This window comes from Medicago sativa, chromosome 2, assembly GCF_051527215.1.
Source record: "Medicago sativa cultivar Bolivia chromosome 2, Bolivia_mono, whole genome shotgun sequence".
NCBI classification, from domain to species: Eukaryota; Viridiplantae; Streptophyta; class Magnoliopsida; order Fabales; family Fabaceae; genus Medicago; species Medicago sativa.
Genome location: NC_140750.1, coordinates 69,680,875 through 69,800,957, shown reverse-complemented (window position 1 = coordinate 69,800,957; position 120,083 = coordinate 69,680,875). Strand labels below are relative to the sequence as shown.

At 34.1% G+C, this 120,083-nt stretch overlaps 7 protein-coding genes, 2 long non-coding RNA genes and 3 pseudogenes across 16 annotated transcripts; 8 read left to right on the top strand and 4 right to left on the bottom strand.

Moving 5' to 3' along the window:
- The first annotated feature begins 3,602 nt into the window (after nt 1–3,602).
- LOC146950181 (histidine-containing phosphotransfer protein 1-like) lies at nt 3,603–7,102 on the top strand. The gene is made up of 6 exons (XM_085741549.1): nt 3,603–3,740; nt 3,895–4,028; nt 4,101–4,169; nt 6,259–6,330; nt 6,657–6,729; nt 6,912–7,102. The coding sequence occupies exons 1-6, from the start codon at nt 3,681–3,683 to the stop codon at nt 6,957–6,959; spliced, it is 456 nt and encodes a 151-aa protein (XP_085597675.1). The 5' UTR covers nt 3,603–3,680; the 3' UTR covers nt 6,960–7,102.
- Nucleotides 7,103–13,660: 6,558 nt separating this feature from the next.
- On the top strand, nt 13,661–16,995 carry LOC146950180 (histidine-containing phosphotransfer protein 1-like; annotated as a pseudogene). The gene is made up of 6 exons (XR_015027455.1): nt 13,661–13,903; nt 14,058–14,191; nt 14,264–14,332; nt 16,120–16,203; nt 16,532–16,604; nt 16,793–16,995. The product of XR_015027455.1 is annotated as a histidine-containing phosphotransfer protein 1-like (transcript).
- A 29,608-nt stretch (nt 16,996–46,603) lies between these two features.
- On the top strand, nt 46,604–49,491 carry LOC146950179 (histidine-containing phosphotransfer protein 1-like). The gene is made up of 6 exons (XM_085746125.1): nt 46,604–46,801; nt 46,956–47,089; nt 47,162–47,230; nt 48,600–48,671; nt 48,998–49,070; nt 49,265–49,491. The coding sequence occupies exons 1-6, from the start codon at nt 46,742–46,744 to the stop codon at nt 49,310–49,312; spliced, it is 456 nt and encodes a 151-aa protein (XP_085602251.1). The 5' UTR covers nt 46,604–46,741; the 3' UTR covers nt 49,313–49,491.
- A 3,179-nt stretch (nt 49,492–52,670) lies between these two features.
- Nucleotides 52,671–55,623, top strand: LOC146950178 (uncharacterized). The gene is made up of 7 exons (XR_015027454.1): nt 52,671–52,864; nt 53,370–53,588; nt 54,327–54,409; nt 54,615–54,656; nt 54,743–54,847; nt 55,160–55,237; nt 55,525–55,623. It is a non-coding gene; the product is annotated as an uncharacterized LOC146950178 (long non-coding RNA).
- Nucleotides 55,624–56,013: 390 nt separating this feature from the next.
- On the top strand, nt 56,014–60,360 carry LOC146950177 (myb-related protein 315-like). Of its 4 annotated transcripts, XM_085746115.1 has the most exons (14): nt 56,014–56,348; nt 56,654–56,774; nt 56,867–56,947; nt 57,193–57,301; nt 57,401–57,453; nt 57,667–57,747; nt 57,851–57,918; nt 58,022–58,151; nt 58,309–58,688; nt 59,172–59,260; nt 59,380–59,473; nt 59,559–59,609; nt 59,734–59,894; nt 60,080–60,360. In XM_085746115.1, exons 8-10 carry the CDS (start codon nt 58,024–58,026, stop codon nt 59,210–59,212), a joined length of 549 nt encoding a protein of 182 aa, XP_085602241.1. In that variant the 5' UTR covers nt 56,014–56,348; nt 56,654–56,774; nt 56,867–56,947; nt 57,193–57,301; nt 57,401–57,453; nt 57,667–57,747; nt 57,851–57,918; nt 58,022–58,023; the 3' UTR covers nt 59,213–59,260; nt 59,380–59,473; nt 59,559–59,609; nt 59,734–59,894; nt 60,080–60,360. The 4 variants fall into 4 exon arrangements, with proteins under 4 accessions (XP_085602241.1, XP_085602238.1, XP_085602240.1 ...); XM_085746112.1 differs by having other exon boundaries at nt 56,016–56,348; nt 58,309–59,260; XM_085746114.1 differs by having other exon boundaries at nt 56,016–56,348; nt 58,309–59,260; nt 59,734–59,898.
- On the bottom strand, nt 60,015–60,914 carry LOC146950176 (glucan endo-1,3-beta-glucosidase 8 pseudogene; annotated as a pseudogene).
- A 1,946-nt stretch (nt 60,915–62,860) lies between these two features.
- Nucleotides 62,861–65,367, top strand: LOC146950175 (uncharacterized). Of its 2 annotated transcripts, XR_015027453.1 has the most exons (3): nt 62,861–64,382; nt 64,488–64,577; nt 64,768–65,367. It is a non-coding gene; the product is annotated as an uncharacterized LOC146950175 (long non-coding RNA). The 2 variants fall into 2 exon arrangements; XR_015027452.1 differs by having other exon boundaries at nt 62,861–64,577.
- Nucleotides 65,368–72,804: 7,437 nt separating this feature from the next.
- On the top strand, nt 72,805–77,287 carry LOC146950174 (NAD(P)-linked oxidoreductase superfamily protein). 2 transcript variants are annotated; one of them, XM_085746123.1, is made up of 9 exons: nt 72,805–73,190; nt 75,267–75,351; nt 75,517–75,633; nt 75,850–75,914; nt 75,993–76,081; nt 76,170–76,249; nt 76,360–76,471; nt 76,634–76,753; nt 76,879–77,287. In XM_085746123.1, the coding sequence occupies exons 1-9, from the start codon at nt 72,857–72,859 to the stop codon at nt 77,062–77,064; spliced, it is 1,188 nt and encodes a 395-aa protein (XP_085602249.1). In that variant the 5' UTR covers nt 72,805–72,856; the 3' UTR covers nt 77,065–77,287. The 2 variants fall into 2 exon arrangements, with proteins under 2 accessions (XP_085602249.1, XP_085602250.1); XM_085746124.1 differs by lacking the exon at nt 72,805–73,190 and adding an exon at nt 74,517–74,859.
- Nucleotides 77,288–77,885: 598 nt separating this feature from the next.
- LOC146950173 (uncharacterized) lies at nt 77,886–84,049 on the bottom strand (annotated as a pseudogene). Its single transcript, XR_015028082.1, has 9 exons — nt 83,972–84,049; nt 81,405–81,593; nt 80,552–80,665; nt 80,326–80,488; nt 80,142–80,236; nt 79,883–80,031; nt 79,383–79,554; nt 79,097–79,214; nt 77,886–79,009 (listed from the first exon to the last, which is right to left on the bottom strand). The product of XR_015028082.1 is annotated as an uncharacterized LOC146950173 (transcript).
- Nucleotides 84,050–90,164: 6,115 nt separating this feature from the next.
- LOC146950172 (large ribosomal subunit protein P2B-like) lies at nt 90,165–91,934 on the top strand. The gene is made up of 4 exons (XM_085746122.1): nt 90,165–90,225; nt 90,323–90,412; nt 91,464–91,690; nt 91,778–91,934. Exons 2-4 carry the CDS (start codon nt 90,325–90,327, stop codon nt 91,802–91,804), a joined length of 342 nt encoding a protein of 113 aa, XP_085602248.1. The 5' UTR covers nt 90,165–90,225; nt 90,323–90,324; the 3' UTR covers nt 91,805–91,934.
- Nucleotides 91,935–94,967: 3,033 nt separating this feature from the next.
- CYP71 (cyclophilin71) lies at nt 94,968–103,185 on the bottom strand. Its single transcript, XM_085746121.1, has 13 exons — nt 102,913–103,185; nt 102,014–102,099; nt 101,579–101,667; nt 100,900–101,139; nt 100,651–100,772; nt 99,492–99,567; nt 99,247–99,354; nt 98,988–99,164; nt 98,486–98,703; nt 98,127–98,259; nt 97,625–97,848; nt 97,343–97,496; nt 94,968–95,489 (listed from the first exon to the last, which is right to left on the bottom strand). Exons 1-13 carry the CDS (start codon nt 103,047–103,049, stop codon nt 95,406–95,408), a joined length of 1,848 nt encoding a protein of 615 aa, XP_085602247.1. The 5' UTR covers nt 103,050–103,185; the 3' UTR covers nt 94,968–95,405.
- A 10,281-nt stretch (nt 103,186–113,466) lies between these two features.
- Nucleotides 113,467–119,874, bottom strand: LOC146950170 (Protein kinase superfamily protein). The gene is made up of 2 exons (XM_085746120.1): nt 119,074–119,874; nt 113,467–114,769 (listed from the first exon to the last, which is right to left on the bottom strand). Exons 1-2 carry the CDS (start codon nt 119,661–119,663, stop codon nt 113,965–113,967), a joined length of 1,395 nt encoding a protein of 464 aa, XP_085602246.1. The 5' UTR covers nt 119,664–119,874; the 3' UTR covers nt 113,467–113,964.
- Between the last annotated feature and the right edge of the window lie 209 nt (nt 119,875–120,083).

The window sequence follows — 120,083 nt, the reverse complement described above, 5'->3', positions numbered from 1 at the left end:
GTAGTTTTTGTAGTTTAAATTTTTCGCATATTAGGCGTGAAGCCAACCAATCTGCTCATTATTTAGCAAAATATGCTCTTAAGAATTTAGATTGCGTATGAATTGAAGAAACTCCGCCTTGTATTTCTGCAGTCTTGACATTTGATTAATTGTCAGACTTTTGTTTATGATATTGTCTTAAACGTCAAAAAAAAAATTGAAGAAAGGTTTGCTCTTGATTTGGCATTCGGTTCTTTGGTTGATTTAGAAGGTCAGAAATGATTCTATCTTTCGGGACAAGAAGTTGTCGTCGATGAGAGAGGTGGTGACGCAATACGGAAGCAAGGGTTATCAAGCGCTAAACCTAAAAGAAAACAGACAGGTTGCAAGCGACAAACCTATCAAATAAGGGTTTCCGGAATCCACCAGAATTGAGAGAAAATCTCGAATAATTTTTATTGAATGAATAAGTGCCTCTTAGGCTGTATAATGTTCTGTTTAAATAGCAAAAGAAATAACAAACTCGTGGGCCGAAATAAAACAGAACGAAATAATAATAGAAACAGTGGCGGAGCCAAAAAATTTAAGTAGTGGGGGCAATATTTACATATAAATTTCTAAAATAAAAATAGAATAAAATAAGTGTTACAAAAATATATTGACTATAATTTTTTTTTTTAGATAATATTGGGGACGGCTAATTTACACCCACCTAAATATATTAAGGTGTAAATTAGCAAGGTACACCCACTTATATTTTACTAAAACACCATTTTGTTTCTGTTCTAATTAAATTTAAATAGAAGGGCAGTTTTGTAACTATCGTAAGGAAGGTCCTTAAAAAAAGAAACAAAAAAGACAATGACATGCTTAAGGTACAAAATATGTAATAGAGACAAACTTTTAAGGAAACAATATTTGAAATGATGAAAGTGATCGGTGTAAATTAGTGAGGTGGGTGTAAACAATTTGATAAAATTTATAAAAATGAGTGTATATAATCAAGTGGGTGTAGGTTGCTAACTTACACCTTAGTGCTTTTAGGTGGTGAAGCTTGCTAATTTACACCTTAGTGTTTTTAGGTGGGTGTAAATTAGCGGCCCCTATAATTATAGAAGTAATGTTTTCGAAAAATGAAACTAAATAAAAGAAACAAAGAGTAGGAAAACACATAGAGGAGAGGTGCATGTATTATTTATAATATGTAATCTAGTTATCATAACTCTATCATCATATTTATAATATTGTGTGTATATATGTATGCGCTGGTGCTGGAAATCTATGATGTAGTATTATATAGGATGGATATGAAAAAATCTCAAAATTAGTGGGGGCACTTGCTTGCACAAGAGCCAACATGGCTCCGCCCCTGAATAGAAAGTTCTAGAAAATTATTAAGATTTGGCTAAAATAAAATACTATAAAATTACTAAGAAAACCATCCTACATCAGCTACCCTTACTTATTAAAGTGGTTGCAAGTATATGATGAACAAATTAAATAATAAATGGAGTACAAGGATATTTTAGTCTTATCATATTATTTTGTATTGAAAATTGGTACAACTAATCATTTTCTTAAGAAGTGTACACATCCTGAATGAGAGACATAATATGAGACCGTGGAACTGTGGTTTTGGTTTACTAGGGATGTTTGATGCATATGCACCGTTGGCAAACTTTGGAAGAAATTTTTATTTCATCATTGAAATTCAAAGCAAGGGAAGATCTTCCGTTATCTTGCCTATTAGGACAGTTTACAAAGCTTATGTCGCAACCTCCTAAATAAAACTTTTTTCTGTTTGTTTAGTGTTTATTGGTTTATTAAGGTAGTGTTTGACAGTCCCGTTCTGTTTGTTTAGTGTTTATTGGTTTATTAAGGTAGTGTTTGACAGTCCCGTGAACATAGTTCAGTTGGAAGGAACATGCATTGTTATATGCAGAGATCGGGGTTCGAATCCCGGACACCCCACTTATTCATCTTGAAAAATGTGAATTCTAACCACTAGACTACTGGACCATAACCACTAGACTACTGGACCAAAAAAAAAAAGGTAGTGTTTGACATCCTAACTTAATAAGACATGGAACATAACTTGCACTCGTCTAAACCCACCTAATGTGAATTCTAACCACTAGACTACTGGACCATAACAACTAGACTACTGGACCAAAAAAAAAAAGGTAGTGTTTGACATCATAACTTAATAAGACATGGAACATAACTTGCACTCGTCTAAACCCACCTAATGTGAATTCTAACCACTAGACTACTGGACCAAAAAAAAAAGGTAGTGTTTGACACCCTAACTTAATAAGACATGGAACATAACTTGCACTCGTCTAAACCCACCTAAACCCGCCCCAATTTTTATGGGAAAATCCCGCTTTGACTGAGTGTGGGTGTGGGTTTTCTCCAATATTCGAAGTCTAGGGTGGGGGTGGATGTGTTGATATCCAACCCACACTTGCCCCGTTAGTAAGTAATATATTTTTGAATTTTTAATATTTAATTTTATATTATAAATTTTAATCTCCTCTCACTAGAAAATATAACGTTAATATAATAGTATTTTATTATTGTTTAAGAATTATCATAAGTTATAATTTTTTAACTTTTTTATTATATATATATATATATAGGATTTGCTAGAACACACCCACTAGTTTTTATGTGTGAGTGTTTTAGCAAGCTACACCTTAAGGTGTATTTAACTACTTTTTAGTTATAACTTGCTAAAACACACCTTCTAAAAAATAAGTGGGTGTATCCTAGCAAATGCCTATAGGAGTTGCTAACTTACACCCACTTATTTTTTTAGAAGGTGTGTTTTAGCAACATTCACCTTAAGGTGTATTTAACAACTTTTTAGTTATATCTTTGCTAAAACACACCTTAATAAAAACTAGTGGGTGTATCCTAGCAAACCCCTATATATATATATATATATATATATATATATATATATATACACACTTGTGTGTGACATTGTGTGTGTTTGTGGCGATAGCGGAGAAACACGATCCCCGTCTAGGGTGAGGACGAGGACGCAAATTCCAAGCCTGGCGGGTAATGGGTGCAGGTTTTTAGGTGGGAATTGGGACCGGGTAGACTAGGGAAAATGCGCTCCCGCCTCGCCTTGTACCATACCTGAATTATATGGAGCAACTTGTTTAGTCAATATTTAATGTTTGTCCGAAAAAAAAATTCGAAACATTTTTAGTTTACAACAAATTCAAATAATGGGAGAAAAAAAAATGGTAGAAAGAAGTAGAGTTAAGGTTAATGGTTGAGTTAATTACTGGATAATTTCTATTCACATATCATTGAAAAGTAACTGCCATAGAAATGTACTTTCCCAAGAATATATTGATAATCCTAAAACAAACGTATCCTAATTCCTAAAGACTAAGAAAAGGAAACTGCCCCTTGAAATTTGTCTTTTGCTATGGCGTGAATGTTAATTTGCACATTTCAATGCTAAATTTCATAAGCTTTTGTGCTGAATCCAAGATAACTGACAGATTTTTTCCATCTCTACTCACTCAGTTCAGCTGGCTGACAGCTTTTGCTTGTCTTTACCTTTTTATTTAAAACCTAAGTGACACTCCTCGTGAAGAATAATCTCTTCCAACTAAAGCATCAATCTTCCTTATAGTTTTTCTTCTCAAGGGAAGATATATTTCTGTTTCTTAGGGATCATGACTATGGAAATTCTGAAAGGACTGATGCAAGGATACTTGAGTGCATTGCTTGATGAGGTAAAAAAAATCAATCTGAAGTGATTTAATTTTCATCTGTACATGTTTAAATTTGAAATGTATGTGAATATAATCTTGTTGTGGTTTCAGCGATTTGTCTTATTTGAAAGTATGTTCAAATATATATTTGGTGTTTTTTTTTCATTTTTTGCAGGGCGTTGTCAATGATCGGTTTAATGCGATGGTAGGTTTGAATAACACCGTGGAACGACGAGACCGTGTTGTGCAGCAGATAGAAACATATTTTGCTGATGTTGGCTTGATCCTTGCTGAGATGTCACTTGATGTGTAATGTTTCTGCTCATTTTAGGGTTTTCCATTTTCAAGCTGATTATCTAACTATTTTGTCTATATATACAGTGCTAATTCAGCATTTGACTTCTCTAAGTTGGCTCCTCTAGCTCGTCAAGTTCAGGATAAAAGTGAAAGGTACCTTTAACATCCTTTTATCACAATTTTTCTAAGTCTAACAGGAATGACCATTCATACACTGCACCCATATATATCCTTATATTCTTACAATTTTGAGAAGAGATTTTCTGATGTGTTATTACTATTTAGTTTGATATGCCCATCATTGATTGTACCATGAATATGCATAGAGTTTAGTCCTGTTGTCATGCATTAGAGCTTACAAACAATATATTTTTATGCATAATCATTTTCAAGCTCATGATAAACTATTGCATGTTCTCATATAAATGAGAAGGTGGCATAAATCTAGTTGATTATATTTACCAGAAATGTCAAACAAAAACTTAAATGCAGTAGAATTAAAACAAAAATTTATATCTTATATTTTACTTATTAAAAAACCATGTTATTGTGCCATATTTTTATCGATACTGGTTTGACATCCCATTATATAACTTTGTAATGTTACCTCTTAAAATTTAGGTTAAGCCTAAACTGAACCCTGCAAAACTAACTTGTAAGAAGAGAGATGTCTCCTACGTATAAACACATTTTTAGATCATATAGGATTCTCAATACACTCCATCATGGTTAGGACTTGTCATCTAGAGCATATGACCTCATAACGAGTAGCCAAACAAGTCTTGACTAAACTCTGATACTATCTTTGGATTGAGTCGAACTCAGCCCTACAAAACCGCCCTGTAACGTGAGTGACGTCTCCTAATTATATAAACACATTTGCAAGTCATACCTCGTCAAATGTCAAACTCTCAACATTACCTAATCGATGTGGATAGTAATGAGACATAGATATCACTTTTTTTTTGTTTGACATGCATGTAAATGAGTGTGTCTGTAGTCCGACCTCTTTATAAATAGCATTACTCTTATAAATAAATAAGTACTTTAACAAGTATTTCAGTTGGACAGATGATATCTTGTATATATAGGGGGTGGCAAGATGGATGCATTGGATTGATATGGATTTGAATTGTAATGGATGGATCAAAAAATTCATTAACAATCCACTAAAATCTTTTAAAAAATCCAATCCAAATCATGCATTGAAAATATGATAATGGATTTATTATTCTTGTATGGATTATGAATTTAAATATAGATATGCGTAATCTTTTAAAACTTGATAACTTGCATATACTGCTTTGTCTTACAGTGCAGTTCTGCATAGAAGTTCAAGTAATAGGTTCTCGTTTGCTTCTCATTTGACACTAGTTGATCTAAAATGCTATGCTTTTTATCATCAGGCCACAAGTTTTATTGCATTTAGCTATCCATAATATCCCCTCTGGTATTGCATTTAGCTGTAAATTTCAATGCATATGCATGCATGCTTAAACATACACTAGTTCTCACATAAATATCCCCTCTAGGCTCTTTTATCTATTCTAATTTCCAATACACCTCCCTGCGCAAAGAGCCTTGGTCTTAAAGGCATGGAAACTGCAATTTTACAATTTTCTGAAATTCAATTTCCAGTTAGGTGAATAAAGGCAGTAAGGATCAAACTTTTGACCTTCTGATCAAAGAGACTTTGATGGATAATAAATAATATCTAACAGTGAGAATAAGCTTGAAAGTAGAATTTTTTTTCTCTTTATACCCTTATACCGATAGAAACTGGTATATTAATGCTGGAAAATGGGAAGAATTCGCTTTAATTATAGTACAATGGCAGCACTCCGAAGGTCTGCCTACCTCCCAATGCCAAAAGACCCAGCTCACACTAAAACCCCTCCTCCCCATTTATAGGTGACATGCCTTATTTATTTCATCTAACAGTAACAACCCTATCATGTACACATTTCCCTATACTCTTCAGTACTGCAGAACAATATAGTTGTCTTGTTTTTGGGTATATGAGGATGTTTGTAGTAGCAGCAAGTCTTGAGCTCGAATATTTGTCTTTGTATTTCTGTGTAATTTTTTTATTGTTTGTTTCTTTATATAAGATGATGTTTGCATTAATTTGGAAAGCTCTACTGATAACATCACAATTCACAAGTGCCTATCTTATAAGAATTATAAGCATATTACATCTTTTAGCATTTGTTATAGCTTAAATTTCGAGTTGATATTGCAGCATTGGTGCTGAGTATATGAGGATTGCATGTCCTGAATTCGTTAAAGCTTGCGATGAGATGAACAAAATAATGTAAGTGCCTGGCCTGAATTGTCCATGATTTGATCTTTTGTCTCTCTATGGTTTATTTCTGCTATCTATTAAAACTTCTTTTGTAGAAGAATACTGAACAAGACCTTCTAGGAAACAAATAAATAATTATCTACACTCATGGATATGGTCAGGAGTTCTTGCTCTTTCTTGTAAGAAAAAATAAAATAAGAAAGTGGGTTGACACGTATTAGAATATATAAATTTATTTTATATTTATTAGTATGTATCTTCTATATTTGGTAACGTCTTGATAGTTTTATTATATGCCTTCCATCTAACTTTTGTCTGTTTATTTTGCTGCTCAGGCTTGATCTAACATTGATCTGGGTAAAACATCAGTTTGCTACTACCAAGAGAAAGTTGAAGACCTTTGTTCAGGTATGTTGCTGCTCAGGCTTGATCTAACGACATGTGCATGATAGGGCATAGCTGCATGAACTCTTTTAGCCCTTTAAAATGCATCTTAGATATATACTAACTGCATGAAAGGGAAACAATTCTTGAGTTTCCAAAGCATGTATGATATATTAATATGTTTGATTACTTTGATCAATTTGCAGATGGAGCAAAGGATTATCAGACTTGAGAGATCAAACTCTTCAAACTAGAATTCATCTGTGCTGTTGAATTTTCTATCAGTTGGATAAGAATTATGTTTTCGGATAATGTGTTGTTTCGAACTGTTGTTTGTCTAATGTTTTCGAATAATTTGTTGTTTCGGGATATTGTTTGTTAATGATGCTGGACCATGTCTCTTGTTTGCATACAAAAATCATGTTTTCTTTAGGAGCAAATCTTTCTCCAAGTTATGGTTCCATACTTCTTGACAGTGCTTTTGCAAATTACTTTTTCAAACATAAGATAACTTTTTGCTCGTTAAAAAAGTTATCTTATGTTTATTATTAATTTTCTTTTATGAAGTATCATGATTCTATAAAATTCACATTGCTTTCAATATTGTTTTTAACCCAAAAGTATCAATATATAAAATTGAAATTTTTTATGTCAAGTGTTCTACAATTTTTTACCTCCTCTCTGCATGCTCCCTTGTCACTCTCAATTTTTTCAATAATTTAGCAAATTTTTTTTTATATCTTATCAAATCTTCGTCAACATCATATTATTTTCAATGATCTTATACATTAAAGTTTAGATCATAAACTACTTTGAGGTCAGTGTTAAAAAGAAAAAGTTGGGTAACGGGAAATAATTATTATTAAATTGGAACTAATGTTCATTTAACAACTAATCTTGAGGGAATTTGAACTATGTAGTTACTTTGATGTTAGTTTTTCTTTTAAAGAATGTTAGTTTATTTTTTTAAAAAAAAACACATTTTTTTAGAGATATCTATATATTTCCCCTAGGACTAAATATCTGAAAAGTGTATAAATGTGGGTGATCCAACAACCGATCTTGGATAAACTTCAATACATCTTAGAATTTGGACAAGTCCTAAATTGACTCCAAACACTAGCTCATGTCAAGTCACAAGGACCATTTTAGGCTCATGTCAAGTCACAAGGACCATTTTAGCCATATGTCTAGTCGGCGTGGATGTACACACTCGCATCCAGCACAATAAAAGGGATGGAGGGTGCAATGAGCACACTCACGTCTAGGACAACAAGTGTGTTGGTGGTTTGAATGAAGGTAATGCAAGGTGGCTAGTACTATGAAAGCGGCTAGGGTTTACAACAATAACGCTTAGGGACTAAACATTTGGAATATGGAAAAATGTGTGTGACCCAATAACTACTTGCATAGACTTTGATACCATCTTAAAATTTAGTTTAGATCTTATCTCAAGCCCAAAAGCTAGCTCAATGTGGTGTGGCCAATGTTCATGATCAATTTTTTTAAAGTAGGATAATTGTCAGCAAAATTTTGCTCTCCACCCAGCACATTTTGCTCGCGCCCTGCATTGCTTCCAAATATACCCTTGCGTTAGCTAAGTCACGCAGCGTGACTTAAGTCACGCACCACTGGCCTATGCGCGAGTTAACTCACGCACGTTGGCCGGTGGTCTGTCCTCAAAAACACACGTTTTTTGGACGGTGGTCAGGTTTTCAACCTTCAATCCACACGTTTTTAACAAACTTTACACATTTTTTTTTACCACATTTATGGTAGTTACAACCTAGGCTCTCATTTCTACCTATAAATACCCCTCCATACTTCCCTAATTCCTCACACCATATTACTTTCTCCCACTCCTCACTCTCTCCCTCTATTTCTCTTCTTTCTTTTTTTTTTCTTTTCAATATTCTCTTTGGGGTAAAAAGTGATCAATTTTCGTCGGGGTAAAATAGTGAGTAGCCGACTTGGGGAAGTGATCGACCTGTGGGATAATTTTAAACCTGCTTTTTTAACCGCATAAACTTTTTACCGTGGGTAAAAAGAACTTCTTGTGGTAAAAAAAAACCAGATTTAAATTTAACCCAAGGGTTGATGATGTATTTTCCCCAAGAAGGCTGCTCACTATTTTACCCCACGAAGATTGATTACTTTTTACCCCAAGGAGAAAATAAGTAGATATAGTGAATAAGTTCAAACTTATTGTATGAATTATTAATAAAATGAGATATTATTTATGCCTCAATTTTGTTCCTTTATTTTATATTTGTTTTAGTTTCTAATGTTGTATTTACCTTTATTTATATTTGTCTTTATTTAAAGAATAATATCGAATCAATAATTTAGAATAAAGTTAAGAAAATAATTTAGATTAATGTAAACAAAATAATTTCAAAATAAAGTTAATAAAATAATTTAGAATAAAGTTAATAGAGTTAAGAAAATAATTTAGACTAAAGTTAAGAAAATAATTTAGATTAATATAAACAAAATAATTTTGAATAAAGTTAATAACATAATTTGAAAATAGTAAATAAATTTAAAAAAAAGTAGCCTTGCGCCACGTGACTTAACATGCGCATTAATTTACACTTGCGCAAGTTAACTATCGTAGGCGTATTTTGGGCATGGTTGTAGGGTGTGAGCAAAATGTGCTGGGTGGAGAGCAAAATTCTTGTCAGCATCTATGCCATTGCAAGTATGTAGCTGAATTCAAAGCCCCATCACACTTCCCTACAAGTTTCATGAAAAAGAAAAAACAATTTTTTTATCAGATAAGCAATGGACCTTGACAGGAAAATATAATTCAGAGGTCATTAATTACAAGGGCGTACCAAAATAAAAAGGATATTTGGGTGAAAACTTTTAATCATTGAACTCCTAGAGGGTGTGTTAAACCTCTAGTTACTATAGCATTATCATTTATTTTAAAGGTAGGGAATTTTTCAAGTCTCTGAATACGATTTTTTCATTAATTTCAGTTACCTCAAACATAGGTTGGATACAATTTCTGTTACCCACTCCGTCTGATTTTTTTTTTTTGAACAAGCCAAAATTCTTCGTCTGATATTATTATCTGCAAATGCTTGTAGGATACCTTCCAACTAGAGGTAATCTTTCGAAGAGGGGTATTTTTGGGGGGGGGGGGGGGGGGGGGGCAGTAATCATTCCCATTGTGCATCGTGTCCGGGAGTAGAGGAATCGAAAAACCACTTATTTGCAAAATGTAATTTTACAGGAGCAATTTGGAGAGATGTTCTTAAGTGGCTTGGGTTGGTTTCGGTGGTTCCCAGAGACCTTTTCATTTTGGTTGAAAAGTTTTTCTTCTCTTACTTTCACACAGAAGTTGAAGAAGCAACGATCCATTGTGTGTTTTTTGTGTGGAACATAATGAGAGAGTTTCATACCTTTTATGGAGTGTCATTGGTTAAAGCAGATATGGTTTGCTTCCCCTTTAGGTGTGGTATTTAATTCACATGATTCCAGGCACGATCCTTTTCATAAGTGGTTGGAGGAAAATATTATTGATGTCGATGAGGATATTATAGTCCATGTTTTGACCTTGTGTTATGAGATATGGCGTGCTAGAAACAAGAAATGTTTTGAGGGAGCTGATGTTGATGTGGCTGCCACTGTTCAAAAAGCACAAAGATCTATTGTGAATTTTAAGAGTGCTAGTACGGTGTTGGTGAAGACACTTAATGGAGGTCCATTTTGCCAATATCTGATGTTCATTGGACACCTCTTTTTAGTGGTTTCTATAAGCTTAATGTTGATGCAACAGGTCCGATAGAGGGTGATAAGTGGGGTATTAGTGTTGTGGTGAGAGATAATGAAGGTGTTGTCGTTGGTGCTAGTTCCTGACAAGTTTTTCATTACCGAATTCAGAGGCTGCTGAAGCTTTAGCTATGTGGAAGGGTTTGGAATTTGCAAAAGACATGTCTTTTCTGAATCTTATAACGGAATCGGATGCTTCTAATGTGGTTTTAGCGTTGAATGCTCACCAACAATCTCCCAACTATGTTGGCTCTATTATTCGAGATTGTATTAGTTTTAAGGGTAGTTTTCGTAGTTTAAATTTTTCGCATATTAGGCGTGAAGCCAACCAATCTGCTCATTATTTAGCAAAATATGCTCTTAAGAATTTAGATTGCGTATGAATTGAAGAAACTCCGCCTTGTATTTCTGCATTCTTGACATTTGATTAATTGTCAGACTTTTGTTTATGATATTGTCTTAAACGTCAAAAAAAAATTGAAGAAAGGTTTGCTCTTGATTTGGCATTCGGTTCTTTGGTTGATTTAGAAGGTCAGAAATGATTCTATCTTTCGGGACAAGAAGTTGTCGTCGATGAGAGAGGTGGTGACGCAATACGGAAGCAAGGGTTATCAAGCGCTAAACCTAAAAGAAAACAGACAGGTTGCAAGCGACAAACCTATCAAATAAGGGTTTCCGGAATCCACCAGAATTGAGAGAAAATCTCGAATAATTTTTATTGAATGAATAAGTGCCTCTTAGGCTGTATAATGTTCTGTTTAAATAGAAAAAGAAATAACAAACTCGTGGGCCGAAATAAAACAAAACGAAATAATAATAGAAACAGTGGCGGAGCCAGAAATTTTAAGTAGTGGGGGCAATATTTACATATAAATTTCTAAAATAAAAATAGAATAAAATAAGTGTTACAAAAATATATTGACTATAAACTTTTTTTTAGATAATATTGGGGACGGCTAATTTACACCCACCTAAATACATTAAGGTGTAAATTAGCAAGCTACACCCACTTATATTTTACTAAAACACCATTTTGTTTCTGTTCTAATTAAATTTAAATAGAAGGGCAGTTTTGTAACTATCGTAAGGAAGGTCCTTAAAAAAAGAAACCAAAAAGACAATGACATGCTTAAGGTACAAAATATGTAATAGAGACAAACTTTTAAGGAAACAATATTTGAAATGATGAAAGTGATCGGTGTAAATTAGTGAGGTGGGTGTAAACAATTTGATAAAATTTATAAAAATGAGTGTATATAATCAAGTGGGTGTAGGTTGCTAACTTACACCTTAGTGCTTTTAGGTGGTGTAGCTTGCTAATTTACACCTTAGTGTTTTTAGGTGGGTGTAAATTAGCAGCCCCTATAATTATAGAAGTAATGTTTTCGAAAAATGAAACTAAATAAAAGAAACAAAGAGTAGGAAAACACATAGAGGAGAGGTGCATGTATTATTTATAATATGTAATCTAGTTATCATAACTCTATCATCATATTTATAATACCGTGTGTATATATGTATGCGTTGGTGCTGGAAATCTATGATGTAGTATTATATGGGATGGATATGAAAAAATCTCAAAATTAGTGGGGGCACTTGCTTGCACAAGAGCCAACATGGCTCCGCCCCTGAATAGAAAGTTCTAGAAAATTACTAAGATTTGGCTAAAATAAAATACTATAAAATTACTAAGAAAACCATCCTACATCAGCTACCCTTACTTATTAAAGTGGTTGCAAGTATATGATGAACAAATTAAATAATAAATGGAGTACAAGGATATTTTAGTCTTATCATATTATTTTGTATTGAAAATTGGTACAACTAATCATTTTCTTAAGAAGTGTACACATCCTAAATGAGAGACATAATATGAGACCGTGGAACTGTGGTTTTGGTTTACTAGGGATGTTTGATGCATATGCACCGTTGGCAAACTTTGGAAGAAATTTTTATTTCATCATTGAAATTCAAAGCAAGGGAAGATCTTCCGTTATCTTGCCTATTAGGACAGTTTACAAAGCTTATGTCGCAACCTCCTAAATAAAACTTTTTTCTGTTTGTTTAGTGTTTATTGGTTTATTAAGGTAGTGTTTGACAGTCCCGTGAACATAGTTCAGTTGGAAGGAACATGCATTGTTATATGCAGAGATCGGGGTTCGAACCCCGGACACCCCACTTATTCACCTTGAAAAATGTGAATTCTAACCACTAGACTACTGGACCATAACCACTAGACTACTGGACCAAAAAAAAAATGTAGTGTTTGACACCCTAACTTAATAAGACATGGAACATAACTTGCACTCGTCTAAACCCACCTAAACCCGCCCCGATTTTTATGGGAAAATCCCGCTTTGACTGAGTGTGGGTGTGGGTTTTCTCCAATATTCGAAGTCTAGGGTGGGGGTGGATGTGTTGATATCCAACCCACACTTGCCCCGTTAGTAAGTAATATATTTTTGAATTTTTAATATTTAATTTTATATTATAAATTTTAATCTCCTCTCACTAGAAAATATAACGTTAATATAATAGTATTTTATTATTGTTTAAGAATTATAATAAGTTTTAATTTTTTAACTTTTTTATTATATATATATATATATATATATATATATATATATATATATTTGTGTGTGACATTGTGTGTGTTTGTGGCGATAGCGGAGAAACACGATCCCCGTCTAGGGTGAGGACGAGGACGCAAATTCCAAGCCTGGCGGGTAATGGGTGCAGGTTTTTAGGTGGGAGTTGGGACCGGGTAGACTAGGGAAAATGCGCTCCCGCCTCGCCTTGTACCATACCTGAATTATATGGAGCAACTTGTTTAGTCAATATTTAATGTTTGTCCGAAAAAAAAATTCGAAACATTTTTAGTTTACAACAAATTCAAATAATGGGAGAAAAAAAAATGGTAGAAAGAAGTAGAGTTAAGGTTAATGGTTGAGTTAATTACTGGATAATTTCTATTCACATATCATTGAAAAGTAACTGCCATAGAAATGTACTTTCCCAAGAATATCTTGATAATCCTAAAACAAACGTATCCTAATTCCTAAAGACTAAGAAAAGGAAACTGCCCCTTGAAATTTGTCTTTTGCTATGGCGTGAATGTTAATTTGCACATTTCAATGCTAAATTTCATAAGCTTTTGTGCTGAATCCAAGATAACTGACAGATTTTTTCCATCTCTACTCATTCAGTTCAGCTGGCTGACAGCTTTTGCTTGTCTTTACCTTTTTATTTAAAACCTAAGTGACACTCCTCGTGAAGAATAATCTCTTCCAACTAAAGCATCAATCTTCCTTATAGTTTTTCTTCTCAAGGGAAGATATATTTCTGTTTCTTAGGGATCATGACTATGGAAATTCTGAAAGGACTGATGCAAGGATACTTGAGTGCATTGCTTGATGAGGTAAAAAAAATCAATCTGAAGTGATTTAATTTTCATCTGTACATGTTTAAATTTGAAATGTATGTGAATATAATCTTGTTGTGGTTTCAGCGATTTGTCTTATTTGAAAGAATGTTCAAATATATATTTGGTGTTTTTTTTTCATTTTTTGCAGGGCGTTGTCAATGATCGGTTTAATGCGATGGTAGGTTTGAATAACACCGTGGAACGACGAGACCGTGTTGTGCGGCAGATAGAAACATATTTTGCTGATGTTGGCTTGATCCTTGCTGAGATGTCACTTGATGTGTAATGTTTCTGCTCATTTTAGGGTTTTCCATTTTCAAGCTGATTATCTAACTATTTTGTCTATATATACAGTGCTAATTCAGCATTTGACTTCTCTAAGTTGGCTCCTCTAGCTCGTCAAGTTCAGGATAAAAGTGAAAGGTACCTTTAACATCCTTTTATCACAATTTTTCTAAGTCTAACAGGAATGACCATTCATACACTGCACCCATATATATCCTTATATTCTTACAATTTTGAGAAGAGATTTTCTGATGTGTTATTACTATTTAGTTTGATATGCCCATCATTGATTGTACCATGAATATGCATAGAGTTTAGTCCTGTTGTCATGCATTAGAGCTTACAAACAATATATTTTTATGCATAATCATTTTCAAGCTCATGATAAACTATTGCATGTTCTCATAAATGAGAAGGTGGCATAAATCTAGCTGATTATATTTACCAGAAATGTCAAACAAAAACTTAAATGCAGTAGAATTAAAACAAAAATTTATATCTTATATTTTACTTATTAAAAAACCATGTTATTGTGCCATATTTTTATCGATACTGGTTTGACATCCCATTATATAACTTTGTAATGTTACCTCTTAAAATTTAGGTTAAGCCTAAACTGAACCCTGCAAAACTAACTTGTAAGAAGAGAGATGTCTCCTACGTATAAGCACATTTTTAGATCATATAGGATTCTCAATACACTCCACCATGGTTAGGACTTGACATCTAGAGCATGACCTGATAACGAGTAGCCAAACAGGTCTTGACTAAACTCTGATACTATCTTAAAATTTGGATTGAGTCGAACTCAGCCCTACAAAACCGCCCTGTAACGTGAGTGACGTCTCCTAATTATATAAACACATTTGCAAGTCATACCTCATCAAATGTGAAACTCTCAACATTACCTAATCGATGTTGATAGTAATGAGACATAGATATCACTTTTTTTTTTTTGACATGCATGTAAATGAGTGTGTCTGTAGTCCGACCTCTTTATAAATAGCATTACTCTTATAAATAAATAAGTACTTAAACAAGTATTTCAGTTGGACAGATGATATCTTGTATATATAGGGGGTGGCAAGATGGATGCATTGGATTGATATGGATTTGAATTGTAATGGATGGATCAAAAAAATTCATTAACAATCCACTAAAATCTTTTAAAAAATCCAATCCAAATCATGCATTGAAAATATGATAATGGATTTATTATTCTTGTATGGATTATGAATTTAAATATAGATATGCGTAATCTTTTAAAACTTGATAACTTGCATATACTGCTTTGTCTTACAGTGCAGTTCTGCATAGAAGTTCAAGTAATAGGTTCTCGTTTGCTTCTAATTTGACACTGGTTGATCTAAAATGCTATGCTTTTTATCATCAGGCCACAAGTTTTAGCGCTTAGAATTCATTACACTCCAAGTTTTATTGCATTTAGCTATCCATAATATCCCCTCTAGTATTATATTAACATGTATAATTTTGGGTAAGAACACTGATTTGATCCGGTCAATTTCCCTCTGGTATTACATTTAGCTGTAAATAATTTCAATGCATATGCATGCATGCTTAAACATGCACTAGTTCTCACATAAATTTAACTGTAAATTTAAATGCATGCATGCTTAAACAACCCTATCATGTACACTTTTCCATATACTCTTCAGTACTGCAGAACAATATAGTTGTCTCATTTTTGGGTATATGAGGATGTTTGTAGTAGCAGCAAGTCTTGAGCTCGAATATTTGTGTTTGTATTTCTGTGTAATTTTTTTATTGTTTGTTTCTTTATATAAGATGATGTTTGCATTAATTTGGAAAGCTCTACTGATAACATCACAATTCACAAGTGCCTATCATATAAGAATTATAAGCATATTACATCTTTTAGCATTTGTTATAGCTTAAATTTCGAGTTGATATTGCCGCATTGGTGCTGAGTATATGAGGATTGCATGTCCTGAATTCGTTAAAGCTTGCGACGAGATGAACAAAAGAATGTAAGTGCCTGGCCTGAATTGTCCATGATTTGATCGTTTGTCTCTCCGTGGACTGTGGTTTATTTCTGCTATCTATTAAAACTTCTTTTGTAGAAGAATACTGAACAAGACCTTCTAGGAAACAGATAAATAATTATCTACACTCATGTATGGTTAGGAGTTCTTGCTCTTTCTTGTAAGAAAAAATAAAATAAGAAAGTGGGTTGACGCATATTAGAATAAATAAATTTATTTTATCTTTATTAGTATGTATCTTCTATATTTGGTAACGTCTTGATAGTTTTATATACCTTCCATCTAACTTTTGTCTGTTTATTTTGCTGCTCAGGTTTGATCTAACATTGGTCTGGGTAAAACATCAGTTTGCTACTACCAAGAGAAAGTTGGAGACCTTTGTTCAGGTATGTTACATTTTTCTCCCTCTCACATAAGCGATAACGACCTGTCCATGAAAGGGCATAGCTGCATGAACTCTTTTAGCTCTTTAAAATGCATCTTATATACTAACTGCATGAAAGGGAAACAATTCTTGAGTTTCCAAAGTTTGTATGATATATTAATATGTTTGATTACTTTGATCAATTTGCAGATGGAGCGAAGGATTATCAGACTTGAGAGATCAAACTCTTCAAACTAGAATTCATCTGTGCTGTCGAATTTTCCATCCGTTGGATAAGAATTATGTTTTCGGATAATGTGTTGTTTCAAACTGTTGTTTGTATTATGTTTTCGAATAATTTGTTGTTTCGATGTTAATGATGCTGGACCATGTCTCTTGTTCGCGTACAAAAATCATGTTTTCTTTAGGAGCAAATCTTTCTCCAATTTATGGTTTTTCTTCCATACTTCTTGACGGTGCTTTTGCAAACTTTTTCAAACATAAGATAACTTCTTGCTCGTTAGAGAAGTTATCTTATGTCTATTATTAATTTTCTTTTATGAAGTATCATGATTCTATAAAATAACCCAAAATATCAATATATAAAATTGAAATTTTTTTATGTCAAGTGTTCTACAATTTTTTTCCGAAAGTAGGATAATTTTTAGCATCTATGTCTTTGCAAGTATGTAGCTGAGTTCAAAGCCCCGACACACTTCAACAAGTATCATAAAAAAGATAAAACATTTTTTTATCAGATAAGCAATGGACCTTGACGGGAAAATATAATTCAGAGGTCATAGCGGGTGTGTTAAACCTCTAGTTACTGTAGAATTGCCATTTAATTTGAAGGTAGTGAATTTTTCAAGTCTCTGAATACGATTTTTTCATTAATTTCAGTTACCTCATGTTGAGGATGACTCAAAATTTGGTGTTTTGGAGTTTTGGAGGAACAGAGAAATCGTGACACGATTTCGTGAGCGTGGCACGATTTTGGTATGTCGTGAACATGTTTTCTGGATGTTCAATCGTGACACGATTTTGGGAAAACGTGACACGATTTTCGGCTTGCTGGGCAAGTTTTCAGGATAAGGTTGGTCGTACGTTGGGTCGTACGTATCAACCGTGTCACGATTTGGACAAACGTGACACGATTTTGACAGATCTGAAACACGTTTTAAGCACTCCATGACCCATTTTGTTGGGTAAGCTTGGTGAATCTCATGGAAACCAAAGGAGGGAACTTTTAGGGTTTTAGATACTAAATGTTGAGGGTCTTTAGGTGAGGTTCAAAGCTTCAAGATGTGAATCTTAGAGAACCAAAAGAGGGGGCTCTTGGGAAAAGGGTTGGTGCCTTTTGGGGAAGATTCATGGGGTTGGGAAACACATGAGTGAAGAGTCTATTGTAAACACCTTGGGAGAGTGTGTTGGAACAAAATGTGTTTAACAATGAACCTTAAAGAGTTTTGATGATAACAAGGTATTAAAAATTGTAAATTGGACTAGCTAATATTTGTTCAAGTGTACAGGACCATAATTATAAAGTTACATCATCATTGGTTCTGAATGAGCAAATAAAGAGCAAAAGAAAGTGAAGCTTAGATGATCCTGAAGAAATAGTGCTCCTGAAGTCAAGCTGCTCCTGAAGAAATAGCGCTCCTGAAGTAAGCCACTCCTGAAGAATAGTGCTTCTGAAGACAAGAGGTCCAGAAGCCACATCATCAGAAGCTGCGTCATCAGAAGCTGCAGAAGTCACATCATCAGAAGCTGCATCATCAGAAGCTGCCTCATCAGAAGCTATTTCACCAGAAGCTGAATCTCAACTGGATTTGCAAAAGATTCAAGAATTGAAGAATTATCAATGCAAAAGCTGTCCATTGGATTCGAAAACACAAACAAAGGATTAGTGGAATTTTGCAACGGTCATTTCAAAGGTGTTTGAAGGCTTGTGCTTGCATTTTGGACGAAAGCGTTGACATTGTACTTTGTACGAATTGTACAACCACGTTCTCCACTACTCTGTTTTGTGTCCACGCTTCAAGACAAGAAAATAGCTCCAGAATACGGTCTCGCCTGCATATATGTTCCTTTGGATAAGGAATGGATTTCAAATTGGTTCTTCATAGGACAACAACCAAATCAGGCAAAAGATCATTGGTGAAAGATCAAGCTTCAACAACGACTCTTTGGTGTGCTGGCAATTTCACAACGTCTCTTTCACACCTCTATATAAAGGAGTGAAGAATTAGAGTTTTGGTAATGCAAGAACGCTAAACGAAAGACTCACAAGATTTTCACAAGTACCAAACCTCTGCTGAAATTGTTCTGCATTCACTTAGAATTTCTGTGTCTCAAAGTCATATCTTAGAAATTCTTAAGTTCATTGAGTCTGTATCTGATTTGTATTGTGAGCACCTCTGATTGTATATCAAGTGTTCAACCTTAAACAATTTTCTGTGTAATTTTGTTTAGTTAGGAAGTCTCTTGCAGTTGTGCTTGAGCAGGAAGTCTCTTGATTGTGTTCTTGAGCAAAGGAAGTCTCTAGCTTGTGTGCTTGAGCAAAGGAAGTCTCTTGCTTGTGTGCTTGAGCATTTGTAATCAGATATTACTCATAGTGAAATCTCCTTGGAAGTGCAAGGGGGACTGGACTACTTCCGGATTGTGGAAGGAACCAGTATAATTGCTTTGTGTCGTTCTTCTTCTCTCTCTCTCTATTTTATTCCGCTGCATTTAGATTCTGATTATCACTTCAGAAGCTGTCTCACCTAGCTTCTGATCAGTGTGTTCAGTTTTTAGGAGAAACGAAGAATTTTTCAAAACACAATTCAACCCCCCTTCTTGTGTTTTTCTCACCTTCAATTGGTATCTAGAGCCTTGGTCTGTTGTGTATCACTTAACCGTGCAACAGTCAAAGATCTGAGAAAAACATGTCTACTCCTCCTCCTACTGGTCCTAGTGATACTAGCTATAAACATGTCTCACATGATTATAGTGATAGTAAGAAAACCAGTGTTGGAAAAGTTCCAAAGTTCAATGGAGATGCTGAAGAGTTCTCTTGGTGGAAGACCAACTTTTACAGTTACATCATGAGCCTGGATGAAGAATTATGGGATATTCTGGAAGATGGTGTTGGTGATTTAGTCCTTGATGAAGAAGGAGCTGCTGTGGATAGAAAGAAACATACTCCAGAACTGAGGAAACTTTACAAGAAGCATCATATTATCAGAGGAGCCCTTGTCACTGCCATACCCAAAGCAGAGTATATGAAGATGAGTGACAAATCCACTGCTAAAGCTATGTTTGCTTCTCTCTGTTCAAATTATGAAGGGAGCAAGAAGGTCAAAGAAGCAAAGGCTCTCCTGCTTGTACATCAGTATGAGTTATTCAAGATGAAGGATGATGAAACTATTGAGGAGATGTACTCAAGGTTTCAAACCTTAGTTTCTGGGCTACAGATTCTAAAGAAGAGCTATGTTGCTTCTGATCATGTAAGCAAGATACTCAGAAGCTTACCTGCCAGATGGAGACCAAAAGTGACTGCCATTGAGGAAGCTAAAGATTTAAACACTTTAAGTGTCGAAGATCTTGTTAGTTCTCTCAAAGTTCATGAGTTAATTCTTAATGAACATGAGTCTACTAAGAAGAGTAAATCAATAGCTCTTCCATCCAAAGGCAAGTCATCAAAAGCTCTCAAAGTAGTTGAATCTGAAGAGGAAGAACAGTCAAGTTCAGATTCTGAACCAGATGCTGCTGAAATGGCCATGCTCTCAAACAGACTTCAATATCTGGCCAAGAAGAACAGAAAGTTTCTCTCCAGAAGGGGTAACTCCAGAAGCTCAAAGAAAGAAGATCAGAAGGGATGCTTCAACTGTAAGAAGCCTGGACACTTCATTGCTGAATGCCCTGATCTTCAAAGAGAAAAGTCAAAGGACAAGTCAAAGAGGTCTACATTTAAACCAAGCAAACTCAAGAAGCAGATTAAGCAGAGTTTAATGGCAACCTGGGATGATTTGGGTAGTGAATCTGGATCTGATAAAGAGGAAGCTGATGAAGATGCAAAGGTAGCTGTTGGGTTGGTAGCAACAGCAACTTCAGAAGCTGGATCAGATTCAGACTCAGAAGATGAAAACGAGAAGCAGAGTAGCTTCTATGATTTATAGCATTTACAAGAACAATGGCAGAGGAATTGGTTTTCCAGAAGTGAAACTTGAGAAAACCAATCTAAAATCTTGTTGTGAATGCATCAAGGAAGGTCTGAAAACATTCTTTGTACCAGAAGGGGCTGAGTTGGAAACTGTTGTTCAATCAGAACCTGAAGCTTCAAGCCCTAAGGCTAAGATTACTTCAACGCCAAAGAACTCTAAGTCAAAGGCTATGATCAAATCTGATTCCAAGACTTCAAAGGTCAGGATCCTGAAAAGATCAGAACCTATTCCTCAGAGTCTGGTGAAACCAAAATCTGGGGTTCTGAAGTCTAAGTTTCAGAAGAAGATAGTTACTGCTTCTGAAGTACCAAAACCTAAGGTGATGGTTAATCAGAAGCAACCCAACTCACAGCACAAGGTACAAGAAGTGAAGAGTAAAGCCTTAAGTACTAACCTTCCAGGACCCATAGAACAATGGGTACCTAAATCTAAAAATGTCAATGATGCAGGTATGTCTAAGAGCAGTGCCAAAGCAAAGATCATGGTACCTAGACAGCGGTTGCTCAAGACACATGACAGGAGACAAGTCCATGTTCCTCATCCTAACAATGAAAGAGGGAGGAAGTGTGAAATTTGGGGGCAACCAGTCAGGCAAGATCATAGGTACATGAACTATTGGTAATTCCTCTACCTCAATTAATAATGTATGGTTGGTAGATGGTCTTGAACATAACCTTTTGAGCATTAGTCAATTTTGTGATAATGGTTATGATGTGCTTTTTGAAAAACCCAACTGTACAGTAATCAACAAGAAAGACAAATCCATTGTGTTCAAGGGAAAGAGAGTTGACAATGTCTATAAAATCAATTTTTCTAAACTGGCTGATCAGAAGGTGGTTTGCCTACTATCAGTGAATGATAAGAAATGGATGTGGCACAGAAGGTTGGGACATGCTAACTGGAGGTTAATCTCTAAGCTTAGTAAGTTACAACTTGTGAAAGGGCTACCAGACATTGACTATCATTCAGATGCACTCTGTGGTGCATGTCAGAGAGGGAAAATTGTGAAATCATCTTTTAAAACCAAAGACATTGTTTCAACCTCAAGACCTTTAGAATTACTCCATATTGATTTATTTGGACCAGTGAGTACTGCATCCCTATATGGAAGTAGATATGGATTAGTCATTGTTGATGATTACAGCAGATGGACTTGGGTGAAATTCATAAAGAGTAAAGATGTTGCGTGTGATGTATTCAGTAGCTTCTGCACTCAAATTCAATCTGAAAAAGAATCAAAAATTTTGAAAGTCAGAAGTGATCATGGTGGAGAATTTGAAAATGAGCCATTTGAAGCTTTTTGTGAAAAACATGGAATTTTCCATGAGTTCTCTTCTCCTAGAACACCACAACAAAATGGGGTTGTAGAGAGAAAGAATAGAACTTTACAAGAAATGGCCAGAACCATGATTCATGAAAACAATTTACCAAAACATTTTTGGGCAGAAGCAGTGAATACAGCATGCTATGTTCAGAACAGGATCTATATTAGACCTATTTTGGAGAAAACAGCATATGAACTCTTTAAAGGAAGAAAACCCAATATCTCTTACTTTCATCAATTTGGATGTACATGTTACATTCTGAACAACAAGCTCTACCTAAAGAAATTTGATGTCAAGGCCCAAAGGGGAATCTTTTTAGGTTACTCTGAAAGGTCAAAGGCATACAGAGTGTATAATTCAGAAACACTTTGTGTTGAAGAATCTATGCACGTTAAATTTGATGACAAGGAGCTTGAAGATAAAACTTCAAAGCAAGGTGAAAGTTCTGCAGAGATACAGGTTCCTGAAGCTACTCCAGAACCTGATCAGATAGCTGAGTCTGAAGATAGTCCAGAAGCTGAACCCACATCAGAAGCACAAGATGAAGCTGCTTCTGATGAAGCACAAGATGGCTCACATCAAGCAGATCCTCCCAGAAACACATTCAAACACAAGTCTTCACATCCTGAGGAGCTAATCATTGGAAACAAGGATAGTCCAAGAAGAACAAGATCACATTTCAGACAAGAGGAGTCAATGATTGGACTAATCTCAATGATTGAACCTACAACAGTTGATGAAGCACTTTCAGATGATGGATGGATCCTAGCTATGCAAGAAGAGTTGAATCAATTTCAAAGAAATGATGTGTGGGATCTGGTACCCAAACCTCAGCACAAGAACATTATTGGAACAAAATGGGTATTCAGAAACAAGCTGAATGAGCAAGGTGAAGTAACAAGAAACAAAGCCAGGCTTGTTGCACAAGGGTATAGTCAACAAGAAGGCATTGATTACACTGAAACGTTTGCTCCAGTTGCAAGATTGGAAGCAATCAGGTTACTTCTTTCCTATGCAGTTAATCATGGCATAATATTATATCAAATGGATGTCAAGAGTGCTTTTCTAAATGGTGTCATAGAAGAAGAAGTGTATGTCAAGCAACCTCCTGGATTTGAGGATATTAAATATCCTGACCATGTTTTTAAACTGAAGAAATCACTATATGGCTTGAAACAAGCTCCCAGAGCTTGGTATGATAGACTAAGTAATTTCTTAATCAAAAATGATTTTAAAAGAGGACAGGTTGATACTACACTCTTCAGAAGGACCCTTGGGAAAGATATTCTTGTTGTGCAAATATATGTTGATGATATAATATTTGGTTCTACTAATGCATCTCTTTGCAAGGAATTTTCTGAGTTGATGCAGGATGAATTTGAAATGAGCATGATGGGAGAGCTGAAGTTCTTCCTTGGCATTCAAATCAATCAATGCAAAGATGGAGTCTATGTTCATCAATCAAAGTACACAAAGGAGCTTCTGAAGAAGTTCAAACTTGAAGATTGTAAAGTGATGAACACTCCAATGCACCCCACGTGCAACTTAAGCAAAGAAGATGAAGGAGCTAAAGTAGATCAGAAGCTGTATAGAGGTATGATTGGTTCTTTGTTATACCTCACTGCATCTAGGCCAGATATTTTATTCAGTGTATGCTTGTGTGCAAGATTCCAATCAGATCCTAGAGAATCTCATATGACTTCTGTCAAGAGAATCTTCAGGTATTTGAAAGGAACAACTAATCTTGGACTCCTTTATAGGAAATCCTTAGATTATAAGCTAATTGGATTCTGTGATGCTGATTATGCTGGTGATAGGATTGAAAGAAAGTCAACCAGTGGCAACTGTCAATTTCTGGGTGATAATCTTATATCCTGGGCTAGCAAAAGACAAACAACTATTGCTATGTCTACAGCAGAAGCAGAATACATTTCAGCTGCAAGTTGTTGTACACAACTACTCTGGATGAAACATCAGTTGGAAGATTATCAGATGACTGCTAACAGTATTCCCATTTATTGTGATAATACTGCTGCTATTTGTTTGTCTAAAAATCCAATTTTGCATTCAAGAGCGAAGCACATTGAAATCAAACACCATTTTATCAGAGATTATGTTCAAAAAGGAATTTTAGATATACAATTCATTGATACTGAAAATCAATGGGCTGATATATTTACTAAGCCTTTAACTGTTGAAAGATTTGATTTTATAAAGAAAAATTTAAACATGCACTTTGTATCTGATTAAATGCTTGCTTGCTCCTGAATAGGATTTTAGGTTCTGAAGTTAGTTCAGAAGCGGTAGTCCATCAGAAGCTCTTTATTGAGGTTCTGAGGAAAACTCGCTTCTGATGATGACGTCAGCATCTGAAGTCCAGAAGCTGGATTTGTTGCTTCTGAATAGTTGAATTAGTGGAAACGTTGGAAGTTACCTTTTAAAAAGTAACTTCTGGCCCACTAACTTGGTAGTCACTCTGTGAACTTCTTACGTGGCCTGTATGTGTTGGTGTATAACTAAAAGGGCAATGATGATTTAATAGCTTTGAAAGTACTTTTCACGCGCCCCCAATTTTGTCATTAATGTTATGTTTGTTTGTCTCTTTTTAATTGCAATCGTTTTACTTTTAACACTTTGACAATTCACACACTACTCACTCACAACAAACACATTTGCTCTCAAACCTCTTGCGAAGTAAGCGCATTCTCTCAACCTTGGAACCCTAAAATCTTCATCTTCTTCAAATCTTCGTCAATCATCAAATGGCATCATCAAGCTCAAAAGTTTCAGAATCTACATCAAACAAGCAAAGCGTATCAGAATCTGGGTCAATCTACAAAGAGAAGACTATGGATATTCCATGGGAATCCTTAGTAGTTCAAGTAGAGTCACCGGTGGATTTTGCTTCACTCAAGAAGTATGAAGTAAACATGGAAGGATTGATAGAGACTCAAATGCTGTCTGAGTATTTCAAGATGCTAAATGGGCCAACATATGTGAACTTGGTCAAGGACTTTTGGTTAAAAGCTGAAGTGTACAATGAAAAGCCTGCAAAAGTCGTAAGCAAACAAGCTGGGTCAAAGAAAGGGAAAATGATCATGGATATGAATCCTACATCATTTGATAGCTTAGAAATAAGGTCTGAAGTGATGGGCATTCCTATAACCATCACTGAGGACGTTATAGCTAAAGCTTGTAGGATGGATGCAGAGGGAAGATTCCAAGAAATAGTCAGGAAGGAAGATGTCCTGCTACAAGGTTACTACAACACTCTTTTGGGTGGGAAGAAAGATGCAAAGCCTTCTGAAATGGAGATTCACAACAGGATGTTGGTGAAATTCAGTAATGATTGCTTCTTTCAAAGAGCAGGAGGATCTGACCAACCCAACAATCAACAGAAGCTAGCAATTTACTTCATGGCTATTCTGAAAAAGATAAACTTCCCAAGATATGTAATGGATCATCTCTGCTGGGCCATAAATGAAAGCACTATCAGAGGAAGAAAACAAGTACCCTATGGAAGATTGCTGTCTGAAATCTTTTATCAAGGAAGGGTGCTGGAGTTCTTAAAAAGGACAAGGAGTGCTTCTGATAGATGTTTCGAAGTCTCTACTGCTGAAAGGACTATCAGTAGCAGGAGCTTATGCTCTATGAAGTTCATCAAAGAAGCCCCTAAAGATGAAAAGTGGTTAGAGATGACAACTGCTGAAACTGAGATAATCAGGGACTTTCCTCCCATCTTTAAGGAAAGTGACTCTGATTTCCTAGTTCAATCAGTAGCTGAGTACGTCTTGGAGGAAGATGCGAGGTCTCAGGAGGAAGCTGCTCTTGCTAAAGGGAAAGGCAAGAAGGCCAAAGCAGTTGCTGTGTCAGAAGCTGCTGTTTCTGATGCACCTAAAGGGAAAAGGGCCAGAACTAGTTCTGAATCTGATGCTGCTCCTACTAAAGGAAAGAAGGCCAGAACTAGTACTGAGTCAGAAGCTGCTAAACCTGTTTCTATCAAGGAAAAAGGAAAGATGCAGAAGGTTGGTGCTGCCTCTATTCCTCAGAAAAGAAGAAAAGGTAAGGCAGATTTGGTAATCACCTAAGAGCAGCTGGAGGAAGCTCTTGAAGAAATGGAGAAAGAAGAGGCTGATCCCAAGCTGAAGAAGAAGAAGGCTCCCCTTCAACTTGTGAGTCCTATGGTTGAGATGACTCCAATAAGGAAAAGGATGGCAGATGAACGTGCTTCTGATCTTATATCAGACAGAAAGGAACAAAAAGCACAATACATTCATTAAAGAAATGAAAAGCTCAAGGCCTTGGGATTGGAAGATTGTGATAGGTTCTACAAAGATAAATTGGCTGAAGTAAGAGCCATTGCTGGTAAGCCCACTGAAGACAATGAGGAAGACGATATGATGCTCATTTTTGAAAATGCTCCAGAAGAGGGAACTTCAGAAGTAGTTCCTCAAGCTGCTGATCCACAAAAGATCACTTCTGAAGCTGGCCCTGCAGATCAGGTAATTCAGATTCCAGTCACCTCTCTCCTCATTTCACCCTCTTCACCATCAGCACCCGAACCAATAGAAGACACTTCTGTCTTAGACAATCTTGCTCTCCACTACTCAGGTGAGTTACCTTTAGACAAATCTACTTCAGAAAAGGCCTCTGAAGCAACTCCAGAAGCAGCTGCTTCTGAAAACGTTGTTTTAGAAAACCCCCATCAACAAACACCTGAACCACATAAACCCACAACACCCCCACAATCACCAACAGCTACCATTGACCCCCAACTCAACACTCAAACATCAACTTCACCACAACAACCACCAACTGAAATTGAACACTCCCCACAACCAACTCCCATGGATGTTGACATCTCTCTAGTCAATGTTCAAGTCTCAACCTCTACCACTCACATTGCCTCTGACCAGCCTTCATCTTCAAACACACAAACACACTTTACCATTCCACTTCCTAACCCTGTTCAAGATCTGGAAATCAGTGATTCTGATCTTGAAATCCTTGAACAACCACCCACAAACATCCTGGAATCTGGATATATTAATTCTGAGCTTCTGACAATCCTTAGTAGATTGCATAATCTTGTGGATCAACGAAGGACAATTGATCTCACAAGTGCATATGAAGACTCCTGGACATCTCTTCAGAACCGGGCAGCTGAGCTTATTGAAGATATCAAGGCTAAATGCATCAGAGTCAAGCAAGCTTCAGTCAGAAGACTAATAGAGCATTTGAATCAGAGTCTCAGAGTAAGAAGTTCTACACTGCTCCTGGCAAACCAGCCTTTCTTCTTAGAAACGGATTACTTGACCAGAGAAGCAAGGTTGTGCAAGCTTCTGAAGAAACAGATGGCACAGCAGCAGCAAGAAGCTAAGGAAAGGGAACAGGCTCTTCTCCAGAGGCAACAACAGCTTGAAGAACTGTTGCAGAAGAAGATTGAAGAAATGGAGGAGATGAAGAAACAACATCAAACCAACACTTAGTTGCACACCCTTGTGTTTTTCTTTTTGTTTGTTGTTTGTTTTGAATTCCTAGTCCTTGCTTCTGAAACCATTCTGTTTTAATTCTCTTTGCTTCTGAATGCTTACTGATTCTGACTGTTTAGCTGCTTCTGATTTTTTTGATATTCATGTTCATATATTTTTTTTGATCTGATTAAATTCTTGTATACTCTCTTTTGTTTGAGTTTTTCTCAAATCTTTTTGTCTTTTATGCTTATTTTTTACCTTTTTTTTGATAATGACAAAAGGGGGAGTATATGTGACAAGTATTTAAAGGCTCTGAGCCCCATTAATGGCATTTGAAAGTTTTTGAAAAACTTCTATCATTTTTTTTACCTTATTGGTATAAGCTATGAACGAACGAAGGAGTATCAAAATTCAAGTAAAATTAATTGAACCATTCTTCTTATCTATAAGTTAATTCTTTCAATGATTCAATTTTGTTTTTAAGCTCTGATATTTTTTATTGTGCGTAAAATGAATTTAATTAACCTGGATAGAACTTAGGGGGAGCTTACAAACCTCACCTTAAATACTATCAGACTCAGGGGGAGTTTGAGCTTACAAACCTCAGATTCTGAGCTTACAAACCTCAGAACCCCAAAGTCAACTTGTTAATTAGATTAACAACAATTGATCAATTTTAAATACTTTTGTTTGTCATCATCAAAAAGGGGGAGATTGTTGGAACAAAATGTGTTTAACAATGAACCTTAAAGAGTTTTGATGATAACAAGGTATTAAAAATTGTAAATTGGACTAGCTAATATTTGTTCAAGTGTACAGGACCATAATTATAAAGTTACATCATCATTGGTTCTGAATGAGCAAATAAAGAGCAAAAGAAAGTGAAGCTTAGATGATCCTGAAGAAATAGTGCTCCTGAAGTCAAGCTGCTCCTGAAGAAATAGCGCTCCTGAAGTAAGCCACTCCTGAAGAATAGTGCTTCTGAAGACAAGAGGTCCAGAAGCCACATCATCAGAAGCTGCGTCATCAGAAGCTGCAGAAGTCACATCATCAGAAGCTGCGTCATCAGAAGCTGCCTCATCAGAAGCTATTTCACCAGAAGCTGAATCTCAACTGGATTTGCAAAAGATTCAAGAATTGAAGAATTATCAATGCAAAAGCTGTCCATTGGATTCGAAAACACAAACAAAGGATTAGTGGAATTTTGCAACGGTCATTTCAAAGGTGTTTGAAGGCTTGTGCTTGCATTTTGGACGAAAGCGTTGACATTGTACTTTGTACGAATTGTACAACCACGTTCTCCACTACTCTGTTTTGTGTCCACGCTTCAAGACAAGAAAACAGCTCCAGAATACGGTCTCGCCTGCATATATGTTCCTTTGGATAAGGAATGGATTTCAAATTGGTTCTTCATAGGACAACAACCAAATCAGGCAAAAGATCATTGGTGAAAGATCAAGCTTCAACAACGACTCTTTGGTGTGCTGGCAATTTCACAACGTCTCTTTCACACCTCTATATAAAGGAGTGAAGAATTAGAGTTTTGGTAATGCAAGAACGCTAAACGAAAGACTCACAAGATTTTCACAAGTACCAAACCTCTGCTGAAATTGTTCTGCATTCACTTAGAATTTCTGTGTCTCAAAGTCATATCTTAGAAATTCTTAAGTTCATTGAGTCTGTATCTGATTTGTATTGTGAGCACCTCTGATTGTATATCAAGTGTTCAACCTTAAACAATTTTCTGTGTAATTTTGTTTAGTTAGGAAGTCTCTTGCAGTTGTGCTTGAGCAGGAAGTCTCTTGATTGTGTTCTTGAGCAAAGGAAGTCTCTAGCTTGTGTGCTTGAGCAAAGGAAGTCTCTTGCTTGTGTGCTTGAGCATTTGTAATCAGATATTACTCATAGTGAAATCTCCTTGGAAGTGCAAGGGGGACTGGACTACTTCCGGATTGTGGAAGGAACCAGTATAATTGCTTTGTGTCGTTCTTCTTCTCTCTCTCTCTATTTTATTCCGCTGCATTTAGATTCTGATTATCACTTCAGAAGCTGTCTCACCTAGCTTCTGATCAGTGTGTTCAGTTTTTAGGAGAAACGAAGAATTTTTCAAAACACAATTCAACCCCCCTTCTTGTGTTTTTCTCACCTTCAATTGGTATCTAGAGCCTTGGTCTGTTGTGTATCACTTAACCGTGCAACAGTCAAAGATCTGAGAAAAACATGTCTACTCCTCCTCCTACTGGTCCTAGTGATACTAGCTATAAACATGTCTCACATGATTATAGTGATAGTAAGAAAACCAGTGTTGGAAAAGTTCCAAAGTTCAATGGAGATGCTGAAGAGTTCTCTTGGTGGAAGACCAACTTTTACAGTTACATCATGAGCCTGGATGAAGAATTATGGGATATTCTGGAAGATGGTGTTGGTGATTTAGTCCTTGATGAAGAAGGAGCTGTTGTGGATAGAAAGAAACATACTCCAGAACTGAGGAAACTTTACAAGAAGCATCATATTATCAGAGGAGCCCTTGTCACTGCCATACCCAAAGCAGAGTATATGAAGATGAGTGACAAATCCACTGCTAAAGCTATGTTTGCTTCTCTCTGTTCAAATTATGAAGGGAGCAAGAAGGTCAAAGAAGCAAAGGCTCTCCTGCTTGTACATCAGTATGAGTTATTCAAGATGAAGGATGATGAAACTATTGAGGAGATGTACTCAAGGTTTCAAACCTTAGTTTCTGGGCTACAGATTCTAAAGAAGAGCTATGTTGCTTCTGATCATGTAAGCAAGATACTCAGAAGCTTACCTGCCAGATGGAGACCAAAAGTGACTGCCATTGAGGAAGCTAAAGATTTAAACACTTTAAGTGTCGAAGATCTTGTTAGTTCTCTCAAAGTTCATGAGTTAATTCTTAATGAACATGAGTCTACTAAGAAGAGTAAATCAATAGCTCTTCCATCCAAAGGCAAGTCATCAAAAGCTCTCAAAGTAGTTGAATCTGAAGAGGAAGAACAGTCAAGTTCAGATTCTGAACCAGATGCTGCTGAAATGGCCATGCTCTCAAACAGACTTCAATATCTGGCCAAGAAGAACAGAAAGTTTCTCTCCAGAAGGGGTAACTCCAGAAGCTCAAAGAAAGAAGATCAGAAGGGATGCTTCAACTGTAAGAAGCCTGGACACTTCATTGCTGAATGCCCTAATCTTCAAAGAGAAAAGTCAAAGGACAAGTCAAAGAGGTCTACATTTAAACCAAGCAAACTCAAGAAGCAGATTAAGCAGAGTTTAATGGCAACCTGGGATGATTTGGGTAGTGAATCTGGATCTGATAAAGAGGAAGCTGATGAAGATGCAAAGGTAGCTGTTGGGTTGGTAGCAACAGCAACTTCAGAAGCTGGATCAGATTCAGACTCAGAAGATGAAAACGAGAAGCAGAGTAGCTTCTATGATTTATAGCATTTACAAGAACAATGGCAGAGGAATTGGTTTTCCAGAAGTGAAACTTGAGAAAACCAATCTAAAATCTTGTTGTGAATGCATCAAGGAAGGTCTGAAAACATTCTTTGTACCAGAAGGGGCTGAGTTGGAAACTGTTGTTCAATCAGAACCTGAAGCTTCTAGTCCTAAGGCTAAGATTACTTCAACGCCAAAGAACTCTAAGTCAAAGGCTATGATCAAATCTGATTCCAAGACTTCAAAGGTCAGGATCCTGAAAAGATCAGAACCTATTCCTCAGAGTCTGGTGAAACCAAAATCTGGGGTTCTGAAGTCTAAGTTTCAGAAGAAGATAGTTACTGCTTCTGAAGTACCAAAACCTAAGGTGATGGTTAATCAGAAGCAACCCAACTCACAGCACAAGGTACAAGAAGTGAAGAGTAAAGCCTTAAGTACTAACCTTCCAGGACCCATAGAACAATGGGTACCTAAATCTAAAAATGTCAATGATGCAGGTATGTCTAAGAGCAGTGCCAAAGCAAAGATCATGGTACCTAGACAGCGGTTGCTCAAGACACATGACAGGAGACAAGTCCATGTTCCTCATCCTAACAATGAAAGAGGGAGGAAGTGTGAAATTTGGGGGCAACCAGTCAGGCAAGATCATAGGTACAGGAACTATTGGTAATTCCTCTACCTCAATTAATAATGTATGGTTGGTAGATGGTCTTGAACATAACCTTTTGAGCATTAGTCAATTTTGTGATAATGGTTATGATGTGCTTTTTGAAAAACCCAACTGTACAGTAATCAACAAGAAAGACAAATCCATTGTGTTCAAGGGAAAGAGAGTTGACAATGTCTATAAAATCAATTTTTCTGAACTGGCTGATCAGAAGGTGGTTTGCCTACTATCAGTGAATGATAAGAAATGGATGTGGCACAGAAGGTTGGGACATGCTAACTGGAGGTTAATCTCTAAGCTTAGTAAGTTACAACTTGTGAAAGGGCTACCAGACATTGACTATCATTCAGATGCACTCTGTGGTGCATGTCAGAGAGGGAAAATTGTGAAATCATCTTTTAAAACCAAAGACATTGTTTCAACCTCAAGACCTTTAGAATTACTCCATATTGATTTATTTGGACCAGTGAGTACTGCATCCCTTTATGGAAGTAGATATGGATTAGTCATTGTTGATGATTACAGCAGATGGACTTGGGTGAAATTCATAAAGAGTAAAGATGTTGCGTGTGATGTATTCAGTAGCTTCTGCACTCAAATTCAATCTGAAAAAGAATCAAAAATTTTGAAAGTCAGAAGTGATCATGGTGGAGAATTTGAAAATGAGCCATTTGAAGCTTTTTGTGAAAAACATGGAATTTTCCATGAGTTCTCTTCTCCTAGAACACCACAACAAAATGGGGTTGTAGAGAGAAAGAATAGAACTTTACAAGAAATGGCCAGAACCATGATTCATGAAAACAATTTACCAAAACATTTTTGGGCAGAAGCAGTGAATACAGCATGCTATGTTCAGAACAGGATCTATATTAGACCTATTTTGGAGAAAACAGCATATGAACTCTTTAAAGGAAGAAAACCCAATATCTCTTACTTTCATCAATTTGGATGTACATGTTACATTCTGAACAACAAGCTCTACCTAAAGAAATTTGATGCCAAGGCCCAAAGGGGAATCTTTTTAGGTTACTCTGAAAGGTCAAAGGCATACAGAGTGTATAATTCAGAAACACTTTGTGTTGAAGAATCTATGCACGTTAAATTTGATGACAAGGAGCTTGAAGATAAAACTTCAAAGCAAGGTGAAAGTTCTGCAGAGATACAGGTTCCTGAAGCTACTCCAGAACCTGATCAGATAGCTGAGTCTGAAGATAGTCCAGAAGCTGAACCCACATCAGAAGCACAAGATGAAGCTGCTTCTGATGAAGCACAAGATGGCTCACATCAAGCAGATCCTCCCAGAAACACATTCAAACACAATTCTTCACATCCTGAGGAGCTAATCATTGGAAACAAGGATAGTCCAAGAAGAACAAGATCACATTTCAGACAAGAGGAGTCAATGATTGGACTAATCTCAATGATTGAACCTACAACAGTTGATGAAGCACTTTCAGATGATGGATGGATCCTAGCTATGCAAGAAGAGTTGAATCAATTTCAAAGAAATGATGTGTGGGATCTGGTACCCAAACCTCAGCACAAGAACATTATTGGAACAAAATGGGTATTCAGAAACAAGCTGAATGAGCAAGGTGAAGTAACAAGAAACAAAGCCAGGCTTGTTGCACAAGGGTATAGTCAACAAGAAGGCATTGATTACACTGAAACGTTTGCTCCAGTTGCAAGATTGGAAGCAATCAGGTTACTTCTTTCCTATGCAGTTAATCATGGCATAATATTATATCAAATGGATGTCAAGAGTGCTTTTCTAAATGGTGTCATAGAAGAAGAAGTGTATGTCAAGCAACCTCCTGGATTTGAGGATATTAAATATCCTGACCATGTTTTTAAACTGAAGAAATCACTATATGGCTTGAAACAAGCTCCCAGAGCTTGGTATGATAGACTAAGTAATTTCTTAATCAAAAATGATTTTAAAAGAGGACAGGTTGATACTACACTCTTCAGAAGGACCCTTGGGAAAGATATTCTTGTTGTGCAAATATATGTTGATGATATAATATTTGGTTCTACTAATGCATCTCTTTGCAAGGAATTTTCTGAGTTGATGCAGGATGAATTTGAAATGAGCATGATGGGAGAGCTGAAGTTCTTCCTTGGCATTCAAATCAATCAATGCAAAGATGGAGTCTATGTTCATCAATCAAAGTACACAAAGGAGCTTCTGAAGAAGTTCAAACTTGAAGATTGTAAAGTGATGAACACTCCAATGCACCCCACGTGCAACTTAAGCAAAGAAGATGAAGGAGCTAAAGTAGATCAGAAGCTGTATAGAGGTATGATTGGTTCTTTGTTATACCTCACTGCATCTAGGCCAGATATTTTATTCAGTGTATGCTTGTGTGCAAGATTCCAATCAGATCCTAGAGAATCTCATATGACTTCTGTCAAGAGAATCTTCAGGTATTTGAAAGGAACAACTAATCTTGGACTCCTTTATAGGAAATCCTTAGATTATAAGCTAATTGGATTCTGTGATGCTGATTATGCTGGTGATAGGATTGAAAGAAAGTCAACCAGTGGCAACTGTCAATTTCTGGGTGATAATCTTATATCCTGGGCTAGCAAAAGACAAACAACTATTGCTATGTCTACAGCAGAAGCAGAATACATTTCAGCTGCAAGTTGTTGTACACAACTACTCTGGATGAAACATCAGTTGGAAGATTATCAGATGACTGCTAACAGTATTCCCATTTATTGTGATAATACTGCTGCTATTTGTTTGTCTAAAAATCCAATTTTGCATTCAAGAGCGAAGCACATTGAAATCAAACACCATTTTATCAGAGATTATGTTCAAAAAGGAATTTTAGATATACAATTCATTGATACTGAAAATCAATGGGCTGATATATTTACTAAGCCTTTAACTGTTGAAAGATTTGATTTTATAAAGAAAAATTTGAACATGCACTTTGTATCTGATTAAATGCTTGCTTGCTCCTGAATAGGATTTTAGGTTCTGAAGTTAGTTCAGAAGCGGTAGTCCATCAGAAGCTCTTTATTGAGGTTCTGAGGAAAACTCGCTTCTGATGATGACGTCAGCATCTGAAGTCCAGAAGCTGGATTTGTTGCTTCTGAATAGTTGAATTAGTGGAAACGTTGGAAGTTACCTTTTAAAAAGTAACTTCTGGCCCACTAACTTGGTAGTCACTCTGTGAACTTCTTACGTGGCCTGTATGTGTTGGTGTATAACTAAAAGGGCAATGATGATTTAATAGCTTTGAAAGTACTTTTCACGCGCCCCCAATTTTGTCATTAATGTTATGTTTGTTTGTCTCTTTTGAATTGCAATCGTTTTACTTTTAACACTTTGACAATTCACACACTACTCACTCACAACAAACACATTTGCTCTCAAACCTCTTGCGAAGTAAGCGCATTCTCTCAACCTTAGAACCCTAAAATCTTCATCTTCTTCAAATCTTCGTCAATCATCAAATGGCATCATCAAGCTCAAAAGTTTCAGAATCTACATCAAACAAGCAAAGCGTATCAGAATCTGGGTCAATCTACAAAGAGAAGACTATGGATATTCCATGGGAATCCTTAGTAGTTCAAGTAGAGTCACCGGTGGATTTTGCTTCACTCAAGAAGTATGAAGTAAACATGGAAGGATTGATAGAGACTCAAATGCTGTCTGAGTATTTCAAGATGCTAAATGGGCCAACATATGTGAACTTGGTCAAGGACTTTTGGTTAAAAGCTGAAGTGTACAATGAAAAGCCTGCAAAAGTCGTAAGCAAACAAGCTGGGTCAAAGAAAGGGAAAATGATCATGGATATGAATCCTACATCATTTGATAGCTTAGAAATAAGGTCTGAAGTGATGGGCATTCCTATAACCATCACTGAGGACGTTATAGCTAAAGCTTGTAGGATGGATGCAGAGGGAAGATTCCAAGAAATAGTCAGGAAGGAAGATGTCCTGCTACAAGGTTACTACAACACTCTTTTGGGTGGGAAGAAAGATGCAAAGCCTTCTGAAATGGAGATTCACAACAGGATGTTGGTGAAATTCAGTAATGATTGCTTCTTTCAAAGAGCAGGAGGATCTGACCAACCCAACAATCAACAGAAGCTAGCAATTTACTTCATGGCTATTCTAAAAAAGATAAACTTCCCAAGATATGTAATGGATCATCTCTGCTGGGCCATAAATGAAAGCACTATCAGAGGAAGAAAACAAGTACCCTATGGAAGATTGCTGTCTGAAATCTTTTATCAAGGAAGGGTGCTGGAGTTCTTAAAAAGGACAAGGAGTGCTTCTGATAGATGTTTCGAAGTCTCTACTGCTGAAAGGACTATCAGTAGCAGGAGCTTATGCTCTATGAAGTTCATCAAAGAAGCCCCTAAAGATGAAAAGTGGTTAGAGATGACAACTGCTGAAACTGAGATAATCAGGGACTTTCCTCCCATCTTTAAGGAAAGTGACTCTGATTTCCTAGTTCAATCAGTAGCTGAGTACGTCTTGGAGGAAGATGCGAGGTCTCAGGAGGAAGCTGCTCTTGCTAAAGGGAAAGGCAAGAAGGCCAAAGCAGTTGCTGTGTCAGAAGCTGCTGTTTCTGATGCACCTAAAGGGAAAAGGGCCAGAACTAGTTCTGAATCTGATGCTGCTCCTACTAAAGGAAAGAAGGCCAGAACTAGTACTGAGTCAGAAGCTGCTAAACCTGTTTCTATCAAGGAAAAAGGAAAGATGCAGAAGGTTGGTGCTGCCTCTATTCCTCAGAAAAGAAGAAAAGGTAAGGCAGATTTGGTAATCACCCAAGAGCAGCTGGAGGAAGCTCTTGAAGAAATGGAGAAAGAAGAGGCTGATCCCAAGCTGAAGAAGAAGAAGGCTCCCCTTCAACTTGTGAGTCCTATGGTTGAGATGACTCCAATAAGGAAAAGGATGGCAGATGAACGTGCTTCTGATCTTATATCAGACAGAAAGGAACAAAAAGCACAATACATTCATCAAAGAAATGAAAAGCTCAAGGCCTTGGGATTGGAAGATTGTGATAGGTTCTACAAAGATAAATTGGCTGAAGTAAGAGCCATTGCTGGTAAGCCCACTGAAGACAATGAGGAAGACGATATGATGCTCATTTTTGAAAATGCTCCAGAAGAGGGAACTTCAGAAGTAGTTCCTCAAGCTGCTGATCCACAAAAGATCACTTCTGAAGCTGGCCCTGCAGATCAGGTAATTCAGATTCCAGTCACCTCTCTCCTCATTTCACCCTCTTCACCATCAGCACCCGAACCAATAGAAGACACTTCTGTCTTAGACAATCTTGCTCTCCACTACTCAGGTGAGTTACCTTTAGACAAATCTACTTCAGAAAAGGCCTCTGAAGCAACTCCAGAATCAGCTGCTTCTGAAAACGTTGTTTCAGAAAACCCCCATCAACAAACACCTGAACCACATAAACCCACAACACCCCCACAATCACCAACAGCTACCATTGACCCCCAACTCAACACTCAAACATCAACTTCACCACAACAACCACCAACTGAAATTGAACACTCCCCACAACCAACTCCCATGGATGTTGACATCTCTCTAGTCAATGTTCAAGTCTCAACCTCTACCACTCACATTGCCTCTGACCAGCCTTCATCTTCAAACACACAAACACACTTTACCATTCCACTTCCTAACCCTGTTCAAGATCTGGAAATCAGTGATTCTGATCTTGAAATCCTTGAACAACCACCCACAAACATCCTGGAATCTGGATATATTAATTCTGAGCTTCTGACAATCCTTAGTAGATTGCATAATCTTGTGGATCAACGAAGGACAATTGATCTCACAAGTGCATATGAAGACTCCTGGACATCTCTTCAGAACCGGGCAGCTGAGCTTATTGAAGATATCAAGGCTAAATGCATCAGAGTCAAGCAAGCTTCAGTCAGAAGACTAATAGAGCATTTGAATCAGAGTCTCAGAGTAAGAAGTTCTACACTGCTCCTGGCAAACCAGCCTTTCTTCTTAGAAACGGATTACTTGACCAGAGAAGCAAGGTTGTGCAAGCTTCTGAAGAAACAGATGGCACAGCAGCAGCAAGAAGCTAAGGAAAGGGAACAGGCTCTTCTCCAGAGGCAACAACAGCTTGAAGAACTGTTGCAGAAGAAGATTGAAGAAATGGAGGAGATGAAGAAACAACATCAAACCAACACTTAGTTGCACACCCTTGTGTTTTTCTTTTTGTTTGTTGTTTGTTTTGAATTCCTAGTCCTTGCTTCTGAAACCATTCTGTTTTAATTCTCTTTGCTTCTGAATGCTTACTGATTCTGACTGTTTAGCTGCTTCTGATTTTTTTGATATTCATGTTCATATTTTTTTTTGATCTGATTAAATTCTTGTATACTCTCTTTTGTTTGAGTTTTTCTCAAATCTTTTTGTCTTTTATGCTTATTTTTTACCTTTTTTTTGATAATGACAAAAGGGGGAGTATATGTGACAAGTATTTAAAGGCTCTGAGCCCCATTAATGGCATTTGAAAGTTTTTGAAAAACTTCTATCATTTTTTTTACCTTATTGGTATAAGCTATGAACGAACGAAGGAGTATCAAAATTCAAGTAAAATTAATTGAACCATTCTTCTTATCTATAAGTTAATTCTTTCAATGATTCAATTTTGTTTTTAAGCTCTGATATTTTTTATTGTGCGTAAAATGAATTTAATTAACCTGGATAGAACTTAGGGGGAGCTTACAAACCTCACCTTAAATACTATCAGACTCAGGGGGAGTTTGAGCTTACAAACCTCAGATTCTGAGCTTACAAACCTCAGAACCCCAAAGTCAACTTGTTAATTAGATTAACAACAATTGATCAATTTTAAATACTTTTGTTTGTCATCATCAAAAAGGGGGAGATTGTTGGAACAAAATGTGTTTAACAATGAACCTTAAAGAGTTTTGATGATAACAAGGTATTAAAAATTGTAAATTGGACTAGCTAATATTTGTTCAAGTGTACAGGACCATAATTATAAAGTTACATCATCATTGGTTCTGAATGAGCAAATAAAGAGCAAAAGAAAGTGAAGCTTAGATGATCCTGAAGAAATAGTGCTCCTGAAGTCAAGCTGCTCCTGAAGAAATAGCGCTCCTGAAGTAAGCCACTCCTGAAGAATAGTGCTTCTGAAGACAAGAGGTCCAGAAGCCACATCATCAGAAGCTGCGTCATCAGAAGCTGCAGAAGTCACATCATCAGAAGCTGCATCATCAGAAGCTGCCTCATCAGAAGCTATTTCACCAGTAGCTGAATCTCAACTGGATTTGCAAAAGATTCAAGAATTGAAGAATTATCAATGCAAAAGCTGTCCATTGGATTCGAAAACACAAACAAAGGATTAGTGGAATTTTGCAACGGTCATTTCAAAGGTGTTTGAAGGCTTGTGCTTGCATTTTGGACGAAAGCGTTGACATTGTACTTTGTACGAATTGTACAACCACGTTCTCCACTACTCTGTTTTGTGTCCACGCTTCAAGACAAGAAAACAGCTCCAGAATACGGTCTCGCCTGCATATATGTTCCTTTGGATAAGGAATGGATTTCAAATTGGTTCTTCATAGGACAACAACCAAATCAGGCAAAAGATCATTGGTGAAAGATCAAGCTTCAACAACGACTCTTTGGTGTGCTGGCAATTTCACAACGTCTCTTTCACACCTCTATATAAAGGAGTGAAGAATTAGAGTTTTGGTAATGCAAGAACGCTAAACGAAAGACTCACAAGATTTTCACAAGTACCAAACCTCTGCTGAAATTGTTCTGCATTCACTTAGAATTTCTGTGTCTCAAAGTCATATCTTAGAAATTCTTAAGTTCATTGAGTCTGTATCTGATTTGTATTGTGAGCACCTCTGATTGTATATCAAGTGTTCAACCTTAAACAATTTTCTGTGTAATTTTGTTTAGTTAGGAAGTCTCTTGCAGTTGTGCTTGAGCAGGAAGTCTCTTGATTGTGTTCTTGAGCAAAGGAAGTCTCTAGCTTGTGTGCTTGAGCAAAGGAAGTCTCTTGCTTGTGTGCTTGAGCATTTGTAATCAGATATTACTCATAGTGAAATCTCCTTGGAAGTGCAAGGGGGACTGGACTACTTCCGGATTGTGGAAGGAACCAGTATAATTGCTTTGTGTCGTTCTTCTTCTCTCTCTCTGTTTTATTCCGCTGCATTTAGATTCTGATTATCACTTCAGAAGCTGTCTCACCTAGCTTCTGATCAGTGTGTTCAAAATTTAGGAGAAACGAAGAATTTTTCAAAACACAATTCAACCCCCCTTCTTGTGTTTTTCTCACCTTCAGAGTGAAAATTCATGAGTGTCTTGTTCATTGGTGAGATTGGGAAAATGGGTAGAAATTAGGGTTGTTCTTTGTGAGCTTGTTGAAGCTAATTTCTTGTAACTCATTTGTATCTCTTTGTAAGATCTCATTGATAGTGGATTGGAGAGATCAATCTCTCCCCCAGAGTAGGTCAAGTTGGACCGAACTGGGTGAACATTTCTTGGTGTTGTTATTTTTTCTTTACTCTCTTTATCTTGTTTACTCCTTGGTTGGATTGTGGTTTTGCTATGCATTTGGTTTATAGACTAGGTTTATATTGTTGTTGTTGCTTGTGGTTAATTTTGGTTGTTGGTTGCCATTGATACTTGCTCCACACATCATAGTTTGTATTGGTGTGAAATTTGAGTCCGGAATTCACAACAATTGGCGCCCACCGTGGGGCAAGGGGAGAAGTTTGTCAAGTGTGCACCATGGGTACCAAAGGTTACATCTTGGAGATGGAAGCAAGCATGGTTCAATGGAAGTGTATGGAAGCATTGAAGGTTGAGGTTTCGAAGCCGGTCATCCTAGCACAATCGAAGAAGGAAAAGTATGAAGAGAGGAGGTCATGATGGTGATGTCGTGGCGGTGATGTGTGTGTTTGATAAGTGTTTAAAAGTGATATATTTCGCATAGGAGTTTAGGCGTTTTAGTGACTTGTTTTGCAAGATTCTCTATGGAAAACTCCAAATATTGTGTTAATATGTCATTTATGCTTTTGAGCCTTAGTCTACCCTTTTTGTGCAGGAAATTACAAGCAAGGAGCAAGAAATGTCAAAGTTCAAAGAAGCTACGCCATTAGCGTGTCCTACGCTATTGGCGTGATGAAAAAATGCCAAAGGTCAGAGGGATACGCCATTAGCGCACCTGGGGCGTGGATCTGGAGCACTCTTGAAGAGTACGCTAATAGCGTATTCTGAGCTATTAGCGTACAATGTCCAGAGAGCTACGCTATATGCGTACCTGGAGCGTGGAAGCAGAAGCTGGGTTTGAAGAGCTACGCTATTAGCGTATTTCACGCTATTAGCGTAAATGCTCCAGAGAGCCACGCTATTAGCGTGGCTGGAGCGTAGCAGCAGGGCAAGAACAACGTGGCAGGCTCCCATTGGCCAAATTATAGGCCGCCTTACCACGCTTTTAGCGTGAGTTGCGCTATTGGCGCAGGTGCAAAAACACAGGCCATTTAAATAGCATTTTTACCTCTCTTTTAGGTATTCACTATTCCATTAAAACATTTTATACATTTCTAGAGAGAGGTTAGAGCTATTTCAAAGAGAGAAACATAAAGCAAGTGATTAAGGAGTAGATTCAACCCTAGATTCATTGAGACATCAAGGATCTTGGCATGGAATCTTCATCTTTCCTTCCTTCCTTGCATTAGTTTACATGTCTATATGTAACTATCACCTTCTATGTAGTATTGAGGTAACAATCAAGCTATTATGTAATCTTTTGATCTTTTAATATATAAGGTTCTAGCTTAATGATTCAATATTGTTGTTATTCTTGCTTTTAATGCTTTCAAAGAGATTCAAGATGATTTGGACACAAACCCTTGAATCTAGACCTAGAATAACAATCTATCTTATGTTATATCATTCTTGACAAGTTTGTAAACCTTTGATAATTACTTTTAATCAAGCTTTTAATGCTTTCGGATACTTAATCAGGCTGGACACGGTCGATTAAGTCATCCGATCGACTTTGTTATCGTTTAAGGAATTTGGACACGAATGTTTAAACGATAACCTAGAAATAACGATGTCGCTTTGGACACGAAGGATATTGTAGAAATGATTGTAATAATATTGGTTATAAAGCTAGAGTCTGTTAATCGATCGAGAGATTGCTGCTGTTATGCTTGCTCGTTATCTTATACCGCAAGCGAAATAGTTCGATCCCCTCTCGTTTTTACTTTAGTGTCAAATATGGATATAGTGTTACAAACAAACAAATTATATCCAAACCCTTAATGTGAACGATTGTGTAAATGCTTATGATTAACGTAACTCCCTGTGGAAACGATCCTATATATACTCACGTGTACATAGTTATATGACGTGTAGGAAAAATTCTACATCAGTGTTCCCAATTATCAAGTTCGGCTTGGAGAGGCGGTGTGAAGAATACTCGCGATCAACCTTTGAGGTGGAGTGGCAAGGTGGAAGCATAGTGTGAGTACGCATTTGGAAGTTGAGGTAGAGAAAGCTCAACTTGAGGTGGAGTTGATGACACCGGGAATGGTACGACTATGGAGGCCTTGGGTGCTATGCTCTAGTTGTGAGCATGTGAATTCTTCAAGAGGACGGAAGGCATTCCGGGGGTTGAAGAATGTTTGGCATGGCTTGTGGAATTACCGGAAAAGGCCAATGGTAATTGGAGGCAAGTGAATCTTCGAGAGGACGGATTTGATCACTCCGGGGGCCGAAGAGGTTATGGTGTAGGCTTGTGGAACTACCTAAAAATCCTAGTGTAGTTGGATGCAAGGAACTTCAAGAGGGCGGAAGGCATTCCGAGGATTGAAGAGGTAAAGGTGAATTCTTGTGGAGCTACTTGGTGTAGTTGGATGCAAGGGAAAAGAAAAGGGAATTGATGGTTGATGGTTAAAGTGGCATCACCACAAATTTAGAGTCAAGGTGGAGAATTGTTGAGGATGACTCAAAATTTGGTGTTTTGGAGTTTTGGAGGAACAGAGAAATCGTGACACGATTTCGTGAGCGTGGCACGATTTTGGTATGTCGTGAACATGTTTTCTGGATGTTCAATCGTGACACGATTTTGGGAAAACGTGACACGATTTTCGGCTTGCTGGGCAAGTTTTCAGGATAAGGTTGGTCGTACCTTGGGTCGTACGTATCAACCGTGTCACGATTTGGACAAACGTGACACAATTTTGACAGATCTGAAACACGTTTTAAGCACTCCATGACCCATTTTGTTGGGTAAGCTTGGTGAATCTCATGGAAACCAAAGGAGGGAACTTTTAGGGTTTTAGATACTAAATGTTGAGGGTCTTTGGGTGAGGTTCAAAGCTTCAAGATGTGAATCTTAGAGAACCAAAAGAGGGGGCTCTTGGGAAAAGGGTTGGTGCCTTTTGGGGAAGATTCATGGGGTTGGGAAACACATGAGTGAAGAGTCTATTGTAAACACCTTGGGAGAGTGAAAATTCATGAGTGTCTTGTTCATTGGTGAGATTGGGAAAATGGGTAGAAATTAGGGTTGTTCTTTGTGAGCTTGTTGAAGCTAATTTCTTGTAACTCATTTGTATCTCTTTGTAAGATCTCATTGATAGTGGATTGGAGAGATCAATCTCTCCCCCAGAGTAGGTCAAGTTGGACCGAACTGGGTGAACATTTCTTGGTGTTGTTATTTTTTCTTTACTCTCTTTATCTTGTTTACTCCTTGGTTGGATTGTGGTTTTGCTATGCATTTGGTTTATAGACTAGGTTTATATTGTTGTTGTTGCTTGTGGTTAATTTTGGTTGTTGGTTGCCATTGATACTTGCTCCACACATCATAGTTTGTATTGGTGTGAAATTTGAGTCCGGAATTCACAACAATTGGCGCCCACCGTGGGGCAAGGGGAGAAGTTTGTCAAGTGTGCACCATGGGTACCAAAGGTTACATCTTGGAGATGGAAGCAAGCATGGTTCAATGGAAGTGTATGGAAGCATTGAAGGTTGAGGTTTCGAAGCCGGTCATCCTAGCACAATCGAAGAAGGAAAAGTATGAAGAGAGGAGGTCATGATGGTGATGTCGTGGCGGTGATGTGTGTGTTCCCAATTATCAAGTTCGGCTTGGAGAGGCGGTGTGAAGAATACTCGCGATCAACCTTTGAGGTGGAGTGGCAAGGTGGAAGCATAGTGTGAGTACGCATTTGGAAGTTGAGGTAGAGAAAGCTCAACTTGAGGTGGAGTTGATGACACCGGGAATGGTACGACTATGGAGGCCTTGGGTGCTATGCTCTAGTTGTGAGCATGTGAATTCTTCAAGAGGACGGAAGGCATTCCGGGGGTTGAAGAATGTTTGGCATGGCTTGTGGAATTACCGGAAAAGGCCAATGGTAATTGGAGGCAAGTGAATCTTCGGGAGGACGGATTTGATCACTCCGGGGGCCGAAGAGGTTATGGTGTAGGCTTGTGGAACTACCTAAAAATCCTAGTGTAGTTGGATGCAAGGAACTTCAAGAGGGCGGAAGGCATTCCGAGGATTGAAGAGGTAAAGGTGAATTCTTGTGGAGCTACTTGGTGTAGTTGGATGCAAGGGAAAAGAAAAGGGAATTGATGGTTGATGGTTAAAGTGGCATCACCACAAATTTAGAGTCAAGGTGGAGAATTGTTGAGGATGACTCAAAATTTGGTGTTTTGGAGTTTTGGAGGAACAGAGAAATCGTGACACGATTTCGTGAGCGTGGCACGATTTTGGTATGTCGTGAACATGTTTTCTGGATGTTCAATCGTGACACGATTTTGGGAAAACGTGACACGATTTTCGGCTTGCTGGGCAAGTTTTCAGGATAAGGTTGGTCGTACCTTGGGTCGTACGTATCAACCGTGTCACGATTTGGACAAACGTGACACGATTTTGACAGATCTGAAACACGTTTTAAGCACTCCATGACCCATTTTGTTGGGTAAGCTTGGTGAATCTCATGGAAACCAAAGGAGGGAACTTTTAGGGTTTTAGATACTAAATGTTGAGGGTCTTTGGGTGAGGTTCAAAGCTTCAAGATGTGAATCTTAGAGAACCAAAAGAGGGGGCTCTTGTGAAAAGGGTTGGTGCCTTTTGGGGAAGATTCATGGGTTTGGGAAACACATGAGTGAAGAGTCTATTGTAAACACCTTGGGAGAGTGAAAATTCATGAGTGTCTTGTTCATTGGTGAGATTGGGAAAATGGGTAGAAATTAGGGTTGTTCTTTGTGAGCTTGTTGAAGCTAATTTCTTGTAACTCATTTGTATCTCTTTGTAAGATCTCATTGATAGTGGATTGGAGAGATCAATCTCTCCCCCAGAGTAGGTCAAGTTGGACCGAACTGGGTGAACATTTCTTGGTGTTGTTATTTTTTCTTTACTCTCTTTATCTTGTTTACTCCTTGGTTGGATTGTGGTTTTGCTATGCATTTGGTTTATATACTAGGTTTATATTGTTGTTGTTGCTTGTGGTTAATTTTGGTTGTTGGTTGCCATTGATACTTGCTCCACACATCATAGTTTGTATTGGTGTGAAATTTGAGTCCGGAATTCACAACACCTCAAGCAGTAGGTTGGATACAATTCAAAAGTTTTGGACAGATTTCATGCATGTGTATGCCATTTTAAAGTTTATTACCCCCTCCGTCTGATATTATTTCTGCAAATGCTGTTAGGACGCCTTTCCAACTAGAGGTAATCTTACGAAGAGGGGGTTTTGGGGGGCGGTAATCATTCCCATTGTGGTCGTGTCCGGGAGTAAAGGAATCGGAAAACCACTTATTTGCAAAATGTAATTTTACGGGAGCAATTTGGAGAGATGCAATTTTTAAGTGGCTTGGGGTGATTTCGGTGGTTCCGGGAGACCTTTTCATTTTGCTTGAAAAGTTTTTCTTCTCTTACTTTCACACGGAAGTTGATGAAAGGTTTGCTCCTGATTTGGCATTCGGCTCTTTGGTTGATTTGAAAGGCTAGAAACGGTTCTACCTAACTTAATAAGACATGGCAACATAACTCACACTAGCCTAAACCTGCTCCAATTTTGACAAGGAAATCTCGCTTTGAGGCCGGGTGTGGGTATGGGTACGGGTTTTCCCCGATATTCAAAGTTTAGGGTGGGGTGGATGTGGTGAATATCCAAACCTGCCCCGTTAGTAAGAAATGTATTTTTAAAGTTTTTTAAACAAATATACTTTATTCATTTTGTTTAATATTTAATTATATATTATAAATTTTAATCTCCTTTCATTAGAAAATATAACGCTAATATAATAGTATTTTATTAATGTTTAATAATCATAATTTTATTATAAGAATTATAATAAGTATGATTTTATTATTTTATAAATATGGCGGGAGCGGGGAAACACGATCCCCGTCTAGGGTGAGGACGGGGACGCAAATTCCAACCCGGGTAATGAGTGCAGGTTTTTAGCTAGGAGTCTGGGTGGGTAGGCTAGGGAAAATGCGACCCCACCTCACCCTGTACCATACCTAAATAAAATGGAGCAACTTGTTTAGTCAATATTTAATGTTTTTAGAAAGAAAAAAAAATTCGAAACATTTTTAGTTTACAACAGATTCAAATAACGGGAGAAATGGTAGAAAGAAGTAGAGTCAAGGTTAATGGTTGAGTTACTGGATAATTTCTATTCACATTTCATTGAAAAGTAACTGCCATAGAAATGTACTTTCCCAAGAATATCTTGATAATCATGAAACAAACGTATCCTAAAGACTAAGAAAAGGAAACTGCCCCTTGAAATTTGTCTTTTGTCTTTTGCTAAATTTCATAAGCTTTTGTGCAGAATTCAGAGGTAACTGACAGATTTTTTCCATCTTTACTCATTCAGTTCAGCTGGCTGATAGCTTTTGCTTTTCTTGAAACCTTTTTATTTAAAACCTAAGTAACACTACTTGTGAAGAATAATCTCTTCCAACTAAAGCATTAATCTTCCTTGTAGTTTTTCTTCTCAAGGGAGCTATATATTTCTGTTTCTTAGAGATCATGACTATGGCAATTCTGAAAGGACTGATGCAAGGATACTTGAGTGCAATGCTTGATGAGGTAAAAAAATCATTCGGAAGTGATTTAATTTTCATCTGTACATGTTTAAATTTGATGTGTATGTGTATATAATCTTGTTATGGTTTCCGTGATTTTTCTTATTTGAAAGAATATTCAGATATTTGGTGGTGTTTTTTGTTTTTATTTCTTGCAGGGCGTCGTCAATGATCATTTTAACGCGATTGTATGTTTGAATAACACCGTGGAACGACGAGACCATGTTGTGCAGCAGATAGAAACATATTTTGCTGATGTTGACATGATCCTTACTGAGATTTCACTTGATGTGTAATGTTTCTGCTCATTTTAGGGTTTTCCATTTTCAAGCTGATTATCTAACTATTTTGTTTATATTTACAGTGATAATTCAGCATTTGACTTCTCTAGGTTGGCTTCTCTAGCTCGTCAAATTGAGGAGAAAAGCGAAAGGTGAATGATCATTCAGACACTGCATCCATATACATCCTTTTATATGCTAATCTGTATTTTTTGTCATCTCTCCCAACCACACCACCACCTTATGTTTATTTTAGTAGACATTTTCAGATAGTGTTATCACTATTTAGTTTAATTTGATATGCCCATGATTGATTGCACCGTGAATATGCAGAGTTTAGTCCTGTTGTCATGTTTTAGACAGGCTAACAAACAATATATTTTTATGCATAATAATTTTCAAGCTCATCATGATAAACTATTGCATGTTGGTAAATGAGAAGGTGGCATAAATCTTGTTGATTATATTTTCCAGGAATGCCAAACAAAAACTTAAATGCAGTAGAATTAATACAAAAATTTATCTCATATATTATTTTATTAAAAAAAATCATGTTATCATGCCATATTTTTATAGATACTGGCTTGACATCCAGTTAGATACTTATGTAATTTTACCTCTCAAAATTTAGGTTGAGCCTAACTCAACCCTACAAACCCGGATTATAAGGTGGGAGATGTCTCTTACTTTTAAACACATTTTCAATCATATCTTATTCAATGTAGGATTCTCAGTAAGTTCCATCATAACCTATTAGGTGATGGATGAAGGTGCTATGTAAGAGTCTATTGGGAAAATTCAATTTTACATAGAATAATGGAGATAACAAAGATGAAACTTTTGACCACTTCTTTTGATATTGTTTCAGGGACTAACTATCCTAAAGCCCTATACTATTAGGTAAAGGACCTTGGATGGTTCTTATATCTATTCTAAATTTCCATTACACCTCCCTGCACTAGAACCTTCTGGTCTTAAAGGCATGGACAATGCATAAACCTAATTTTATCATTTTCTGAAATTCAATTTCAGTTAGGAGAATAGAGGCAGTAAGGATCAAACTTTAGACCTCTTGATCATAGAGATTGTGATGTTATGCTTAAGGCAAACTATTTGAAAAGCTTAATTTGTAAGGTAAAGACTCGTCAATAGATAATAACTATAATACCTAACGGTGGGAAGAGAATAAGCTTGAAAGTATAATTTGTCTTTCTTTATACCATTATATACTGATAGAAACTGGTATCTTAATGCTCGAAAATGGGTAAGAATTCTCGCTCTGATTATAGAACAATGGCAGCACTTCGAGGGTCTTCCGTGCTTACTCTAATCCCTCCTCCTTATTTTCTGTGTAATTTTTTTATTGTTTGTTTCTTTATATACTACGATGTTTGCATTAATTTGGAAGGCTCTACTGATAAAATCACAAGTGCCTACCATGCTAAAATCATAGAAGAATATAAGCATACTACATCTTTTAGCATTTGTTATAGCTTAAATTTCTACTTGATATGATTGCAGCATTGGTGCTGAGCATATGAGGCTTGCATGTCCTGAATTCATTAAAGCTTGTGATGAGATGAACAAAAGAATGTAAGTGCCATGTCTGAATTGTCCATTATTTGATCTTTTCTCTCTCTATGGTCTATTTCTGCTATATCTATTACAACTTCTTTTGTAGAAGAATACTGAATATGACCTAGGAAACAAATAAATAATTATCTACACTAGTACACTACACTCATGTATGGTCAAGAGTTCTTGCTCTTTTAAGAAAAAATAAAATAAGAAAGTGGATTGACGCGTATTAGAATATGTAAATATATCTTATATTTAGTATGTATCTTCTATATTTGGTAACGTCTTGATAGTTTTATATACCTCCGATCTAATTTTTGTCTGTTTATTTTGCGGCTCAGGCTTTCTCGAACATTGCTTTGGGTAAAACATGAGTTTGCTAATACCAAGAGAAAGTTGGAGGCCTTTGTTCAGGTATGTTACATTTTTCTCTCTCTCATATAAGCGATAACGTAACGACAATATCCGTGAAAGGGCATAGCTGCATGAACTCTTTTAGTTCTTTAAAATGTAGTTTAGATACCGACTGCATGAATAGGAAACAATTCTTTAGTTTCCAAAGTTTGTATGATATATTAATATGTTTTATTGCTTTGATCAATTTGCAGATGGAGCGAAGGATTATCAGAGTTGAGAGATCAAACTCTTCAAACTAGGAGTTTATCTGTGCTGTTGAATTTTCCATCGGTTGAATAAGAATTATGATTTGGAACAATGTGTTGTTTTTGAACTTTAGTATATTGTTGCTAAACCATGTACCTTGTTCGGTTACAAAAATGATGTTGAACCATGTCTCTTGTTCGCTTACAAAAATCATGTTTTCTTTAGGAGCATATCTTTCTCCAAGTTACTAGCTACAAACCCGTGCTTCGCACGGGGGTTCAATAACGTATTTGACAAAATATTATATTGTAAGGATAGATTGCGAAATGACAGATAATTATAAATCATAATACAATATTTATAGTACTCTTGCATTACAAATTACCAAATTAAATCTTCAAATTGGCTTTATCAAGAGTAACAAATGAAAACATATTTAGTCAGCGGTAGAAACATTTTTCCAGTAATAATTGATATCTATTTATAAACCAATGAAAACCCTATTACCAAAGCTACCTGATTTATATCATTTTGACTTTCAGCTTCAACATATATAAATCCTTTCACATGATCTACAGCAAAGGCAGATATTAACTGCAATTTAGTATCTAGTTCTTTCAGGTGAACAAACTTTTGCATCAGACAGATAACTGAAAGCCTCTCTACCTAATTTATATCATTTTGTGTTTTAGCTTCAACGTATATAAATCTTTTCACATGATCTACAGCAAAGGCTAATGATGTCAATGGATACCCATGGGTACGGATAATATGATACCCGTCCCCGCCCCGTTGGATAAATATGATACCCGTGCCAGCCCCGTATCCTCGTGGGTACCCACTATACGGGTACCCGTGGGTATTGAGGTATCCATGAGTACCCATGGAGTTCAAAAAAAAAATTTTAATTACCAAAAAACTTCAACTTTTAAACATCCATACATAATCCACTTAAAATTTCATAAATCATACATAATTCATAGAAAATTCATGATTCTTATATACTCCCTCCGGTCACTATTATAAGCAAAAATCAATTTTTTAGGTTCATTCATTAAATGATGTATTTGGTCCATATTATAGACCAAATACATCATTTAATGAATGAACCTAAAAAGTTGATTTTTGCTTATAATAGTGACCGGAGGGAGTAATCTATATGTTTTATGATATGAATGAAGTGGAAACGGTAAACTTAATAAGATTAATTAAAAAAATTTAAAATAAAAATAGGTTATTATTGAGGATTTTTAGGTGGGCGATAAAATTTTCTTAATAATTGAATTACCAAATTGCCCCTCCTAGTGGCAAATTTGTAAAAAAAATGTTCCAAAAGAAAAATGAACAAATTAATGAATATTGCACAAAAATTATAAATCTTTATCAAAATATTTATGAAAGCTTTATCAAAAGCAGGAAAACATCATAAATTACATATTAGTTAAAATTATAAAATTGAGCGCTACTGTCATAGAGTTACCAAAAAGGGAATAACACCAATACTTACATGACACAAAATGAACGAAAGAAACACATTAAACTCTTTAGCATCATGTGTAGGAACTTGGTTATTAATAATTTGACCGTTAAAAAATAAAAAATTTCTTTGACGTCAAAAAAGTAATATCAGCTAAGCAATATTCAGTCTCTTCACATATGCTTAGAAATATTCAGTCCGGAAGATTACATTGAAAGGATAGATGGTAAAATGACGGATAATTGTGAATCATTGTAATATGTCAAAATATAAACCTTAAAAACCATGAACCATCAACTTAGTTTTAAATAGTTAAAAATAAAAAATTGTAAAATATTTAAAAGTTTTTAAAAATATAAAAATTGGAAAATAGTTAAAAAAATTGGTGAGGTAGCACTCAACCAAGCAACACTAAAAAAATTATATGCATTAGGGTAACAAAAAAACAGACAGACGGACATAAAATATTACTCTAAACGTTAATGTGTGTATATATTTGTGAATAAAAATCTTTGTGAGATTGTGATGATTAAACGATATTGAAATTAAATATATAAGTGATAAAAAGATAATAAAATTCCTTTGAAAAAAAGGTAATAAAATTAAATGGAACCTAAAAAAATAATGGAACGGTTAAAAAAATAAAGTTAAATGGAAGAAAAAAAATACATTGAAATATAATATTAAAAAAATAAAGAAAAGGTTCCCAGCGTGAGTTGAAAAGAGGTGCTTGTGAAATAAATTGTCGAGAAGTAGTTTTTTAAAGTAACATTCAACAGCTTCTGGTCAAAGCTCATTTCATTCAATTTTATGCGTTCAAAAAAAGTACTTTTTTAAGTAAGTACTTAATTGATATTGTATTCGGCCTAACTTCTCCTTAAAAATGTAGAGAAGTTTGAAAAAAGTCGGGTCAAACGATACCTTAATCTCCCACAACGGCAATGTAGAAGCAATTGAATTTGGGAGAAAAAATTGAAAAATAGTTAAAAATATAAAAATTGGAAAATAATTAAAAGTTATTAAAAATATAAAAATTAGAAAATAATTAAAAAAAATTGGTTAGGGGCAAAAATGGAAATTCATAGGCCAACCCTAAAAAAAAAACCCACCCTCCAATAATTGAATTACCAAAATGCCCCTCATAGGGGCAAATTGGTAAATTCAATGGACATTACCTTTAATATATATATAGTAGATGGTTTCTCTTCCATACTTCTTGATATTGCTTTTGCAAACTTTTCCAAAGATAAGGTAACTTTTTGCTTGTTAAAGAAGTTATCTTATGTTTGGTATTAGATTTTTTTTGTTAAAATATATTGGTAAAAACTATGAAGTTTTTTCTCTCCTTTCAATCGAATTTTTTTGTGCGCATAAATGTCAGGAATGGAACTCTGACCACGCGGTTAAGGGGCCTGAGTCCCTTACCACTTGGACCACGCCATTATTGATATTTTATTATTTTATCTATTCCTCCATATCAAATTTGTAAAAAATAAAATTTAAATTTTCTTTTATGAAGTGTCATGATTCTATAAAATTCGCATTTCTTTCTATATTGTGTTTAACCCAAAATATCAATATATAAAATTGTTTTTTATGTCAAGTGTTCTACAATTTTTTTCCTCTCTGCATGCTCCCTTATCTCTCTTAATTTTTTCAATAATTTAGCAATTTATTAATTTTTTTCTTATATCTTATCAAATCTTCTTCTACATCATATTATTTTCAATGATCTTATACATTAAACTTCATATCATAAACTACTTTGAGGTTAATGTTAAAAAGAAAAGGTTGGGTAATAGGAAGTAATTATTATTAAATTGCCACTAACGATCATTTAACAATTAATCTTGAGGGAATCTATAGACTAGATAGGAAAATGAATGTCTGTGCCAATTACCATTTTGCCCTTATTGGGGGTATTTTGGTAAAATAATTATTTGCCTTGCTTGCCCTATATATATGTGTAAAGAGAAAAAAAAAAAACAGAAAAAAGGGGAAAAGAGAGAGAGGGTCGGGAAGTAGAGAAAGAAAGGGGATGAGAGAAAGAGAGAAACGATTTCTCTCCCTAAAACTCATGTTCTTCCTTCTTCTTCCTTCTTCCGTTTTCATTTCTGCTTCATCAAAGGTAGTAACAACCCTTCTTCTTTTGTTTTTCATTTTCATTTTCTTCTTCATCAAAGTTAATTTCTGGGGTTGATTAATTTATTTAGTTTTTCAGCAATCTAATGACATGCATGTCTCAGATAGAATGAATTTTGTGTGTAATCTGTTTTATTTTTGTTTTAGCTTTTGTGTTTTGGTGATTCTGGGTTTTTTTTGTTGTTGATTCTGTTTTTGGTGTGATTATGTTTTTGTTTTTGTTGTTTTTGGTTTCCTTTCCCTCATGCATGTAGAAATTTGATGAATTTAGAGTTAGGTTTTCATTTGAGGGAAAAGGGAATTTTTATGGTTTTATGAAATTGAGTAATAAACAGTAAAGTAATATATGTCCCAAAACATGAATTCATGATTATGCTTCTTTTTTCATTGTATAAGTGATTATGCTTAAATTCATCAATGTAATATTCTCTGGTTTGAGTGTTGAATCTAATTCTAATCTTGCATGTGGGTTTGATTGAAAATTTGTGAAGGATTTGTGAGAAGAATGTTAAGTTTGGGTAAGAGGGGTCTGAGGTCGAGAGTGAGGCAGAGGGAGAAGAGTAGAAGAAATGGAATTAGGGTTTTGAGAAAGAAGAAGTAACTAAAGAAAAATTAGGGGTTCTTTAAGACTGAGTAATTGGAGATGGAAGCTAGGAACTTAAGGAAACAAGAGCACCAGAGCTTGCTGCCATCACCATAAAGAATTAAAGGTGGGTTTCCCTTTCCCTCATCCCTCATGCATAATCTAAATCAACTAATTTAGGGGTTATGAGACATGAAATTGATTGATGAAAAGTAAACTGTTCATTATGCATGTTTGATTTTAAGAATTGAAGTTATTGCGTTGATTTGTTTGTGTATTTTTACTAAATTGATTTTGTGTGAATGATAGCATGATTGAAAGGTTTATTGATGTGGCCACTGGAATAATTTGATTGAATGGGTTTTATGGTGAAGTGATTCTTATTGTATATGAAAAAGGAGATTATAAAAATGAGCTAGGTTTTTCTTAAAATTACTGCAGAAAATAGCTTCAGTGCAGGATTTTTAATAATTTATTGATTTTGAATTTTTAGACGGGACCAGTTGCATAAGTTGCAGTTATAAGCTGGCTGCATACAGTAAAATAATCAGAAATGTTTGATTTCATATGAATGATTCAATCATAGGTTTTATGGACTGTTGTGCTGGAATTGGTTTCTACAGATCAGTTTTAGTGTTAGATTTTTCTGAAATTGATTACTTTGAATTTGGATATGGGACCAAATTCATTGTCTTCATGTGAGTATTGGTCATGTATAGAAAAATTTACAAAAAATTATAACTTCAATTTATGTCTTTGTGGCTTTGAATGACAGATGATTAACTCTTTTTTTTTTTTTTTTTTTTTTTTTTTTTTTATGTTTCACATATATTGCTTCTACTAATTGAGTGAATTATATGTTCAGGTTCCTCTAGAACTGCAAGCTTCTTTTATTGCAGCAGTTGATAAAGGAAACATAAGAAGCATGCCAACATAGTGAATAAAAAGGTTCTGAAATATTTATCTAAGATTTGATATGTTATGGATCATGTTATTTTATAATTATATGCATGTAATATCTAAATATTTCCTAATGATATGTTCCCTGTTACTTTTTTTTTTATTTTGACAAAATGTTTTCTGTTAAGGTTATTTGCGCTCAAGATTTTGTTCATGTTTAGTTATTTTTCCTTTTGTGAATCCTTAAAAACAGTCCGATCTGCACTGATTTGCATTAAAAGCAAAGGAAATTAAGGTAAGCTTATTCTATCATTTTCCTCTCTTTTCTTACTCATCCAAACCCTAACCCTTTTCAGCCCCAATTTCAATTTCTTAATGAAGGGTTAATTAAAGTTGATGCTTGTGTGTCTCCTTATTCAAAGAAAGCTTAATTGAAAGTATGGGGGTTGGGTTTGCAATTGGAGGAAGAAACAAGAAGAATTGGAGGTAAATTTTTGTACAAGTGATGATAAATCATTTCTGTTTGATGGTTTCTGTGAAAGATTTAAGAAAAATGTCTGTTTAAGAAGATACATAGGGACATGGTTGAATTTGATCTGAATGGTGCTGAATGGTAGTCTCTGTTACAGTCTAATATCAACCATTTTCCTTTGTATCTAATCTGGTAAAATTTGATATGTGGTCTAATAGAGGATGTTGCTTTAGTCTTGGTTTCAATATTCTGAAATATTTCTGTATATGTGCATACTTTGATTCAGCTTTAGGTTTGATGTTTTTGATTTTGGTTTTTATCTGCAGAAGTAAAGTGATAGGAGAAGCTGCTGGTGGGAAATCTCTATTCATGAAGGATGAGTTGTGATGGATAGATTGTTGAAGGTATCATCTTTGCATGTTTTTATTTATGTATTTTTTTGTTTTGTTTTGGTTTGTGGCTGGAATTTTAAAAAGGGTTTTTTATAATGCATTCTTTCATGTAATCCTGTATAGAAGAAAGTTAAAAACAGATGCATGCATTGTAATTCTCAGCCCAAGCAGTAGAATTAATATTGATTGAGTCACTTCAATATTTTATCTATGAAAAAATGGTTGATATTTGATAATATAATTTTCAAAATTGACCTTGAAAATAGTTGATATTTGATTTATGTACTTGTGGCTAGGAGTTTTGGGAATTTGATGGTTGATAAGTTCAAGATTGTTATGAGCTATATCAGCAGAGTATGAAGGGGAGCATAGGCCAGAGAAATTGGAGGAACTTGGGAATATGCTGACTGGTCTTGATGCTGGAGATTCTATTGTTATATCCAAATCATTTTCTCATGCTTAATTTGGCAAATTTGGCTGAAGAAGTTCAAATTGCATATAGAAGAAGGATTAAGTTGCCGAAGAAAGGTGATTTTGCTGATGAAAATTCTGCCATAACTGAGTTAGATATTGAAGAGACATTCAAGAGGCTTGTGACTGAACTCAAGAAGACTCCTCTTGAAGTCTTTGATGTTTTGAAGAATCAAACTGTTGATTTGGTCATAATTGCTCATCCTACTCAGTCGATTCGTCGATCTTTGCTGCAAAAACATGGAAGGTTTGTCCATTATATTTGTTAATAACTTTCTGTCATAACTTAGTTGTGTTATGGTAGTCCATTGTTGTCGCATTTATTGTCTAGAGGCATGTTTGGATTGATTTATTTGAGGTTATCTACTAACATAAACATTTGTGAGACTATTTGGGAGAATTTATATTTCCTGGTCAGTTGAAGTTTCTGAATTTTATTTCTTGTGTTGTGCTGTTATCTCTGTAAAACCATTGGATCAAATTTGTTTTATAGTATGCCTGCTTCTTAATCAGTAAACTTCTCTGGTCTTAAGGAAAATGGTTTTCTTACTTCATGTATGCTTTTTGTATGCAGTAATTGATATTACAAGGATGGTAGTTCTTCACCCAAACGGGGCTATTGCACTTTAGAAGCATTTTGAATCTGAAAAAGGTATCAGCATTTCCATCATTTTGTTGGAACACAATATTATGACAATAATATGTTTAATTCCGTCTTTGCAATATGAGACACTCTTTTTACTTTGAAACTTATATTTCTTCATGCGCTTTGTTTGATATCATTGGCAATGTTGTATGAGATGAAGTGTTAGCCATAAAAATCAACACGAAGGTAAATCAATGTAGCGGAGATCGGAATGTTGTGCTAGAGGAGTGCTAATACTAGACGAGATACAATTAGGAATGATAGTATTGGCTTCTTCAAAAAAAAAAGGAATGATAGTATTGTTATTGTAGAAAAGATAGTTGCATCTCAACCTGCCTTCTCCGGTGAAGGTGGTTCCTGGACAGCAAATGGACTTTTGGAGCAGCTCAGTCAGACTTGGGATAAGTCAGATTATTTTTGTTACATGACAGAGTAAGTATCTTTCAATTTCTTAAACGCAATGAGTAAATGGAATGCTAATCTATTGAGTATTTATTGATACCTAAATTTTTTATCCTTTTCAGTGTCAACATCAATCCTAATGAAGGTCTTATAAAGAATGGTCAAAATCTTATACTCGCACTTAGATAATTTAATTTAAAAGGGTACTCTTTCATGTTGCACTAATTTAATATCTCCTCTACTTATTGTTGTTTAACTGGCGAATTTGTGCTTGCATCATTGATATCCTTTCATTCATATCAGTGATATTCTTTTTGATGACTTTTTAATAATGTCCCCTCATGACTCTTCTTTCATTTACCAAGATGAAACTAAGCCATTCTTGTGAAATAACTTTTTCAATTGACTGGATATCCATTGATACGATGTCAGAAATTTATACGTGCAGATCTTTGATCTATTTGATGTCAAGAGAAAGGGTGTTGTTGATTTTGATGACTTCGTTAGATCTCTCAATGTCTTCCACCCAAACGCAGCGCTAGAAGACAATATAGAATGTGAGTTAAAAATTGAATCCTCCACTTATTGTTGTTTACCTTAAATTCCTCACTTTGATCTGTCTGTCCTGATATATTATGTTTGGGATTTTCCTGCAGTCTCATTTAGGCTCTATGATTTGCACATTACTGGCTTTATAGAGCGTCCAGAGGTGAGATGATTATTATTTGTTCATATACCCTCAATGAAAATGGCACGTTTGTTAATCCACTGAATTTTATGATTTTATTCCTAAGTGAAAACTTTTTTTTCTGGTCTTGGTTTTTGACATTATTCTTTGTTGCTATGACATTTATCCTCTTCTCATTGATATCATTTTAATTTGAATTTGCTTTTCTTTCCCTTATTTGGTGATGTCTGACAGGTCAAGCAAATGTTAATTGCACTTCTTTTCGAGTTTGAAATGAAGTTGGCGGATGATGTGATAGAAACAATTCTAGACAAGGTATGTTAGCAAAATTCATAGTTACAATAGAATATTAGATACATGTTAGCAAAATTCGTATATACCATAGAATATTAGATATGAAATGAAAGTCCACCTGCAGAATAAATATTGTTGCTGATAGAACAACGTATGGTCATGGATGTTGGAGTTCAGTACCTAAGCAAGCAGGTAAATCAATTATCCAATTTTATCTCCATTAGCATATAATAATATAATGTCAAAATTGTTATTAATCATCTTTTAGTTTTGAATTTTTGTTTAATATTATCAGGTATGCAAAGATGTGGTAAGAGCTGCAGGCTTAGGTGGATCAATTACTTAAGACCTGATTTAAAAAGAGGAACATTCTCACAAGAGGAAGAAAATCACATTGTTGAACTTCATGCAGTACTAGGAAATAGGTAAATTTCAACTACTAACTTAGTCCCTATTTTTATCTTCTCCTATGGTTAAGCAAGAGTGATAAGGAGGTCGAGGGCTCGATCTCACTCTCGGTATAATCCTAACAATACTAATATTGTCCGTTTTAAAAAATTATGTTCATTTTCTTCTTATCAGATGGTCTCAAATTGCGGCGCAATTGCCGGGAAGGACAGACAATGAAATGAATCTATGGAACTCATGTTTGAAGAAGAGACTGAGGCAAAAAGGTATAGATCCTGTGACTCATAAACCATTGTCTGAGGTTGAGAATAATGGAGAGGAAAATGCTAATAAGAGTCAAGAGAAAGCACCAGAGATATTATTATCCAATGAATTGAACCTTTTGAAATCAGAGAGTTCAAAATCAGATGCAGCTTCTAGCTATGAGCAAAGAACATCTTCAATTTCACCAAAAGCATATGCAATGGAAATGGAAGGTTCTTGCAACAAAGAGTTTTTCATAGATAGGTTCATTCAACCCTCAGATTTGATGGGAAATTTTCCACTTCAGATGAGTTATACAAACACTGAAAATGAACTCTGTTATATTTCTAAATTTAATATTTTTCTAACTGGAACATAGGGGAAAATATTTGTATTCTTATATATCTATGTTAGAATAGATATGTAATGTTCCAAGATATAAGTGAAAGATTATTTCAACAATAGAACCTATATAGTCCATTTCATAAAATCACTTGGGTAAAACCCTTTGGAAGCATTCTTTAATTTCTATTTCAGCCTTGAATCTATACCTATGTAAGATAATTGATTTTGGTTTTCTATAGAAAGATTTTGTGAAACAATTTAACTTTATAACTTATTTGTGAAAGATTGTACATTCACTTAACCATTCAATTTCTTTTGTTCTGACACTTCTTTGTTATATAGTGCAATGGGCATAGGATATTCAGATAGTGAAATGTTTATGGTTAATTTATTATTATGTACTCAGAGTTAGTTTCGAAACTTTTGTTTTGACTGTTTGTGCCTTGCAGTTGAAGTCTCCTTCAGTTTCAAGGAAACCATTGAAACCTGATAACAAGAAACATTTTAACGAGGACGATTCATGTTCAGTTGCTTCTGGGTAATGCTCTTATAAACCTTATAGTCAAAGGGTGTCAAAATCTCATCTCATGTTTTCCTTATTCTAGCAATGATATTTTTTTTACTTTATCTTATAATTTTCTCCGTGACCATGTAAAGAACTGCAACTTCTGTGAGGTCGTTCAAATCCAGGGCGACTGTTGCTTCTGCTCCAAGCTTTTGGTCAACTGAACGTGCACAAAGAAGAAAGGAGGTAAAATTTGTTGATTAATTAGTTTTGTTTCAATAGGGTTTTCATCTCAAATTGATCGGAGCATCCCCTTTTATTTGTGTCATAGTTCTATTCAAAATCAAGCAATGGAAGCTGAGAAGAATAAAAAAGAAGCAAGGTAAAAAGGGATTTATTTATTATCTCAAAAAACCATGAATTACATTGTCATTCTGTTACTTCTTTTCTTCTTATAGATATAAATTTATGTTAGTTTTCTCACTCTAATTTGTTCAACGATTAAGGATGAGAAATAGGAAGCCATCAAACAGTTGAGGAGAAGTTTAAAATTTAAAGCAAGCTCTATGCCAAGCTTTTACCATGAGGGGCCTCCACCTAAGTTCAGATTTTCACACAGTCAGTTTAGTCATATAGTCTGAGACAGATATGGGAAGAAAGAATGATTGTAGGTGTTGAGAATCAAGTTCTGTATATTTTACTTATTGCTCTTTATGACCTCTACTTTATAATTAATTCTATGAGATTGTTTCTTTACATTTTAAGAAGTTTCATTTTGAAATTTTGATCAATAAGATATCTTATTCAATAAATCATTTTCTAATATTAACCTAAACTTATTATTTGATTTAGGATTATGCTCTAGATTTGAGTCTGGTGAATAATATACATCAGCATTGAATGGAACTGTGGCTTTGATGCTTGAACCAAGTCCTGCATTGTTGAGAGATGTTTGTATATTCTTAAGAGCTGGTAGAGTGTACATTAGATATGTTCCATTATATTCCTTGAGGAAAGGTTCATTGCCAAGTGCAATGTATCTGCAATATTTGTATCATAAATGTAGAGTTAAGATATAATCAACTAAACACTGTCAGTTCAAGAAGCTAAATAGATGAAGATTATAGACAGAATATGGCATTAGAAAAAGTACAATATCAACTCCTGCAGCCTTCAGAAATATGAGCAGAAAAGGTACAAAAAACCATTGCTACAAACTGGTAATCTACAATGTCTTTTTTTTTGAACAAGAATTAGACCAAGAAAAATGAAAGACATGGTAAAAGCACAGTGAGTAAAGGAAAAATTAAAGAAAATGCAAGATATAATGTGCATGTAAAGTGATGAATGAATGTTGAATATGGTTATAGGATTAAAAAAATGCTTAACTTGATGTTTAATCCACCAGGGTACAAGTAGCTGGTGACATTTTCATAAACCCAAGAATCAGCAACTTTAGGATCCTTGCTTATTTCTTCCAACATATTATTAGGAATTGCTAACATAACCTCAATATCAGTCCCTAACAAAGCTGTCATAACCCATTCATCAGCATCAAACAGTTTGAGTTTATCAAAGCCATTTTCTTGAAGCATTTTAACGACGTTGTTTGGAGGAAGTTGGTGAGTGGCCATGGTTCCCCACTTGACTCCAACTCCATAACCACATGAAGCCATACTTAAGAAGAAAATAATGATGAAGAGTAATGTCATTAGATAATGTTGAGTTGCATTTTCTTGTGCCAATTTTTTTTTCTGAGTTTCAAGAATAATGAAAGAACAGAATCCAAAGAAATGGGAGTGAAAAAAGAAAAGGGAACGTGTGATTCAAGGAACGAGAATTTATAGATGTTCAGAGTTAGTTATTTTTTCTCGGTGCTTGTGTTTCATTGCATGTCTTCACAAATAAGGTACATAAAATAAAACAAGGACTTAAAATTGCAACTTTTTTCTCTCTCTTTCTTACTTTTAACAATAATACCAAAAAAAGAATTTCTTGAATGGAATATTATATATATATATATATATATATATATATATATATATATATATATATATAAACACACACACACACACACACAGAGATTCGTTCCTTAGTTCAGTTATAATGCCAGGCACTGCCAGCATGTTTTGCATTAGTGTTAAGCGTATTCATTTATCATCATCACAATCTTAATCTTAATTAGATTAAAAGAAGTTTTTGCTAGGCCACACATTATTTAACAACTTAATATCTAATGGATTATATGAGATATCAGATACTTACTTTGTAACAGTATTTGTTAGCGGATACTTGAACTATAACGTTAACTTGAACCATAAAAATAAAAAAAAATTGTGTGAGAACTATAAAGAGTGTTGCAAAGAAACTTCTCTCCATTCCCCTTTATTTCAAGATTCAAATAAATTTAGATATTAAAAAATGGCTATAGTAACTATTATCCATTCTTTGACAATTTTCTTTTATTCTTGATTTTTTCCATCCTTTATATTATTTTTGAAAAAAAATCAAATAACCATGCGTTTAAGGACCCTTTTTTTATTGTTATATTAGATTAGATTTTTTTCAAACTTAGATTTTTTTTTTATTTTTTTACCTTTTTTTATATATGAATATGAAGTTTGCATTTTCACTCATATTCTGCTCTTTCCTTTAATTTGCTAGAATGAGAAAAATGCAATTGTTTCTTTGAAAAATACAACTACAAGAAAGACAATGCAGTTGATTGATGTGCTTACCGGTCAGGAATACGATTGCCTCCTCATTACCGTTGAGCGTAACAAGGCTGAAAAATCCTTGGGAGAAGGTTGGTTCCAGTTTGTTAGGGACAATCACCTACAAGAGGGCGACAAGCTGCTATTCGATTTGGGTGTTCCTCCTACAATGTTATTTGTTGAGGTGGTTCGTAGAAATAATCTTGCTTGAAGAAAAGTTCTAATCTTTTGGAAGTTGTTGTATGTTGGCATGTATATTTTGTATAATATTTCAATGACAATATGTTTTAAATGTGGTTTAAAACATTTATCCTTTAGATTAAATTTTTAAAAAAAAATACGTCATTCAATACCCACGGGTACCCGTATAGTGGGCACCCACGAGGATACGGGGCTGGCACGGGTATCAAATTTATCCAACGGGGCGGGGACGAGTATCATATTATCCGTACCCATGGCTATCCATTGACATCCCTATCCTTTCCTGTAGATCATGTGAAAAGATTTATATATGTTGAAGCTAAAACACAAAATGATATAAATCAAGTAGAGAAGCTTTCAGCTATCTGTCTGATGCAGAAATTTGTTCACCTGAAAGAACTGGATATTAAATTGCAGTTAATATCTGCCTTTGCTGTAGATCATGTGAAAGGATTTATATACGTTGAAGTTGAAAGTCAAAATGATATAAATCAGGTAGCTTTGGTAATATGGTTTTCATTGGTTTATAGATAGATATCAATTATTACTACAAAAGTGTTTCTACCGCTAACTAAATATGTTTTCATTTGTTACTCGTGATCAAGCCATTTTGAAGATTTAATTTTGTAATCCGTAATGCAAGAGTACTCTAAATATTGTATTATGATTTATAATTATCTGTCATTTCGCAATCTATCCTTTCAATATAATATTTTGTCAGCCTAATTTTATGTTGGATATTTCTCCTCATGCTCTAATAAAGTTTGGTGGCAGAGAGATTGTGTATTTCTTTTGCAAGCTGAGGATGTTAAAGTGCTAATTTCCATATTTGATCTCACTTTGATTTTTAAATTTGAGAGGATCTTAACATTAACATTCTTATTTTGAAAATCATATCTTTTTTGGGAATCATTGTTACAATAAAAAATAATTTTGAGTTCATCATGTATATATACTATAGTAAGCTCAGAAATCATTATAGAGTGAAAAATTGATTTTTGAAGTGAAACACAACCTGATTTCAGAATTAATTTTTGGACTTATTAACCAAGTAATTAGTATTGTTAATTAAATGTTAAGATTTGTTTCTGTGGATTTGGTTCTTTTTCCTTCAAGAAAAACTGAATGACTGAAGTCATTATTTGATGAAGCTGATATGTTGCAGCAACTCATTTTGAGATTTATTATTCACTTCTTCTGTTTTTGTATTTGTAGTCAATATGCTTACATCATGAAAAATACGACGCCGATCCATTTTAGTCACGGATAAAAACAACTGTGCATTTTGTTTTCTCAGTCCAGTTGGAAATATAGAACTCCATCATAAGTAATTTCTGTAGTCTCATTGCTTTCATGCTATATTCGGAGAGACAGATATCAGGATTATGATGTTAACTGGATTGTATCAGCTCTAATTTCCTTAACTTTCTTTCAATTGGATTCAAACATCTGTGATATTATGTTAGATTTTCTTTCATTCATTCATATAGTAAAAAGTAGATGATTAAGTGTACCAACATAAATGTCAGAAGGTTAGTGTTTACAATTGTGTCTGCAGTCAAAGTGAAATTAGCTCTTAAAGTAAGTAAATATGATTTTGAGTTATAATAGTATTACATTGTGGTAAGTCCTATATGCAACAAGTTACAGTGAAAAATATTCAAAACATTAGAATAGAAATAATTATGATCTTATGCCTCAACTATTGATTTTTAGAGAACACCACTGAAAATAATGATTCTTTTGAGCCATAATTGGGAATAAAAATTAGAGTAACTTATTTTTACGTTATTCTACATTATAGAATCTATTTGCCATTTAGAGTAATAGAAACCCCTTTATTCCATGTCTATATGATAATGATATGATATATAAGGGCAACCCAGTGCCCTAGAGCTCCCGTATATGCAGGGTCCGGGAAGGGGTCTGGGAAGTCATCCCTATCTAGCAGGAATTATCATAATTAATATGCACAATACATGACAATCATATCTTACAGTCAATATAGTCAATGTCTACGTTTTTATCCAACAATCCTATATCAGGGTCCCAAAATTGTGAACATGAATAAATCACATTTTAGTTTGGTGTCTCTTCTGATCTCATATGTTATTACTAGATACTAGATGCTTATTTATCTTCCTTCAATTTTTTTTCCTTTTTATCTTATCAGAAATTGTGATGCAATCTTACTTGTGCCATGGTTTCGATGATTTTGGCGCATCCTCTTTGGCATAATCGTAATGCTACCACGAGCTTTTAGTTTTCCACATACAAATTTATATTATATTTTTTCCTTGCTCTCTAACTGATATTTGTTTTTTAAAAATTACTTCCGATCACAGGCACATAGTCAAGCTCTATCAAATTACATGTCAATTCAGATAGAGATTATTCCTCATATGCGGGGTGTATTGGTCAACTGGCTAATTAAGGTACATAACTAATTTCCCTCATCCTTAATATGTATTGTCTTTTGTCCTTGTCCTTTCCTTATATATTGTTCTGTATTTTTCCCTCTTTAAGATGTGAAAAGATCTCTTTATCCATTTTTTTGCTGATAATTTTCTTTTGTAGATCCAACATCATTAGTCTTTTTCTCTGCTTATTTCTTGGATTTTACAGGTACACTTCAAATATGATTTGAAGCCTTAAAGACTATCTGATAGTGACATTGTTGGATCAATATCTTTCCCAAGTGAATATAAAAACAAGTGAAATGCTTTTTTGATTTATGGTACACATCTTCAAACTATTAAATATTCTCAAAACTTTTATTCTATCATTTGAATACTTCTTTTAACCAAATATATGTATATTGTCTACCATATTGTGGTTGTTAGCCAAGATTTCAAGGACTTCCTTTGAGAATATGATTTTATCACCTGATTCTGTGTGGAAAACTCAACAATCCGAGAAAAGCATGTGAGGTCAGATTCCATAGGGATGACGACATCATTTACGGAACACTTCAGCAAGGATGGGAACCTTTTTGTGCTGAAAATGAGTTTGTATGCGGCGACAAAATCCACTTCAAATTTTCGATGGACCTTTCAGCCACTACGTTCAGGTCTACAAAGTCGAAGATTAGGTCACGATGTTGGCAACTGCTTATGTTTTCTATGTGTGTTGTGCCTGGGCTATGTTTTCCACATCTGTTGTCCATTAACTATTTCATCTGTGAACAATGTTTCTGAATTAAGACATGTATTGTCCTTGATGTTACTTGATGTTGTTTACTTCTATTTGCTTAAGTTGCTGTTATTGTTTTTCTTGCTCAACTGTTATGAATGAAACAACCTCTTGCTATGAGCAAGATCTAGCTTCATAGGTTTAAAGGGTTTATATGAGCTCATTTCTTCATTGAATGAAACAGTCGACCTCAATGGCATCAACATTGTTCCAAAAGGTAAGAATTAACCACTTTTAATCATAAACACAAGAATAAAAACGTTCATAGGATTCAATAAAAACACTTTTGTAGAAAGATTGCTAAGTATGTTCAACTATTTCCCTTTGAGCTGAAATCTAATTAATAAGTGTATTTGACAATTTTTCATCTTAATGTAGATTAAAAAATATAACAAAAATTTTCAAAAACGCGATATTCAACCCGTGCGAACTAATTTATTCAAATTAGATTGTTTGGAGGGTCAAGCACTAGGATTTTGATTGGTTTTGCATATTCTCAATGCACTATTCAGTTCATTATGACAATTATAAATTTTATTATAAATTGAAAGTGACATTCAATTTTCTTGCCATAGATATTGAGTCATTTTCTCACACACATTTAATGTTTGATTCCTTAATGTTTATGGCAATTTCATGCTATTTTTTCCTTTATTTTTTGTAATAAAAATAACAGCCAAAGAATTTTGAGGACACTCCATGATTTTTTTATTGACAAGAGTCACAAAGATCAACCAGGGACATGTCTGGTGATTATAAGCCAATTCTTGAGAGGGTTCTTCATATGTGTGCAATAATCCTATTATACTCTTTTCCTTAGTTTGCTAGATTGTAAAAAAGCCGCTATACCTTTGAATACAACTATTCCTCTTGGTTTGCTCATTATTCGTATATAACAAAGTCTATCGAAAACGCAACATTTAACCCGTGCACAGCACACATATTGCACCAGAGTACCTCTCGACTGGCCAATCATCTGAGAAAATTGATGTGTTTGGATTCGGCATTCTCTTATTAGAGCTTATAACTGGAATGACAACCCTTGAGTTTCGAAAAACCTTGAATCAAAAGGGTGCTATGCTAGAGTGGGTAAGTCCATACTCTACAATCCAAACATTCTTATGCATTTAATTCATTGATATTAAACACAATTATTTGCTAATTAATAACCTAAAAATCCTCAATAATAACCTATTTTTATTTTAAATTTTTTTAATTCAACTTATTAAGTTCACCGTTTTCACTTCAATTACATCATAAAACATATAGATTATATAAGAAACATGAATTTTCTATGGATTATGTATGATTTATGAAATTTTAAATGAATTATGTATGAATGTTTAAAAGTTGAGGTGTTTTGGTAATTAAAAAAAGTCATTATTTGTACAAAAAAATATATAAATTCAAAACTCCATGGGTACCCATGGATACCTCAATACCCACGGGTACCCGTATAGTGGGTACCCACGAGGTTAGTTTGACTCTGCATAATGCAGGGTGGTGGATCAGACATTTTCATTTGTTACTTGTGATAAGACGTTTTGAAGATTTAATTTTAGGGAAATGTTAACTTGTGCCCTTGGGGCATAAGTTAAGAAATCAAATGTAGAAAGTTTTTCTTGGAACTTGTGCATTCAATGCTTTAAAAGTTGCAAAAGTTATACTTTCAATACAAAATTTATTTTTAATTTCCATTTTAAGCTCCTTAACTTGTGCCCCAAGGGCACAAGTTAACATGACCCTTAATTTTATAATCCGTAATGCAAGAGTACTCTAAATATTGTATAATGGTTTATAATTATCTGTCAATTTGCAATCTATTATTCCGATATAATATTTTGTCAAAAAAGTAGCTAACCCCGTGCGAAGCACGGGTTTGTAACTAGTTTGTAACAAAAAAAAATCTTGAGGGAATTTAAACTATGTAATTTCTTTGATGTTTGTTTTTTTTAAAGGATAAAAATACTTATTTTTTCATATTTGATATAAATTATTATTTCAGCGGGGAGATAACATAACTCAACAATATTTGTCTAAAACATGATTTTGGGTAGCTTTTCACTTCCAATTATGCTCTTAAACAAATTTGCATATAAGAATGCTATATTGTTAGGTTATTGGAAAAGGTAAGAGTTTATATTATATTTGTTATATTATTAGTGTCATTGAAAAGGATAATCATAATTTGTTACAAACAATTTAAAATTCACAAATATGATCTATACTTATCATTTTAAAAGAATTGTTCATAATTTATTATTTTCTTACAATAAAAGAAAATAGGCTTAAATGTGCAATTAGTCCCTGCACTTTCATCACTTTTTGGGATTAGTCCCTGCACTTTTTTTTGTTTGGTTTAAGTCCTGCACTTTATAAAAACATTGGATTTAATCCCTGCCATTAATCAGCCGTTAAAAAAAGAGAGAAGGTTAACGGAATGCCACATGGCATGCGATTATTGGGCCATGTGGCACTATACAAGTGGTTTTACAGAATTCATTTACAATCAAATAAACAAAAAGCTTTAATTTTTTTTTAATATTTTAATAATTAATAAAAATTACCGACCAATTTCGTGAATCCACCATCACCACACAACCTCATCTCCTTCTTCCTGTTTTGTTTCATCACCACCCAACCCATCTTTTATCTTAGCTTCTTTAAAACTCAACAACCCAAAAATACAAACAACAACAATATTAAACCCATAACTTCTACTATGAACTAATCACCATTCAAAATCCTTCAACAAACCAATAGCACTACAACAACAAAAAAAACCCAAAATTTTCATAAGGCCTTGAAATCACAGAAGGGATCCGAAAATTCAGAAATAATAAAAATTTAAAACGAATCAAAATCCAATAACATGTTTGGGTTGTGGGAATAGGGGAATCTGAAAGAGAATATCGTAGAGTTGACGAAGATGATGAATGTGGCATCAATTTTGAAGACGGGGAGTGAGTAGTGATGATGGATTTGGAAGAGAGATATAGGTTTTTGTATCATTAATTTTTGTGTTATGTGTAAGGAGGAAGTGGATGATAGTGGTGTGAGTGAGAACTTGTTGTGGAAGAAGAATGTGAGTGGATTGGAAGGGAGGATACATACGTTTTCGAAGCTCCAGTAGAAGTTTTGTTTTTTCTCTTTCCAGGATTAATTGTTTTTTATGCAAATTAATTAATTAATACTATTACTAATTTATAACTAAAACCACTTGTATAGTGCCACGTGGCCCAATAATCGTATGCCACGTGGCATTCCGTTAACCTTCTTTTTTTTTAAACGGTTGATTAACGGCAGGGACTAAATCCAATGTTTTTATAAAGTGCAGGGACTTAAACTAGGGGTGGACAAGTCAGGCCGACCCGCTCGAAACCGGCCAACCCGCGAGCGAAAAAGGACAAATGGACGAGCTGAACCGGTTTGGGCGGTTGGGCGGGGCGGAGGAAACGGGTTCTGCTGGGTATCCATGGACGGTGGCGGAAGGTGTGGATAGCACCGTTGCAAACCGAACCCGAACCGAAGTTGTTAGAATACAGCCCAATAGCCCAACAATAATGTGAGCCCACTTAACCAGTAATACACCAGCATCCCATTTAATATCACTAACCCTAATATTTTCAACTCCATATCTGATTCCCCTTATCAATTGATGCGCCGCTGCTTCTATTGTTCATCCTTGTCTCCCTATCTCTCATCCTCTCTTCATTTCTTCATCATCTCTTCTCTATTTAAGCTGTGTTTATGAGCTCATCCACTTGTTGTTGTTGTTATGAGTTCCAGATCCAAATCAATTGTTGTTGTTTTTGTTTGTTCCATATACAAAGCACTGGTTTTTGCTGTGAAAACAAAATGCTACTTCAAAATTTTCATCTGAATGTTCAGGATCTGTTGATTATTTTGAACCCATTTTTGTATAATGTTGAACCGCCACAAACCACCCGCTCGACCGTGAAAACCGGCAACCCGCCACCGCCGTAACCGAAGCTTTGAAATGGACGGCGGCGGATAACAAATTTCAGACCAACGGTCTGGTCGGTTCCGGAATTTGGGACCGAACCCCGACCGGAACCGTCCGCTGTCCACCCCTAACTTAAACCAAACAAAAAAAAAGTGCAGGGACTAATCCCAAAAAGTGATGAAAGTGCAGGGACTAATTGCACATTTAAGCCAAGAAAATATAACACGGACAAACACGGAGTGCTGCATAAATGCTAGTATTTTATGATTTTCTTACAATAATCTAGTTTCTTAACACTAAAAGAGGATATAAAGGGGTAATCAATCCAAAATACAAAATCATGTAGGGCTAATACATGTATACATTAAAATAATGAGTAAATTACACTCCTCGTCCATCAAAGATGCTTGAATTACACTCATCTCCCCTATTATGTAAATATACACTCTCCTCCCTTGAAAAATAAAATTTATACTCCCCTCCCTTATAAGATGCTTGAATTACAACCCTCTCCCTTAATAATTAAATATGCACTACACTTTAATCTATTTTAACATAAATAAATATTTTTATGATATATATTAATTTGGAACCACCATTTAAGAAAAATTAATTCATTTATTTATAATTTAAATGTCAATGATAATTAAATTTAAATATTTTGCTATTGATTTTATAATTTAGAGTATAAAATTAACTTTTAAATAACCATGCTTTATTGTCTTTAGTAATTTTTCACATATTTTAATTTTTTTTTGGTTGTTTCATATTTTATAATAGGGTTTAAAACTATATGTTAATGAAATTGTGAATAAAAAATAACAAAAAATATGTATTCAATTTTTTATTATATTAAAATAGACCCGCAATACTATTTTTTCGAAATGTGTTAGATTATTATATTTTTGCTAGATTATTAGAAATAAAAAAAAAATATTGAGGGAGTAAAGTGTAGATTTTAACATAAGAGGAGAGTGAAATATAATTCAAGCTTCTCTTAGGGGAGGGGAATGAAAAGTTTTCTAATATGTTTTGAATAAGAGGGGAGTGGAGTGTTATATTTTAACATAAGAGGGAAGGGGAGTGTAATTCAAGCATCTTGAAGGAAAGGTGAGCGTTGTTGGCTATGTTTTGAATAAGAGGGGAGTGGAGTGTTATATTTTATTTAACATAAGAAGGAAGGGGAGTGTAATTCAAGCATCTTGAAGGGGAGGTGAGCGTAATTTACTCTAAAATAATCTATCTATTAACAATATTCTTTTGGAAATAATCTATAAATCTTTAACAATATTTTTTTGGTGGTGGCCGGGATTCGAAACCCTACAATATTTTTTTTGGTGGTGGCCGGGATTCGAAACCCCGGACATTGCATATTTTATGCATTGTTTATACCAACTGAGCTAAGCTCATGAGGACAATCTTAAACAATATTTAACAACCATGTTATTTTACTTTTCTTTTCGAATATTGAATTCAATTATGATTTCAATGTGGAGATAAAATAATTGTAATCATTTTAATTTAATATATAACAAGATATATTTAAGTTTCTTTTTTTTTAACATAATTTTTAAAGTTTCTTTAAACTATCAAAAAATTATCACCATTTTTGCGACAATAAACTATGTTTACAATATATAAAATCAATCACTTTTGTTTCTCATAGACTCCCACTTCCTCCTCCATTGGAAGTAATTCTATTTGAGAAGTTCCGTGCGTTAAATGTGTATATTATCATGCACAAATCTTCTTGTATGAAGTTTATCTCATATTGAAAGCATTGCATGCAGTGGCGGTTCTACACAGGAGCTCATGGTAGCCATGGCTCCCCCAAATCAAAAATTAAATAAAACTGCTTTCAGGATTGCCGACTGACCCCCACAAACTAACACGAGTCTTTTCAGCGTGTTTTCCCGGTAGGTCACCCATCCCAAAATTGCTCCAAGTCAAGCACGCTTAACTATGGAGTTCTTATGGAATGAGCTACCGAAAAGAAGATGCATCTTGTTGATATAGCTAGTACCAAACAATTCTTATAAGCCTTCCTTCAACCATGTAGTCTCATACCTACACGGCCTCAGGATCCCTCTCATTCTGATGTGATTCGGATTCTCTAGAAACTGTCGGGAGCCGCTCATTGTCGTGCATTGTGCACCGGCGACCACTCCCGTGTTCTCTTCAGCCGTGGGTGTTACATGCCCACCAGCTTCCACTTGGTTCGTCCCCGAACCACACCGTTCTGGGAGAGGTCTGCTCTGATACCAATTGTAACATCCCAAACTGCTTTCAGGATTGCCGATTGACCCCACAAACCAACTAATAGTGGAATTCAAAAAAGAAAAAACCCATATTTTTCGATATTTTCTATCTAGAATATGACTATAGCATCTGTTTGATTTGTATTTTCAAAACAAAATATTTTTTTTGTGGGTTCCTTAAACAATGCCCTTAAGACACTCTAATTTTTTTTTGTAGGTTTCAAAAACCCGAAAGGGTATGGTTATGATAACCCGAAAGGGTCTGGCTACTAATTAACGTATTGGACTCATCCCTCGATCTGAGTCCTTCCGCGTCTGTTTGAAACCTGTTGTGTTTGGTGGCTTGGCTACTCTGACTCTGTGATGTTTCCAGATCTGTTGAGATTTGCAGGTTTCAAGTCGTCTTGTCTGCACTAACACTCGGGTACTTCATGCTCGAAAGAGCTTTTATGCTTGCTGTATTGTTCAGGGAGCTGTTGGCACTTGGATTTGGAAACCGTGTTGGCGGTCGATCCATTCGCCGAACTTTAAACCATGATTTTTCTTCGCAATGTTCATTTTTCACTTTTTTTTGTAACTTGGTTTTGCGCCCGTACGCGGGTTCGCTAGGTTGCGTCCGTGATTAATGAATCTTTGTTAAGATAGATTTGGGTTGATCCACTAGGTCGATTTTTATTGTTGTATCCCCACTTGGGTTGTACCTGGGTCAGGTCTAATGTCCCCCAGTCTTTGTATCTCTTTCTTTTTATTTAATATTATCTTACTTTGATTAAAAAAAATATATCTTGGAGCACTTTTTTTTATAGTGTCGAGAAGAATGTACTCCCTTCGGTCCTGTTTATAAGAGAAAATTATGTCAACAAAAGTTAATGTATTTGGACTGGATTTTTAACTAGATACATTAACTTTTGTTGACCCAAGTTTCTCTTATAAATAGGACCGGAGAGAGTATATTTTAAGGGTCATGTTATCTTGTGTCCTAAGGGCACATGTTAAGGAATCTAAAATGAGCAACTTTGTATTGGAAACATGATAATTTAACTTTTAAGAAGTTGACTGCACACCTTTTGATGGGTATATTTCTATAACAAGTTCCTTAACATGTGCCCCCAAGGGCACAAGTTAACATTTGCCATATTTTAAAGAGAGCATCTGAGTGTAATTTTCTCCAAATAAAAATAAGCTATGGATAAGTGGGCATTATGGTCATTTCAAAAACCTGAACAAACCAACTAAAACATTTCCAATTTCAATTCTCCAATTTGGTTCGTTATCCTCTTCTTCTTCTCAAAAATCCATGGCAGTGGTATCTTCAAGCCACAACCTATTCTCCACTTTCACTCGCTTCAACAACTCATCAAGAACCAATCCCCACTCACAGAGAACCAACAGCGCAAGATTGATTCGAATTCGATGCAGTGGTGATTTGAGCACATGTGCTACAAACACAGTTGAGAATCAGCAGCGAGTGAAACTGAGTAACGGAAACGATTCATTGGAAATATGTAGAGTTCTTAATGGAATGTGGCAGACAAGTGGTGGTTGGGGGAGGATTGATAGAGACGACGCCGTTGAAGCTATGCTCCGGTATGCTGATTCCGGCTTATCTACCTTCGACATGGCTGATCACTGTATGTAACCTAGTCCACTCATTTTCTCTCTATTCATTCATTCACATTCTGTTCTATGATGATGTGGAGGCTTATTTACCTTAGATTTTTCTCTTTGATGACGTGGAGGTTTACTGTTTCATTGCTTTGTTATTGAGAATTACTCCTCCGGTCATATTTATAAGCAAAAAAACACATTTTTAGATACATTGAATAGTTAATGTATCTGACCTATAAATGTGACTATACATTAACCATTCAATGTATCTAAAAAAGTGTTTTTTGCTTATAAATGTGACCGGCGGGAGTAGATTGATGACTGAAAATTCAATTTGGTCGTCACAATTTTCTTGCCCAACTTAGTTGGGTCCGATGAACTAATTTATCTCTGGTATAAAAAGTGTAAAACCAGTTTGAGTAAGGAGGGCTTGAACCTCCGACCTTGTGGTTAACAGCCACACGCTCTAACCAACTGAGCTATTCCAGCTTGTACACTCTAGTTTGGTTTATTAATTAATTAATTAATTAAAAGAAATAAAATTGCCAACTGCTCTGTTTTTAGTTATTCACTGTAAAAAATAAAAAACTTTTTTGTTTTTTGAGAGGATTTTTTGTCCAAAATTTAGGATTCAAAGGATATGTATAATAGCATTCAATTGTTTTTGTATACCCTATATGTTGGTTTTATAAGTTATATTTGAGAACTTATGAAAATAAGTTGAAAAAAGCTTATGAAAATTGTCATAAACTGTTTTTATAAACTTTCCCAAACAGTTTAACAAAATTCAGGCACATAGCAGTCTCTCATTGAATGTTAGCGTAAAAGTGTATGTCCATTAGACTCTTTACTTTAAAGTAGTCAAATTCTTATATTTTATGGTGAGCACTTCTGTACATTGGAGTTTTGTTCGCACGTAATCATAATCCAATTATTTAATTTTATGTTATTTTTTGTATTTATCCCTAAAAAAATGTTATTTTTTATAGTAAATACCATTTTGAATTAGTTTTGCTAAGGTACTTAAGAATTTTCCATATTTTATTCTTTAAAAGTTTAACAAATCTGACGCCGTGAAATAAGAGAAATAATATTTGACAGCAAATATTATGTGGAGACAGCATAACCGTTCTGTTTTGATTTTTTCATTTTGTCATTTTTTATTAAGCAATTTGATTTTTATTTTTGGTAATAATAAGAATAATATCTACTTATTCATATATATTTCATATATATGGAAAATAAGAGTGGAACCACGTAAAGTATAAATATATGGTGGAGAGTAGCCCGCACAGGATAGGGCAACTTGAGAAGTTGCATAAAGGAGCTACCTTTCAAGAGTTTCTGCTGTTGCTAAAGCTACTTTTCACACTTTGAGCAGTTTGAAAATGACTGAGTTATTACAGCATTCTTTGAGCAAATTCACTTATTACAGTTCGAACAGAACACCAACAAGAGGAATTGCAACAAGAGAATATAAGCATTTGAGACCATGTCAGTGTGTGACTACCCAGGAGGATAATCGGCGCATTGTGGTCAGTAATGGGAAGGATACATTGGATATAACTCGGGTTGTGAATGGAATGTGGCAAACGAGTGGCGGATGGGGCAGAATTGATAGGGATGAGGCTGTTGATTCTATGCTTAAATACGCTGATGCTGGATTAACCACTTTCGATATGGCTGATATATGTATTCAACTTTCCTTGTTGCTTCTACTTGCACCTAATTTCTTTTGAGTCCATGTAACCACAATTCTCAAAAAGATTTGACTTTTTTTGGTGTTGAGAGTTTTGTATTAAATAGTGATAACTGATATGACATGAGCCTAATTCTTACAGGGTGGTTTTATGAGGTTTTGTCGAGTTGATTTAGGTTCAATCCGAATTCTAAGACTCTGCTGCCATTTAACTTAATTGTATCCATCCATTAGAGTAGAAGTGTTTAGAGACTGTTCTCATTTGAGCAGGCAGAATGTTATCTGATGTTATAGATGTACAATCTTCTTTACATGAGCTGCTGTTTTTTAGTCTGCATAGTTAAAAGTCATAATATGTGTGAACTGTTTTCTCATTTGTTGTGTTTTTTTGGCTTTCCAGATGGGCCAGCTGAAGATCTATATGGGATTTTCATCAATCGAGTTCGTCGTGAGCGGCCACCAGAATTTTTGGAAAAGGTCAGAGGGTGAGTTGATATGAGATTCATATTCTTTTTTGTTTTTTTTACTTGAAAAAGATGTAGCAAGTTTAGATACGCATTTGATTATTATACATCCTATAATACAATTCTTGATTGTTAATAAAATTACCATAGAAGGTACTCTCTCAGCCGTTCTATTATTTGATGCAGTCTCACTAAGTGGGTACCACCACCAGTTAAGATGACAAGTAGCTTTGTAAGAGACAACATTAATGTGTCAAGGAAGAGAATGGACGTGGAATCCTTGGATATGCTTCAGTTCCATTGGTATTTAAATTCTCCCCCTCTTGTTATTTGGTGTATGCTTAATATTTTACAGTTCCTCATAACACGGTCATTCATCGACTTTGTTTCCTAGTATGTTACTGAGATAAATGAGTATTTGATGTCAATTATGTAGTTGATTTACTTATTGATGATAATTCTGATTCTCTGAGGTTTAAGTTTCTTCTGACAACTCTCCTTTATCTGTAACAAATTTAGGTGGGATTATTCAAATTCAGGATACCTTGATGCACTAAAACACCTCACAGACTTGAAAGGAGAAGGTTAGTTTTGTTCCTGATTAACTCATCTAAGTTCCCATTTCTTGATTTAAGCAAACTATTTCTGTTAACCTTGTACAGGTAAAATCAAAACTATAGCTCTAACAAATTTTGATACTGAGAGATTACAAATTATTCTTGAAAATGAGATTCCCATTGTGAGCAATCAGGTAGACTCAAGTGCTTTAATTTCTCTTCTCTCAGTTTATATAAACTTACTGCTAGTTCATTATTCTTAGAAAGTATCTTCACTGTCAGGTACAACATTCACTTGTTGATATGCGTCCCCAACAGAAAATGGCAGAGCTTTGTCAGCTTACAGGAGTGAAACTGATAACGTCTGTCCCCCATTTAAGAAATAATTTCATCACAAATGATTCTCCAAAATGAGATTAAAGTGAAATAAAAGAAATTAATTTACCAAAATTTCCCCCCTATTGCGATGCAGGTATGGGACAGTAATGGGTGGTCTGTTGTCTGAGAAGTTCCTTGACACCAACATAAACATCCCTTTTGCTGGACCTGCAATTAACACTCCATCCCTCTCAAAATACAAAAGGGTAAGATATCATAACCATCATTAACTATCTGAAGTTAGTTTCAAGCTGATAATTGATCCTTTTCCCGCTTAAGAACACTAGGAGGATGAGATTTCATTTCTTTGTTCTCGTAACATAGTAATATTATTCATGTATTTTGCTGTACTTCGCATCACGTGGCAGATGGTGGATGCTTGGGGAGGATGGGGTTTGTTCCAAGGACTTCTTCGAACTCTTAAACAAGTATCTACTAAGCATGGTGTTTCAATTCCAACTGTTGCTGTGAAGTATATACTAGACCAGGTGAAGTTGATTTGCTTTCAATGCAGGAACTTACTATTCTATTAAACTTAAAATCTCACATTGATATTAAATTGGACAAGCCCTGTTGGATATTTGTTTGATTTTGGTTATGGTGAAACCTGCAGCCTGCTGTAGCAGGATCAATGGTTGGTGTAAGACTTGGCTTGTCAGAACATATTCAAGACTGCAATGCTATCTTTTCACTTGTTCTTGATGAAGAAGATGTAAACAGCATAAGGGAAGCAGCAGGGAAAGGCAAGGATCTTCTTAAAGTGATTGGTGACTGTGGAGATGAGTACAGGCGTGCATGAGTTTTGATAATTGCTATATCAAACTAGTGATTGTTTTCACTTATGCAGGACAAGGGAAGATGAAAACATAAAAAGAAGGGAAATTATTCACTCCCAATTTTGTCTCAGTAGAAGGACTTGTATGTAATACTTTCATATGTTACTTCGTACCGATTTAAAGACAAGAGAAACAAAAAGGTTGTTTATAAGTAAATTAATACATTTGTTTTGTATTTGATAAAAATTATTTTTTCTATGATATTCTTGATTGTTTAATATCTCATTGCACGTAATTTTTTTCTCTGGTATGAATTGGATATTTGGCGTGAAATTGTGAAGATTAATCTCCTAGCTTAGGTAGTATCGCATAGAAGGCAAGATTCTATCGCAAAAGTTTTAATGATGTTGCATTCTAAGGTTGGATCCAAACTCATGATGACTGGTTAAGCTAGTAGAGACGTGTTATTACACCTTGCAACTTAACTAAGACCCGGTGTTTTTCCATTTTTTTAAAGAAATGTTAGCTTATAGTTTATATCATTTTTCATTTTAAACTTACCATATGAAGTATGTGTTAATGATTTTTGCATACACAACACGCCTTCAGGCTGATGGTGAGCAGTGATAGCTATACAAGCAAAAGCTTTACATGATGATTACATTTATAACACTAGACAACTTAACTTATATATTACAGGACAAAATAAATTAAGAGGCTTCAAAGGTATAAATTCTTGCCAAAAACGACCTAAAGAACTTTGGAGGTGGTGAATTGAAGATTTTAAAATGTAATTGTACTCTTAGTATTATTCTCTTTTTTTCATAAGCACAGACAAACAAGGAAAACGTTTGTTCGTAAGTCATGATGATAATTAAAAATAAGGAATACGTTTTCACAATCTTGTGGAACACTGTTCAATTCAATGAAACAAAACTTCATAAATGATCACACAAAAAGCCTATAAGATGGCAAAGACATAATTAACAATATCTTTAACTTGTGCAAAATGATAAATCTGTCACATTCTACATACTCATGAACCTGACCAATAACTGCTGGAACCTATACACATGGGAATTTGCCTACTAGAATTTCAAGCGAGGACAGATGGATCTTCTGCTAGCAATCAAGTGCCGGAAGACCCAGTTGCCAGCAGCTGTAAAATCGGTTGATGACAGCAGGAACTCGGCGTCAAACTCTGGTGGTGAAGATATGGGTTCAACTTCAACTGGATCAGTAGAACCAAACACCCATTGCCCCGATTTATCAAGTGAGAACAAAAGGTTAAAAAAAGACAACGAGAAATTGAAAGGTGAATTGGCACTTGCAAAGAAGAAGTGCGACAAGTTATTAGCTTTTCTACGTGACATTGTCAATGTGGGACCAGATCAGATTAATTGCATGATAGACAAGAGACAAGTGGGTCCATCCCTGACGTGGTGCGTTTGGATGATGACAATATTGCAATAGGTGTCCCGTAGAAACGGTCCACATTGAGGCTAGACACACGTGTTCCTTGCCGGATGATGCAGTTAACCTGATCGTGTCCCACATTGACAGTGTCCCGTAGAAAAGCTACCAACTCGCTGCACGGCTTCTTCACACATGCCAATTCACAGCTCAATTTCTCGTTCTCTTTTATCAATTTTTTGTTCTCGCTTGATAAATTGGGGCAATGGGTGTTTGGTTCTACTGATCCTGTTGAGGTTGAACCCATGTCATCGTCACCGGAGTTTGACGCCCAACTAATTTTACTACTGCTGGCGTTTGGGTCTTCCGGCGCTTGATTGCTGGCAGGAGATACATCTGTCCCCGCTTAAAATTCTGGTTGGCGAATTCCCATTTGCCGGGAACAATTTCGGTGAAAGGAAACAGCTGACAACAATGTACTTCCATTAAATCTAGACTTTAGCAGGCCTCTCGCAAATTGATTTCATTTTATGTACCATTTGTCAAAAGGAATGTCTGTCAAAAAATATAAAGGTATGTTAAATAAGCACTATAGTGGTGAAAAAATAAAAAGAAAGAACATGAAATAAAATAAAGCATTACCCAATAAAATTGGATTATGATCAGGGCTGATCTCGAGAATTGTCTGAATTTTCCTGCTCATAACAGAACTACTTGAGCCTTCAACTTGATGTTATGCTTCTTCTTTAGTCTTTACCCTCTAGGAGAACCAATCACAAGCAAAGGCACTTATTAAGTTATTATAATCAATAGTTATATATTTATAATGATATCCTCATCAAAAGTTAAAGAAAAATAGTTAGTTACAAATCTAATTGAATTAATGTCATATGGCACGCTGGCCACAAAGAACTAACCATATAGATACCTGGTTGCTCATTTTTCCGTCTGTAATGATTTCGACCACGGCTGGAAAACCTTTCCCTAGAATTCGAATTTTTTGGCTGCCTGTGAAACTGGCTGGGTCTAGAAGATCTTCCCCTTAAATTGAAATTCGAATTCCCTCGTTTCTCAGATATGTTATATGTGTTGTAATATCTCTGCTTAAAATTTAAACATCAAAAATATATTATGCTTAATTGAACCAGCAGAAGAAAAAAAAAAGTGAAATAGAACATTTGCAGGTGAAAAAGATCCACTGATTGTTTATCAAAATTACATTTATGGGAGAAAATACATTTATTAATTTATCAAACAAAATATCACACTCAAAAGTGGAAAAATATTGCTCTTAAGAATATACTGCAGACACTTCATACAACTTCTATATTCAGCGAACAAATTAACGTTTTTTTTTTCTTACACGAATGTAACAGAAACAACTTAAATAAAAAGAATTGTTCCGATGAAGGTTTTAAAGTGAAATACCTTTGCTTGCCCGCAGAGGATCAATAATATTGATGTGTTTGGAAACAAAATGCTTCTCGTGATTTTCCTGGTTGCGCCAACCATAACAGAACTTACAAGCAATAAGAAAGCTTTCAGCAAGTCTTGGCGATCTTTTCTTGGACATTCGGCTGTCGCAATTTTGAATTCAGGATAAAAAAGAGAGTAAAGGCTATCATCCATAATGAAGAGAACATATTATTCAAGATATATGATCAACTCAATAAATTTTTCCACATACCAGTCATATTAGGAAGTGAGTCTAGGGGCACTGGTCCACTCAAGCTAATGCAATAGTTTTATTTACTAAAGAACTCCAGAAATCGAAACAGTACCAATGATATGCATAACAATAGGATCAAAATAACATAAATTTAATTTTCTTTTTCTTCATAAGCCATATTAATATAATCAAGTTTGTCACCTCAAGTGGTCCAACAGATTCATTGTTGTAAAGATTAAATATGTAGAGGACTAAAATTTCCAACGCATAAGTTGAAAAGAGTCCACTCTCTCATGGTAACACCAAGCTTTTATCAATATAACACTGCGCTTGAATATATGATTCCGACTTATCAAATTATCAACCTGAAATAATCGATTATTTTTAAGAGATCTTGCAAAATAAAAAATATGCTCGAAAATCGCAACTTCCCATAATAATATATTACCTCCTCCAAAAAAACAAAGTGAGCATAAACCACTCAATTGGTTGAAAGATATGTCAATTACAAATTTTTCAACCAAGCACTTAATGATCTTCACCTGGCATTGAATAAGAAGAAGAAACAAGCGAAGGTTGAGAAATATTTCTATCAATTACTTAAACAACTTTTATATTTGGACACTCATAAATTCTATATATACACACATTATTTTCTCTTTCTCTTTGTTTCCATTATATTATCAACATATCACATTTATCACATCACTCTATCTATTTTTTTCTCTCTTAAATATTAAAACACCAATTAGATTAAGGTATTTCTAAGCAGTTCATCTAGAAATTTGTTCGAACATGGGAACATTTTTGACAATATAGCCCAAAAAAAGTGAATATATAATGGATTAACATATTCCATTGTTCAAGCTACATCATCAAACATTCTTCATTCTTGCTACTGGCTCACCTCAATCACAAGTACACAAATACACATATTGAATTGGAAAATTTTGCATTGATATTAGAAATCGCTAACAATATTCAGATCACTCAAACGATCAATATATTAAAATGAAACCATGCATATATAACACAAAACATTGCGAACTACATATGAAAATGCATTGTAACAAATATTGATTTGTGATAGAATGCCATGATTTTCATCGAGTCTTTTTCTGATATATATATACAAGTAAATTAGAGATATGTACATCATGTGGCATAATGTGCTGTTATGACAGTATAATGTGCAGCTTTGACAATATCTTCATGATGTTATTGGCAATTAATGGCAAGATATTAGTCTTCTAAGACATTGCATTGAAAAGAAGAAAATACCTCTGCATTGACAAGTTGAACCTTTTTAACCCTAAATTTAGAAAACTCGATTTTCATTTCACTTTCTAATATTTGCTGAATCTGATGAATGAAAATTTCAGGAAATAGTTCATTGTTGCCAAAAATTGTGAGATCAATATCTCCATCAGGTAAGTAAGTCTTCAAGGGTACTGATCCAAATTCAAAAATCTGTCATTGAATAAATAAGGCCTGTTATTATTCATACAATACAATAAAATTGGAATCAAAAAGAAAGTTAGAAATGAACTTTTTTTTGAAACAGAAATTAACTTATTGGTTTAATTTGAGTGAAATCAGACTCAAATCTCTAAAGTAAGATATTAGATTCGAGTCTTGTAAATTAAATAAAAATGTGGTTGAAAATGAAGACACTACTAAAGTTGGTCAGGTTATTCCTTCAAAAAAAAAAGTTGGTCAGATTATTAGATAGAGAGCAGTTACTGTATAAAAAAAACTCATAAAAAAAATAAAAAAATAACAAGTATAGGGCAATGAATATCCAAAATTTTCATTGAAAAAATACAACATTATCAAATAGAATGATTATATGCCATCTTGTATTACAACTACTATTAGAAATGAAATGAGTTAAGTTTGTTTCTGTCAAAAAAATCAAATAGAAGTGCTAATAATTTTTCTCTAACACAATTTTTAAAATAGTCTCGTCTATTTAGTTAAAATTTAAATTTGTCATCGTGAGTTTAGCACAATTAGTAGGAATAATTCATGATATATGCATGATTCGGGGTTCGAATCCCGGACACCAAAAAAAAAGTTAAAATTTAAATTTTACTAGCTAAATTATTTAGGTCTAACATAAATTTGGTAAATTTTAATTAATAGAAACAAGTGTGTTAAAAAAAAAATAGGTGTTATACATGACATAGCATTTTTCTTTATCAAAATGCATCAAACTTTGATAACTCTCCTCTCTTTTTGATAAAACAAACATGGATCTCTTATTAAAAGAATTATAAAACAGTCAAAGTTTTAATGTCAATAACATGCATGCCAAACACAAGGAAAGCTACGAGATTTCATACTGATACTGTACAGTAGGGTGTTCGCGGTCGGGTTTGGATCGGTTTTGAGACAAAATGTCAATCAATCCAAAATAAAAATCATGTGCGGTTCGGTTCGGTTTGTATGATTAATATAAAAAAAATCCGATCCGAACCGATCCAAATATATGCGGTTTAATTTGGATCAGTTTTTGGATATCCAAATTGCAACATGTATTTTTTTAATAATATTAATATTATACATACACAATAAAATAATATGTTTGATACAAAATATAACACAAATGTATTAAAGAAGTTAACATTACACAATGAAATGATTGATTATATTTGAAATAGATGAAATAGTAATAATTTAGATTAAATTAATGCAATATTTTAGATTAAATATCAACAAGCAATATTTTAATGCAACATATAATACTAATAAAATAATAAATAAATATTAAAATTTACTTTTGCGGTTCGGTTTGGTTCGGTTTCGAAAAGGTGATCCGAAATGTGATTCAATCATAGCGGTTTTTCCAAAACAACATCCAAACACTTCCAAAAATATTCTGTTTTTTGCGGTTTTCGGTTTTTTTGAATCGGTTTGCGATTTTACTTTGGATCGGTTTGGATTTGAACACCCCTATTGTACAGTTAAGTAGTACGTAAATCATAACTAAGATAAAATCTACATGGCTTCAAAATTCAAACATTAATGAAAGGGTCGAGATATTTTCCAACCTATTCAAAGGTTAGCCTTAATCAGATGATGTTGCGTAAATCATAACTAAGAAAAAATCATGTTGTAAAAATAAAATCCTAGATGAAATCTTTATGGCTTCAAAATACAAACATTAATGAAAGGCTCGAGATATTTTCGGTAATTAAAAAAACAATGAATGAGATTGTTGTATGCAAATGTGAGTTATATGTCTCACATCGGATAGAAAAGTAAAGGTTGAACACACCTGATAAGTAAGAGGACTCTTAAACTCATTACAGGTTTTGAGTAATAATGTGGTGTCCCTCTCAGTAGTGTGGTTGTTCTAGCCTTGATGTGGACGGTCCTCCGAACTCCCCTCATGACCCAACAGGGATTGGGGTTCAACACAAGGATTTCATAACTATAACTACACGTTAAATAATTAACGAGTAGAAAATGGTGAATAATTTTGTTCCAAATGGTCTCTTATGTAGTGAAGAAATCTTTGTTAATACTTGAAAAAAGCAAATGGTCACAAGTTGAAGATAGAACTATAGAGCAGCTTCAATTTATTGAGCCCAATCCTAAATCAGAAACACTTCGAAATAACATTGTATCTTACGTTAAGGCCTCATCACCAGCCATGTTCCTATCAAGGTATATAAAACCTACTTCATTTTCTACTCGTTAATTATTTTTTTATGTACCTTGATAGGAACATGGCTGGTGATAATGTTATTTCGAAGTGTTTCTGATTTAGGATTGGACTCAATAAATTGAAGCAGCTCTATAATTCTATCTTCAACTTGTCACCATTTGCTTCTTTCAAGTACCTTAGGAACAAAGATTTCTTCACTACATAAGAGACCATTTGGACAAGGAAATGAGAGAATTAAATATTTATTCACCATAGTTTGTTTTTGTTTCCTGTTGCAAAGAAAGAAAACAAACTAAACAAATGTGAGTAGCATTTTTAGTTGTTACAAGCACGTTGTTAGTTAAAAAAAATACATAATCAAATGATTGAGTTTAAATAGTTATGAAATCTCTCTAAAACGAACCATTCTAGAGAGAACCTGAATTCAATTTCTAGTATAAACAACTTTTGGTTAACTCAACCATTGTTGCAAAATAAAGCAATTATTAATTAACAGAGATAAAAACACTATGCAAATATTAAGTCCGGCATAAGCTAATTAGCTCAACAAAATTGTGAATAATATACAAAAATCAAGTAGAGAGAGAGAGTCTTAAAAAATATTATCATTTTATTCTGGTCGGTCAATTTCTCTCTTCAATTGATTTATTTTTGGAGGCACTCTTCAATTGTAATTCTATACATACAAATAAGGAGATCGACTCAATTGAATAAGTATCTATACTTTCTCGTATCAGCCCCTCCAAAAATTTATTGATAATGTAGCTCTAACAGCATTGTAGCATATCGTTGCTTGATCCATTAAAAACAGCAAAAATATGATTGCCGATAGAAAAAGAAATGACATCCAACACATTTTTTTCATTTTTTTTTAATTCTCTTCCTCTATCTAACACCTCGACCAAAGACTAGAATCAAGGAAGAAAAATAAAAAGTAGATTGTTTGTTTCAATGTCATATTAAATCTTCAAAACATGGAAAAATCCATGAAATCAGCAAAAGAAAAGCAATAATGAATCTTCTCTTTCTTGATCTAGTCCATGCCCCATCAAAAGATGAGAATCAAAGAAGAAAATAAGAAGAAAATTATTGATTTCAGTCTCACATAGAAAAACATAAAACAATAAAAATTTCATAAAATCATCAAAAGAAAAGAGACATTGAACCCTAAGTAAGATCTCTTTCAAGTATTTTGCATAATCGATAAAAAAAAACAACATTTAAATTAAATTTCAAGTTTGAGATGATAAAAGGGAAGTTTGTGTGGAACATACAAAAGCAAGTGTAGATCAAGAGGTGAAAGAAGAAGAGCAAGAGATTGCAAAGTAGTCGATTAGTAGTGGAGAGAGTTGGAATTTTTCTAAATATTTGAGTTCACTGTGAAGTAACGAGGCTTGCAAAATGCAAATTATGGAATTTATTCACATGTCAAATGACTTGAGATACTAAAATGTTGGTTTAACGGCATCATCATCTTGAAAACAAACAAAATTCAAACTGATATTTCACAAAAACTGATGGTTGGCGTCATCATCTTGAAAACAGACAAAACTCAGACCAATTTCACAAAACTCGAGGATAACTAAGACATACATTGGTACTTGTGAATAGCCTAAATGTTTTATTTTGTTTATAATACTCCATATGCCTTTAATTATAAACACGCATTGCATATTTTACATATACTCCATTCGATCACTATTATAAGCAAAAATGCACTTTTTAGATTCATTGAATAATTGATGCATCTGACCTATATTATTGACGAGATACATTAGTTATTCAATGAACCTACAAGGTGTTTTTTTTTTTTTTGCTTATAATAGTGATCAGGAGGAGTATTAAAGAAGTCAGAATAATTATTCACGAAAATTTGAGGATGACTACGATATACATCGATACTTGTGAATAGTCTAAATGTTTTCTTTTGTTTCTAATACTCCCTATGTCTTAACTATATGCACCCGTTATATATTTCACACACATTACAAAAAATTGATAGTGCAATTCATGTGTATATTTTGCGAATAATTATTACGAAAGTACCCTTTATTTTTATTTTTCATATTTCAAGATAAATTATTAGTATTAATTATAGCTATGTTTAGAAAAAAATAAATAAATATGCACCTAACATATTTGGTCGGTGTCATTAATTCCAATTGTTGACATTTTCTAATTTTGTTTTCTAATGCTTTTTCCATTTGACAAGTTTTTCATGCAATCTTTTGGTAGAAGATATATTGATAATAAAATTGTTGAGACATTACTTGTTCTCGTTCTGAAATAGAATAATCTTACCAAGTTTAAGAACTTCCGGTTCGTCAGCGTTTGTAATGTATTTTTCGAAGTTATCGTCGAGGTTCTCGTTAACCGTATCCGCTCTTTTCTTGATGATTTGATTGATCCATTTTAGAGTAGCTTCATTCTAAGGAGAGGTACAATTGATAATGTTATCTTAATTTAGAAAGTGGTCCATCATATGCATATTTTCCGTTCCAAAAAAGGTATGTTGACTTTTAAAATAGACTTAAAGAAGGCCAATGATAGACTGGATTATAAGTTTCTTGAGCTTACTTTAAAGGATTTTAATTTTCTCGTATTCATCATCTCTTTGATTATCAATTGTGTAAAAGCCACAACCCTTTCTATCATGTAGAATGGCGCAACAACAAATAAGTCTAAGGGCCAAGGCTACCGCACGCAAGCGAAGGAAGTTGCTTACGGTGCATGAGTTAATTTTTACCTTAGATTTGTTCAACCTATGAGAAATTATCGTACACCCTTCACACCATATTATTCTTCTACAATTCTCAGCACTGCCTCCAACCTCTCTCTCCACCATATCCATCACCACCACCATCAACATCTCTCTCTCCACACCATATCCATCACGCCTCCAACCTTTTTCTCTCTCCCTCCCCACCATCTCCATCACTACCATGAAACCAAAAGCTTAGCATAATTTGAAAAAAATCACACTAGAATTGGTACAAATTATGTAACCCCAACCTTTACAAATCTTGAGAAAGTTTCAAGGCAAGCTCCCGTGAAAAAAATTGCACGAACATTTACAATTTACACCCCCACCATATCTCCATCATCACCATGAAAATAGAAAAGCTTAGCATCACCACATATGGAAAAAAGTAGATGACACGTGTGACTCCAACATTTACAAATCATGAGAAATGGGGAAACTTTGAAATTAATCATTTTGAACATCGTAAACTGAGATTACAAGATTGATGATGATGAAACTCACCAAAAAACATTTAACACAACCCAGCTTTCTTAAACGGCACAAAATTTGGTTGATGTGAGATGAATTAAAAGACTTGGCAGAGAGCTCTTTTTGTAGTTGACACAAAAAATGAAAACTTAATCACACCATTTTCTTTTGTTGCTTTCTTAAATTATTGAAGCTTGAATCTTTATCACATATATTACTGAGAATAAATCTTTAATTTCTACTCTCAACGTCAAAGATTAAACATTTATGTTGTTCCCTTTTCATTGTTTAATTTTTTTTACAGTAGTGTTCTTTGTTAGAGATGGTGATGTTCTTCACTTTGTAATGTTCTTATTTTAAAAAGATTTAATAAGTAATTAAGTATGTTCTTGCTGGTTTTGATTTATGTTTTTGGTGGTTAGACAAGTGTGAAAGAGAAGAGATAATGGAAAAATAATGTAATGCTGACAATCTATGATAATATCATATACATCTTTGTATCTGACGGTCTGAAAAACTTGCTCACGGTGAGAGATTTGTGACAGTCTCCCACCGTAGACAGCGCCTAAGTCTAAGTCGTCAAGAGCCCTTCAACAAGGGGATCCACTCTTCCCTCAAAAAAAAAAACAAGGGGATCCACTCTCTCCATATTTATTTGTTTTGTACATTGAGAAATTAGCCCTGAGCATTCACAGCAAGGTCTAACAAGTGATTTGGCATATGGTGTGTGTGTGTGTGTGTATCATAAAGGCCTGGGTTGGTCTCACATTTTTTTGTGTGGATGATGTTCTTCTCTTTTGTGGGGGCCACTCTGGATCAAAGTAAAGTGGTGACAGACCCCTTCTTAGATGAGTTTTGTATTTCTTCTTGTATGAAAGTAAATGTTTTAAAGTCTAAGATTATATGTTATAAAAAAGTGCATGAGATAGTTAAACAAAGTATTAAAGAAATATCACATATCCGCTTCGTGCCCAATATGGAGCACTACTTGGGTTTTTCTTTGTTACAATGTTGAATTACTAGAAATACGTATGATTATATTTTAGAGAACATGAATAAAAGACTCTCAACTTGGAAAAATAACCTCCTTAATAAAGTGGAGCAGGTTTGTCTAGCTAAATCAGTTACTACGACAATGTCTATTTATAATATATAGTTGCATTATTTGTCTACATATATTTGTAATAAAATTGATAGTCACGAAAAGCTTCATTTGGGATGGCACAAGTGGTAATAACAAGTGTAATACAGTTGAGTGGTCTAGTGTTACTTCTAAGAAGTTTGAGGGGCTCATTATTAGGAAAGCTCGACTACCTGTATTGCTCTTACAGGGAAGTTAGTTTGGAATCTGCTTTATGATCCTCATAAACTTTATGTGAGGGTTCTATCTCGCAAATACATTAGAGGTTGAGACATTTGGAACATAAAAAATAAAGACAACATTTCTTTAAGCTGGATAAGTATTTTAAAGGCATTGAAAGCTTTGAGACAAGATCTTCAATTTTGTAACAGCGAGGGATTCTTCTCATTCTAGTATAATAATCTGACCTAGGATCACCTTTCACCTGGTTGATTTTGTCAATATTTTGGATACACAATTACAGCTTAAGGATGTTAGTTAAATTGGCTCGTGGGATTAGAAAAAAAAATGATGACAATGGTTCCAAAAGAGCTCAGCATGATAGTTGACCGGCCCCTCTTCTTTGGTCCTTGATAATAATATTCAGGATATATGATTCCGGGGAGCTGCTCAAATAGGAAAATATTCATTCTCTAAAGCATATTGCTGGCTTTTATCCCGTAGTGGAGAGTGAATGATAATGAAAGTTAGGATTGTATCTGGCTAACCAATATTTTTTTTTTTAAATATTTAGTTTTTTTCTATAAATTTGTGTAATTTAATGTTTAGCTACTCTTGTAATATAGATTTGATGCCCCAAATAAATTTGTTTATGAAAATTATTATTAGAAATATGAAAGACAACACATTATCCCTTGATAGATAAATTTATTTTTCTTGTTCTGCCATTTCTAGTCTCTATAATATAAATACACAGATAACTTTTGTCAACAAAAAAAATTGTCAAAATAATATTCGTAAAAATATTTTTAATTTTTTCTATTTATTTGGCCACCTCACCAAATTTTGGCTAGCTTCGTCATCAACGACGAAGCTAGCCAAAATATGCTTCATTTGATAACAAATATGTAAGATTAATTATCCATATTTTTCCAACTTCACGACCTCAAACACTAGATTACAAACTATGTCTAAAGGACATCTTGGTTACATGTTTCCAATAGTTATTTGATGGATGCGACACTTCAGAAATAACCATACTCTCGACTACAAGCAATGAAAAATCCAAAATGTCCTTCATTTTATAAGCATCATGTGTACTGACCTAACATCTGTTAATATTCACTCCTCTGAGCACCAAATTACTTGTCACATTGTTAAGTGGACCCTTCATCAAGATCGATGTGTTAAGTTGAATTTTGATATAAGTTGTTGTGATTGTAGTGACATTGGTGTTGGCGGTTAACTTCGTGACAACAACGTAGATTAAATATCTAGCTTATCTTCTTACGAGAGGCGGGGGATGTGTTTTACGCTGAGTGATTTCATGTTTATCATGATTTGATGTTGGTCATCAACAACTATATTCAATAGGTTATTTGCGAGACGAATTCTTTAAAAGTCCTCCATCTTTCTTCAACATTTTTCACTCATATATGCATGTATATGTTTCTTTATTGGTGAAATTTATGTTTGAAGGAGCATTTTTCTAGCATTTCTCTCTAACACTTGCTTAGAGAAAGTAACTATTGCGCCGATTTCTTAACCAAGTTCGGACACTTTTTATGGCTAGATGTGACATTTTGAGAGACTCACTGTCGGTGTTAGATTCTTTAGTGATTTTTTTTTCTTCATTTTTTTCCTTTGTCTTTTCTCCAAAAAAAAAAATCAATTTCGTGTTTAATTTGAAAACTGAGGTATTTTGAATTTTTATTTTTAAAAAAAATCCAACAAAATAAAAATAGAACAAGGGTATTATCGTAAACTCAACAAAACCAAAACCCTAGTTCTTACTCTTCTTCTTATATAATGCTCGTGATGCATTTTCTGCGGCTTGCAACATCCCTCTGGTGAAACCCTACCGTCGAGTCGAGATCCAATCCGCCATTTCCATCAAGTAAGATATCGATTTCTTCACAAAAAACTTCACTCTTTTACGTTTGGGTTTTTGATTCGTGTTTCTAACCATCGTTTTTGTTTAATGTTTGAATCAGAAATGAAGATTATCGCAGCTTACTTGTTGGCCGTTTTGGGAGGCAACCAATCCCCTTCAGCTGCTGATCTTAAACAAATTCTTGGATCAGGTTCGTATAAATCCCAATTTAATCTTTAATCTTATTCATTTTGTGTTTTTTATTTTATTTTATTATTACGCATTTTTTGTTCGTTTTTCCGGTTTCGATGATTAGTATCCGAATTATTTTAGTAGATCCATAAGTAAAAGTGTAGAATATGAATGTACTTTCAATTAGAGATTGCGAGTATACTAAAGTTTAGTTTTTTCTTTTTTTGCAAAAAATAATCAATCCTAGACTGTGGGTATAATGAAGTGAATGTTTTTTGCTAATTTAATTCAAGTTTAGGATTTGTTTAATTGATAATCGGATCAATTAAAATCGATGAATGAACATGGGTCTGTTTGGATTGGACTCGTTTGAGCTTAACTGTTTGGGAGAATTTATATGAAAACATCTTATAACAATTTTTTTGCAAAAATAATTTTAATTCAAGTTTGGGTTGGGATTTGTTTAACTTTAATTCAAGTTTGGGATTTGTTTCACTGATATTCATTTCAATGAAAATTGATCAAAATATTGGTTTATTTGGATTGGACTTATTTGAGCTTATCTACTGTTAGACTGTTAAGGAGAATTTATGAAAACATACAATTTTTCATAAGTTTTTTTCAAATACAGCTTATATTAAAACAACTTATAGCAAATACAAAAACAAGTTAACATTTTTTTAATCTTTTGCTATTCAAATAGTTTATGCAAATTCATAGGCTCTTATCATGATATAAGTGCTTGTGCTATAAGCTGTAATAAGCTGTTTAATCAAACAGCCCCATATATTGGTTTGATTTTAATGCTTAGTTTTATACATTGTTTGGTAATATTTACGAAGTTTTCATTTTTACAGATGTATTAGGTTTTTGTTGAATTTTCAATCAGTAAATCGTGCATATGTTTGTCTGCTTTTTCTGTATATTTTTTTACTGTTGAAGGAAAAATGGTTTTCTTTTTCAGAAAATGATGTAATATTTTTTTACACTATGAAGATGAATTAAGAGATTAGAACATTCAATTTTGTGTGTAAAAAAAAGTGACTTTATTTTTGGGTCTATGATTGTAGTTGGAGTTGAGGCCGAGGATGGCAACATTGAGTTGCTCCTAAGTGAAGTCAAGGGCAAGGACTTTGCCGAGCTTATTGCCAGTGGAAGAGAAAAGTTGGCTTCAGTTCCATCCGGTGGTGGTGCTGTTGCTGTGTCTGCTGCAACTGGAGGAGGTGCTGCAGCTGCTGCGCCTGCTGAAGCAGCAAAGGAAGAGAAGAAGGTGGAAGAGAAGGAAGAATCCGATGATGTAAGTTTCAAAATTTATAGTAGTATTGTTTGTTACTTGGTAAATTCATGACTATGCTAATGTTTGCGTAATGTTATCTTTGTGCAGGATATGGGATTCAGCTTATTTGATTAAAAGGACTGAAGTAATCTGTGTGTTAGACATTTGTTGTTTTAGTTATAGCTTTTTTGTCAACTATCAAGATTTTGCTTTTACATTTGAGACAATGTAATGACATCGAGTTTAGTAATGTTTTTCAATTTAATCTGTGTTATGGTTGTGTTTTTTATTTATCTACGAATGAGTATAATACTAGAATGAATTGTCTCTCTTTTCCTCCTCTAGTGGTAGATTCATGAATTTGCTAATGATTGTGTCATTGTTTAGTAAACGACTAGAATGAATTAGCTTGTGAAACTATTGTCTTAATATTATTGCATGGTAGCCAAGTTGATATTTATTGACTGGTACACCAGATGTAGGGACCTTTTTCTCATTTTCCTAGTCCTTTTTATGTTCCTAGTATCTTGAGTGTAACAAGGTTACTTCTCATGCTTTCACATGCACCTTGTTGACATTCTTCATATATTAAGGTAGATAAATAGAGTTGGATAGTTGTGTTGACGTTGATGAAGCATCTTGGTGTCATTCCTTTTGATTTGTTCCATACTGGTTCCTAGTTTACTAGTTATCAGGTTGACCGATTGCACAGAAATAATCAGTGTTGGGAACTTGTCATGACTTGAAAGTTACAAGGAACATGTGATGAACAAAGTGCTTTCAATTTTCTCTTTACGTGCTTGCCTTACTTGTAGTGTCAAAGTTCATGTGATCGTCTTGCATATTTATGTGTATTATCAATTCTCATTGTCTTCCGCGTGTTTGATTTGGTTATTGGTTTCATTATTTTTTTTGTGAGAAAAACAAAATGAAACCAATAACCAAATCAAACACATGGAAGACGAGATGAGAGTTGACAGTGGACAAAAATATGCAAGGCGATCACAGTAACTTTGACACTCGATAGTCCAGATAAGGCAGGCAAGCACGTAAAGAGTTGAAAGTACTTACTATTTCACTTGTGTTGAAAATGAAGCTTGAGTTATATAGCTTTCAATTCACCCCTGCATTACTTCTCTAGGTGCCTTGGTTTGAACAAAAACAGATTGTTTTAGTTTGCCGTTTAAGGTGTTATTTCAGTTTAAGATTTGTCACACAATTTTAACATCAAAGTTTCACAGTAATTCAGTTAGTTAACCCGGTTTAATTGGCTAATTACATTTAATAGATAATATAACAAGGTGTTACTACTAATCACAACTTTCAAGTGCTTGAAAAAAAAACAACTTTCAAGTGCTAGAGTGTATATATTTTATCAAAATTTGTATTGGTAAATTTAGTTGAGTGGTGGTTAATGAATTGTGATACATTGTTATATCATTAACCAAGCTGCTCCATCATTCCTATTCTAGTGGATACATTGCTCCTAAGTTTAGCGTAATTGACCACATGCATAAATCCGTTGATTATTTACTTGTTGTCAGAAAAACACTTGTAAACATTTGTTTATGTACGTTGTTACATAGATAGTATTGTATGATGCACATTACACACCAATTGTTGACGTGACTCTATCAAAATGTGACTACGAAAATAAAATAAAATCTATTTTTTTTGGGTTCTAAAATCAATGTTAATCTGTGAATCATTTCAGAAATAAAAAGGAATACATGTATTTCTTTATTCCAATGTTAATCTTCTTTAACAAATTTTCTTTCATTTGTGGGTAGCCTAAGCCTTAGTTACTTGACTATTTGCTCGCCCTGACTAAGATGTCAGTGAACTAGAACCAAGAGCACTCAACTCAAGGTTGAATCAAAGTATCAAACCTAAGCTGATAACAGTTGTTGAATTATTTCATGTTGTAGATAACCACATCAGATGGACCAGCAATAGAAGGAGTAGCCGCTGAGCTTGTTGTGGCATGAAAATGCCTGCACTGGACGTTTTGTTGGTACTAAAATATGCATTTTTTTTTCAAGCTATTATACTCTCAGTGACTCAACATTTATAATTACCAAGTATTATTTAATATAATTATATTGTTTTTTTAAAATCCTTGCAAATAAAATAAATAATTTTAATTTGTAGTGTTAAGATTTGAGAGTACTAATGCAACTATTTTAGCTCTACAAAACCAAAGGACATCTTACCTCCCGCACCAGTTTTTTTGGATATAACACTGCAACTATTTATTGTCACACAAGTTCCATGAATATCAAATCCCTTATCCATATCACAATAACGATTCTAGATAAATAACGCAAACGTCAAATCACGACTTTTTTATATAAGTAAACGAAAAAAATAGATTAAAAAAATATACAATTGGGGTGAAGGGTGTATGAAATAATTAAAATCACTTGTTTCATTGTGAACTCATGATACACCCTCACACGACAAACACTATTTCCCTATCCATAAGCCATTATCTAAATATCGTGTTTTCCAGTCTTTGCTGCACTCACGAACCCCATTCTGCTCAACCAAAATCAGACACAATCAAAGAACTCACATTTCAATGATTTATTTTAGCTCAAATCACAGTTGAGATGGGTACTGATTGATTTTGAGCACGAAGGCCATAAAAATAGACGCGACAACTCACATTTCAATGTATTTTACCTCAAAATCACACAGTTGAGGTGGGTAGCGTTTGATTTTGAGCACACAGTCTGTAATCCAGATACGGAAAAAGCAAGAAAACACAAGTGCCTTAAATCTACAACCATGTAATACTCACTTCAAAGGCAGTGGAAGCAAATATCCAGTGAATACTGAATAGTCTGAATCAAACTTAAAGTCTTAAAACAAGGGAGGATTTTAGTTTTAACAGATTGAAGATCAAAGACACATCACATGAGGTTTTAAAAACATTTTCAAAGAAACAATGCTTAATTGCATGTTTGGTCCCCTATGTTGATATTTGGTTTCAAGTTAGTCTCCTATGTTTTTAACCTTTCAAGTTGATCTCTTATGTTACTTGGTCAGCATAAGTTCGGCCTTTATGTCAAACTTTCGTTAACTCTACCTAAAACATCCACGTGTCACCCCCACACCCCACATTATCCATGTGTGCATCTCTGGTAGCTACGTGGACGTTTTAGTACGAGACCAACTTGAAATTGTTTAAACATAGAAGACCAAAGCATAAGGAACCAAACATGCAATTTAGCCAAGAAACAATTAATAATACCACGCTTAATAATAAAGCAGGAATGTCACACACTACAGGTAATAGTATTCAAAGAGATTTTCTCACTGCAATCCTTTAGAATTCAAAGTGCATTACACTAGTTGTACCCTTTAGAATTCAAAGTGCATTACACTGGTTGTACCCAGAAAAACTATTGTACCAAAAACAAAAGTACATTCCACTGGCAAAGCAGAAAAGAAGACAGTACAGTTGCGCTTGAAACACAACTCAAGATAAAGGAAAGAGGGAATCTGTGACGGAAAGAGTTCATGAATGAAGGTACTGCATTGCATGTGAAGAATAATCAATTTCCACGTTCATACAAAACCTATGAAATAAAGGTTGATATAAAGTTCCCTTCCCCAACTTTTTAAAAAAAATTGAAAGGTTGAAATACAAAACTGTCCTGTTAGAGCTTCACCGACCTATCACCAGTCCAGTATAGAAGGCCGAGGGCACGGGTCATAAAAACCAAGAGCTTCAAGATTTTGGTACAGTGACATTTAAAATTTTAACATCTTGATATGGCTTATCTGTCTTGTCTGTCTTCACTTTTTCTATAGCCTGCGAAAAAAGTTCTCAATTGATCAATTTTAAGGTACAAAAGAAAGTTCACATACATTAAACAATAAGGTCCTGGAAAAGATGTAATTCATCATAAGATAAAAAGTTGAGAGAAAAGTAGATCAGAAGTTCCATAGAACCAAAAAGCAGGGTTGGCAAATCCGCTGGTCAGTTTGTCACGTTCCAAAAACTGAACAGACACAGATCAGTGTATACTTAGTGCAACTCGCTTGAACTAGGGGGAGTCAGTCATGTGTTTAAGATAAGTCAGAAGAAGAGCAAAAAGCTCAGGGTTTGGTTGTGTTTCATTCATGTTTTCAAGTTTTGTTAGTCATTTGATGTTGCTAACAAATTTGTGAAAACCTCAGCACTTTCACTCCCCTAGAGATCACTACCTCCCTTCTGGTGACATTTGAGCAGCGAATTCGGTAAAGATTCAAGGCAAAGAACTCGGGCAAAATCTCTGCCGATCGGCCACTGCAAAAAGCAAGGTTTGTATACTCCGTGACTATGCTTATATATTTTTTATTTCTTTTTTTATAAGAGTAGTGCTATGAACACTCTCTTTCAACCCTCTTAACACTCGCTCTTTTATAGGGTGAAATCAATATGGTCCTACACTCTAGAATAGTGTTGAAAAGAATGTTCCTAGCATTCCTCTTTTAATAATTTTCCCATTCATGTCTGTTGACTTGGTGATTGTACTTTTGGGCTACGTTTGAGAGCTTAGGAGGGAAGGGCTTTAGGGAAAGGGGAGGGGGAAAAAAAAGAGGAAGGATAGTCCTCCAACTGGAATAGGGAGTTTATTTTTCTTTATAAAACTAAATCTCCCTAATGTGGGAGAACTCAAAAAATGCATTGGAGAAGGATTTGGAGGGCATAGATAAATTCTTCTAATCCTGTTGACGTTTTATCATACTCTCAAAATTAAAAATATATTAATCGTAAAAAAATTCTTCTCATTCTCTACAAAAACACTCAAATAAGGTGAAATTTTTCTCTCCTCCAAACAAACAGAACCCTAAGTTTTGAACAAACTGCTCTTTTTAAGTCCTTCCCCCTTGTCACTCACTACACACTGCAATTAGTTTTTCATATCCCAATGTTATCCACTTAATTTGTTGATACTGCCTCTGTCCCTTACTATAAGCTCCTTTTGGAAAAATAAATACCCCCCCACATATAAGCATCATTTGAAATTATCAGATACATACTCCCTCTGAAATGAAATATAAGCAAAAAGGGTAGTTGAAAAGTTGATGTATGTGGACTCAATTTTTAACCACATGTTGACCTGTCAACTACCATTTTTGCTTATATTTCATTCCAGAAGAGGTATGTTATTCTTGTAAAAAAATATATACATGATTTTTTTTCCAAATAAACCCCCCAATTAATACTACCAAGTGTTGTTAAATGGTGGCCATGGTGGAATCGCATGGTGGATTTTCTGACAACCGCGATAGGCAATTTATGAAGGGATGCCCACAATGGGGGCGCCATAGATCACAGTGGCGCGTTTATATGGCTGATTTTTTGCCTTTTAACATATACCGCCATCCACCATTGACAACAACACATCAAATCATAAAATAGACACGTTAAATACAATAATTATATCTCTTGGGGGTTATGGGTTAATCTAAACTCTTGTGTTTGATAAACTTGCCAAAAAGAAATTAAGGAAAGAACTAATTTAAAGATATGTCATCAGGCCATGCAAAAGTGCAGTTTGTGGAAATTATTTGCCAAGTGAACATGCACAAGGACATGCAGGCAATTCCAAGATATGACATGACTTGATTAACATTTTGTACTAAATAATGCTTGTGGAAGATTAGAATCCAATTTACCTGGACAACGTCCATTCCCCTAACAACTCTACCAAATACAGTGTGCTTGTTGTCCAACCATGGAGTAGCCACTGTGGTGATAAAAAACTGAGAACCGTTTGTATTTGGACCCGCATTTGCCATTGACAATGTGAAAGGCCTATCATGCCTTAAACTGCAAGAGAAAAATTACTTGGTCTAAGTTTCATAGATGATCATTACTACAGTTACTCTAGAGTCTGAAATCATGATGATAATTCAAGTGCATAATAAGACTGAATGTTTGCAGACAAAATTGATTACCTTTTATGAAATTCATCTTCAAACTCTCTTCCCCAAATGGATTGCCCACCAGTGCCGTCTCCTAAAGGATCTCCTGTTTGTATCATGAAGCCTTTAATGACCCTGTGAAATATAAGATTGTCATAATAACCATTTTTGCAGTGAGTTGTAAAGTTTTCCACAGATTTTGGACATTCCTCTGGGTATAGTTTCATATGAATATCACCCATAGTGGTATGCATAATCTGCAAAATGAAGAATTGCAATTGTCAGACTCTACGGGGAATATACTTAATTGTAACTTGAAAAGAAAATATGTAAAAATACCATCGAGAAAAGAATAAGAGAAAATATCTTTCCTGTCTGCTATTGGAAAACTACTTAAATAGAAGAATATAGAGGTAAGCTATAGATGGACAACTTTTATTTTTGTGTGGGATTGCATTATTTGAAGTAAAAGCAGTCTGCTATTTGATTGTCAATCACACTAGCCTACATTGAAGGCCAAATAAAGATAACTCACCACATTCTCAGGAAGTGATGTTGTAAGTGACTTTCCAATATCTGAAACTGCCAAAAGTTCATCAGCAGGAGGCTTTTCGTTGAACACATCTCTTCCCTTAGTTGCATCTTCAGGCTCCTCGGGCTCTCTTCGACTGATACATGACATTCCAAAACTTAGCTATTATTTAGGTTTTATATTTTGCATGTCAAACAACCAGTCATGCAAGCAAACAACACAATGTACAACCTCAAATGTACTAGGAAAAATACTTCCAGGAAAATTCCACACGTGATACTATCAAATTATACGACTGAATCACTCTGGAGTTCAAACATCAAAGCAGTGGTACAATGATTGGTGGAGTTGAACTGTCATACCTGAATAAATATATCCTGTGCTTTTTGAATGCACAACATAGGAGAGTGGGATCTGTCAAAGGCTCTTTGCTCTCATTAGCATTCGCAGCTGCTGAAGGAATCTTTCTTACTTTTTTGCTACTTCGTTCACCATGATATAAAGCTATTCTTAAGAACCTATCATTATTCTCCACCTTTCCAAGTATTCGAGCGACTTTATTGGTGTGCAAATTAACAATCTATGACCATGCAGAAGATGTAAACACATTAGGGAATAAAATTTCATCTAGTAGCCGCATTGCATTAGCAAACAACGAAGAAACGTTAAAAAATAAATAAAAAATTACTCCCTCTGGTCCTATATATAAGAAAAAATTCTTTTTTTAGATACATTTAATAATTAATGTATCTGGTTTGTATTGTAAACGAGATACATTAATTATTCAATGTACCTAAAAAAAGAATCTTTTCTTATATATAGGACCGGAGGGAGTATAACCGAACGAAGAACTCAAAAACTCACTTTAATCCCTAGCAAGGTTGCATATATAAGAAAGTTGGAACTATCGTCAAAAACTGCATTTGGTTGTGGTGCACTTTCTGTCTTCTCTATTTCTTTCTCGACAGCCATTCTTCGACCAAAATCAATGGCTTCCAATCGATATAATGGAGCATCACTTCTTTGGAGATCTTGAGCAACCTATCAATATATCAATTCTTTTACCAACCAAATGTCCAAAAACAATTTAAAAAAATGGCAAAATTTCAGGTAAAATTGTTACCTCCAGGGATTCATCATAAACGCGCCTTAGTTTACCCGATTCGAACCAAAACACACGTATCCTACGGTCAGGTGATGTAATGGAAAATTGTTTACCATCTGGGCTGACCTAAAGGAGGATGCAATGCAGATAATAAGTACCATCTAAGTCAAACAATGGTCATCTAGCTTTCATTATATACCTAAATAACAGAATATTAAGTTATCAACTAATAGTTTGGAAGTGTGTCTAGACAACTGAGGTACCTCAATAGCTGAAACAGAAGTCTTGCATTTTACTATTTCAAAGAGGTTAGTATCACTTCTGACCTTAAATTTCACCCTGCAAGCACAAAGGGAAATGATTAAATTGCATTAGTAACTACACAAAATTTATATATCATGCAGCTAAGAATTTCCACAAATGTTTATATAAGCACCTATTGCATATTTCACTCTTATTAAGAAAAGTTGGTAGTGTAGTTAATGTATCCATTTTATATAGATGTACCTAAACTACCCTTTGTGTATGTATATAATTAATCTTGATTTTTCATATTCCAAGACACCTAGTGGTATTAATTAAGCGTTTATTTGGAAAAGAAGCAATAAATGTATCTAGTAATTTGTCAAAAGAATGCTTATATTTGGGATGGAGAGAGTATGATAAAAACTACTAAAATCATAATGTAGAGAAATCACAAAATGTTTTCAAATATTTGGTATTTCACAGCATTGTTTATTATAATTCTGTTTAATGTAATGTCTAATGGCCCCTTATTAGCTGGCCTAACCCAAAAGCCTTAGATCAATAGCCATGTTGGCAAAAGGTGCCTCTGAGTGAGCTATAATACAACATCAAACAGAATTTCGAAAACACGCAGACTCTGAAGTCTGAATACAACAGCAATTATGTTCCCTCGGCGGTATGAGTCAAATGTTAAATGTTCGAACATTAGGAATCAAATTCTAATTTTCAAAAAGTAAACTTATCAGTTCATCTTAAGTTGACCAGATTCACATCCATATGTCCAGCCAATAGCACCCAAATAGGAATGATATTGTATTTAAGGTAGTTATTTTATCGGCAACTAAATCTATTAATAGTATCACGTATGCATGAGATTTTTATCGATGATTGCACCTAGTGTTTAAATTCAGAGAGAACTAGTTGAAATGCTAGATGCGGACTTCAGAATTCTCCGTTTCAAACTAAAATAATCCATCTAGTGCAATACAACAAAATCTATCTAAAAGGTGATTAAACTACTAAAAATTTGTATAATGCAAGTGGTTTGACATATTTGAGTATACGTAAGAGACAAGGAGTTTTGAGGACTGGCAACCAAAAATATTCGAACCTTGATGAATCTGTTATTAAAAAGACAGAGGCAGAACTAAAGGAAGACAATAAAAAAGCACATACTCATCCTCCGGGAACTGGAGTGTTGTAGGGTTCCAGTATTCAATGATACCCTTTGTATCTGCCGAAATTACAGTATCATATACAGGATTGAACTTCATAACTTTAATAGGACCCATATGAATCTGAATGCAGGAGAAAAGAATAAACATGATTTGTAATCAAATTGTGAAAAGAAATAACACAATATTAAAATAAAAGATAATGCATATTGAAAATTCAGTAACAGTAAAGGCAATTTAGAATTGGCACCTCTTTGGATATGATGGGATCATTTGAACCAGATCGTGCATCATATATGTGAACAAAAGAGGAGTTCCTATCACTAATGGCAAGACTAGCTTTGACATCCCCTTGATTGTAAACCCATTCAATAGCACCAGGAATGTATGGCAACCGAATCATCACCATCATATCAAAGTTGACTACATCGTATACTTTTACAGAACGGTCATTTGATATTGTACAGCAAAGCAGACCATCAATGCTAACCTGAATAGCTGAAATAAGTCATGGTTGACAACAAGTACAACAAGAAGGTTTTAAAAATAATACATCATTAGCAAAATTTTCAAAAGTCAATAGCAGCTGTAGGGGACCCTAAGATATTGGTAAAATCTACATTGAGTTTGGATATTGGTAACAACGAATTTTAATTATTATGCATAAACATGTCTAAAATTTTGTGTGTTCTTCTATTTTTGACCTTTTACATGTGTATTACTCTATTCTATTCATTAAACTTCAAAAGTCCAACGTAGCGGCCATACCGTAACCCACTAAACCGTTATAGTGATTTGGGGGTCGGCCGCTATCCGCCAATGACCACATAGATAATATCATCCATCATAGAATTGAAGCAAGAATCAATTAAATCAAATAAGATTTTACCGATACACGTAAAAGGGTTGTGTCAGGTTAATGAACTTACAGCTAGACCCTCAATAGGACCAAGATGAGATCTGAAGTGTTTTGCAAACTCAATACCAATAGGCCTTTTCTTCCAAAACTTCAAATGCCCTGAAAACAGCAGTAAACCACACAGATACATCACTATGTTATTATTCCCAAAAGCTTGGCTATTTTCAATACGATCCAGGTGCACTACCACACCCACATATAGAGACAAATATTGCACCTTCATTAACACTTTAAATGTTACATAGCACGTAATATTTTAAAGTTTATACAAAATATATGTAAAACTTAAGGTAGTAGCTAAAAAGATCACGGCGTTTAAATTGGATGCTTAAAGAACTCTGCAAACCACTCATGGCTAGTGAACAAAATTCATAATTAATGAATAACTTTACTCGTTCAAAAAACATAATAGAATTGCAGAAATGACAATCAGAACATAATTTACCATCTGCACTTCCAGTAATGAAAAACTCGGCAGCCGAAACAGCAACATGTGTAACCACATCACGATGCATATAACTTTTCTCATACCTGTAAAACCAAACAAATAAGAAACAACTCTCAACTTTCATACACACTTAGCCCCTATTTCAATAAGCACCTTATAGCATAAGCACTCATCATGATAAGTTCTTATGCATAACCTAGTTCTGTAACAAAAGATAAAATAAGTTAAATTGTTTTTGTATAAGCAATAAGTTGTTTTCATACAGCCTGTTTCGATTGGCTTATCTGAACTTACCTATTGACATAAGTTTTGTTAGACTGTTTGGGAGAACTTGTTAAAACAACTAATGAAATTGTTTAAAAGCTGTTTTCAGCTTATTTTCATAAGTTCTCCAAGATAGCTTATGAAACCAATTTTTAGCTTATACATAAGCGCTTATCATGATAAACACTTGTACTATAAGCTGCAAATAACCTATTTATCTATAAGAACTTATGAAACTAATCTAAAAACACCTTATAAACATCTCGTAAGTTCTCTCAAATAGTCTCACAAGTACTTATCTCTGTTTATAAAGCACTGACACATACACAGACACGGAGTCACAAACACCATAATTATTTAAAGAATGATTTAATTGAATGTAATCACATATTTGTCAGTGTACACACTCACGGACACATGAGTTTGATCAGAAGTGTCGATGCTATATAGCAAGTAGATAAGCTCAAATAAGTCAATTCAAACAAGTATTCAAGATTTTAATTTAACTACATATAATTTCCTAAACATATATTACTGAATCCTATGCTAGAGTTTCGAGTCACGAACATTACATTAGGTAACTGATTGAAAGGAAACCCTAATTGAAGAGATTAAGCGGAATAAGTGCTTACATGTTAGCGGAAGGTAAAGCATCGAGATAAGCTTGTTCGAACTGGAGAGGGCGTTTGGGTCGAGCACGAGGAGGTGGACCGGGTCCAACTATGGGTTCGTCTTCGATTGCATTTGCGCCATTTTCGTGCTCCTCCATTTTCGAATTCAGAAGAAGTTTCTTGTGATTGAGGAGAAGAAGTGAGAATTTGCCTAAACCCTAAACCGGTGTGAAGAAGCTTATGCTTTTTCCCGTTCGAGTGTAGCAACCAGCAAGCAGTATAACAACAGTAAACTTTTTTTTTTTTTTTTTTATATTTTTAGTTTTTATAAAATTTTCAATTATTATTTTTTGTCCTTATTTTTTAAGTAAATTTTTGTATTTCTTAATGAAATTGTGCAGAAATGTGTAAAATATTGTAAAAATCTCTCTAAAAAAATTAGAATTTTTTATGAAAACATAAATTAAATATGAATTTTTAACGGCCAAAAATAAAAAATTTATATTTCATTCATGTTTCGTTAAAAAAAATCTATTTTTTTAAGATATTTTTATAATATTATAAATTCTCTACAAAATTTCATTCAAAAATATGAATTTTACGCATGAGTTTACTTTAAAGGATGGACCAAAAGTGAAGATGAAAATTTTTTGGAGGACTAAAAATTGAAGATTTTTTTAGAGCGGTTAGAACAAAATGTTGACATATTTATAGGGATCAAAAACATATTTAACCCTTATTTTTAATATAGGAATCCTAATCTTTATATAATACAAAAGCATACATCTATAAGCGATAATACACGTGGCATCTTCCTGCTCTTCATCTCATTTAATGCTTTTCTATCAACCAATCAAAATGGATATTGAATCATTTATTTTTTATTAGCCAATCAAAATGGATCAATGACTCATTTATTTTTCATGAGCCAATCAAAATTGACTATGATATGATTTTTTTTCCTATATATAGAGACAATTTGGTTTTCATTATTCTCATCTACATCTTCCTCCCATAAAAAATCATTGTTTTCAACCCCATTCTCTTTTCTTTTATTTGTTTATTTCTTATTTTTTATTTTTTGTTTAACATTTATTATTTGTATGTTACTTTTTATTGTGATTTCTTATGTTGCTATTTTCTATTCATATTCTCTTTTTTTTTTTTTTTGGTGTTTGTTTCTATGTTCTTTGTTATTGACCGAATCTCTATTCATGTTTCTATTTTCTTTTGTATATACAAAAAAAAAAAATGTTTTTATGGCTCCTTTGATTTATTTAAAACAGACAACAACAAAACTAATATTTTATAATTAAAAAATAAGATATTTGAGTGAACAAAGTTAATTAATTGACGAGCGTATAAATAAAAAACAAAAACAAGACCTTGCGTTAGTGTATAGTGTTTTTGATTTTTTTTAGTTTTATTTCCTTCATCTTTATGAAATATTTAAATGAATTCATACAATTATTAAAAATAATATCCTTTTTTTTATTTTGGTGGTGGCCGGGGTTCGAACCCCAAAAAATAATATCCTTTTTTTTTATTTTTTATTTTGGTGGTGGCCGGGGTTCGAACCCCAAAACTTGCATATTTTATGCATTGTCCTACCAACTGAGCTAAGCTCACGTGGACTAAAAATAATATTCTAATTAAAGATTATTAAATTATTATATTTTTTTAGAAAAAAATATTAATGTTTTATTCAACACCATCTTTGGATTCATTTTTTTTTACGGAGCATTCATTCTATTGTTAAAACTTATAATCACAAATGGTATAAAATCGACTCCATATTTAATTCTTTCCACAATATTCGTTCCATCCTTGACTTCTACGGAAAAACAATTCTTTCAAAACACTTCTACAAACTTGAAAAATTAAAATTGATTGATTCTGAAATTGTACATAGTAATTTAAAAAAATAAATATGAAAATCAGGTATTTTGGCTCAAGTTGTTTATGAACTCCATCAAATAATTTTTTTTTGGAAAAACCCGAATTTTAGTTACTTCGCGGTTGAACTCTTCTCTTAGGAACAATAGGGTTAACAAAAAAAAAATATAAAGACACATAAATACTCATTATTATTATTTTAGGGAATAAATGCTCATTATCATTTTTCCTAAAAATAATCATAAAATATACAACAATATAATTTCCACTAAACGGTCTTTATTACTTTTCTAAAAATAATGAAATCGAATATGTCATCATATTTTTTACACCTATTCCTTTTAAAAAAAATGATATTGCATAGGTTTGTACTACATACAAATTTGGTTCTATTTAATGGTGTTTTTTTTTTGTTCATGCTACTAACAAAGTTCGATTTTGTTATACGATAAAGGATCAAGTTGCACTAACTTACACAAGCTAATAGATCAGTTTGCTTTTATTAAAATTAAGGGACCAAACTGAGATTTTAAAATAAGTTAATGGGCTAAATTGACCAATTTAAAGTTATGGGACTACATTGAACTTTTTTTTTTAGGGAAGGGACTACATTGAACTTTAAAATTAGTTAGAGGGCCAAAGTGACATTTAAGCCAAAGAGAAAAAAATTAACAAGATGGAAAAAACATATAATTATAGAAATGGTAATAACAACAACATTTAAAAGGAGAATTGAATGATATTATTAGTATTAATATTTGTTGTCATGTTTTTTTTTTTAAATATGGTAACATGTCTTTAATTTTTTTTTATAAGTTAATAATAAATTACTAATAGTAGCATTACAAAGGAAGGTAGACTCAATTGGTAAAGAATTGACTTAACTGTAAGGTAATTGATTTAACTTATGGTGTTTGCGCGAGGACTTCTTTAGTGAATGATTTACAAGTACCTCTCTAAATGCTCTTTGAGCCATGAGATTTGTTCTGACCCTGATGAGCTTCCGAAGCCTAATTCATCTAAGTATTTTATCATTTTTTTTAAAATTGTAAATTAAAAAAAATGAAAAATCTCAACTTTTTGATTCAAAATGAAAGCCTAAATTTTAGCATATTCTAAAAGAAAAAAGATTAATCGAAAACATTTTTTAGGAAAGATTATTCAATAAAATTGAAAAATCATATAATTATGGAAATAATAATAACAAAGTTTTGAAGAAGAATCGAATGTTACCCAAAATTAAATTTGAGCAATAACCGATGATTTTTTAAATTCCAATTTTACTAATTTTCTACAAAGTCTGTATTTCAAATTTTTTTTTTAAAGTATGCCGTGTCCTTTTAATAGCATAATGCATGTAAATGTCTTTTAATAACAATTTTTTAATGCATTTATGTCTAATTTTATAAATAAAAATGTACATGGGATAACTCTTTAATGATCATTGCACTAACGATTTTTAAGGTATAATATTTAACGAAGTTAATAAAATAAAGAGTAAATTACACTCCCCTCCCCTTAAAGATGCTTGAATTACACTTCCCTCCCCTCTTATGTTAAAATATACACTCCCCTCCCCTCTTATTCAAAACATATTAGAAAAAATTTCATTCCCTTTCCCTAAGAGAAGCTTGAATTACATTCTCCTCCCCTCTTATGTTAAAATCTACACTTTACTCCCTCAATATTTTTTTTATTTCTGATAATCTAGCAAAAAAATAATTTTGAAAGGTATGAAATATGATTTCATCTATCTCCAATGATACTAGCAGTGTTCAAAATTCGGAACCTCTAAATCTAAAGTTTGTCTTTTTACTACTAGACTAAACCTTGAGAGTTGGAAAATCACAATTAACTAGACTAAATCCTGAGAGTTTATCATTGTGTCTGGATTTCTGGTGGAGCCTACATTGGATTGGGTAATCATGTTAGGCCAATATCAATCACACAAGTTAATTTGACACTACATCTTCATGCAGAACCTTATAGCCATAGACATATGGGTCATCTCATTTATATGTTGATCAAATTCTACTCTTTCTTTCAATATGTAGAACGCTAACTCACACTTCATACATTAACGTATTTTAATCAAGTGTGTGATTTTATGCATTCATAATTATGTGACGTAGTCATAAAAAGTAAAATAGAGACACAAACATGTTTAAAAATGTGGGTTAGTGGTGATTTCATGGATGTAGGTTTATGTTCCTTTCATTCATGAGAAGGGATAAATGAAATTAGAAGCAAAATGAATACGAAAAAAGACATTGAATATGAGAGAAATGACAAGAGAAAAATATGAATGTGTTTTCTGTCATGAGTTGGAACCTCTACATCCAAAGTTTGTCTTTTTACCACTAGATTAAACCCTTAGGGTCGGAAAATCACAATGAAATAGAAAATGCATTTTTAATTCAAATTAATCATGATAAATAGCATATTCATTATACATGAACCATCTCTCATCTTGGTTTTTTACTGAAAAAATTTATTGGTTTAATTGTTCTTGATTATTGTAATTACACGATTAAACACATTTTTCAAAAGTTGTTGGAAATTTCATGAGTTTCTTGAAAGTGTTGAGAATTCTCGACAATTTATTTACCAAAACATTAGACTCAATTAAAAACACACCACATCTTTTAAAAACGTATAATAAACATGTATGTTGTCAACTTAGCATAACATAAAAGTGCTTTTTCAAGGTTAAATCCTACCTAAGACCAAATTTTTTTTTTTGAAATAATACAAGTTGAATGAAATAAATGGTATGAAAGAGAACAACATGGAAAAACTTAAATTTAATATTTTCCAGAAGAAGAATTACACTAAACCAAAAAATCATCACATCATTTTAAATTTTTTAATAAGCATGTATTTTATCAACTTAGCATAATACATCTGCATTTGTCTAATGTAAAATCACATCAAATGCCAAAAGTAAATGAATTTGACATCTAATAACTAAAATTTAAGATAAAAAAAATCAAACAAATGACATTTAAAAACTAACAAATCAGTTTATCATAACGTTAGGCCTTCCAATAGAGCCTACATTAGGTTGGATAATCGTGTTATGCCAATAGCAACCAAACAAGTTAGATTGACACTACGTCTTCACAAAAACCCTTAAGGCACTAGGTAAATGGGTCATCTCATTTCTATCTTGATCAAAATCTACTCCTTAATCCAATATGTAGAATGTTAACTCACACTTGAAAATGTTACCATATTTTAACCAACTGTGTGATTACATGTGTTCTTAATTATGTGACCCAACATGTTAAAAAATTTGGGTTGATGATGATTTCGTGGATGTATGTTTATGTTCCTTCCTTTCACGAGAAGAGATAAAGAAAATTAGAAGAAACAAAATGAATACGAAAAAGGACATTGGATATGAGAGAAATGATAAGAGAAAAAAATATGCAGCGTGTTTTGTCCATAAGAGAATAGTGAATAATACGAGTTGTCGTTAATTTTGTAGATTTGTTGAAGGAATTGAGGAATCTTGAGTAATTATTTTACCAACAAATTGGACTTAATTAAAAAACTCAATATCATTTTAAAATGTTTAATAAGCATGTATTTTGTAAACTCAGCATAACACATCTGCATTTTTTCATTGTTACATCCCACCAAATACCAAAATTAAAGGAATTTAAAATAATAGAGGTTGAATAAAAATATAGCATGAAAATGAATTTTAACATAAGAGAAATGATAAGGGAAAAAAAAAGGAGTGTGTGTTTTGTCTGTGAGAGTATACATAATACATTGAGTTGTTGGGGGACTACCGGGGATCCAAAAACTAACAAAAAAATTCATCATAATTTTGGAACTACCGGGGAATCCTACACTGAGTATGATTCCCACAGTTGGCTAGAAACCACATGAGTGAAATTGATACCACATCCTTACAAAAAATCTTATAGCATCAAGTATATGAGTCTTTTTTACTGATACCTTCTTCGATATCTACTATTCCATCCAATATAGAACTTTAAGGAATTAGCTGGGTATATGGGTATATCATTTAAATGTTCTTTAAAATTTACTCTTGCGTTCATGCAAAACTTTAATTCACATTTGACTCATTAACATCTCTTCCTCAAGTATGAGACTTTTTGTATATGTGATCTACCACCTTGAATCACTCCCGCTTTCCCCACAAAGTTGAATCGAATAGAGATGAACCACACAAATAAGAACGATACCACATTTTTACCCAATATTTTAAGGCACTAAGTGTGAATTTTTTCACTTATATGTTGTTCAACCTTCAATCTTCTACTCAATGTTAGACTATAACTTACATTTGATACATCACAACATTATCTCCCTCAAATATGAAGAAATTCTAGCCCGTGCTTGGCACGGGTATCCATACTAGTATGAACTTAATATGTTAGTTTTTTAATGAATCAAAAAAAAAAATCTTTACTTATATATAAGATTAAAGGAAGCACGATTTATGGTCAAATTGTTTCTTTCATTTGTTTAACTCAGTAAAAATGCTCTAATATACTCCCTCCGGTCACTATTATAAACAAATTTATACTTTTTAGATTCATTCAATAAAAGATGTATGTGGTCTACAATATAGACCACGTACATCATTTATTGAATGAACCTAAAAAGTCAAAATTTCCTTATAATAGTGACCGGATGGAGTATGTAAAATAAGTGACAACTGTGACCTACTTATGTTGATGTCAGGTCAGATGGACCCTAAACACAAATTAAAGATTTATAATTTTATGTGTATATTTGACTTTTGTTGTTGGAATTCTAAAATCAATTAGCACACTCTAAGCATAAAAATCTAAGGCTTAATTGCTCTTTTGCCCCCTATATTTTGTTAATTGTGCGATTTTGCACCCCATTGTTTCCAACGAGTGATTTTGCACCCTATATTTTGCCAATTGTGCGATTTTGCACCCCATTGTTTCAAACGAGCGATTTTGCACCCCTTAGTTTTCCCCCTTTCTGATTTTGCACCCCAAAAAATCATAAAAATATTCAGTTTTTTTCCAAAAAATTTAAAAAATTAGAAAAAAAATCAGAAAATATAGTTATTGTTTTTAAAATTAGAAAAAAATCATATATCCAGATTTTAAAAAAAGGTCAGATTTTTTTAAAAAAATTCTGGAAAAAAATTTAATCTTTAAAAATCTAGATACAAATTTTTAAAAAAGGACAAATTTTTTTTAAAAAATTCTGGAAAAAAATTTAATTTTTAAAAATCTGGATACAAATTTTAAAAAAAGGTCAGATTTTTTTAAAATTTAATTTTCAAAATACAAAAAAAATCTGGATTTTTAAAAATTAAATTTAAAATTTGTAAATTTTCAAAAAGTAAATTTTGTATATTTGTAAATTTGGAAAAAATCTGACCTTTTAAAAATCTCGATACAAAAAAATAAATTTTAAAAAAATCTGACCTTTTTTTAAAATTTGTATCTAGATTTTTAAAAATTAAATTTTTTTCCAGAATTTTTTAAAATAAATCTGACCTTTTTTTAAAATTTTGAAAATTTACTTTTTTTGTATTTTGAAAATTAAATTCCAGAATTTTTTTTAAAAAAATCTGATTATATTTTCTGATTTTTTCGATTTTTTAAATTTTTTGGAAAAAAACTGAATATTTTTATGATTTTTTGGGGTGCAAAATCAGAAAGGGGGAAAACTATGGGGTGCAAAATCGCACAATTGACAAAATATAGGGTGCAAAATCGCTCATTTGAAACAATGGGGTGCAAAATCGCACAAGTGGCAAAATATAGGGGGCAAAAGTGCAATTAAGCTAAAATCTAAATTGTTAACTCATTAAACTTGTGTCTAGGGTTCAGAACGACATGACATCAACTTGAAAAGGTTGAGGTGTCATTTTATACGACACATCAACACCTCTAACAAAGTATTTGATATATAGAATATTTTGATCAACAATTTTTAGAGAATAATTTGATATTTTGTAAATTTAGTGTCTAAAATTGTCAAGCAATTATAATTTTAGAATCTAAAATGGTGTTTTACTAAACGTTAAACTATTGCAAATGACTATGAGCATTGTCTTGGGTCGTAGTCTTGGTAAACCAAACTTTTCCAAATAATGGATGTCAAATTTAAGGCGAATAAAAATATAAGAATACTTGTAAAAAAAAAAAAAAATAAGAATATTTTTTGCACCCCATTTTTACTTATATGCCTTGTCTTTTGTCTTTTTATTTCTTTCTCAAAACACTTTTTGAAAAAGTATTTTCTACAAATATATATAAAGATCACTACAATTAAAGAGTGGCAAAATATTAAAGATCACTACAATGTTAATACTACTTTGAAAATAAATATTTACAAACTTAGAACAAAAAAAAAAATTACAAACTAAAGTATCAAAAGATTTCCATTTGTAATTACATCTGTGCACGTTTTAGTTAAGTAAATAAAACAACGTAGAACTCAATCATTTTATTTCATCTTCAACGAAACGTCTCCATTCAGAAGACAAATGAGCATAGAGTGACGAGTTTCCATCAAGATTCTCCCTGAGCAAAATTATAGATGCATAAATTTTCTAAGAATGAACATATCTATATCTATCTATCTTTAATACTATATTGTAAACTAAACTTGAGCTATTTTTGAACAAAGTGGCATCTCCAAAAATGCTTTGACATTGTAAATTGAACTTAAATCATTATATGCTCATATATGTAAGTTCTTAGACTCTTCAATTGCTACTGCAACATAACAAATCTGGATGAAAGAGATCTCATGATCATTTCAACCACAGTTGAATTTTTTTACAGCTTCGCCACAAATTTTCATTTAGGTTACTAAGATTACGACTCTCGTAAACAATTCACCAAGACCTTCCTTTTCTTCCAACTGAAGCAACTCGTGTTGCCATTTGTGAGTTTGTAACATCAATTTCTTCACTTTTTCTTCCCCAACATAAGCTTTCTCCAAGATGTCCCAAGCTTCCTTTGAAGATTCAACATCACCAACTCTTTCAAAATTGTTGGATCGGCACATTAATGGACGATGAACAATGCCTTGAAATTTTTCTTTTCGATTTCCTTGAAATTGTGCTTTTATTCGTTTCTCACCAAGGAGATCAACACCAGACTTCACCTAATCCCGCAAATCTTAATATCCAAATACCACAATCATTTGCTTGCACCACTTTTCATAATTATTTGCATCGAGGATTGAAAGATTTCTAGGAAAATTTCCACTTGATAGGGATGCTATGATCGAAATCTATAGCTCTAGATACCATTATTAGAACATAATCTGCAATTGTATTGATTTCACACTCACTCAATTGAATCAATTTAGAAGAGAGAGACAGGGAACTCTTTGATAAAATTTTCCATTTGATAGGGTCGCCATTATCAAAATATATAGCTATAGATACCATTAATAGAACATTCTGCAATCGGATTGATTTCAGAATCACTCGATTGAATCAATTTAGAAGAGAAAGATAGGGGAGAAAGATAGGGGACTCTCTGAGAGAATTAGATGGAAAAAATGTTTTGATGAGTTGAATGCACAAACAAACTTTCATCATTTTCTTATTCAGCAAGTTATTTATACAAACACCAACTAACAATTAGCTTGTTACAAAAACGGTTATAATTCAACTATCCTAACTGAATTAACAACTTAAATATTTAAGAACTGCCCACCAACACATTTTTGACATCATATCATATCCAATATTTAAGAATTGTCAATTGACCACCAACACCTTTTTGGCATCATATGCTGGTGGGAGAACGGTGTCAAGTAACCAAGTTTATCTCCAAAAAGCGACGAAGTGTCATAGATGTTACTGAAGATGCTTAGATGGATGGATGGACTAAATTAGCGTTGTTATAATGATGTCTTGTACGTTTTGTTTGGTGGTGTTCAGGTTCAAACTTCAAACCTTGTATATATTATGCATTGTATCAACTGAGTTAAGCTCGCGGGGACGATGTCCTTTACATTTGTTGAAGTAGTTTAATTTAAATATTACGGTATTGAAATAAAAAAACATATATATTTGTTTCACGCAACTAAAAAATATAAGTGGTGTTGCCTTTTTTGACAAAAAGTGTGGATTATTGTCCAAGAGTTCCATATTTTTTTTGTAATATTACATAACATTGTGGAGTAGTGGCTTTGCATCTAATTTTCTTTAAATGGTGGAGCAAATCAAACATACTATTAAATCTTAATACTGTATGTGTGGATGAAGTTCAATCTTAAACAAATCTACCGTAGAAATGGAACATAGCAATACCCAAAACCAATTACACAGAACAATTATGTTTCTAAATAATCAGAAGCTGAAAATGAAGGGTGACCGATCTCACTCTCAATACTCACAAGCTAGTGGCTACAACAAAGCCCCACGGTTGTCTTGTGCACGTAACACACGACATTCCACGTGGTTGGATGCATGTTCTTCCACACATAAAAGCCACACAAAAAACATATATTGACATGGTTTTGCACACAAATAGCCACGCGGTGCCAGCGGTTTTCTCGTTCATTCATCCTCTTCCTAAGTCAATGTCACTTTGTTGTTTCTACATGATTTGTCTCATCTCAATGTAGTGTAGCCCATATCTCTGTTTGACCTTAGTGATCCCATCAAAATATTATTAAAATCATGTGCAATTGCTTTCAACAGCTATATTATTATAATTCACCAAACTTATCTGCATATGGTACGTTGCTCTGCTAGAGTACCCATTAATTTAATTTGTCATCAAGCTCAATCAACATAGTTTGGTTGACAATATTACATTTTGCTATTCAAGCCTCTTAAATATAAAGACAATAGTATGGTGACAAATTAACTTAACGGAGAGAAAATAAATTTTAAAAAAAGAAATATAATTGAATTCCCTGAATTCAACTAGCTAGCTAACTGTACTTTTTCCTCCTTCTATTGCGATCCGGCTCCCCTGCGGTCGGGTTTCCACGTATTTACGCAATAAGGATATCAGTGTGGACATTTGATCAAGATCTGACGATCCAAATTCAAGTTCAGTATTTTGAATCAGAAAATAAAAAGAATTATTTTGGATCGTCTGAGCTTGATCGAACGATCATCGATATCTTAAACGTGTGAATGCTGGTTATCCATGTGGAATACAAGCTCTCCTATTGTCATCAATAATAATCAACAGGAGTTTGTGGACAACTATCATCAGAAACATCTTCTTTGTCTTTAGTATAAGGTGGTGGAACATAAGGGGGAGTTGTACACCTTAACAAAGCCCAATTCACACCTTGAAAAAATGAGTGGTGTTTGATTGCAGAAGCCCCCATTATTGATCCTAGCCTTCTTGCTGGGTCCTTAACCAATAACTGTGAGATAAGATCTTTTGCCGTGGCTGGCACGGTGGGTTCTTTTGGGAACTCCAAAGCTCGAGCCACGATATTTGCTAGAGTTAATTCATTATCCAAGCCTCTAAAAGGTGTGACACCATAAAATAATTCGAATATAAATATCCCTAAGGTCCACCAATCCACAGCACTACCATGTCCCTCACCAGACACTATTTCAGGAGCTAGGTATTCGTGGGTCCCAACAAATGACATGGACCTAACATCAATGGGCTCAGCAACAAACTCAGGCCCATTAAACTGGTTTTGTTTCTTCTTTCGTTTGCGTTTTGGTTGGAAACAAGACACTGCTGGGACTATACAGTTGGGAATTATGCATGAAGATGAGGCAAATTGTGAGTGTTCACTGTGGGGATTTTTTGGTGGGGCTACTTGAGGAGAGTTTTGATTGGAGATTATTATCTGAGCTGGTGTGGAACTATCATCACATTTTAATGAGAGGTCAAAGTCTGTGAGCATTATATGGCCATCTGATCGAACTAATACATTCTCAGGCTTCAGATCACGGTACACTATTCCCAACATGTGAAGGTATTCAAGTGCCATCAACACTTCTGATGCATAGAATCTGTTAAAAAAAAAGGAATTAATCAACATTAATCAAACCTTAAAAATCCAAAGTAGAACTTGTTTGCAATAATTGGCAAACAAGAACGATTTCAATAATGCTATCTCTATCTCTAAGCTATTGGCCAACATGATCCGAAGAATGCATATAAGAATATTGGTTGTTAGGTTAGGCCTACCGAATGAATCATGAGGATCAGACAGGGACATAAATCGTCTTGCCGTATAACTGTGGGCTACTACTCCATTGCTTGTTTGGCCAACACCAAGCACTTTAGGAAAAGAAAACAAAAAACTTCATATACCTCTAAAAATATAAAATTAATTTTGATGTTTTTGTATGACATTGAAAATAATGTTTTGGGTAGTGTTAACTAAGGGCACAAGTTAAGAATCTAAAAATGGAATTAAATTATAAATTATGTCTTGAAAATATAAGATTTTAAATTTTTAGAATATTGAATACACAATTTCCAACAAAATGTTTCTATCTTTAATTTTTTAACTTGTGTCTTAAATGTGTTTTTTAGCTACTCAGATAGTAATAATTATTCACCCAAGAAGGGGAGAAAGACATTGTCAGTGACACTTCCCTAAAGTATGTCACAAGAGTTAATTCAAAAAATTGCGTGTTTTGCATAGACGTGCAGATAATGACAAACAGAGCAAAAGCTGGAAAATAACTCTTCACCCAATTCTAAAGACAGCATAATACTAGGAGTAAATATATTTTTAACCAAAAAAAGCATAATAATTTTTTAAATAATTCGAGTTAACTAAATGCATAAAGAAGACTTGGCTTTTGCTTGCTTTCATTGGTTTTGGTTTGCAGAGTTTTCTTAACCACGTACAATCATCTAAAGCTAAAAAAACAAAATATAATAAAAATTCTTGAATTGGAATGAAAAAGACAAGTTTATGAACACAATTTCTTTTTGGCCCCATAAAGAAAGAACATACATGAAAGAACATGAAAAAAATAGACTAATTACGTTACTTCAGAGAAAAAGCTGTTACAATAAAAGAAAATAATGTAGCACAGCTGCAAACACTAGAACCAAATTTTGGTTGAACATATCCCAATATGGGACCACGTCAAGATCTTAACCTCTCATTAAGTAAATTTATACTATAAAATTAAAAACCAGAAATCCCGCAAAAGTTTATGGGTCTAGGATAAAATATTTCCATTTCCTCTAAGATATGATCAATGGGCTGCTGATCCGGGGGTCATAATTCCATTTTAAAAAGTTGATGGTAAGAGATTAATTTATATGTTTCGATGGTGTAAAATAATTTTACACATATATACATTCCATCAAATGATCTTAAATAGAAATTTGTAGAGTAACATGATCAAATGCAGTGTAAAAAAGAATTACACCGTTGGTATATACAATTTAAATAATTTTTTTAAAGGACAGATTAAATAATTTTTAAAATGTTCTAAATAAGTTCTAAATTCAAAGAAAAAAACAATTTACCTATTTAAATTCACAATGTAATTAGTTGATGGTGTAAAAAGTTTGACACACATCAAAATCAGACTCATATTTTAAATTTTGAACTTTTTTTGGAAAAACTGTTTATGTATGTCGTACTCCATATATTTATAAATTCTAGCGAATACTCCAACACAACATATAGTTGATGGAACGGTACATTATCCTATTGTGTGATAACAAGAGAAATAGTTGGTCACAATTCCAAACAAATAGTACTTTTTTTTTTGTGGATGGGATTCGAACTCTTTTGTATATTTTATGCATTGTCCCTACCAACTAACAACTGAGATAAGCTCACGAGGAAAATAGTACTTGTTTAGGCAAACACATAAAATTACATATTATTGAATTATTTTAAAAATATATTATTTAACTTTACTCATTTTTTTTCTCTTGAAAAAAAACTTCATTCATTTTTTATATGTTTGTGTAATTGTATTGAGTAATGATATTTTGACATCCATTAGATGACAACTTTGTTGACAACCTTGTTTTTCTCACTTTTTATTGGTCAAAAACAATGGAGAGAGAAAAAGGAAGAGAGAGGATAACAACATCATGTGAGTATGAGAGAGAAAGTTGTCAAAAAATTGTCAAAAAGTGGTTGTCAAAATATCATTTCTCAATTGTATTGCCTAAATCTGACCACGTAAGACTTACTCAAACCAAAACTGAAGCTAGCTAGCTGCTACTCCTAAGTCCTAAACATGATGAGTGAGTGTTGTTGAGTCATTAGTGCTGACCTCGGTAGGTGTCTTTTTGACTTTTGATATTTAGCATTTTACCTAAATCGTAGGCACATGAATGAATGATGATTATCCAATTATAGTGTAATTAACCAACACACGTGCTATCTCACACACATCACGGAATCATACGGTTAAGTAAGCCAAAGCTGGAAAGCCACGTCAAAATTTAATTTTACGTTAAAATTGTTTTTTACGTTGACATTGTTGTGTTGTACTCCCTCCGGTCCTTATTATAAGAAACAATTGACTTTTTTGGTTCATAGAATAATTAATGTATCTTGTTATAAATATAGACTAGATACATTACTTACACAATGAACCTAAAAAGTCAACTTTTTCTTATAATAAGGACCGGAGGGAGTACGTTGAAATTGTTTTTTACGTTGACATTGTTGTGTTGTACTACCTCCGTCCCGTAATAGATGACCCATTTGAAAATGTGCAATTTTGACCTAACTTATTTTGATCATATTTTTCTACTAATATACAAAGACAAATAATATCATATAAGTTGTCGTTAGATTCGTCTCGATGAGTATTTTTAAAATAGGGTCATGTTAACTTGTGCCCTTAGGGCACAAGTTAATGAACTTAAAATAGAATTAAGTAATAAATTTTAGGTTGAAAAGATAACTTTTGAAACTTTCAAAATATTAAATGCACAATTTCCAAGAAAAAACTTCTACTTTTGGTTCCTTAACTTATGCCTCAAGGGCACAAGTTAACATTTTCCTTTAAAATATCAAATTTTCATAATTTTTTCTAATATATTATTCAAAATATTTAAGCTCAAAATTATGCATTGGCATGCGTAATAGGGTCAACTGTGTCATGTATTGTGGGACGGAGGGAGTACTATAATGAAATTTCATTGAGGAATCATCCATGAGAACTACAAGAAGTGATGAATAATAGTACTACTATAATTACTGATCAATCAATCCATTAAGCAACCCCCATTCTTAATGGGACGGAGGGAGTACAATGAGTGGCAATAAAATTGTCAATACACTCGACATCTCTTTTTATGTTTTGAAAAACCAATGTCAATATATTAATAGTTGTTAATTTTGGTTTTTTCTATAGGGGCTGTTAAATTTGTTAGTATATGTTCAAAGTGAGAATCAAACTTTTTTTTGAGGGAAAATGTTCAAAGTGAGAATCAAACTTAAGACTATAATTATCACTCAACTTTATAATTCTTCCACCCTAGCTACTAAGTCAACTTAATATCCTTTACTTTATGAATTGAATTGATTAATTATAAAAGATAAATCTTCAAGAGTGTCTTTAAGACATATATTAAGGAAATTAAAAAAATATACATTTGAGGACCGATTTTAACAAAAAAAAAAACATTTGATGATTGTTTATATCTAATTTTTAGCTTACTAACATGACCATAAATATACTCAATCATCTAAGAACAATTTGCAGAGTAAAAATTAAGTCAATGCTTGTATTGGTTATTATGAATTTGTTAAAAAAAACACTACATAAGCAATTTTGTAAAGCCGGTTGATTCTAAACATAGTACTACTCGTAATTCCAGCAGACAAGTGAAGGTGACATAAGGTGGGTCCCACGTAGATTGAAAACGGAAAATGGGAAACGGTGGTTATGGAGCCTACAAAACAAACATGAATTAGTAACCGTCGCTTTCATGTCTTTCATTCCGTCTGTTATGAAAGTTATGATAACGGTTTCTACTTCTAGATTTCCACCGTAGGATCTTCTGCACATTCCCACACCTGATCCCCACCCCCCTCTTAGTTTCTATTTTCACTCTCACACACTCACTCCAACCATCAAGAATACAAGCTCAAACACAATTGACAGAGACATCTGACACGACATTGATAAGTTGAAATCGATAACCACTCGTAACAATGTAATTATATATGTTGGTGTCAGACACTAACATATATGGAACACGACACACTTTCAACCTAAAGTGTACCAGCGTTTGAGCTCTCACGACGGTAATAAATTAATAATTAATAAGAATAAAAATAAATTAATTACGATGATGCTAAAATGGAAGTGCTTACCTGACGGCGGATTCATTGAACCGTTTGTTTTGCTGCCGTTGCCGGAGAACGTGAAGATCACCGCCAGGACAAAACTCCGTCAAAAGACAGAGCCATTTCGCAGCATCAATGGTAGCATAAAGAGTAGGCAAAAAAGGATGATCAAGAGATTCAAGTATTTCTCTCTCCGTCTTCGCTCTTCCTTCCTTACTCCTACTAACAAGCTCCTTCTTATCCATCACTTTCGCCGCAAACATCGCCGGAATCTTTCCATCATCGTTGAGTTCAGCGAGGTAGACAGAGCTGATGTCGCCGGAGCCGAGACGGCGGTAGAAGCGGAGGTCGGAGGGGAGGATGCGACGAGAAGGGGATTCGGATTGGATCCGGTGAATGGCGGACCAGCGTGGGTCGGAGGAAGGAGCGTGATGTTTGGTGGTGGTTGGTGGAGGAGGAGGGAAGGGAAAGGATCGACCGGAGAGATGAGCAGAGGTTGAGGATGAACTGAAGCTTGTGCTGCGTTTGATGTCGGCGGTGGTGACAGTGGTGGTTGTTGTGGAGGCGAAGCTTAGGCTCTGGAGGTCGTCGGTTAGATCGTCGAGCCACGGGTCCATTGCGTTGGCGTTGTGTCTAACTAAGTATTTTCTCGGAGCTGAGAGAGTGTTGTTTGATTTGAGTGTGTTATGATATAAGTGGGGTTGGGAATGGGTTGAAGAAGGAGAGAGTGAGAGTAAACGGAGGTGGAAGTGTTACAGTTGTTGAAAATGGGTCTTTCTCAAAACGGGGGAGATGGAGGAAATAACTTTTGGATTAAAGTCATTTTTGTCTTTCTTCATTTTCATTTTCGTTTTTAAATTGCTTTTTTATGATCATTATTACAATTAATTATAAGTAAATTATTAGTATATATGGTAATGATGATGATATCAAAATTGTCTTGACAAGGTAAAAAAGTACATTTGGAAAATGATTTCGTATACTCATATGCACATGTGTACGGATACTTTGACAACTACTAACTCTGGTCTCAAATG

Bases quoted from the DNA above. Each gene is read 5' to 3' on its own strand.
- LOC146950181 (XM_085741549.1), top strand. From the start codon at position 3,681: ATGACTATGGAAATTCTGAAAGGACTGATGCAAGGATACTTGAGTGCA. The intron at 4,029-4,100 runs GTAATGTTTCTG...CTATATATACAG, and splicing joins GCTGAGATGTCACTTGATGT to TGCTAATTCAGCATTTGACT. The intron at 6,331-6,656 runs GTAAGTGCCTGG...TTTGCTGCTCAG, and splicing joins GATGAGATGAACAAAATAAT to GCTTGATCTAACATTGATCT.
- LOC146950179 (XM_085746125.1), top strand. From the start codon at position 46,742: ATGACTATGGCAATTCTGAAAGGACTGATGCAAGGATACTTGAGTGCA. The intron at 47,090-47,161 runs GTAATGTTTCTG...TTATATTTACAG, and splicing joins ACTGAGATTTCACTTGATGT to TGATAATTCAGCATTTGACT. The intron at 49,071-49,264 runs GTATGTTACATT...ATCAATTTGCAG, and splicing joins AGTTGGAGGCCTTTGTTCAG to ATGGAGCGAAGGATTATCAG.
- LOC146950177 (XM_085746112.1), top strand. From the start codon at position 58,024: ATGCAAAGATGTGGTAAGAGCTGCAGGCTTAGGTGGATCAATTACTTA. The intron at 58,152-58,308 runs GTAAATTTCAAC...TCTTCTTATCAG, and splicing joins CATGCAGTACTAGGAAATAG to ATGGTCTCAAATTGCGGCGC.
- LOC146950174 (XM_085746123.1), top strand. From the start codon at position 72,857: ATGGCAGTGGTATCTTCAAGCCACAACCTATTCTCCACTTTCACTCGC. The intron at 73,191-75,266 runs GTATGTAACCTA...TTGGCTTTCCAG, and splicing joins CTTCGACATGGCTGATCACT to ATGGGCCAGCTGAAGATCTA. The intron at 75,352-75,516 runs GTGAGTTGATAT...TATTTGATGCAG, and splicing joins TTTTTGGAAAAGGTCAGAGG to TCTCACTAAGTGGGTACCAC.
- LOC146950172 (XM_085746122.1), top strand. From the start codon at position 90,325: ATGAAGATTATCGCAGCTTACTTGTTGGCCGTTTTGGGAGGCAACCAA. The intron at 90,413-91,463 runs GTTCGTATAAAT...CTATGATTGTAG, and splicing joins TAAACAAATTCTTGGATCAG to TTGGAGTTGAGGCCGAGGAT. The intron at 91,691-91,777 runs GTAAGTTTCAAA...ATCTTTGTGCAG, and splicing joins AGAAGGAAGAATCCGATGAT to GATATGGGATTCAGCTTATT.
- CYP71 (XM_085746121.1), bottom strand. From the start codon at position 103,049: ATGGAGGAGCACGAAAATGGCGCAAATGCAATCGAAGACGAACCCATA. The intron at 101,668-102,013 runs GTAAATTATGTT...TGCTGTTTTCAG, and splicing joins CATTACTGGAAGTGCAGATG to GGCATTTGAAGTTTTGGAAG. The intron at 97,497-97,624 runs GTAATCAATTTT...TTTCTCTTGCAG, and splicing joins GAAGATGAATTTCATAAAAG to TTTAAGGCATGATAGGCCTT.
- LOC146950170 (XM_085746120.1), bottom strand. From the start codon at position 119,663: ATGGACCCGTGGCTCGACGATCTAACCGACGACCTCCAGAGCCTAAGC. The intron at 114,770-119,073 runs GTAAGCACTTCC...TTTTTTTAACAG, and splicing joins TTCAATGAATCCGCCGTCAG to ATTCTATGCATCAGAAGTGT.